This window comes from Pleurodeles waltl, chromosome 5 (assembly GCF_031143425.1).
Source record: "Pleurodeles waltl isolate 20211129_DDA chromosome 5, aPleWal1.hap1.20221129, whole genome shotgun sequence".
Taxonomy (NCBI): domain Eukaryota; kingdom Metazoa; phylum Chordata; class Amphibia; order Caudata; family Salamandridae; genus Pleurodeles; species Pleurodeles waltl.
The window spans coordinates 1699922265-1700066443 of record NC_090444.1 but is presented as its reverse complement, the minus strand read 5'-3'; positions in this window follow the sequence as shown (position 1 = coordinate 1700066443).

The following is a 144179-nucleotide window of genomic DNA, read 5'->3' as shown; positions in this document are numbered from 1 at the left end:
CTGAAATATTGTCCATGCGAAGCAGAATGGAGCATCTTGCTCTGTTTTTTGTGAAGCTTCTGATTGCAAAGGAGCCTGCAAGAAGCTCTAAACAATTTATGTGCAATCTGGACTCCTCTGTGGACCATGAACCGCCAGTCGATATCGAACCACAACGGGCGCCCCAACCTGTGAGACTTGCATCTGATTCTAATACAAGATCGGGCACAGAGGGGAAGATGGATCTGCCGTTCCAGGCCTCTAAATGGGATATCCACCACTGGATTTCCATTACGGATTCCTGGTCCAAGGAGACGAGATCGGAAAAAGCTAAGCCGCGATGCAGATGAAGGATTTTTAGACGCTGAAGGGCACGGTAGTGAAGAGGCCCTGGGAAGATGGCCTGGATTGACGATGATAGTAGGCCGACCACCCTTGCGAGTGTTCTGAGAGATATAACGCCCTTTTGAAGAGTAAGGGTAAGTTATTTTTTGATTGCGGAAACCTTGGAAGGAGGGAGAAATAAAGCGGCCGAGACGGAGTCTATTTGGAAGCCTAGAAATTCTACCTGTTGGGAAGGGAGAAGAACAGACTTCTCGAGATTTATGAGGAACCCGAGATCTGTGAGGAGCGAGGCTGTTATTTGAAGATGCGTCAGTAAAGAGGTTTTGTTCTGATGCATGATCAGAATGTCGTCGAGATAGATTAAAAGCCTGATGCCCAAGGATCGAAGGTAGGAGACGACTGGTTTCAAAAGTTTTGTGAAGCACCAGGGTGCTGAGGATAGGCCGAAAAGAAGGGAGGAAAAATGATAAGTTTTTGAATCCCAAAGAATTTGTAAAAACTTTCTGTGCGATGGATGAATAGGAATGGTCAGGTATGCGTCCTGTAAGTCCAGTCTGACTAGCCAATCGAATTGGAGTAAAATATCCCTGAGATGGATAATGGTTTCCATCTTGAAATGACGATAGACGACAAATTGGTTGAAAGATTTGAGATTGATTACCGGTCTCAGCTTTTTGTTTTTCTTGTGGACGAGAAAGATAGAGCTTATGAAACCGGAAGGGTCTGGAGAGCAAAGATGGATGGCATTCTTTTTTAACAGAGATTGAACCTCTAAGGAAATTAGAGAGGACATTTCGAGAGAAAAACTTGGAAAAGTAGGAAGACAGTATTGGAGGGGAGCGGCAATAAGTTCGATACGATAACCCTGAACAGTGGAGAGAACCCAAGGATCTGTTGAGATTGACTTCCATTTTTGAAGGAAGAAACGAAGGCGACCTCCCACGGGAGGGCCAGAAGGTTGGCTTACCTTGATTATTTGGCGTTCTGGAGAAACGCTGGCCACGGTTGTGGAAACCCCTTGCTCTTTGTGGGTAGAAATGGGGTTTGAATTCCTGGGAATAGGCATTGAAGGAGTTGGAATAACCTCTTGAGCCTTGGTTTCTGTATGTGCGGCCGGTAAAGCGGCTCCTACCTCTACCGGCCCTGGAAAAAACACGTTGGTTGAATACTTTTTTCAAGTTCAGTTGTGCCTTATCTAAAGAGGAAAAGGTTGAGACGAATCGACTAACATCCTTGATGAAATTATCGCCAAAAAGCTTGCCGTCGGCCTGGATGCCGGGTCCCGAGTGGCCAAATTAGCCAGTTTAGGGTCCATTCTAAGTAGGAGGCCCTTGCGTCTTTCATGGATAATGGCCGAATTTGCGTTGCCCAATAGGCAAAAGGCTCTCTGGGTCCAAAGGGAAAGATCCAGGGGATCAATAGGTGATTCATCCAATCTGGCTGATTCAGCTATATCAAAAATTCTAGCCAGGGGACCCACCACGTCCAGAAGTTTGTCCTGGCACGTGGTCCAGGCTTGGTCAACCCCTTTAAGGGGATCCTTACCAAATTTAGTAAAGAAAGTGATGAGAGAGTCATCAATTGTAGGAGTAACTGTAATATTGGATTCCAACGACGGCCTGGGGCATTCAGACTTTAATTTGGCTCTCGTCTGCTTATCTAGAGGAAGCCGAAGACGGGAAGCAATATAATCACCTACGTGCTCCAGAGGAAGCCACTCTGTGGAGTTAGGGTGATGGATTAAAGATGGGTCGAACATTGGAACCCCTTCAGCGTCAACCACAGTGGTAGAGGGTCCGCCTGACGCCACTTTGCAACGTTTAGGCGAAGAAGGGGAAAAAATATTGTCAGGGTTGTCAGATTGTGATAAATCATCCAAGTCCTCCTCATCTGTGTCCAATATTTTCGAAAGTACAATCTTTTTTGGCGCATTTAAATGTTTTAATTTAGATTTGCATTTTGACTGGGATGTCGTATTCTTCTTGCAATTCCCCTCCTTAGAAGGAGGCCTGGGAGGAACTAAGTCCTCGGTCTGGCGTGAGGCAAGCTCACCTTCTGTCTGTGCGCCTTGACGTGTTTTAGAGGAAAATAACTTCCGTTTTCTGCCTTCCCCCGCAGAATGGGCCATAGACTTGGACACCATGGACATAACTGAATTTTCAATATTTTTTGACATCTTGTCCATTCATGCTTTCATAGCATGTTTCACTGAGGACTGGATAAATGTATTTAAGTCTTGACGAAAAACAACATCCTCCTCCTCAGAGGCGGATCCTGAGGGAGAACTTCTCATATCCATAATGATAAATATGTAAAGGAAACGAAAGTCAATAATTTACTCACTAAAACTAAGCAAAAACCACTGTGGAATATGAAGGGTTAAATTGGAGCAAAACGCTCCCAAACTGGTGGTCGAGGCTCCTCCCCGAGGCGGGGTTCGAGTTTCCTGAAAGCCGATAGAGGCGAAGGTGGAGTCCACCACGCACGCTGTCTTCCGTGTACACGGAAGGCTAAGGGCTGTAAAACGAAGAAGGGAGCCGTCCGCGAGGACCGGTAAGCGTTCTGCCACCGGCGCGTAATGGAAGCTGTAAGACGAAGAAGGGAGCTGTCCGCAAGGACCGGTAAGCGTTCTGCCACCGGCGCGCAACGGAAACAGCGCGCGCTGTCAGGCGGGAGGACGGAGTGCGAAATAGAACGCTCGGAGGAGCGCGAGGGCATAAAGACGTTTACCGGCGAAGAGGGGCGGGGGGTGGCCCGAAATATTACAACCGCGGAGCGGCGACAGTCAAAAGCATTAGAACATTAAAATAACACTGAAAAACAGTTAACATAGCAAAACATAGTAATTAACATGAAGAAAAACAGTAAATACGAAGCCAGGCAAAGAAGAGTACTTATCTTGACTGCGAGCAGCAAGAAAAGAGGGCTGCTTGCAGTCAAGGGTACTCTCTATGGTTCATGTCCTGTTCTGATTGGTTCACTACTACTTTCTGTTTTACTCCCATTGGTTAGTCTACATCTAATCCTTTTGGGAGTTGTAGTTTCTTGACTGCTGCTATTGATATTAAAGTAAGAAAAGAACGCATAATAGAGCCTCCGGTCTTGTCATAAAATTAATACCAGTGGTCTGGGGCAGATGTGTGCCTATTTTTGTTTATTTTTATGTGTATGTGTCATGATGGTCTCAAACACTGGAACCTGGAATTTGGAATATTTTGGCCACCATGATCATATCTGGGAAGAGAACAAAGGATGCCCTGCCCAGAAACCCCTCTGAAAAATGAGAATTGCTCAAACATGTTGGCGGTAATTGTGAACTTTAAGGAATGTACAGACTGTGACTGTCCACTGCCTGCATTCCAAATGCAAAGACATGTGAATATAAACTACAGCTTCTATACAGCTTTTTGAACATATCGTTGTACACATACCTGTGTGGACCATGCTTGCAGCTCTGATGCTTCTGTAAAATGGATCTGTGTCCTTTCTATTTCCTGTGGGTTGGTAACAAATCCCTGCTAAATTTAAACCAGCCTGCCCCGCTGATGTTGTGAACAATTCTATCACTGGAGTACCTAGGCAGTCTGAGGGGACACAGCATCTTGGAGGCCTCTCTGGCAAAGGTCACAGGGCCGTCTGATTCATAAAACTACAGTTACAAATTCAGGGAGGCTGGGTGATGAATCTACTTGGACAGCATGCTCCCTCCCTGTTCCAACGTGCATTGTTTAGTTGTTCGCTGACCCTGTTCTTTTACATCTATTTACAGAGTCAAAGAGGCCAACATTTTAGCACATACACGAACCCAATGTCGGAGTTAATGAGGAATTTAATCAATCTCGCCTTTGAAATAACTATGATTTTCTTTATGAGTGCTCGGAATGGGGAAAAAGCCTGAAACTGTCAGTTTTCACTCTTGTTACAAAAATGTTTTGACACAATCTCAGAGGAGAGAATAGCTTCTTATGCATTCTGAATTTATCATTCATCTCCATTGCACTACTGAATATTAACACCAACATTGTTGTGACATAGTAATATCAAGGACCCAATATCTAGGGACGAATATCAAACAGAAAGAAAGTGTATATATGGAATTATAGATTTACTATTCCTAACTCCACTTCTACATACCTTGAAGATATATGTACCACATAGGTACAAAGATGCTGAGTTAGACATAAAAGATCTTTACTTACTTACCTGTGGATATTTTGTTTTGATATTCTGTCCTTGGTATTCTGCCCCATCAATATTGTTGATTCAATATTCAGGAAGTACACTTTTCATTCATATGTTACAATGCATAATCCATGTATTAAAAAGTGATTCATACAAAAATAAAATTATTGTATTCAACCTAACTTCTATTATGTTAAACAAGTTATATATAAAGATATGACCTCATGCCTCTGGTATTTTGCAATGGTTTAAGCCAAGACACGTCATTTGGAGTTTGCTGGGAAGAGAATGTCACACACTCACCTGATTCCGACTGCAGAGGGGATGCTGGACCTCTTATCCCCTCAGAGGGCAGCCCACGATCAAAGAACCCTAAACCCTTAAATCATACACTGCCCTCGAGAGAAAGGGGAGTTGGGACAAAATAAGAAAAGATAGTCTTGCAGCACCAGTTCTGCTCCGCTGCCCTGTGACACTGCGTAAGAAGTTCTGCCCACCCTGGACCTTTAGTGTTGTATGGATGTGGTGCACTGGAAATAACAAGAATAGTTTACCAAGAGTTCTCAGCATACAAAGATCATGCAGTTGTTCACAATAGTGTACACTTGCAGACTTCACCACAAGTACTGTATGAGAGCAGGCACAAATAAGAATTTAAGGATGGAGTTTCTGGCACTCCTAAGAATCATTTTAAATTCAGTTCTCTGTACAAGGTCACATACGTATATAATGCACTCTAATAAGTCATCTCCTGTTCTTATTACAACAATTTGTCAAGAATTACTAGTGGGTGGATTTCTGTTCTGATATACTTTGAGTCCAGAGCGCCCACTCTGTAAAGGAGTTCAGAGTGCTAAAGCTAATGAAAGAAAGGTAGTGGCCGATTTCACGAAAGTAAGCTTTCTCTTTTCAGAGCTCAGTCTTATAGAAAGTCTTTGGCTTGATCTAAGGAATAGTGCACACTAACCTCAGATCAAGTTCTTAGCCTTGTCTCTCTCCTACTTAAATCTGGAATCCAGAGGAAGTCTTTGTAGCTGTAGTGCATGGAGCCGAAGAGGAAGAGGAATCACCACACTGGAAGTTAAGGCGACAGAATCGTCAACAGTGTCAGTATCATAGGAGCTGCGGGAGGCTTGGGCTGAGGAAGACTAGAGAGCTGGAGGAATCTGGCTGACTCAGGACGTGAGTGCATGGATTCTGCTTACTCAGGACAGGTATGAAGCCAAGCACTGACTTAAGTTTCGGGTGTGGTGTAAACTTCTCTATGGGTATGGCTGACTCCTGAAAGGCACGTGGTTCAGATGGAAGACAGGAAAGTTCCAACAGGCCCTGGGAGAGAACACCTGTTAGCCTAATAGTTTTGACCTTTAATGCAAGCTGGTGCACACCACAAAGGCAACATACAACAGTGAAGGGCACTTACAGGCTGGTGGATTGAGTATTGAGGTGGGTGTGTCTGAGGATACCACAGTGATGTGGTGTTGCAGCTTGATGTTTCGAGATGGTGGCAAATATGGGGCACCACAAGTATCAGGCTAGTGATAGCAGACAAACACCATGGCCTCCTCTAGCTTCCATAACCTCTGCATGCTACATAAGGTTTACAAATGGATCCCCTTCGAAACCAGAAGGACGGCCACCTAGGCCTTCATCACCAGTAGACTGGACTCGTAAATGCCCTCTATGCTGGACTCCCCGCCTAGCTCCTTCACCACCTCCAGACCACTCAGAACGTGGCTGCAAGACTCATTCTAGACCTTCCCAGAAATGTACACATCACCCACCACCTCAGTGAACTACACTTCCTGCCGGTGCACATGAAATGAAAATTCAAGGTCCTCACCATCCCAAACAAAGCCCTCCACAACATCGGACCCAAGCAAACCACAGACTCTCCTTCCACCAGCCAACCAGAGTGATTCGTTCCACAACTCTCACCCTCACGCAGGTCCCAAGAATCCTACGCAGCTGCAGTAGAGGTTTCTCATTCCCCTACTTCGATGCAAAGTCCTGGAAAATCTCCTTCACCTGTGAATATCGCACACCCTCCTCAATGTCAGAAAAACACTTAAGATATGGCTGTTTCAGGAATAGACACCAGCACATTACCATCCTCCTAGAGTGCCTGGATGAACCCGGGGTTGATAAGTCATGCTTTATAAATCCACTGATTTATTGATTGATTGATAGCTTGAGTGCTGAGTTTATGAGTGTTTATTGCTCATGAGGCCCATATCATGGTTGATATTGATGGTGAGAGTAAAAGGTTGATGCCATTATAGCAGTGGCTGGAGAGGTCTACATTTTCTCCTTTGGTCTTGCTTACCCATGGTGCCTTGTTGTTCTGTTCAAGGATGAGTTAGGAATTCACAAAGTGAGAGGGGATGTTGCTGGGAGGGGGGACAATAGTTCAAAATGACAAACAGCACATTAATACAATTTCCTCTCATAATGATAGCGTTGTGCTTCTGCACCAAATCACTGACTGTTGAAAGTTGTGTTCTAGTCTGGGCAGGTGTGGCTGGGTTTCTACGGTTGGGCTGAGAAATGTTGACTATTCTTACTTATGGCACTGACTCACCAGATAATAATGGTACATTGGTAGTGGTGGTAAAGTACAGCTATTGTTATCCAAGTCCATAACCCCAAAAGTGCAACTTCCTTGCGTGGTTCTTGGAAGGTGTGTTAAACCTCATTTTTTTCATGATGGCTATCTGAGTACCATGTCTGGTAAGGTGTTGTAGTACTTGCTTCCCTTTGCTTGGGTTATAAAGGCCTCTTATGTTCCAGGACACAAAAAATAATGTCTGCGTTAGACTTCCCTTAGCCTTGTGTCTCAGTCATTTATTAACTTGGCAGGGTGTAGTGCTGTGATGCATAGAATTTGCATAGTGCCACTAAGGGATACAAATAACCAAAAGCACAGAACCCAACTATTACAATCACCTCACCCCCCTCCCACACATGGTGAGAACATGCACAGTGAATCCCAGATTCAACAACAAACCAACAAAAAAACCTTCAATAGTTTCAGTGTGGCGTACACCTCGGGGTAGCAACACTTCGGCATAAGGGATCTGCTGTAGTAGTGCCCAATACAAAGGAGAATGAAGATGGGTCATAGTCCTGGCATTGGGCGAAGAGGAGCTAAGGGGAGGTGGATCCCATATGTGCCTCCAGCTGTGGAGAATTGGTGGTCTGCCGCGTCCGGTTGTGCTCTGGGCCGGAAAGGCTGCGGAAGAGACACTGCAAAGTGAGATGCAAGGGATGGCGCTGCCTCCCAATTTATCGCAGTAGCGAGCTCAGAAGCCAGGTGGAGCAGGTAGAGGTTATGGGCCCAGCATTGGGCCTGCAGGTGTCAGTGGCAGATTAAGGGCCAGATTTAAGAAAAGTGGCGCTGCACCCAATGCAGTGCCACTTTCCTTGCGCCCCTTAATTCTCCACTACTGCCACCATGTGTGTGCCATATTTAAAATACAGTACACCATGGCGCAGGCTAGGGGGCAATAGCGTCAGAATTTCTGATGCTATTGATGTACTGCCTCAGGGTTAGCACCAAAATGTTGGCGCTAACCCTGAACAGTATATAGGGGCCCATTGTAGCCAGTGGTGTGCCAACGTTTAACACCTGCTCTGAGCAGGCATTAAAAATGCCGAAAAACATGACACAAAGAAATCTTTTATATTTCTTTGAGACATTTTTTTTTGCCCCCTTAATGGGGGAATGCCCCCTTGTATACATTATGCCTGGCTCAGGCATTATGTGACGCAAGGGGTTACAAAGTGGCGCAATGCAATGCATGCATTGCGCCACTTTGTAAATTTGACGCTTCGATTTAGGCCTCATTGGGCCACATTAGCATCAAAAGAATTACGATAATGTGGCACAAGGAGGGGCTAGGCCCTCTCAAATCTGGTCCTAAGTATCTCAGCCACATTGGAGAATGAAAAGCATGTTCTCCCACCAGTAAGGCAGGGAGGTGGTGTGCAGCCTAGGAAGCATTGTCCCAGTGGCGGGTGAGGGTAGAGGCCGCAACATCAGGCCATCGTAGTTCGTACCTGCTGCATCCTTCCGCTGCATATGTAGGCCCGGGTCGGGATGTTGTGTTCCTTTCAGTTGCAGAGGCATCCCTTTCGAGCCTGAGAGAAGTGGTCTGACCAATCAGGCACCCCAGGCTCGCCTGTGGCCGATTGCGCAGCAGGGCCTCAAGGGTACAAGTTGACAATTTAGTGGCTCCTGCTGTCAGCTGGTGGCGGTGGGCGGCACTTTGGATTTTCAACGTAATATCGACTTTGGATGTTAAGGTGCTGCGAAGATGCATTTTGGTTGTACAATGTTGTGATCAGCAGTGGTCTTAGGGTCCAGTGTGCCGGAGCTTTAGCACTGGTCACCCGTGCGGCTCCTCCCTCATTAAACCTCATTGTGTGAAAGTTCTGACAATATTACACTCTGAAGGTCAACCTGCTGAAAATATTTGGAAAGCCAACACAAGAACAAAATCAAGGTTCCTAATATCAATGTGAAGTTTCTAAGGACCTGATTTACAGTCTGTTGGGCAGGCCAAATATAAGCTGGATCCTTTGAGACACTTTCTTCATCAACCTGGTCTTAGCCCACTTGCCAAATCCAGAGTTGGTCACTAGTGTTGAGTGTATCTTTTTAAAAGCAATATTAATTACATAATCTTGCAATATATTGTGTAATGAAGCTGCATAGAAAATGTGTTAACATAGAAAATAATGCACATGTTTGAAATGTGCCCACGGGGAGTGGCTACCAATGTTTACGAAGACTAATGAAAAGGCTTATTAATTCAGAGTTTTATGCAATAATGTTTGAATTTGTATTAGTATATCATAATTAGAGTTATGTGTTAAGAGTTTACTTTATTCAACAACAAGGGCCTTAGCTTAGCGAGGGTTTGGGCCTAACTGCCTGGCCTCATATTGAATTGTATTTTCTAACGTGTAATGTGCTGTTTTCCTGAATGTCACGAAGCTGTATTTTTCCAATAGCTATATGTGTGTAGCCGTAGTAAATTCTTTCTCATGAAAAACGGCTTGATCAAGGCAACGTTCCTGCTAGATTCAACAGTGTAATTCGTAACAGGTGCAAGGTTAACCGTAATAGGAGAAGACAATGAAGACACTGACTGGAGCGCAAAGTTTAACATTCTCTACCTGGCATTCCAACCGTTGAAGACGTCAATAACATGGACCAATCCGCGACATGGAAACTGTAAACTGTGGAAAATTATTGGACAGAGGTATTAATGCACCAGACTTTATCCAATGAGGAATTAGGGAATAGTTGGACAGCTTTGATTTAACGGCGTAACCCGAGGATAGCGGGATCACACTTACACTTTAACTTTGACTTTTACCATTGACATTTGCCATTCTCTTTGCTATGAGACTTTTGCTAGAGTATCTTTTGCTAGTTGCTATATATATATTAGTTTAGTTGTCCTGTCACTTTAAGCCATCCTCTACCCCATTCTTGCCTGATACTTACTTCCCTTCCATCAGAGGGAAGCGATCATTCCTTAGCTATGCTATCTTGAGATGTTGCCCAGCCCTATCTCTGCTGATGGTGAATCAACTGATGTCCTGAGGACGAAGGCTGACGCTGCTTGCTGATCTGTTGGATTGGTAACTATCCGATGCAAATTTTGATTGTCTGTTTGCCTTTTCTTTCTAGGTACTAAATGCAATTTTGATAGAGGCTTGACTATAGAAGTTTTCTAAATTCGTGTTCACTAAAATGTTTTGCATGAAGCCCAACATGCTAATGCTAATTTGAGGTTAGTTAAGGCGTTCACTAATATCTTGTGCAAATAGACAAATGACTGAGTTCTTGCTTTGTTGAATCATGTACTAATGAGACTCTGCCAAGTTGCTTCATATAAATGATGTGCCTATATACTGAATGAATATAGCCAATGCATTGATTAAGTCGTGCTTTGATTACTAATTAGGATTGTTTTGGCGTGTTTTATTGTTAATGAGATTAACAGACATGATGTTAGATTGTAACCAACAGGGAAATAAATATCTTAACTTTTGACTAAACTGGTGTGGTTATTCGTGACTGAGAAGTCATGCTGTGTTCGATAATTAATTCTTATTAAATGTTTATTGATTAGTGATTGTTATTATTGATTGTGTATTGATCTATTGATTGGTGATGCCACGAAAATATTTCGTACTGGGAAGTTCCCAAACGTTGTCCAAAGGTTTGTCGATCTAAAATGCGTCCCCTTGTAAGTGATAGAGCGTTACGACCTAATAAATTACCTGTATCTGAACGCTCTTGGGTCGATTAATCTTTTGGCCAAGTGGAACTCTCCGTACTCGGAAGTAATCAATCAAAATCAACAATCAATAATCAATAACGAACATAAGCAATTCCCCGATCAACATAACACTTCACAATTAATCCAGAATACATTTCGGCGAAACCATGACCTTTCGGTCATGAATAATCACACCAGTTTATGCAAAGTTAATGAATTTATTTCCCTATATTAACAAAGCTAGCACAATGTAGATATGTCTCAACACCAAATGATATATGTAAATGAACATTAATAGCTGTCCATAACGACGGAAAAGATGCAATCTATGCAGCATCTGAATAACAATGCCTTCTATAATGGCTACGCAAACCACTAAAACTACAATCTGTAATGGGCTAATTGCATACATTTAGTCAGCATAACAAGGTCTCAAATTGCATCGTGCATCAAATGAATCCTCATCTAACCTCCAATTAGCATCAGCATGTGGGACTTCATGCAAAAACAATTTAGCAACATTAATCTGGAAAACTCCTAACTAAGGCTCTTAGCAAAAATCAGCAGTTGGTTACCTAAAAAGAAACACAATGCAATTGTACAATTTTCCTTTTCATATTTACCAAATTCAATCAGCATTCAAGGAAGTCTTCGTCTCACAGGTACCGATTTCTATCAGCATGGGTACCGGTTCCGATCAGCATGGGACGGGGCAAAGGGGCAGGGTGGACAGGGCAATTGCCTCACAGCGGCAAGATAAAACTACTACTTCATGCAAAGGGACAAATCAAAGTTAAAGTCTCTAGGGCGAGAATTAATTAAAGTCTCTTTCTCTCGGTTAGAGAAAGCATCAAAGTCTCTCAAAATGGCGTTGGCATCGTAGAAGATAGGCAATAATGTCTGATAGGTAATGGCCCGTTTCTTCCTCGTGCACCTGGTTTTTATAGACAACAGTTCAAATCCAGTAGGGTCTTCCATTGGAGGGTTCATAGGTTAGCTTCAAATTGTCCAATCAAAAACAACAGTTCTCAAGCTTTTGCTTAAGCATACATTATCCTTGGAGTCGGGAACGTAAGTTGCAACATATTTTACCAATTAACTCACTTTCAGAGCGTCCATTGTCTGCACCTGCAGATTGACCTTGGAGTGGAAAAGAAGATGCCAGGCTGGCACGAAACCTTAAAGATAAGCATGTGAACGGTCTCACTGGAAAAGTACAGCTTCAAGCAAGAATACACGTTTATTAGCACATTGGAAAAATACGAGCATCTAAACCGTGAGACACGGCAGCTAGGCCAAAGCCTCCACTAAAGTTATGCTAAGCTAAACATTTCTAACAAGCAAATCATGGCACACGTTTACGATTATGTCAAACTAGCACAATTCTAATACATCACGTTATATGAAGCACGCTTATAAATGTTGGCAAACTACTCTGAGGGCACATTTGTCCCCGTACAATCTTTATTAGTTCGGTTACAGTCACACTTGATTATTGCAGCACTACGTTTAAGCACTAATAAATGTAAAACCTTCATTTCAGCGTCATCAATCCCTCCTCTGATGACTACTTGTCATCACACAAAACCATGCCCACAAATTTTATTCCATTAAAATTCTGTCAGTTCTCTCTGCCTTTTAGTTCCCCTTGTTCTTGCTTTGTATTCTTCTGCCATTCTTTTCATCATTTTCTCTTCCTTCCTTCTTTTAATTCTTTCCATTATCATTATTATTCCCCTTTTTATTCCCCAAATTCCAAAAATGCAAATCAGTACTATTAATATTCCCTGTATTATTTTTAGCAAGATTCCATTCCAAATGCCACAAAGCCAACTTCCCACTGACGCAATTCCCTTTCCAACCTTCTCCCACACTCCTGGTTCTTTCAATTCCTTCAAATCTGCACTTTCTTTTGTTAGGTTAGCAAGCATTGTTTTAATCTTTGCACTGTTATCTGGAATATACGTACAACAGTGTCGTGCACCAAGCATTTTGCAAACGCCGCCATCCTTTGCTAAAAGAATGTCTAAGGCAAGCCTGTTTTGAAGAGTCATAGCTCTTTCCGCTGCAAGTTCAGCGTCCATCAGGATTATAGCACCTGAAAACTTTGTCAACATGTTATCCACTATAGTAGACAACTTTCTTATTTTGATGGAATTCAACACAACTCCCAATGAAGGAATCATGGCTCCAAATATATCTCCTAACACAGCAGCTGCGGTCTCTCTTTTCTGGATACGATGAGATCCAGACGTTTTTGGAATCACCGATAGGTCATCCAGTTGATCAACCTTTGGGAACACTATACCCAAATAACATCTCCCCCACCATCCTTTTGGAAGACGATAATAGGCATTATGCCCACAAATGTAATATACACCCGGTATGACAGGGTCAAGTCCGTTCAGCATGAATGTCCATTTGGCTTTAAAGATAAACGTATGTTTACACTCACTCGCTCCTACAAAAATGTTGTCATAATAAGATTCACCTCGATATATACAAAACTTCCCTACATGCCAAGCATCTAAAGCTATTCTCCCTTGTGTTTTTATTGCAGCAAAATCATAATTATCTACTGAAGTCCTCTTATGTAGTTCCTTTTCTAATTTCGCATTCATGTGTGCCCTTCTATCATCTGTGCGATCTAAAAAGCTTATTTCTACTGCAGATAGTGAGCAGGTAAGATTCTCCCTATGAGCGTGAGCTGTTTCAAAAGGTTGCATTGGCTCGAAAAATTCCCTCATTATTTTAGCATCCCAATCTTTAGCAATCTGGCTAAGCTGCGTGATTATAGGAACATATGCAAAAGTAACATCATAATTTGAGTAAAAATACTGTATGTTAGTTTGACCATAAAATCTAGAAGTTACTATACTACATGTAATCCCATATGTAAGGGGCATGTGATGATAAGTCACCCCTTCCGTTACCGATGTCGGTATCTGTGTACACACATAACAATCTTTCGCATCCATAGTCTCAACATATTCTGTTAGCAAGCGATAGAAAACATTATACGAAAGCTCCTTTTTATCATGCAAGTGTCTCTCATCTAATTCTAATCTTTTCAACGCGGTTAGTTCAGTGACAGTAACAGGAGCAAAAGTAGAAGCATCAATTTTCTCATTCTCACCTTTACCATGCATTCCAAGCACTATTGCCATTATTATTAGTACACATGCAATTACCAAGCCTATACACGCATATTTACAATATTTCTTTCTACTGTTTTGCGTCATGATCTGTATAGAATCAGAGAGCTAGAAGCACCTATAAAAGAAACGATTTAGCAATTCAGTTACAAAGCTGAACGAGCGCAATGTTCACACAGTCTTCTTCAGGAGCCAAGCCACTTATCGGTTAGCAGCATTTGTCTCAATTCGGCAATAACTCAGTCTCAATTCGGCAATAACTCAGTCCTTTTTTTTTTTTTTTTTTTTAAAGTTCAATAACTCATTCTCTCTTTTTTTTTTTTTTCAGTTGGCACGTTGTCTCAAATCGTGTTTAAGAGTCAATCAGGTTTTCAAAGTCTTATCAAGTTAGCAAATGTCTCATCCGGTTTAGCAATGTCTCAGCTGGTTGTATCACGTTATTTTATAGCAAGCAATGTCATTTACCAGCTTTTCAATCAACAGTGTCCATAAAACTTTTCTTTTCTATTGGTATCTCTTCTTCTTCGTTCTCGAGGCTGAGAGATACAAATTCGTCAGTCCAATCGTCATGGACTACGTATGCCCATTCTGGACCGGAATATCTCCTGTTCGGTATCCTTTTCCTCTTCAATTTTGCATCTCTCTTTGACTCTGCCTCACTGGTACTTTCCTCTTTGGCCAAGTCTTTCCCTTCACTTGAGGTCGGTACCACGACAGACACTTCTTTTCTTTTCTCTTTCACTCTTGGCCCTTCGTCATTCAATTTTTCTCTAGTTCCTAATTTTACTGGCGATCTACTTTGTCTTTTCTTTGCACCGTGTCCATTTGATGGACCTGCGATCTCTTCTGAAGAAGTTTGAACAGTTTCGTTCTGTTCTCCCTTGTCCCCTCTTTCTGGGGAGTCAATCAGGTTTTCCTTTTCCCTCTCTGTACCGTCTGCTTCTGGGAAAGCCCTCCTCTGATCAGGCTCTCCTGCTTTTTCACCTCTTTCGAGCCCTTCGTCACCGTTGCTTTCGTCAGGCTCTTTGTCACTTTCAGCTGCTTCAGGCTCTTGGTTACCTTCAGCTGCTTCAGGCTCTTGGTTACCTTCAGCTGCTTCAGGCTCTTGGTTACCTTCAGCTGCTTCAGGCTCTTTGTTACCCTCAGCTGCTTCGTCGCTGTCTGAGGTTTCTCCTTGGTCTTCCCCAAGTGAATCTGTTTCTTCGTCTTCAGAGAATATTTCTCTCTCGACTATTTCTGCCTGTTCACTTTCAGTTCTGTTTGGCTCTGTCTCAGCGCTCGGTACTTTATTATCAGGAACTGGCAGTTTCAGCGCTTCAACTTCCTCATCTGTGGGACACAACACTTTCTTTGTGTGACTGGCGTGAATCCAGTTGGGAACCCCCGCACACTTCACAGCGGTAGTGGTTGTCAGGATCACTTGGAAAGGGCCTTTCCAACGGGGTTCCAGACACGACTTCCTCACGTGCTTCTTTATCACGACCCAGTCACCTGCTTTCAGTGTGTGTCCTGGACCTTGGATCAGTGGCAAGGTGGTTGCTTCCACCTGGTGAGAGAAAGAGCGAACCACGTCAGCCAGACCTTTGCAGTAGTCTAACACCATATCATCTGTAATATTCAAAAGCGCGTTTGCGGGAACTGCAGGAAGTCTCATGGCCCTGCCCATGAGAATTTCATGCGGGGATAGTCCAGTCTTTCTGTCAGGGGTGTTTCTCATTGACATTACCACCAAAGGCAATGCGTCAGGCCATTTCAAATTTGTCGATGCACATATTTTCGCCATTCTCGATTTTAGTGTACCATTCATTTGCTCCACCAGTCCTGATGCTTCAGGGCGATAGCTACAATGCAGTTTTTGCTCAATGTTCAGCGCTTCGCAAAGTAACTTTATCACCTCGTTATTGAAGTGACTTCCCCTATCTGATTCTAAAGAGATCGGGAATCCGAAACGTGGTATCAACTCTCTCAACAATAGTTTTGCAACTGTAAGGCTGTCATTTCTACGTGTGGGGTATGCTTCAATCCAGTGACTAAAAATGCACACAATCACCAACACATACTTCAGACCTCCATGCACAGGCATCTCAATAAAGTCCATCTGCATTCTACTGAACGGGCCACTCGCCCTGCCAATGTGGCTCGCGTTCACAACCGTTCCCTTCCCTGGGTTCATCTGCTGACATATGACACATCGGTGGCAAACTGCTTCTGCAGCTTGACGAAATCTGGGGTTAAACCAATCAGTTTTGAACAATCTTATCATGGCATCTCTCCCTAGGTGAGCTTGCCCATGATAGAACCGCGCTAGCTGCGATAAGAGACAATTTGGTAAGACGAATTTTCCCTCAATTGAAACCCATACGTCATCTGGTCTCTTTGTGCATTGTGACTTAATCCAGGAATCTTTTTCATCCTCCCTGACGCTATTCTGTAATTCTTTTAGTTCATCTATTGTATCCACGACCTTCAAAGCAAATGCTTCAGCTGGTTCAAGCTCTGGCTCGCTTACTGAATTCCATTCATCCCTGAGCAATATACAGTTCAAAGCACAAAATCTTGCGACTTGATCCGCATATGCGTTTCCCAAGGAAACATAGTCCTGTCCTTTTGTATGAGCACTGCACTTTACCACTGCAATTTCGGCTGGCATTTGAATGGCGTGTAACAATTCCCTTATTCTCTCCCCGTTTTTCACTGGGGACCCTGAAGAAGTCAGGAAACCTCTCTGTGACCATAGTTGCCCAAAGTCGTGCACAATTCCAAACCCATACTGACTATCAGTATAAATGGTAACCTTCATCAATGTGGACAGTTGACATGCTCTTGTAAGGGCTACAAGCTCTGCTACTTGTGCAGAATATACTCCTTGAAGCCAGGACGCTTCCAAGACACCTGTTACAGTACATACAGCATATCCTGCTTTCAAGATTCCCATTGCATCTCTTAAACATGACCCATCAACAAAAATAATTTGGTCATTTTCATCAAGCTTAGTATCTTTGATGTCAGGTCGAGGTTTTGTGCAAAATTCAGTCACCTGAAGGCAGTCATGCTCGACGTCTTCAGCATTCTCAATTTCAGCATTTTCACCAGGGAGCAAGGTTGCTGGATTCAACGTAGTGCACCTTTTCAGCTGCACATTCGGTGAGCCCAGAATTATTGTTTCATACCTTGTGAGTCTTGCTCCAGTCATGTGTTGCGTTCGGGAGCGGGTCAAAAGTATCTCAACTGAGTGAGGGACCATGACTGTTACTGGGTGTCCCATCACTATTCCTTCACTCTGAGTGAGGCTAATACCAACTGCTGCTACGGCGCGCAAACACCCTGGAAGTGCTGCTGCAACCGGATCCAAAGTAGCTGAAAAATACGCTACTGGTCTGTTTACGCCACCATGGGCTTGGGTCAAGACAGACAGAGAACATGCATCACGTTCATGACAAAACAATGTGAAAGGCTTTGTGTAATCAGGCATACCTAAAGCTGGAGCCCTGCACATGCATTCTTTCAATTCGACAAAAGCATCCATCTCATCTCCTTTCAGCTCAATTTCATCCAAGGCATCCTTCTGGGTCAATTTCAGCAAAGGCTTTGCTAGAGTCGAGAAGTTGAGAATCCACTGGCGACAGTAGCTCACCATCCCCAAAAACTTCCTCACCTCCCTCCTTGTCTTTGGTGGACTCATTTGAAGTACACTTGTTATTCTTTCCTTCATTATTCTCCGTGACCCTTTCTCTATTTGGTGACCCAAGTATTTCACTTTCTTCTGACAGAACTGCAACTTTGAAGGAGACACCTTGTGTCTATTCCTTCCCAAATGGTTCAGTAGGGCAATGGTATCGGCTGTGCAGCCATTTTCTGTCTTAGCTGCAATCAGTAAGTCATCAATGTACTGTACTAGGACTGACTTGAATGGCAATTCTAACGCTTCCAAGTCTTTCTTTAGTATCTGATTGAAAATTGACGGTGACTCAGAAAACCCTTGAGGAATTCGACACCAACTGTAAACTCTGTCTAAGAATTTGAAACAAAAGAGAAATTGGCTGTCCTCATGAAGAGGCACTGAAAAGAATGCTTGTGACAAGTCGATGACTGAGAACCACTCGGCATCGCAAGGGACTTGGAACATTATCACAGCTGGATTTGGTACTACAGGGCAGCATTTGGCTATGATGTCATTTATTTTCCTCAAGTCCTGTACAATTCGGACCTTTCCACTCGGCTTTATCAGTCCCATGATTGGTGAATTACATGGACTGCTCAACACTTCTTTCAGTACTCCCTGTTTTACAAACTCGTCAATCAATTGGGCGACTTTCATGAGGGTATCTTGTGCCATGTGGTATTGTGGGGTCTGGGGAAAAGTTACATTGGGTTTTATGGTCACTTTCACTGGTTCCACTCCTTTCACCAATCCCACCTCTTTTCCTGTCATATCCCACACTTCTTTTCCGACTGTTTCCCATAATTCAGCTGGAATATCTTCTTCAGTTATCATCGGAAGAAGGTTAATCAGAGGATATTTTTCATCGGCAATTTCCATCTCGTCCCCTTCTACACTGTCCTCTTCTTCCCCATCACTGCTCGTCTGAATTCTGATTCCATCGTACGAACACATAATCGAACATCCCAATTTGCACAATAGGTCTCTCCCTAACAGTGCTATCGGGCTTGAGTCACAGACCACAAAATTATGTAACCCTTGGTAGTTACCAATGCTGATTGGTACTGGATCCGTGATTGGGTTCGTCAGGTACCTGTTTGCTACTCCCACCACTTGAACTGTTCTCCCTGAGAGGGGCAAATTTGGTACTTCAATGCTCCTAACAGTTGAACGTGTGGCTCCTGTGTCCACCAAGAATGAAACACGATGACCCATAACTTTTCCCTCTACATATGGACCCTTTTGATCAACTTCCAAGGATGCTGCAAGCACACAATTTCCCTCCTCATCTGAACTTTCACTCTCCCATACATTGTTTATTCCACTCTCACTGTGTAATGGGAACTGTTGCACTGTGCCATTTGTACTCATCACCTGATTCGAGACCTGTGGAGGAAGCATCACTTGCTGCTGACTCATTGGTGCCAAGGGTATTTGCATTTGCTGATTAGGTACCATGGGTAACTGCTGTTGCATTGGCTGCATTTGCGTCATCTGCATACGGGGCATCTGCATCTGCTGCGGCTGCATAGGCTGTAATCCTTGCAGCTGATGTATGGTCTGAAAATTTGGGTTTGGACCTCTCATTTTCGGTCCCCTCATTGTCTGAAATGCATTGACATCATTGTTTTGCTGACCAACACCTGCACCTTCCTGCACCACCATTGGGCACTCGCGTTTCCAATGTCCGACGATTCCGCACACGTGACACGGCATCACCCTTTTCATTGCCTGCATACCATTCGGAGTCACAACAGTGTTCAAATCCGGACCATTATTTACAAAACCTCCTCTGCCTCTGCCTCTCACCTGTGGCTGAAACACCATATTTCCCTGCAGCTGCGGCTGCGGTACCTGCTGTTGGAACCCTTGCAACCCTTGCAAACCTTGCAACCCTGTCTGAGCTGCTTTAAGCTGCATCATCATCACTTTCTCTTTCAACCTTTTCTGTTTCACCTCAATTTCATCGCTACAGTATTTCGCATAATTCAACACTTCATCAATCGGTTTCGACTGCCAACAAATCAAATGCGACTTTATCATCTGACTTATCTCTGGTCTCAGCCCTTCCACAAATCTAAACACAAAATGAAGCATGTCCTTCGCCTCTATTGTTTCCGTGCCACTGTAGTTCTTGAACGCCTTCAACAATCTCTCGTAGTAACTATGAATCGACTCTTTAGCCTCTTGGGCAGTTCGATCAATCTTCTGCCAATCCACATTTTTCGCGGCAACCTTCGTCTTCAAATGCTCAATCACCTTGTGGTACAAGCTCATCACCATAGGTGATGGTGCACCCGTATCCCTGTCTCTCTCTGGTTCACTTGTCGGCCAACCTACAGCTCTTTTGCATTCCTCCCACAAATCTGCCGGAACCACAATCTCAAAGAGGGTGTTCAGGTCTTCCCAAAGACATTTTTCAAGCTTCACAAACCTATCAGTCTGTTGATACCATTCAATCGGTTTCTCTCTCAGTTTGGGAAAATCATCCGTAAAGGACTGAATGTCGCTTCTGTGCCATGGTACATGTATTAATTTTCCCCCTGCTGTCTCCCTCATTGGTAACATGGTTACTGCATCACTACTCTGTTGTCTTTTCTCCTTGTGCTCTGGGACACTGTCTTTCTTCTTTTCCTTTTTCTTTGCCCACCTGCTTTCCCATTTATCTAAGCACCTCCACACTTGTGCACTCTGCAGCAATTCTCTAAGGTGCGTCTTCATGCCTGCTGACCTCATGTGTTCAAAATCTGCGGTCCCGAAATCCAATCTATAGCTCCTGCTCAAGTGTTTTGTCTTGTCTATCTCAATCCCGTTTTTGTCAGCTATTTCTTGCAACCTTCTGTGTACCTTGTTCACTTCTCTCGTAATCCTGGGACATAGATACCTCAGCTCTTCTTCCGAGTAGGACTCTAGCCTATTCACACCCATAGTCCCTTCCACCAACTCTTCTGCTTCCATGCTCAGCCTTACCCTATTCAGGTAGTCTTCCCCCTTCCCACTTGTTGAGCTTTGTGTGGAATTCAGACTGTTGAACCACTGTGTTAGCTGTTGCGCATTCAACCCCATTAATGTAGCATTCACATCGACTGCCATTGATGGTTGCGGCAACTTCTCAGTGCTCGATGATAGCGGTATCATCAATGGGGGACTCGACCTCACCACTGTTGACTGAGCACATATGGGACTAAACTCCATCAAGGACCCAGATCCAATTGGCTGAGCCGCTATCGGAGTTATCTCTGGAGTGTGTTCTATGCACCTCCTTTCCGTCCCATTCTGCAGCATTGATCCTTGACTGCTCATACCTGCGTTAGGCTGAACGTACAAAGGTACCGGAGGACCTACAGTAATGGGTAGGGTTATCGCATCTGGATTCTGTCCATTAACCAGGTTCTGAGGCATGTTCATTCCCACACCATGGGTCATGATTGCCGGCATGCCCATCTGACTCCCCGTCATCTGAGCATGTGCTGTTCCTCCCTGCATCTGCTTTTGAGGCATCAAAAACTGAGTTGATTCAGCTTGTGCCAATGTTGGGTTGCAACCATTCTGTACTCCCATTACGGTTGGATCTAGAATCATTCCCGTACTGTTATCACTGCTGTAGTACCTTGGGACCTGCGGCTGATAATTTTCTGCTGTTTTCAATATAGGCACATCTGGATATATTCTCCTAACCTGCGGTATCTGCGGGGTGAACAGTAAACTCGGGTCCTTAGATCCCGATGACGTTTCTGAACTCTGAGTTTCATTATTCTGTACCGGTGCCGGAGGGGCAGAACTGGTACTTGGACCTTGTCCACTCTCTGCATAAGGCGGTGGACGGTCGTTCAGCAATTGCATGATGAACTCCTCATCATCTGACTCATCTTCTCTATCTTTGGAACACCTCCTGTTTGTCTTACAGGTAGCTTTCTTGCCTGTCTCTTCTTCTTCCTTAGCAATTGCGGGGAACAATTTTATCCCCTGCAATACATCTGATCTCCACACCTTCTGTGCATTGTCCCACCTAGCGTCCGCTAGTGTCTTTTCTACCTTTCTCATCCTGGTCTCGAACTTCTTTTGCTGTTGCTGTCTAGCCATTAGTTCCCAAATCGCTAGAGCCTCAAACTGTGCTGGCCTTGGAGGCACCTTCATGTCGTACATCGCAAATCTCAAATTCTCTAGGATCCTTATATTGAATGTCCCATGAATCGGGAACGCTACACTCCCATGTTTCTCTGTCAGCTTGTGCCATTGCTTTAGCCAAAGGCACGGAGCTACCCCTTTTTCCTCCATTACAATGTAAGCTGGTGTACCTTCGGGTGGTGTCTCTTCTCCTAAGCTCGCTTTAATGTAAGACTCTCCCTTCATCGCACTCTTTAAGGCTTTAAAAAATTTCATTTTCTCATCTTTTATTTCACAAAGTTTGTAATCAATAGGTGACTTTAATTCCCGGAATACTCTTCACTTGCCTTTCCCCTTCCAATCGAGTCCCACGGACTGCGTCCAATCCGTGCGCGACCCTTCTCTACAACCAACCTATCCCAGCGCGGCTCCTAGTGACGTCACACTCACACACACTGCGGCTGACAAAGCCTCGCGGCTCGTCCCCCTTCACTCAGCTCCTCTCGTAACAACTTCTAGCATGTATCGCGAGCAACAAAAATAATACTAAAACCGATCTGTCGGTTTACTACAGGAAGGGTAACACAATCGCTTCAGGACCTTAGGGATTTTTCACTAGCCTCTGCAGTTATTCCATCTTTCTCGGTCCCCACTTTCGCAAGCAAATCTGACCCGCAGACCTACTCTCAACTTGTCAATGATCTATTCTAGTGCACTTAGAATTTTGTCAAAGCCCGAAGTCGAAGTTTCTTTCATTCCCTTAACACACGTACCGACTCGTTGACCACGCCCGATCAACCTACTAAACCGCCCAGACCACAACATAAACAAGTGTCTCATACACTTTTCAACATACTCCGGAGTCTCTTGACCTCGCAGGGCCCGTCTCAACAACAACAACCACGTGGACCTTTTTCTGCACAAAGCGCCACACGCACATGAAGTTCGACGACTTCCCTACTCTCACACTCGGAGTCGCACCTCCGCTATTTCTATGAAGTTCGACGACTTCCCTACTTCTACACTCGGAGTCGCACCTCCGCTATTCTCTAAAATCCTCGCAACCTTTTCACACACTCTGCGGCAATAAGCTGTGCAAGCGCAAAACCCTAACTTCACTCATACCGTCACTAGTACCACCAATGCCGATTCCACACCTCCATTCTCTCCATTCGCAAGCTCCGAGATCCCGGGAAAGTCGCGGGGGACTTAGCCCATCATCATTCTGTCAATCTGTTTTACCCAAGAAAATCTAATTCAACTTCTCGAATGGGGTCTCAAAGGGCGTAACCGTTAATTCCACACCATGTACTTTAAAAGTACGGGGTCCCAAAGGGCGAAACCATTAATTCAACACCATGTACTTTAAAAGTACGGGGTCCCAAAGGGCGAAACCGTCCTCTGCTACCATCTACTGATAGAGCGTTACGACCTAATAAATTACCTGTATCTGAACGCTCTTGGGTCGATGAATCTTTTGGCCAAGTGGAACTCTCCGTACTCGGAAGTAATCAATCAAAATCAACAATCAATAATCAATAACGAACATAAGCAATTCCCCGATCAACATAACACTTCACAATTAATCCAGAATACATTTCGGCGAAACCATGACCTTTCGGTCATGAATAATCACACCAGTTTATGCAAAGTTAATGAATTTATTTCCCTATATTAACAAAGCTAGCACAATGTAGATATGTCTCAACACCAAATGATATATGTAAATGAACATTAATAGCTGTCCATAACGACGGAAAAGATGCAATCTATGCAGCATCTGAATAACAATGCCTTCTATAATGGTTACGCAAACCACTAAAACTACAATCTGTAATGGGCTAATTGCATACATTTAGTCAGCATAACAAGGTCTCAAATTGCATCGTGCATCAAATGAATCCTCATCTAACCTCAAATTAGCATCAGCATGTGGGACTTCATGCAAAAACAATTTAGCAACATTAATTTGGAAAACTCCTAACTAAGGCTCTTAGCAAAAATCAGCAGTTGGTTACCTAAAAAGAAACACAATGCAATTGTACAATTTTCCTTTTCATATTTACCAAATTCAATCAGCATTCAAGGAAGTCTTCGTCTCACAGGTACCGATTTCGATCAGCATGGGTACCGGTTCCGATCAGCATGGGACGGGGTAAAGGGGCAGGGTGGACAGGGCAATTGCCTCACAGCGGCAAGATAAAACTACTACTTCATGCAAAGGGACAAATCAAAGTTAAAGTCTCTAGGGCGAGAATTAATTAAAGTCTCTTTCTCTCGGTTAGAGAAAGCATCAAAGTCTCTCAAAATGGCGTTGGCATCGTAGAAGATAGGCAATAATGTCTGATAGGTAATGGCCCGTTTCTTCCTCGTGCACCTGGTTTTTATAGACAACAGTTCAAATCCAGTAGGGTCTTCCATTGGAGGGTTCATAGGTTAGCTTCAAATTGTCCAATCAAAAACAACAGTTCTCAAGCTTTTGCCTAAGCATACATTATCCTTGGAGTCGGGAAAGTAAGTTGCAACATATTTTACCAATTAACTCACTTTCAGAGCGTCCATTGTCTGCACCTGCAGATTGACCTTGGAGTGGAAAAGAAGATGCCAGGCTGGCACGAAACCTTAAAGATAAGCATGTGAACGGTCTCACTGGAAAAGTACAGCTTCAAGCAAGAATACACGTTTATTAGCACATTGGAAAAATACGAGCATCTAAACCGTGAGACACGGCAGCTAGGCCAAAGCCTCCACTAAAGTTATGCTAAGCTAAACATTTCTAACAAGCAAATCATGGCACACGTTTACGATTATGTCAAACTAGCACAATTCTAATACATCACGTTATATGAAGCACGCTTATAAATGTTGGCAAACTACTCTAAGGGCACATTTGTCCCCGTACAATCTTTATTTGTTCGGTTAAAGTCACACTTGATTATTGCAGCACTACGTTTAAGCACTAATAAATGTAAAACCTTCATTTCAGCGTCATCATAAGTTTACTTATTAAGGCTCCGACGCGCTAACACTAGTTGGGCTAACTTTTTCACGAACATTGTTCTCACCAACATGGTGGAAGCAAAGAAGGCATGGCAAGCCAGAGGGATTTTTTGTCCATGCTTTCGATAGCCAAAGCCCCAAAGGGATTGTCTTTGCAAAACTAAAAGTCAATGCCCCTGCTGCAAGGCCTTGCAGTGTTCGCTGTCTCCAAGATATTATTATAAAATCATCATCCAGAGAAATACTTGGTTGAAGGAGGTACGCGAAAACATGCACACTTTTCATTGCTTCTGAGCTGATATTAATAATGAAGCAAAACAGGTACAGTGTACTGCTTCAATTATAAATGGGTCAGGGTTTTCCATGCCCTTACTCAAATATCTGTTTGTAAAGGGATGAGAACTGTCAACGGTGTCGTTAATTACCAGATGCGATAAAGTTTGCACTTTTTGTTACATTTTGGCAGGTAAAACAAGGGAAACTAGTACAGATTTTACCGTGACATGCTAATTTTGGAACAAAAACTCAAAATCGGTGCAACTTATCAGAGCCATTTAAACTCTGATTTGCTCAAGTGCGATAAAAAGCATCAGGGTATATTACACAAGTGACCCCGGGCAAATAAAATGTATTCAAATATGTTCAAAATGCAGCAGTTCATCTACACTTGCACGTTTTTTGCTCCATACACAAACCTTTTATTGAAGCATCAGAAGCAGATTCAGTTTACATTTCTCACATTTCTCACATTTACCTTCTGACATTCTTATATATATATATTTCTTTACTTTTAGTTTCATGAAAATATCTACTTTCTGTCCCCTGGCCCACTGTCATTCACAGGGGTTCGAACCATAAAGTTGGCACTGTTTCCTTTGCGATTCTGCTCCATTTGTAGTTGACATAACTTGCACTTGCACTTGTGTTAGTGCGAAAATAACATCTGCACACACTAGTGAATTCAAAACCGACATTTGAAATTGTTTCTGTGGTCCAAATGTAAAACTAGCATTGTAATTGCATTAGTGCATTCTAAGTAATCCGGAAAAGTCAGTGCTATTTTTGCACCAGTACTACCTATGTTCTGCGATCCTGGTACCTTTGGTGGGTTTAAAAATTGATGCAATGTTTGGAATTTAAATACCATAATATTTGGAATTTGCGAGTTAAAAAATATTCACATGAACGGGAGAAAACTATCTATGACACTTACTATACAACAGGAAGAAACAGAAATGCAAACATACAAAACCAATATTTGGAATGTATGTAAATGACTCCTGCAGAGCAACCCATTACCCGGATCAGAGCCCTGCAGATAATTACCTACATTAATCTTTTGGTGACACGTTGCCATTATTTGCCTTTTAGTTTTGACAGGCCATGGCTCCAAACAGATGAATTTGTTCTGCAGTACCAATGTTCGGAAGATTCCTTCTATGATTTGCTTTTTTAATGGTAATAGCTAAAGCATTATGACATTTACGAGTCCTATTTTTATCAGGGGTGCCTCCTTCCTGCACTCATGGGAAACGCCATAAATACCAGGAAATTCAATTCCTCTCCAAGTGTCCGTGTGTTAATAAAGGAGGTCATTTTATTCTACATGTTTATTCATTTAAGAAAGCAGACTCATCATTTTATCTGCAACAGGGATGGCACAGCACTTATGGGTAGGAAGGTGTAAAAGATGGCAGCATTTGCCTTGTGCATTTTGTATAATTTAGTCTGCGCAATGCACCATGGGCCTCTTTTACAGGTTACAATTAGTGGGTGCAAACTGCACACCCACTTCTTGGGAACTGCTCGTCATTTTGCAATGTGACCTACGTTGAAGGTTGAGTCACAAAGTTTCCAGTCACAGGGGGCTGCAGAAAGACCTGCCTAATAAATATTGGGTAGGTCGCTATTTACGGCTCCCTGCAATTAGCTGCAAACACAGGGATGGTGGCCTGCAAGGACAGCCTGTCACCATCCCTAAATTTGCATTACGAAATTGGAGAAAAAAAAAATTGCCTGATTTCTGAATAGCAAAGATTTGCAACCACAATAGCGTTTTGGTTTTGTAGGAGTCCTCAACTTTGACAAACAGCTTCAGGAACAATTCAGAAAGCTATTTCCTTTCCTAATCTTGGTAACAGAGATAAGAGTAGGGATAGATGGGTCCCTGCTAAATCAGTAGGGACCAGTTTGAGATATTGGGTGAAAGGGATGAGGCTATTGTTGACTCTGGGGAGGGGACCATGGTGGGAACCCATAAAGAATGTATTGTGGATTCAGGCTCTAGAATCCTCTTAGGACAGATCTAACCCTGATAAATGCCAAGTGTGTCCCCTAATACATTTTCCAGATTATCACCAAGACGCTCACCACCTTCGGCTTTTAGAATACCTCATGTGTGTAAACCACCACAAATGTCTAGAGTACCACTGTCATCAATTTCAGGAGTAACTCATCTCTTGGCTGGTTGTGTTTAGCAGAGACCCTCAGCTTGCAGCTGGCACTTTAGAAAGCTAAGGATGAAGAAAATAAGAATTGGCCCGGAAGGAGAAATTGTATGAAAGGGAGGAGAAACAGACAGAAACAGGGGAAAAACAGCAAGAGTGAGAGTGAAAATAGAAGGAAAAGGAAAGAGAGATGGAAAGGGAAAGAATAGCCCTTGCGAGAGAGAAACTTAACATGGCAACAATGAAAACTCCAACTGGGATAAGTGACTCTAGATCCAATTCATGGCAGTTTGTGGCCAAGGTGCCAAAAGATCTTGTACATGTGTACGCTGAAGGAAAGAACAAGTGGTTCCATGGGACTCACTCAAATTTCCCCATGAGGTAAAAGTACACGTCAATGGATGATCATCTATAAAATCACAATTGTATTGTTCTTTACAAAAGGTGCAAGACAATATAGTAATACTTTGCAAACAGGACAGTGGTCTTGAGTGCAGTAGTACAGAAATTAAAATATGATATATTTATACAATGTGGTATCCATGGTTCAAGCTTGTCAGTCCAGCATAAATAATGTTCCAGAATACAAAGTTGCTAAATGACCTCCACATGAGTTTCATGTCAACGTTTTGAACCCAGTATATATCGAGTCTCCTCTTGAGCCAGATCCTTGGAGTGAGTGATGTGACATGATGCAGTCCAAATCCAATTGATTTGTTAGAGACAGCAAAGTTTATTGACCCACTGGAAGAAGGAAAATTGTTGTTACTGAGTAAGACCGCCATACCGGCAAGATACACGCAGTCGAAAGGTCCTTGGTCAGATGGATTTTTAGTCCTGTAGATGATCAACCATTGACATGTACTTTTACCTCATGGGAAGTTTGAATGAGTTCCACGGAAACACTTGTTTTATATACCCAGGTTCCGTTGATTGGGCAGACTGGGGTTTGGTCCTGTGTATTTTCTATGTGTATGTTGAAGGTCATCACATTTTAGAATGGGTTGTGAGCTTTCAGTTCACTGGTAAGGTGCTGGCCTTATATGAGCTGTCTAAGGCAGTTGCCTCAATAGGGTGCATGTCATTGAGAGAATGCTTGTGACAGACCTAATGGTCTATGACCGAATGAAGGAAGCTATGATTAGGCAGCTTGGGCCAAAGCCAGCTCAGTACTTTCAGAGATTCTGGGACTGCAAGAAAATGAATGGTGTTTTGTTTGAGACTTGGATTCATGGTGTATTGCTGGACTGTAGTAAGTGGGTCTGTAGTGGATCCTATTTAATTTTAATGGGACTCAGAAATTTAGCTTAGCCTTCTGGCTTGCAGGCCTGTGCCCCCGTCACCTAGTGACTTTTAACCTACTTATGCTGCTCTGTGTTAGCCTATTTATTTTATTATTTCCTTTAAGATGGCTGCCCTTATTTTTAGTTAGAACAATGTTTTGGTTTGCATTATCAGTGCCATTCTCTTAAGGCATCACTACCAGCAACATAATCAAGTGACGAAGGTAGGCACATCATGTCACCTTTTCACTTATGGGTGACAGGAACATAATGAAGACTTGTTGAGGATTGTTTATATATTTGCCGCCACAAGTATGCTTCCTTATCTATCGTTTTGGAACATACCTGCGTCAGGGGTCCTATATGCCTATCAGAGGGAGTCCTACCAGATGACAGCAACGCCATCTATGCTGCATGTTGCCTTGATGCAGACCCAGCCTTCCTGACACCACGGAGTCTGATCTAAAGACCTCATTCCAAGGTAAGAGAGGTTAGGGGAGTTTCTCGTGGACACAGTACTGGCAGATTAGGTTTATCACACCTAGCTCCCGTTAGGTTAGAGAACAGGTTCTCTATACTAGGGTTTTTTACATCTCATGTTTATTGCAAGATGGTGGGGGTCTTTGTATTGACAACTCTCATCTTGTCAATTATGCTTCTTACACTGTTTATTATCATAATCATTGCAACTCATGCATTTTACCGTAGATTGCAGTCCTTTCAATAAATATGTTGAAAACTTTCCTGCATCTCCTTCATTGTCTATGTGTGACTGAGACTTATTGCTAATGTGAGAAAAGGGTAATCTACGTTCCACCACAGCTCCCCTGAGATGTCACCCTCCAGAGTCTATGCATAAAGGCTACCAGAAATCACCATTCAAAGTTTGGGTTTTTGGTTAGGTACTGCTTGTGAGCCGGGAGGGATGGGCCAACAGTTACAACCTGTTGTAGGATGTTCTAGTTGCCTACAAACAAAAGTGCTGTCATCTTTAAACCAGCAGTTTCACCTAGGTGCAAGAGTCCAACTACGACAGGTAAGAGCGATGAAGACCAAGAGCTTTCATTCTCTTAACCACTTGATGAAGACAGAGCTACCTAAGGAAGAGTGCTGTACCACACTTAGTCAATACCCGTATGAAGTGACAGAGAAGGATCCATAGAAATTTGCAGTATTAGCTGGCCCGTGGTTAGCTAACAGGGTTTACAAAGGGCTAGAACAGTATGTTCTAAACCAAAGGGGGAGAGGAACTCTACACAGGCTGGTTCCAAAGCAAAGGGAAATTGCCAGGGTCATTTTCATTGGACTGAAGGAGGGTCCATGAAAAATGGGAATGATAATGGTGTGTCCAGGAAGAAGCATCATGAAAAGGGAGGATAAGGAAGATCTTCCAAGTCCAAGGTGGTGACTTGCTTCAAGTGCCACAAAATGGGCCATTTTAAGAAAGACTACCAATCGCAGGTGAAACATCCTGACACAGCAACATCTGTGATAATAAGCATGTTATGCATGAATGAAAGGGCCTGAGCGGGCCCTGCTGCACCTAGCCTAGTAGCTATGGACATCTGGGAGAGGGACCCAGATACTCTGAAGCACATTCATTCTAACACAATGGGTTTTGTGGAGGATGTTAGTATCAATGGGAGAAAAGTGTTTGCCCTGTGAGATACTGAAGCCTTCCTTACTTTGGGGGAGAGGAAGTACTTTAAGTGTCTGAGGAGATACTCCCTGGGATCAAAGATACAGGCTTGGTAGCCAGTAGAGAAGCTATTGAGTATCTACTTGCCAGGGTTGAGATTGAGCTTGATGGCCAGGTGGCAAAGATTGATTCCGGGTGTTAGACTTGGCATCCTTGGCGTGGTCTCCCTTAACTTTTTGCCTCTGTTTCCCAGGCTGTTGATGTATGCTGGACTATGTTTTTGCTGTTTTTGCTGTTTTTGTTCCCTGGGCACTTTACTACTGCTATCCAGTGCTAACGTGCAAGTGCTCCTATGTAAACTGTATGTGTAATTGACTTTCCTTTATTGGCATACTTGATTTACTAATAAGATCCTGGTACAGTGCACTATAGGTTTGTGGATTCCCTGTCTGGGTCAGTTTGACAGTTGGGCTGTTTGCACCTCTCCTCTAGACAGTGACAGAAAGGGAGCTGGGGTATACCCTGCATATCCTGATGAGCCACCTGTGCTGAGGGGAGGAGTGGTAACTTACGCCTGAAAGGGCTGTGCCTGCTCTCACACAATGCAGTCTCAAATCCCTGGTGTGCGTCTGGGGCCTGGCCTGGGCAAGGCAGGATCTTGAAAACAACAGAGACTTCTCTTTGAAGTAAGCCTACTTCAAAGGCAGAAAGCGGTATAAGAAGAGCACCCAAAACCCCTGAAAATTAGATCACTTCTGGAATCAAGAGGAACCTCTGCCAAGGAGAAGAGGTGAAGAGCTGAGGAGAAGTGCTGCCCCTTCCTGTAACTGTGCTTTGTTGAGACAAAGACTGGACAAAGGCTGGACTTTGTTGTGCATTTCTCCTTGAGAAGAATCACCGAGCTTGTCTTGTCTTGATGAAGTCTCAGGGCCATCAAAGACCTCTCTTGCCAGCACCTGGACTCTCTGCTGAGACTCCTGCCCTGCCAAGTGGTGCCCTATCCAATTGCTGGGCCCTTGAAAGGTGAAGTTGGCAGACAAGGACTGAAAATCCACGCACAGACAGCCGTGCGGGTACAAATTTTTGTTGTACCTTCCATGACACAGCTGATAAACGACCCGCTGCCAGCTTCGCTACTAAAATCAGCGCTTCATCTGCACTGCAGCTGGAAGATCAACACAACGCGGCTGGAGAAAAGACAAGCAGCACCCGCTAACAGAGGGTTATAATGACGCAAACCCCATGCAGCACAGCTTCCTGATACCATTCGACTGGATTTTCCATGCATCGTTCCTGGGCGTCAAAATGAACCCAACTCTGCGCAGATCAGAGGTGCCCCGTCTGGAAATCGACGCATTGCTCTCTTGCAGGAAAAAAGTTATGCATCACCAGCCCCGACCAGAGAAGTAAATGATGCACGGACTAATTTGTGAGTAAGGAATCAACGCATCGCTACCCTTTTCTGATGTACACTCGCCCGTGCAGTGTTATTTTTTATGCTAACCAGGTACTTTGTGTAACAACAGAATTTTCACTATTTTCTAAGGATTAAGGCCCTCATTCCAACCCTGGCAGTCTATGACCGCCAGGGTGGAGGTCGCCGGAAGCACCGCCAACAGGCTGGCGGTGCTTCATCTGGCATTCCGACCGCGGTTGTAAAGCCGCAGTCCCCCAGCCGGGTCCGGCGGTTTCCCGCCGGATTACCCCCGGCTGGGAGAATCCTCCATGGCGGCGCTGCAAGCAGCGCCGCCATGGGGATTCCGACCCCCTTCCCGCCAGCCTGTTTCTGGCGGTTTTCACCGCCAGAAACAGGATGGCGGGAACGGGTGTCGTGGGGCCCCTGCACTGCCCATGCCAGTGGCATGGGCAGTGCAGGGGCCCCCTAACACGGCCCCAGCATGATTTTCCCTGTCTGCATAGCAGACAGTGAAAATCGCGACGGGTGCAACTGCACCCGTCGCACCCCTGCAACACCGCCGGCTCCATTTGGAGCCGGCTTCTATGTTGCAGGGCCTTTCCCGCTGGGCCAGCGGGTGCTCCCTTGGCGGGCGCCCGCCAGCCCAACGGGAAAGCCAGAATGGCCTCCGCGGTCTTTTGACCGCAGAGCGGCCAAATGGCGGTGACCGCATGGTGGGCGGCTACCGCCGCGGTCAGAATGACCGCCTAAGACTCTTTGGCCCGTATTTATACTTTTTTTGCGCCGCATTTGCGTCATTTTTTTACGCAAAAACAGCGCAAACTTGCAAAATGCCATTGTATTTTGTAGGTTTGCGCCGTTTTGCGTAAAAAAGCGGCGCAAATGCGGCACTAAAAAAAGTATAAATACGGGCCTTATTCTTTTGAAAATTCATAACTTGACTTGTGTATGTCAGATTCTTGTCGTTTTGATCTTGCTTTCTTTAGATTAACATTCACTATTTTTCTAAACGTGTGTTGTGTCATTTATAGTGTTTTCACTGAGTTACTGTGTGTGTTGGTACAAATACATTACACATTGCTTCTGAATTTAAGCCTGCCTGCTCATGCCAAGCTACCAAGGGGGTGAGCGAGGGTTCTCCTTTACCCTGACTAGAGTGAGGTTCCTTGTTGGACAGGGGGTAACCTGACTGTCAACCAAAGACCCCATTTCTAACAATGGTGATCAGCCGTGAAGTTTGGACTTGTATTTGTACTTTACATACAGTGATTAAGTGTACACTACTGTTTTCAGTGCAGACCATTACGTGACCACATACAGCTTGTTTTTGCTTTTTCTCTTTTGGATTGTTTTTCCCTACTTCCATATTTTTGCTGATCTTTGATTGACTTTTTGAACTTCATTGAGAACTCTTTTTTCTGCCTTGAAACTTGCACTCTTGTATATTCTTTATCATGTCTCAATCTGGAGATGCATCAGCTGGAGGTGATTTTGACTCAGGGAAACTGGAGAGCTATACAGTCACTCAGTTGAGGCAGTTTTGCAAAAATCTTGCCTGTCCCATTAAGGGCTCCACCAGGAAGGAGGAGCTGAAGAAGGCACTGAGGTCCTGGGTGACAGCCAAGGAAGCTGAGGGGCACACACAGGGGGAGGAGAAGGAGGATGAGGGGGAGGAGGTGAAATACATACACAATGGTATAGTGGGTGGGCCTGTTATGGCCAAGGAGAGAGTCACCAGGGCAGGTAGCAGTGTGTCATCCAAGGCTCTGACTCCTGAAGAGTCACAGGACAGACGGATGGAGCTGGAAAGGTTTAGAATGCAAAGGGAGATGGAAGAAAGGAGGATGGCGTAGAGGAGAAGATATTGTTGGCTCATGAGCTCAGCTTGAGGGAGCTGGATCAGAAGAGCCAGTCCAGTAGGGATGGTGGCAGCAATATCACAGTAGCCTGAGAGGAGGGTGAAGATTCCTAAAGACCTTGTGAAGGATTACAAAAGGGAGGATGAGATATTCTTGTGGTTCAAGGAGTATGAGTCTGCTCTCCATATGAATCTGGTCCCTGAAGCTCATTGGGTGTGGGTCTGTGGAAGCACTTTGAGGTAGAGTGGAGGCATACTCTAACATCCTCGGGGGATCCTCAGGGGTTCACCTACTCTATCATGAAGGATGCCCTACTCACAAGCTATGGTCTCACCCTTGAGAAGTATAAGGGCTAGTTTAGGTCCTATTAGAGGAAGGAATCCCAACATGGTTGGAATGTATTGATCCTTTTTGCAGGTCACTGGATGGTTGGGTGAAGGGCAGTAAGGTGACAACGTATGAGGGTCTTTACAATATTATTGCTTGGGAGCACTTGTACAGTTTATGTTTTCCAGAGCTGTGCACCTATTTGACAGCAAGCTGACTGACTCCAAGAAGCTTACTCAGGATGCGGACCACTGGGGGAGCACCAGGGTCTAAAAGAGGTATGGGGAGACCATGCCAAGGGTGGGCTGGGTCCCTCTCAGAAGAAAAGGGGGGTAAGGGTACACTGCCAAATTTGGTTCTCACTGTTGCCAGGCCTATCTCTCTCATAGGGGGCTGCCTTTAAATATTATTAAAGTGCAGATTCCCTCTGGGAGCAGATAGAAATATGGAGTTTAAGGTCTCTGAACTCACAATTTAAAAATACATATTTTAGTAAAGTTTGTTTTTAGATTGTGTGTTTGAAAATGCCAGTTTTAGAAAGTAGGCATTTTCTTTCTTTTTTTAAATTTCTTTTATGAATGAGTTTTTTATTTTTAAAACACAGAAGTGCAAGACAGTTGACACAGACAGCTCAGTGAGCTCAAGCTCTAGGACATCATTAACAAATAACAGTAAGACATTCCAGGAGACAAATGGCAATTCAATGATTAACACCACACTGAGAGTCAAAGCCCTTTCCCAACCTATCACAGCATTCCCAACCATTGTCTCCAAACCTTCTTGTGTTATTGAGGACAACCTCTGGATTCGTACACCAGCTTTTCTTGGCTTGCGCACCAGTCCACTCCCCTCCTCCATTTTTGAACTGACGGACCCACAGAGGAATTCCAGGGAACAGCAATATTTCTCTTTGCAACCAGCAGAGTTGTACCTGCGAGGGCACGCTTCGCTCGCGTTCCCCCCATTATCTCCATCACCCCCAGCAGGATTAGTTTTGCTGACATCTGCATCTTCTGCCCCAACACCTTGCTCAGCTCGTGAACTACTTTGACCCAGAATTTCTGCAACACCGGACAAGACCAGACAATGTGAAAAAAATCCGCCGGCTCTCCAGCACACATTGGACATTGAGCAGTATGGCGCAGTCCAGCCCAGTGTTGCCTAATTGGTGCCAAATATGCTCTGTGTAAATAGTAGAATTGCACTGCGCGAAGTCTTGCTGCCACCGCCAGCACCCTTGGCGCCATCAAAGCCTCCGTCCATTCTGACTCCTCTAACGTTCCCACCCATGATTCCCATTTGGTTCTAGTTGAGTCCAGGTTCCCGGGAGCATTATTTACTAACATTCTATAGATCTGAAAAATACCAAGAAAGCCACCTTAGTTATAGTTTCCATGTCCCGCGGAAGGGGAGTGCCGTATAGCACATCAAGAATACGTGGAAAGTCCAAGATCTCCAACTCTACCTGATAGGCTGGGTCAGTCCACCCCGTGAACCAGTCATGAATCACCAGCAACTGGAATGCCAGATAATATAAATAAGGATCTGAGGCGCCCAAACCCCCATCGTATATTCCTCTCTGGCAATGTTGTGGCGCCAGTCGTGCCTGGCCCCTTTCCAAAGAAACAGTGTGGTGGCGCTCTCTAGAGCTCTAAACCAGGAGCGTGGGATTGGGAGGGGAAAACTCTGAAATACATATAGCAGTCTGGGCAAGACCAACATCTTGTATAGGGCCACCCGGCCCACCACATTTAGCGGCAGAGCCTGCCACCTCTGCAGGACCATCTTGATGCGGGCCAAGAGCGGAGACAGATTTCTGGCCCACATCAGCTCAGGCAGAAGGGTTACCTAAATACCTAGATATTTAAAACTGAGCCTACGTAAGGGTATCCCATCCTGCCAGTCAAAACAGTCACGTGAACTCACCAGGGGGACCAACACCAACTTGGCAGCGTTCATTTTGAGTCCGAACACCTGCTCATAGCACCGCAACAGGTGAAGACTCCGTGGGCCCGATATACTGGGCTCTTCCATTTACAGTAGGATGTCGTTGGCATATAAAGCTTTCCTGTCTTCCCGGGAGAACCCCCATCTCCAACCGCAATATATTGAATCTGATCTGATAATCTGAGCTAACGGATCAATCGCTAAGAATAGAAGATGGGACAGGGGGCACCCCTGGTGCGTGCCCCGACGAACTACGAACACTGAGGACAGGGTCCCATTAACCAGCACACGAGCTGAGGACCTAGCATACAATGCTCTAACCAGGCGGCAAAATCTTGGTCCAAAACCTGCTCTCTGGAGCACCAAAATGAGAAACCCCCAGTCTACCAAATCAAAGGCTTTCTCAAAGTCTATAAAAAGAAGAGCAAGGTCTGAGGGTAACCGGCGGCGCTCCGCCAAAGCTACATGCAGTCGGCAGATGCAATGCCGGGTGCTACAAATTGCCATAAATCCTTATTGGTCAGGGTATATTAGTTGCGGAAGCAATCGCTTGAGACGAGCAGCGAGAATAGTAGCATAGATTTTAACCTCCTTGTTAATCAACAATATCGGCCTATGGTCTGCACATTGCAGTGACGGCGGTTGGGTTTTAGGAAGCACCACAATGGTGGCCATATCTAGCTCCTCCGGAAATGACCCTTTTTCTCCTATCTCTGCAAAAAGTGCCAGTAGATGCGGCACCAAATCTTCCCTGAATGCTTTATAGTACTCCAATGGGAAACCATTGGGACCCAGAGTTTTCCCCGCTCCCAGTGCAGAGATAGCCGCCTCGATCTCCTCCGCATCAACTGGTTCATCTAGAATCTGCATCTCCGCCACCAGCAGTCGCAGAAGGGGAACTTCCTCCAGCAGCTGGCGTGCCTGGCCTGAAGCAATCTGTGTCGACGCCCGATACAATGTCTGGTAGTACCGGGCAAAGGCCTCCGCTATCTTCACGTTGCCTGCAATGTAGCCCCCTTTCTCGTCAGAGATTTCATGGATGATCTTAGAAGGTCGGTGGTGAGATACCAGCCAGTATAGTAGTTTACCTGTTTTGTCCCCCCAACCGTAGATCCTCGCAGTAGTAGCCCTCCACAAATGCTTTCCAGCCTCTAAAGACTGATCTTGGATTTCCTTGCGGATTAATATGAGCTGACGCGCCACCTCTTCATTGGGTCTCACCTCATGCTCCTTCTCCAAATTCAACGCTTGCGACTCAAACCGCTCAATACTTTGGCCCACAATGAACCGGATGGGGGCGTGGTCGTAAATTCCCCTAGCTAGGATATCAACATGGTAGAGGCTGGTGCAGTCCATACTGGGCAATAGCACCAGGTCAATTCTGGATTGCGAGCCGTGAGCCACCGATGTATGAGTGAACTGCCACTGTCTCGGATGCCACACCTGCCAGGCATCGCAAAGCCCTGTTGCCGTTGGTCATCCCGTGATTCCCGCCGCTATTGTTTGCCTTTAAGTTGAAGTCGGACCAGCCACATCCATAGCAGGGTCTGGGGCTGCATTAAAGTCTCCTCCCAACATAGTTAGCCCTGGAGGCAGGTCGAGAAGCAGCTGGGTTAGGTCCTTAAGGGTTCCTCGCACCATTGCAGGAGGGGTGTAGGCACTAATCAAATTAATCGTGGCACCCCCCACCTTTCCAGTAATGGCCACATAGCATCCCTGCCTGTCTTTCCATGCCTGGATTTTCATTATTGGGAATGAACGATGCAGTAATATAGGTACCCCTCGTGATCCGCGTGCAAACCCGGCGTGGTACACTCTGTCGAAACCTCTACGGACCAAAAAGGGGCAGTGATCCCCGAGAGGTGCGTTTCCAGTAGCAGGAGCACCTCAGGTCGGTATCGATGTATGAAGCCAAACACTGTGGTGCGTTTATTTTTGTCTAAAAGACCATTAACATTCCATGAGATGATCTGTGTCAGACCCATAGGAATGGTTGCCTTGAGATTCGGAAGTGCTGTTCCCGGGATACGCCGGTGCTTGATTTGGAGCTCCCCCCCGTGGTGTCGCCTTTGCAGCAGAATGAGCGCCCCTGTTCTGTCAAGTGGTTCATTGAGTCTCCTGTCCCTTGCACTTGCAAACAAACATAGACATAGCAAAATGGTAGGAAATAGTAACACATATCTTAGAATAAGACCCAAACTCCCCTTCCCCCAACTCCCGCCCTACGCCATACTTCCCTCCAGAAGCATCTATTGCCCATGTAATTCACCTCACTTTCAAACATAGTAAGGTAAAACATTAACTATGTGAGCAGTGGTGGACCCCTCCATAATGTCGGATCAAAAAGGAAAAACATATATACTGGTGATTCATCATACGCAATATTGTCTCTCGTCCAGGCAGTTAGCACCTTCCCAGATTATCCATCGTCCTGCAAGTTACAGCGCTGGACTGCAGGACAAATCCGAGTCATTTAGGGGCCCGACAGGGCTTGCGGAGTTTTAGATGGGTCCAGATTCCCCCGAGACCCTCCAATGATCGCTGGAGCCGTGGTTCATTATGTGGAGTCTCAGAGGGGGAGGCTGAGCGGGAGCTCCGGTGTGTCCTGCACCGCCTGGAGCGCGTTCGATGGCGCTGACCAGACGGTCGCTTTTGTTGCTGGCTCTGCTGCACTTCTTCACACCTCAGGCTTGACCCTTTGTTAAATGTTCCAAGAGGGACCTCCTCCGACAGCCAAGTCCATGCCGTGGCCGTTTGTTCAAAGAAATGTGTTTTGTTTCCATGGACCACCCGGAGTTTTGCTGGGAATAGGAGACGATGTGATATGTCCATTGCCCGCAGCTTCTGCTTTACTTCGGTGAATGAGTGGCGCTGTTGTTGCACATCCCTAGTATAGTCAGGAAAAAGGAGGACCTTTGTCCCATTGCAAAAAAGGTCTCCTCTAGTTCTGGCTGCCTGCAGTATAGCGTCTCGATCCTTAAAGGTGAAGAGACGGAGTATCACCGGCCTGGGTGGAGAGCCCGGTGGGGGTTTCAACTGTAAGGCCCTGTGGGTGCGCTCAATCACGAACCATGGTGTAAGACGGTCCATTGGCATCCAAGATCAGAACCAGTCCTCTAAAAAGGTGACCAGAGAAGAAGCTACGGTGGTCTCCGGAAGGCCCAGCAACCGAAGGTTGTTACACCTGGACCTATTCTCCGCGTCTTCGGCTCTTCGATATAGCTCCGACGTGCGAAGTCAGTGCGGAGACCTGCGCTTTGAAAACCGTCACATCATCTTCATCTGTAGATAGCCTTGATTCCGCCTCCGTGATTCGAGCTGTGGCGTTGCGGAGGTCTTGCCGGACCAAGGCTACATCCACCCTTACTTCCCCTATCTTGGACTCCACAGCTGCTTGGGATACCTGGATGGCTTGGAGGATCGTTGCCAAATCTCCCGACACCGCCTGCAGATCACCTCCTCCACCTGCAGTACGCTTTTCCACCCGGGGCCCACTTGTACCTGTGGTAAACTGGTCAATGCGCGTTTGTGCCACCACCTGCCACGCTGATTTGTTCTTCCCCATGATGGCGTCCCACTTGATGTCCAACATACGGGTTCACAAGAGAGTCCACCGGTAATAGCCAGCAAGTTGCCACACAACTCCGGGGGCGCTGTCACTCTTTTCTACACTCCAGGATTGCCACTCTACCACACACCTTTCACTGCTGCAGATTAATCTCTGGTGTCCCGGGAGCTATAACCGTCTGCTGGTTGCACTCCCGTTCGCTCACGACCCCTCGCTCAGATAATCATCTCTGGGGCCCCTTCAGTGGTCCTCGACACATCACTCGCCTGGCTCCAAACTCTCTAAGCCCCCAGGCTTCCCCATTCACTTCAAAGGGTGCTCTTTTATTCAGAAAGAGGTCAGAAGGAAAGGGCCACGGCACATCCCAGGAAGGAGACAGTGCTGATGAGAGAATCACAAAGAGTAAGGATGGGTGTAGGGTGCCGGCTCTCTATATGGTTTACAAAAATGATGTGCACTGTGCAGGGAGTCCAAACAACCCCACTGTGGTATTCAGAGGTAATAAATAGACCACCTAATGCTCTAATTAAAGTGGTAGCTTGGTCGAGCAAGTAGGGCAATCTTGTAGCTGTGCTAAGCATTAGTTGAACCCTTTTTATCAGTAAGTGTGGACACACACCAAAAGAATAACTTGAGACCAATTTACAAAAATACTTCAGATTTTTATATCGTGTTCAAGATCAGGATCATCAAAATCGGGTAAGTACTTTTCAAGTTAGGAATTCAAAGTTCAGCAAAAATAGTCTTTTTGTGCATAATTACGTACCATAAGAATGGGGAAAACTTTAAAAATGCATATAAAATCAGGCAATGCTTTCACAAGTATCACCTTCTATTTTTAGGACAAAGACATCAAGATGTTCTGTGGGCCAGCCGGATAAGTTCAGGCAATGGGAGCAGTGTCAGAAAGTCTAGGAGCTAGTGTAGAACGGAGAAGGGGACAACATGGAAACACAATGCATAAGAGGACTTAAAATAAGTCAGGTGGTTCCCCTAGGAATGTAGTGATCACAAGTGGTGAGGGAACCCTAGAGCACAGCTGGTTTTCTGATGCAGGGGCCCCGGAGGCCAGGTGGAGTGCAGATAGTTCAACCAAGGGTCATGCATCCTAGGGTCCTTGAAGCCAGGTGCAGGTTACTTTGAGGGTGGAATACAGGTCAGCAGAACCACTCTGGAGGGTGTTTTTGGGTGTCCTGAAGTCCCTCGACTGGAGCTTGCTTCTGGTCCTTAGAGAGTCCAGAGCGGACTTTTCCTTTGGGTTTCCGATGTCACTGGAGGTGGCAGTGCACCTAAACTGGCACACTGCCAGGGTTTGTCCTCTTGGTCTGTTAGGCTGATTTTGGTTGGGATGCTGTGTCTGGTAAATTGGTCAGGGGCCGGTCAGTGAAGTGGGCATCACTGGTTTCTTGCCTGTAGGGTGCAGGGAGTAATGCCTTCACTCAGAGGGAGGTTCTTTGGGGATTTTTAGAATATTGGAGGTCCTCTGGGGTTTCTTAGAGTCTATCCAATTTCCAGTCAATCCCTCAATGGCGATTGTCGAGTCCTGGGTGCAACAGGCAGGGTTTGGTGCCTTTTTCCTCTTGCAGCCGGACTTCTGTTCTCGAGCCTTGGGTCCTTTTTGTCACTGATCTTCTTGTGTCTGTCAAATCTGACCTGCAGGTCCAGGGATGCCCACTAAATATTGCATTTAGTGAGCATTAAGGGAAGTGCCTGATAGTGACCAATGAGCCATTTACCTTAGGGGGTTGTATGATGGATTCACGCATGCCTGCTCTGCAATCCACCCCACCCCAGCCCTTAAAACTGCCCCTTCCACCCCCTGCACTGAGCCCTACACTGCCCACCCCCATCCTAAACCCTAAAACCTACCCTAATCCACCCGCCCTGAACACTAAAACCTACCCAGACCCCCCACCCTGAACCTTAAAACATATCCTGTCCTAAAAACTATCCGTGCACCATGCCCCCACCCTGAACCCTAAAACCTACACTGGCCTATCCTAAAAACTATCCGACCCCCCCACCCTCAACCTTAAAGCCTACCTCACCCTGTCCCAAAAACTACTCTGACCCCCACCCTGACCCTAAAACCTACCCGCCCTGTCCTAAAAACTACCCTGCCCCCCCTGCCCCCAACCTGAACCCTAAATCCTACCCCATCCTGTCATAAACACTACCACAACACCCCCATGCCACCATCCCCACCCTGAACCCTAAAATCTGCCCTGTCCTAAAAATTACCCTGACCCCCGCCTCACCCTCAACCCTAAAACCTACCCCGCCCTGTCCTAAAAACTACCTTAACCCCCTGCCCCCACACTGAATCCTAAAACCTACCCTGCCCTTTCCTAAAAACTACCCTGACCTCCTTTCCCACTCTAAACCCTAAAACCTATCCCGCCCTGTCCTAAAAACTAACCCGACCCCCGCTGTGAACCCTAAAACCTACCCCACCCTGTCCTAAAAACTAGCTCAAACACTGTCCCACCCTAAACCCTAAAAACTACCCCACCCTGTCCTACAAATTACCCCGACCCCACCCCAATCTGAACCCTAAAATCTACCCGTCTACACTGCCCTGACCTCCCACCCTGAATCCTAAAACCTACCCAACCTGTCCTAAAACAATCACCCACCCGCCACAGCCCCACTTATCCAGCCGCTGCATTCCTCTCCTGGCTGTTTCCGCTGTGTGCCTGAACCACGCATATGCATGGTGCCTTAGCCACGTATTTGAGTGGTTCAGGCAAGTGTGGTAACACTTAAGTGGTTATTGCCTGCATGGTTATGGTCACGTAGTAAAGGCCGATTCCCACCTTAGGGTGGCTACACCCACTATGTGACCACTTCCTGTGGGAAGAGGTCACAACCCTTACCCTGATAGGCTCATTTCCTGCCATCCAAGATAGAGGAAAGTGAAATGGAGTGCTCACTTCGCCTGCAACACCAGAGGGGTGGTGCAGGCTGGGGGTGGTCAGTCCTCTTACTCCGGCTATGTTTTCCTGCCATTTTTCCCACTCAAAATGGGGGAAAGCAGCTGAGTCAGAGGTCAGACTTCATAGGTGGGAAGGCCTTTGAAGCCGACCGGTGGGCCTGGGTGCCTGCCGTGGGGAGGAGGTGTAACACCTCCACTCAGGAAAGGCTTTGTGTTCTGGCTCCTGAGAGCAAAAGGCCCTCACCCCAGGAGTCCAGATCTGTGTCTGGCAGGGGTAGGCTGGTAAAACTAGTCCGCAACCATGCCAGGGCTGTTAGGATTTTTGCGGGGGGCACCTCTGTGGTGCCGACTGGGTACATGTTATAATAAATCCAACACTGGCATCAGTGTGGGTTTATTATTCTGTGCTGTTTGATACCAAACAACCCAGTATTCAGAGAGGCCATCATGTAGCTTGGGAACTCGTGTCCAGTGTCTAGCATATATATTTGCTATGGCTTCCCTGTACATTTACTATATCTTAAGGTTTTGTAAAGACACAGTAGAAGCATACTTGCTCATGCAAACATATGCCATCACATGTATCATAATGCACCCTCCCTTAAGGCTGTAAGGCCCGCCAGAAGGGTGACTTACCTAAAGTGCATGTAGTGTTAGTGGACAGGGCACTCTTGGTGAGTGCCATATTGAGTTTGCTCTTTTAAATACACCTTGTCATGCATTTGCAATGGCAGCCTGCATGAGGCTGGTGCGTGGCCTCTCAGAGAAGCACAATTGGCACTTCAGCTGGGGGGCTCTCTGTAGTACCCATGCCCTAGGAATCAGGTGGCCCATTTACTAGGGACTTACAAGGGTGGCTGAAGTGCCACTGCATAGTACAGTTTAGGGGAAAGATATATGGCCCTGGGAACTTGTTTAGCAGATGCCCAGGGCACTTACAGTTTGAAACCACATCATTTTCCAGGCAAACAGTGGGGAGCTAACCATGCAAAAAGAGGCCCTTCCATACAATGAGGCCTTGGGCTAACTGTTTGATACTCATATCATTGTGGTTGACATCCAGGTGTGAGTTCTAGTCACTCCCATGGCCTGTGTTTTGGGGCTATCAGCTTAGAACTTGTTCCTGGTATGAAAGAATGCTTTCAAGAGGAAGAGAGGAGAGAAGATTGGGCACTTCAAAAAGAAGCCGACCACCATTATAAACTTCAAAGACTCAGACCATAAATCATATGTGGTGTCTGGAAATGAACAATAAGCAAGGACCTTGAGACCCCAACAATTGTCAACTGCCAAGCAGCCAGTCAGGCTGTATGAGCAGGAGAAGCTAAGACTAACTCACTGGGAACAAGAGGAGAGTCTTGGTGCAACAGGACTGCAATCCGTTCCATAGATTTTATGTTGGCTTCATTCTGGCCGCACAACCCGAGAACATTTATACACACATGCCCATGTCTTTTGGCATGTCAGTGATCACTCAGAAGAGAAACTGGCTCTCTCCCTGATGCCAAGAAGGCATTTGATTGGGTAGAGTGGTCCAGTCTCCATCAATTAATGGCCACAATGCACCTGGGGAACGACTTTGACACCAAGGTTCGCCTCCTCTATGATTGACCCATCACAGAGTTTCAGTGTCAAAGCTTCCTCTCAACAACCGTCCAGATACATCGGGGCACTCAGCAATGTTGTCCACTCTACTGCCTCCATTTCCTCCTGGAACTGGAGCCCCTGACATTGGACATCTGACATTGGACAGCTGTGTCTGGCATAACAATTGGAGACACCAATCAAAGGCACTATTGTACACATACTATATTCTTCTCCTTTCCCAATCTGACATGACATGATACAATGCTTCTTAGACATCTTGGGGTATAAAATTAGTTTGACAAAAGGAAAACGCCATGACATGATATGGGTATCAAGGAAACTCTGGTATCTTGGCATATGGGTAAATAGCAGTCTCCTTCGGATGGTGGCAGGGAAGCTTCTCCCCTCCAGGCACATTCCAAGATGGAATCCCTAAATGGCAACATTGCCCTATGGTATGGCAAGGTGCAAACAGTGAAGATGATGGTGGCTTCCAGATACAACTACGTTTTCAGTATTCTGCTCTTAGGGATCTCCCATGCATTCCTCTTGACAATAGAGGGGGACATCAGGTCATACATATGGAGCGGGCATTGCCCATGTATACATGCAACTGTGCTCTAGACCGAACACGAAAGCCAGAGGCCTCCATCTGGCCCATATGACCCCTTATAATGTGTCCTTCTGACTTTCTCAACTAGCGCCTTACCTACACCATTTTGCAGAGACACCACCATAGGTGCGAATAGAACAATACATCAGGGACACCCAATATCCGTCACTCCTGTGCTGACTACCACCATCACATCCACCTGGTGGGATAACCCTATGCTCTCTGCCACATCCATTCTGCGGATGACTGCTCACAAGCTCTTAGGGATCGACTCATGCCTCCATAGCACAGCACCGGTATGGCATAATGTGAACTTCTGCATTGCCGGTGAACCCTTCTACTGGGCCAAATGGAGTGTGAAGGGCATGCTCCACATCAACAACACCCTCAGTGACAGCATGCTTAAACCGTTCCAGATGCTAAAGGAGGAATTTGCCCTCACCCTGGAGACACCGCCAACTAATCCATTTACTCCGATCAACTCTGGGCCCCCTACCGGTGGAACTGCTGGGCTCACACATTCTAGAATACTTTAGTTAATATCTCAGATACAAGGGCCTAGTTTGGGGACACTATAGAGCTCTTATAAAGAATGCCCACTCAAGTCCTACCCTTAATCACTCCTGCACTATGTGGCAGGTGGCCCTTTGGCAGGGAATACAGACCAGGAGACTGAGCAACCCTACTGCAGTGTCACTACAGAGTCTAGCCTCAAATTCTTGCACTTCAAAATCCTTCACAGGAGATACTCGACCCCATGGATGTTCCACTGAGCAAAGCTACTGCTCACAGCCAATGCTGAAGTTTCAGTGTGACAATCATGACCTCCATCGCATTTTGTGAAGCTATGGGGTCCTCCAACCGTATTGGTTAGCCGTATGGGTGCACAAGCAATGACTCCTCCCACATACAATGAAACCCTCCATCCATTTGGCACTTCTTCATCACATATCTGATTCCCCTAAGCTATGTATTCACACACTGATGGGTGGTCACAATACTGGTTGAAGTGAAGATCTGCATTTTTTGCCCGAGACATCATCCCACCTTCCCCACACCTACAGAATGGACGGTAAAACTGCATAGAATAGTCTTGAACAAAAAGTTCATGTATAAACTTGCAGGCAATTTGGAGACCTACAGAAGGATCTGGGGTACCTTCCTGATAGATGTCTCTGGATGAGACCTGACCAGACCGGCCTGAACCGTGCTTCTTCTTCCTTCCTACACCTTTGCCACTCTATCTCCGGTGGGCCCCCCAGATAATAGCTCTCTAACATAGGGATGTTCAGCCACTCCACCGCCCCCCTACAAGTTCCTCCTGTTTGGTAATGAATGCCCAGCAGCCCCACTGAAGTTCAGACTGGGCAGAACACCGAGTACTCCTGCACCCAAAGATTGTGACTTTAATTCATTGCACAACTGTCTCTGTGTTTGTCCTCTTCTTATCGCTTTACTTCCTTTCCTCGCCACCTCTCTTCCCCCTTTGTCTTTTTTTGTGTAATTGTTCAGTACACATGCTCATAGGAGCTTAAGGGAGAAGTTCGTCCCACCATAGAGATGGTTGTGAACGTCCAGCCTCTTGGAATACAGACAATAGCAACTCGATAATCTGGCTATTTCATGGCCTGTGTATTACCTTGGGTGTGCCACCACCCAATATGCCCCCCTTTTTTCTCTCTTCCTTCTCCCCCGTCTCCTACTGTCCGCCCAATATTCTTGACCACTATCTAAAACTAGACCCCATTCCTCAATGACTCTCCATAGAACGGTGCAGGACAGCAGTTAGTGGTATAGTGCTTACATAAGACAGTTGCCCTTGAGGCCGGCAAGGGCTCTCGCCCCAATACTAGTGAATCCGAAGACCCTCGATTCAAAAATGTATTACTCCTCGTCTGACACTATGGGCTGCTACCTACTGCATTGACATGTTTATGAGAAAAGCCAATAAGTCAAAGTTGCAAAACAAAAAACAAACACCGAATTCCATGAGACATGCCTATGTCATGGTGCACATGCATGATCTCTGTTTGCCTGCGACAACAAAAATCAGCATTAGGGATCGAGACATCAGTACAGTTGGAGCACTCAAGCAAGGGGTGCGCATCAGTTACCATGCAGAGAACTTTGCCCTCCAAAAGTACAATTTAAGGGCTAAATTAATGCATTTGGATGCATGATCACAATTTGTATTAGGATTCACAGAATGTTACCCTTGCAAACAGAATCTGCATACAGGGAAATTCTGCCAGTGTCATGGAATTTTTGCAAGTTTAGGGTTATGGGCATTCCAGGGCTGTCCGATTGGCAGAAGTAGGTTAACACTTATAAACATGAATTTTCGTGGACATTCTCCTGCCCAATACAGATAGCTTCTTAATCTGCAAACATAGGCAGTTGTAAGTATGTGTTTCCAAGGCTAGGATGCAGAAGGAACACTCAAAAGATGAATACTCCCAAGTGGAGAAATAAACATTCGCTCTTGGGACAAAGAAACAATCTTTGAATGGTCATTTGTATATCCTTTCCATGCACATAACATTCTATCTGTTGAATAATCTTGTATGCATAAATGTTATGCATGTGAGTACTTATGTAAAACAGTGACTGTCATAGTTTCTTAGGATTACAACAGCAATCTTTGATACTTCTATGAAAGTCTGGATTTTGCTCCAAACTCAGGAGTAATCCAGCAGGAGCAAATTGGCAATGTAGTTTTCCTTTAATTAAAGGAAAGAGGTTACTACTGTAATTTGGAGAATGTTGTTTATTGCCATGTTAAGACTTTTGATGGGTGCATTTTTTTATATATCCACATTTTAAAATTTTAAATAAGTGAAAACACATTTGACACCATGCCAAAATAACGAATGACTATCCAACAAGCAACATAGTCCAGATAAATCCAGATGTAGAGGCACACAGACCATGATCATCCCACCATTTCCCCCACATGTTCTTATGCTTCTGATGACACTCTCTGGAAAGATAGTTTGGATATTCTTGTTTAGCAAATCAGTTTATTGTGGCTCGCCAGCTGACGAACGATGGAGGGGATGGGGAATTCCAATATTTTGCTATGTCCCTTTTGGGAAGCACTTTTACAATCCTTATAAGCGAATGATCTCCCAGGTTCCACTTAAATCCTTATTGATGGTCAACAGTGCAACCCGTGTGGAGAGGCCACTGCCTCTCCAAGCACCTGTGAGAGATAAGCAAATATATCTTGCCAATACTGCTTAATAAGAGGGCATTCCCAAATCACATGAAAAAAATGTGCCTATTTTTGATGACAGTGATAACAAGCAGGTGTGGCCAACTTATTGACTTGCCACAGTGTCAAAGGCATGATGCAGGCCATGTGAAGGTAGGTAGGTTGGATATGCCAAAATTTTGAGGAGATGACCAATACTCTAGGGCACATACAAATGTTTCTTAAATCAGAGTCATCCAACAGTGCCAGTCTACTCTCCCACCACACCCTTAAATTCCTGAAGTGGTCTGGAGAGTTCATTGCAAGGATCTTGTAGATCTGGGATATACTTTCTTACTATATGGGCCTATCAGGATTTTTTGCCTTAGTGGGCTTTCTGATGGAAATGAAGACCATGAGGTAAATGTAAATGACAGTAGAATTGAGATTTATGTAATAAGTATTTAGTCTGAATGTCTTGACAGGTTTTTAGATGGGTGACCTGCCAAACGCCCCCCCCCCCCCACCGTGGAGATTTCAATGAGGCCTCACCTATCAAATTAATTACAGGAGTCTGAATGTCAAAGCTACCTGTCAGCATCAGGACAGTGCACGCTCTACGGGCAAAAAAAATGCTAAAACCCAGCCTTTATGCAAGAGCATAATTCATGCATTGTGTTTATATGCAGTATGTTAACCTTTTGCATTGCAGACTTTAAATTGAAAAACACTATTAATGATGTTTGAAATAACTGTTCATTTGCAAGGTATTGCTGCAGACTTACTGAGTGTGTAAGGATGTGGTCCCTTTCTAGGACCTTCTAGAAGCTTTCTCTGCAGCATAACTGGGTGTGGTTTGTGGGGTGGGCCAGACTCTATATAAGGGAGCCAGTCCAGCTCCACGTGCTCACTATTCAGAGGTCCTGGTGCAGAGCAGCAGCAATTTACCTGAGCTCCTGTTCCGGAGGCCTACCTTGATGTTCCAGGCCTGACCCGCATTATTCTGGTGATCCTTGAGCAGGGTGGTAAGGCGGAGGTCGGGCTGGGCCCCCAACCCAGTTCTCAAAGACTCTTGAGTTTTGGGCCTACTCGTGAAACTTTCAGAGTACGCAAATCATTGCTCTAATGTAAACCTTGGTGTTCAGATCGGCAACAGCTTGCGCGATCATTTCATGGCATTTGCATATTCTTGTTTGAATCGGCAGTGTGCGCAATTCATTTCCCGCATGTAAAACTTGGTGTTCAGATCAGCAACAGCTTGCGCGATCATTTCATGACATTTGCATATTCTTGTTCGAATCGGCAGTGTGTGCGATTCATTTCCCGCATGTAAACCTTGGTGTTCAGATCGGCAACAGCTTGCGCGATCATTTCATGACATTTGCATATTCTTGTTCGAATCGGCAGTGTGCGCGATTCATTTCCCACATGTAAAACTTGGGGTTCAGATCGGCAACAGCTCGTGCGATCATTTCATGGCATTTGCATATTCTTGTTCGAATCGGCAGTGTGCGCAATTCATTTCCCGCATGTAAAACTTGATTTTCAGATCGGCAACAGTGTGCGCGATCATTTCATGGCATTTGCACATTCTTGTTAGAATTGGCAGTGTGCGCAATTCATTTCCAGCATGTAAAACTTGATGTTCAGATCGGCAATAGTGTGCACGATCATTTCATGGCAATTAAAACTTTGATATGTAGTGTTTGTTGAAGTGCACACATTTATCCTGGGCCTTTGGATTTTCTGTGAAGATGCTAAATTCGAAATGTGACATTCTTTGGTGCATATTAAGTCCCTAGTACAATTCCTATTGTTTTCCAGGGAATGTTTCAGATTGCCTTTTGTCCTAGTGTAAAGATGCAATGTTTGTTCTGAAACATTATTCTAGAAGGTTCTTGTATTCGTAGACAGTATGTGACATTTCATGAAAAGCTCATATAAAACATTGTATTAACCATTCTTGATTTTTTCCAGGTACCCAGAGTTCTTGAGGTCTAGTTATAGTCACTTCTTAGGTTATCCATGGTTACAGTATGTCAACGCTTAGAACCATAGTCTAGTGAAAGTCAATGTGATTATATCTTGATATTGTGTTGTTTAACCTTTTGCTTCCTACAGGTCTCCTTCCCAGCTGTTCCCTTCCTAATCCCCTTTTCCCCCACTTGGACTCTCTCAGGCTTTGTGATATTTCTATCAGAGTTTTGGAGCTGTCTAGTGGTGGACATGCTGGGAACGTGCTCAGGCCCCGAGGATCTGGTCTCCCTGACACTACCTGCCTCTTCACTGGGGAGTTTTGATCATCCAATCCATCTCAATGCAGATTGCCATGCAAGTAGAACTACCCTAATAATGTTTGGAAGGGTTTGAGGAATACAGTCTCCATAAAGCCGACCTAAAATGTTGTCACTTTTCATCAGTGCCACCACCAGTCAAAAGGTGGGGTCATGCCATCAACCACTCATGCAATCGTTAATTACCAACATGTGTTCCACCCAGTAATATAATCGAATACCTGCCATGTCCACCCCTCCGTTTTATGGCGACTGGACACACTTAACAATTGCCAGGCAAAAGGGTCAGTTCAGCCACAGAAAGGATCAACTCTTAACAAACAGTTTCTGAAACCAGGAGTGGGGTACAGTTAGGGAAAAATATGAAGGACATACAGTATTAATTGCAGTGCTATCCTTTTTAACAGGGCTACCCTGCCAAAAACTTGAAGGGAGATTTTAGCCTATGTGTTGTGAGCTACAGTTAACTTGGTCATTAAAGGTTTCAAGTGGAGGATCCAAGTCAAGGTTGAGTCCAATGTTGTGTGAATTCACAGCTACTCGAAACGAAGGGCCTGATTTAGATCTTGGCAACGGGGTTACTGTCTCACAAATGTGATCGATGTCCCATTCACCGTATTATGATTACATTATATCCCATTGTGAACAGAATAGCCGTCACGTTTGCGATAGAGTAACCCATCTGCCAATATCTAAATCAGGCCATGATTGCCAGTTTACTACATCCCTGTCACCTTTCAGTGGAACCAAGTGAGATTTGGACCAATTGATTTGGAGGCTAGATGACTCCCTGCAGTGTCAGCATTTGAAAAAAGAGGACCAGTGAGAGAGGACTGGGACAAAAGTAGAGGTGTGTAATTACAATAGAGTGCAAACCAGTCCTCTTTTGCCACCCCCAGTCAAATCCCCAAATCTGAGCATCACATCTGTTTCACACCACTAATGGTTCTATGGCTAAAGCAAAAAGAACAGGGCATAATGGACATTCCTGACGGCTGCCTCAACCAAACGGAAGTGGGGAAAAAAGAGTGCCACTGACTCAAACTTGGGCAAGCAGGTGCAAGTATTGAATCCAGACATACGAGCTGAACGTAGGCCCAAACCCCATTTTTTGTTAGCACTTCCTCAAGGAAAGACCAGCCAACTGAGTCGAAGACCTTCTTCTTCTTGAAATCCATGAGCATTAAGGCACTGGGGTCTTTTAGTTTGGATAGCTGTGCAAGGGCTGTTTGGACTCTATAGAAACAATGTCTAGTGCTCTGACATGGCATAAAACTGCACTGTTCTGGTGGACCAAATGTGGTAGCATTTTCAGAAGTCTATTTGCCTGGTTCTTTGTATTGATTTTGATTTTGTAGTAAGTGAGAGATATTGGTAGGTAGAACTCACAGACCACAACTGTAGCTAAGTCAGGTTCTGGGGAGGGACTGACAATTTGTAATCATTTCATGATACAGGTTCAGAAAGAGGACATCAAGAGAGATTGAAAGCAGCAATAGTATTCAAGAGGGTAGCCATCTGGACAATGGGTTTTACCAGAGTTTTTATCCTTATGAGTCAAAGCAACTTTGTCCTGTGCGAGAGGTTTTTCAAGCTTGAAGCCATTTCTCGGGCACTACTGCAGTAATGGAAGGACCCCATTAAGTAGGGAGGAGGCTCTCTTGTGCTGAATAAAAAAAGTGGTAGTAGTGTGAAAGTACAGCAGCAATGTCTGTCACCTTAGTATCAGGAATCACTTTTTTGTTGCTAGCCAGAATCATAATTTGCCTGATGTGTCTCCCCATTCATACACTCTTCTCATCAAGGTTACGTTCTAGGGCCATAAAGTGGGCCAGTTAATTTCCGAAAATACTCCCTCAACTTACCCCTTAAATGGGGTTGAGCTATCTCATTATCCAGCTGCCCTCAATGTGCCAGGTGAGGCTACTTTATCTCTGTTTGCATAAGAGTAGGATTTTGATTCCTAGCTGAGGAAATACTTGTAAATGGTTTGTCTGCCAAGCAGCTAGCACTGAGCCTCAAGATTGGGGGGCCATTGGGGGGCCATCACCTTGGAAGCTAAAGCACGGTGTTAGAGGAATATGGTCAGAAATACCCCAAGGTAATATAAAGGAAAATGTCATATAAAAGAGGTCAGTGGCTGGGAGAAAAAGTAGGTTGATACAGGAATATCTTTTTGTGCACGAATATATGCCCAGGAGGGGAATTCCATATCCTCCATGTGTCACAGAAGCCCAAGCCTTCAACCCAATTCCTAACCCTTTCCTATTTCTGCCTTTTGTCTCCTCAAATCTGAGTCATAATGTCATTAATTTTGCTTCCTATAATAGTGAATCCCTGGGGTAATCTCAACACAATGGCCCTCATTACAACCCTGGCGGTCGGTGTTAAAGCAGCGGTAATACCGCTAACAGGCCGGCAAAAAAAAATTGAATCACGACCATGGCGGAAACCGCCAACATAGACAGCCACTTTAACACTCTGACCGCCACAGCAGCAGAAACAAACACCGCGGCGGTAAACGCCAACAGACAAGCGGAAGACAATGTACCGCCCACCATACTACAAGAGGCCCATCCGCCACCTTTTCCGGGGAGGAACCAACGCTATCAAAAGCACGGCAGAAACAGTACACAGGAGGGAACCCACTCATCTCTCGACACTCAACGAGGAACCAGGACGCCATGGAGCACGAACTACATGTCCTGCCCATGCTGGTCTTCCTCCTTCTGTATCAGGAGCAGGAAAGACGCCATTGACGACCACGGTGAGTACTGCACCTACAACACAGGAGAGGGTGGGAGGGAAAAGAGAGTGACACACACACACACGCAACACGCAAAACCCCCACCCTCACCCACAACACCATACACACAAATACATGCAGCAACATTACATATACACCCCCTCACCCCCTGGAAGAACGCAAGGACAAAAGGAAATGATTGTAACAAGTGTAATAAAAAAAATAAGAAAGTGCAAGTTAAAAAATCAGTATATACAAATAAGTACCAACTACACAAATAAGGATATTACTCAAACATCCTCTGTGGATCAGAGTCCAAAAATGCATGGGCAAAGCCCCCACACAATATACCTGACTCGAAACAGAGAGAACACTGCAGGGGCATCAGATCGAAATTAAACAGGCACCTCAGGTGGAGGGGGGCACCTCAGCCGGATGAACACACAACACCACTGCTCCACGAGGGGGCTCCATGCCCACTGCTCTAGCCTGGGGAGTGCAAAGCCACAGTCTCTCAAGTCTTTCCAGTGGGTGGTTTGCCCACTGCTGTATCCTGGGGAGTGTAAAGCCACAGTCTCTCAAGTCTTTCCAGTGGGTGGTTTGCCCACTGCTGTATCCTGGGGAGTGCAAAGCCACAGTCTCTCAAGTCTTTCCAGTGGGTGGTTTGCCCACTGCTCTATCCTGGGGAGTGGAAAGCCACAGTCTCACAAGTCTTTCCAGTGGGTGGTTTGCCCACTGCTCTATCCTGGGGAGTGCAAAGCCACTGTCTCACAAGTCTCTCCAGTAGGTGGTTTGCCCACTGCTCTGTCCTGGGGAGTGCAAAGCCACAGTCTCACAAGTCTCTCCAGTGGGTGGTTTGCCCACTGCTCTATCTCACAAGTCTCTCCAGTGGGTGGTTTGCCCACTGCTGTATCCTGGGGAGTGCTAAGCCACAGTCTCACAAGTGGATGTCAGTCTCCACTAGTTCTGGAGGGGGCTTGGTGCCCAGAGTGCTTCATCCTGCCACGGACTAAGGTAGTGGATGCTTTTCTCCACTGGTTCTGGAGGGGGCTTTGTGCCCAGAGTGCTTCATCCTGCCAAGGACTGAGGTAGTTGATCTGAATCTCCACTGGTTCTGGAGGGGGCTTTGTGCCCAGAGTGCTTCATCCTGCCAAGGACTGAGGTAGTGGATGTGAATCTCCAATGGTTCTGGAGGGGGCTTGGTGCCCAGAGTGCTTCACATGCAGTGTGGCAGGTCCTAGTCCCTCACCTGGGTGTGTGTGCCACGAGATTGCCTGGGAACAGGTAGCATGATACGCCATGGAGGCAGAGACACACTCCACCCTGCTGCGACTTCGCCTGCCACCTGCAGGTGCAAACAGTGCTGAGAGTCATGCCTCATGGACGCTGGGCAGGGTCCAGGACGTCTCCTGCAGCCTCAGATGGATGCCCACTGGGGATGATTGCCATGTCAGCTGTGGTGGCACTGTCTGAGCACATCGCAGGGCTGGTGGCGGGGCTTGCTGCAGTGTCTGTGGCGGAGGTGTTGGCGGTGGTGCATGTGTCTGCACCTGTTGAGGGACACAGTAGGACATCTCCTGCAGCCTCGGACGGCTGCCCACTGGGGATGATGCTAGGGGCTGTTGCTGAGGCAGCAGACATGCAGGTGGTGGTGCTGGTGGTGGTGCTGGTGGCAGTGTCCACTGCCGTACAGGTTGTTGTAGTGGTTGACAGAAGGGGTGACTCTGGTCCCTCAGACGGAGCCACTGTGCCCTGGCCTGACCTGCTCTTCGGCTTGTGTCCCTTCCCCACCTTTGTTGTTGCTGCTGGTGTCTTGCCACTGTCCCCTTTTGGTTTGGAGGAGCCCTTGCTTGTGGTAGGTGTGGCTTCTCCCTCCGGCATGTGGGCACCTTCTTCACCTTGGCAGGTGGTGGAATGGCCTGTTCCTTGGCCTCGCTAGGTGGCACACTGGCAGCCCTGATGGGTGGCGCACGCGATGAGACCGGAGTTGCTTGGGGATTTGGTGGCTGAGGTGCTGGGCTGGTACCTGAAAAGCCTGGCCCTAGGGGAAGGGCGGGGGTGTAGGGAAGAGGTCAATGTTAGCCAGGAAACGTTTCTTAGACACACTGGGATGGGAAGATGGAGGGGGTTTTAGAGTGGCGGAAGAGGTAGTGGTTGTAGGAGGTGTACGTTTGCTGAATTTGGGCGAAGGTGCATGAGGCGGAGGCTGTTGTGAGGTGGATGGCTGTTGGGTGGGTGTGTGCCTGCATTTGTGTACTTTAGGAGGAGGGCTCACAGACACACTGGGAGGGGACACAGGGGATCTGTGAATGGTAGTGGGGGTGGTGATTGCACGTACTGGTGATGGAGGTAGTAGCTAAGGATGTAGTGCATGCAGGTGTGAGTGGAGACGAGACAGGGAGGGAGGAGGAGGATGTGGAGGAGGGGGACACAGTGGAGGAAGTGGATGTTGGTGTGTCTGCATGGGTGTGGTGCTTGTGTGAGTGCCTGTGGGATGTGTGGTGCTTATGTTTGCCATGTCCACTCGTGTGCGTTGATGAGTATGCATGCTGGTCTCATGGTGTGCTTGGGATAGGCTGAGGTACAGGGGATTGGGTCTGGGTGGAGGAGGTTGGAGGGGGAGGCTGGACACAAGGACAATGGCTGCCATCAGTGCTGAGGCCAGAGCCTGAAATGCTCTCTGTTGGGCCGCCTGGCCAGAATGAATGCCCTCCAGGTATGCATTTGTTTGTTGCAATGCCTCTGTACACCCTGGATGGCATTCAAAATGCTAGATTGCCCAACAGTGAGGGATCTCAGGAGGTCAATAGCCTCCTCACTAAGGGCAGCAGGGTTGACTGGGGCAGGGCCTGAGGTGTGTGGGGCGAAAGAGATGCCCACCCTCCTGGGTGAGCGGGCACGGGACACACGCTGACGGGCTGCTGGGAGGGCGGTGCTGGCGGCTGTACCTGTTGATGCGGTGGGCACAGAGGTGCCTGCCACCCAAGGGAGCTCCCATCAGAGGAGGAGTCGCTGTCGCTGGTGTGTGCTCCTGTCCCCGTCGTGGAGCTCCCCTCGCCCTCCATCCCACTGGTGCCTTCAGACTCCATTACTTCACCCTCTGGGGCAATGTGGGATGCAGCTCCCTCCTGCTCCGGTGCCACTGCTCCTCCGCCAGATTATGCTAATGCATGCAAGAACAGGGTGACAAAACAAAAAGGGGGGGAAGACAGAAGAGACACATGGTCAGTGCATGCAACACCACTACTGTTGGTGGACACAACACACAGGGAGCAGCCCTTTGCACTAAGCCATGCACTAACAGTTCTTAGGAAAATCACCTGCCCATGGGGGACGATGCCTAAGCCCATTTGCAGCAAACCTGGAACCCACAGGAGCCTGAATAGGTGTAGATGGCTACTACCACTATTGGGGTTGGAGTGCCACAGAGCCTGCCTAACAAGGGACCTACCCTACCAAGTTCGCCCTGGCCTAGGGGAACCCACAGGCCACTTCCCCCACCCAGACACCTCGTAAAGCATGCAGAGTCAGCTGAATGAGACTGTACTCACTCCCTTGTGGCTGCTGTGATGCCCTCAGGCACCAATCCAACTCCGGATATGCCACCGCCAGGATCCGGAACATCAGGGGGGTCATGGTGCCATGGGCACCCCTTCCACGTTGGGAGTCCATCCACAGCTGGGCCTCTGCCGTCTTGTTGCTCCAGCGGCGCAGGTCCTCCCTTCTTTTCCGGCAGTGGGTGCTCCGTCTATGGAAGACCCTCAGGGTCCGCACATCCTTGGTGATGGCACGCCAAACACCCTTCTTCTGGTGGGCGCTGACCTAGAGGAAAAGTGAAGTAAGAATGGATGTTACTATCCCGTACAGTTCTTCTCACACATTGCCTAAACACCTCCCACCCTGGCCTAGACATACATACACACACACTATCCTCACATGCTGGCCTGTCCCCCTTCCCACCCTCTTCCATCCATGACACTCCATACAATCATGTGCCATCCACCATGCTCACAGTGTACTCACCTGTTTGTCTGGAGGACCACACAGTTGCGTGTACTGGGGGAGGACCCCATCCACTAGTTTCTCCAACTCCTCCGAAGTGAAGGCAGGGCCCCTTTCCCCAGACACTGAAGCCATTGTCGCTTCCAAACACAGGTCACAGCAGCACTTCCAGTGTAGGTCCTCTCCTGTTGAAGGTCAGGTATCAAGTGAGGGAACAGTTAGAAAATGGCAGCCACGTCCACGGCGGTGCATACTGTCACCGCCGCCATACATTGCCATTGGCTCCTGGAACCCATAGGGCCTAATGTTAACCAATGCTGAATTGCGCAGCTACATTGTTTTCCCTCAAGTGGAGGATTTGCCCACAGTGAAAGGTGACTTTTATGCCCAGGGACTTATCCCCAACATCATTGGTGCCATTGATGGTACACATGTGACATTTGTCCCCCCCCCCCCCCACTGGAATGAACAGGTGTACAGAAACCGGAAAGCTACCATTCTATGAATGTGCAGATGGTGTGTTTGGCAGACCAGTACATCTCCCAAGTGAATGCCAAGTATCCGGGCTCAGTGCATGACGCTTACATTTTGAGAAATAGCAGCATCCCTTATGTGATGGGGCAACTCCAGAGGCACTGTGTGTGGCTAATAGGTGAGCCTAAAGTCCCCACACATTTCCATTTGGTGTCTGGGTATGGGAGATTTCCTAATGTTTTGAGGATGTCTAACTGTTGTCCCTCGATATTTGTAGGTGACTCTGGTTACCCAAACCTGTCATAGCTACTGATCCCAGGGAGGAATCCCAGGACAAGGGCAGAGGAATGCTACAATGAGGCACATGGGCAAACTAGGAGGATTATAGAGCGCACCTTTGGCCTCCTAAAGGCCAGATTACGGTGCCTCCATCTTACAGGTGGATCCCTATACTACTCACCGAAGAAGGTGTGCCAGGTAATCGTGGCCTGCAGCATGTTGCACAACCTGGCTTTGCCACACCAGGTGCCTTTCTGCAGGAGGATGGGCCTGATGTTGGTCTTGTGGCAGCTGTGGAGCCTGTGGACAGTGAAGAAGAGGAGGCAGAAGAAGAAGATGTAGACAACTGAAACAACATCATCATGCAATACTTCCAGTGAGACACAGGTAAGAAGATGGAACTGCTTCCCACATCTCATACTATTGTAGGAGCTAGCATAAGTCTGCCTTTTTCACTCTGCGTATGGACCCTGACTTGTCACTTTGACTTTCCATTTCACAGATCTGGGTCCCAATTTGTGCCCTCTGCTTTGTTTACAGCTGTGTAACATTGGTATGTGAACAAGTACATTGACATTGCTATATTCCAGAGATGTTGCAATTACACATTTGTGAAAGCACAGGTTGACTCCAGATTGTTTTGTGATTCAAGGGTGTTTATTTCTGAGCAAATAAGTGGAGGGGGGTGTGAAATTGGCTGGGGTGATGGTGGATGAATGTCCATGGCAGAGTCCAGTCTATTTTTATCACAGGTGCATTGTCCAATGGGGCATAGAAAGCAGTTTAAGGTGGACAGGATGACAAAGTGGGACAGAAGGGTGACATTCAGGAGGGTCTTATTTCCTGGCGGGTCTCTTGGGAATGTTCTCTGTCTTGTTCCTGGATCTCAGGGACCGCTTGCGGGTGGTTCTCCTTCTGCAGGGGGTGGGGTGCTGGTGGCCTGTTAGTCCTGTGGTGGTGCCTCCTATCCAATAGCGCCGGTGGAGGTGGAGGGCTGTTCATCGTCCAGGCTAGGGTCAGGGGCCCGTTGGTGTGCCACTGTGTCCCTCATGGTGTTGACAAGGTCTGCCAGCACCCCTGCTATGGTGACCCGGGTGGTGTTAATGGACTTCAAGTCCTCCCTGATCCCAAGGTAGTGTTCCTCCTGCAGCCGCTGGGTCTCCTGAAACTTGGCCAGTACCGTGCCCATGGTCTCCTGGGAATGGTGGTATGCTCCCATGATGTTTGAGAGTGGGTTCCCTGGGCCTGTCCTCCCCCTGTCACACAGCATTCCTCCCAGCTTCCCTGTTATCCTGTGCCTCTGTCCCCTGAACAGTGTGCCCACTGCCACTGACCCCAGGTCCCTGATTGTCTTGGTTGGTGGGTTTGCCTGGGTTCCATGTAGTGGTGGACACACTGCTGATTGACGTGTCCTGGGGACAGAGGGAGGGGCCCGCTGGGTGGGTGCTGTGCTGGTGTTTCCTGAGGGGGGAGCCTCTGTGGTGGTTTGGGACTGTGTCAGGGGAACCGACTGTCCCGGGGTCCCAGATGGGCCGGGCTGGTCATCTTGACCCAGGCGTGCAGAGCTGCTGTCATCACTGTGGGCCTCTTCTGTGGGGGGACTGGATATGTCTGGCACCTCCTGTCGGGTGACATTGGGTATGGGTCCTGTTGGGGTGTAAATGCATAATTTTAGTATATGTGTGTGCCATCTTGTGCATTGGGTGCGGTACCCTCTACTCCTGTGCTTGCATAATTGTGTTTGCCCTTTTGTGATAGTTGTTTTGGGGCCTGTGTGGGTATCTGTACTGGACATGCTTTGGTGACGGTGGTCCATGCATAGGTGTTGCATGCAGGGCCTTGGTATTGAGATGTGTGGGCTGTGATAGTGGGACATATGGAGTTGATGGTGTGATGGGGTGAGGGTAAGAGTGGGAGTATGTGATGGCATGCAGGTGGGGTTGGGGGGATGTAGTAGTAAAGATATGACTTACCAGAGTCCAGTCCTCCTGCTAGACTCCTGCGAGGCCCTCAGGATTCATGATCACAAAGACTTGCTCCTCCCATGTTGTTAGTTGTCGGGGAGGAGGAGGTGGTCCACTGCAAGTCCTCTGTACAGTAATCTGGTGTCTGGATACCACGGAACATACCTCCCCTCGTAGGTCGCTCCACCTCTTCCTGATGTCATCCTGTGTTCTTGGATGCTGTCCCACTGCGTTGACCCTGTCGACAATTCTCCACCATGGCTCCATCTTCCTTGCAATGGACGTCTGCTGCACCTGTGATCCGAATAGCGGTGGCTCTATCCGGATGATTTCCTCCACCATGACCATGAGCTCCTCCTCAGAAAACCTGGGGTGTCTTTGAGGTGCCATGATGTGGTGTGGGTGCTGTCTGTTGTGATGTGTTGGTGTGTGCTGTTTGAGGTGCGTGGATGCTGTATAATTGATGATGTTGTGTGTCTGTGGATGCTGGTGTTGTGTTAGCTAATCTCCCTCTGTGGCCTTCTTTCAAATTTTTGGTTGTAAGGGTTTGTGGGTGATGTGGGTGTGTGCTTTATATTGGATTGGGTGTGTGGGTGTGGTGTGTGTATGTGTATCAGGTGTGTGTATTTCGAATTGTCCAATGTGGTTGTGCTTTGTAAATGTGTGTGTATTTTGAGTGCGGCGGTGTGTACCGCCAATGGATTACCGCGTTTGAAAGACCGCTGCGTTGATTCATGGTTGTGATAGTGTGGGCGTATTCTTGTTGGTGTGACGGTGTGGGTTTTGGTATCGCCAGTTTATCACTGACCTTTGGTGTGGCGGACTTGTGTGGGTGTCTGTATTGTGGCGGATTCTGAGCTGTGGGTCGTAATAACTGTAGCAGAATTCCACTGCCGCAACGGTATGTTGGCGGTCTTCAGCACGGCGGAAAGCATGATTTACCACCAGGGTTGTAATGAGGGCCATTGTCTCTAAGCCTTTCCAGGGTTTTCTTTGTCAACAGGAGGAGGAACATAGATGCTATGGAGATTATAAATATGACCTTTGAAGGTACTCTCAACCACAATGTCTGGCATCACATGGGATATGACCGGGGGTTGTAATTCCCCTGGATTCTCTTGTGTGTCCAGCATGGTAGACCCTGACATAACCATACCGAGCAGGAAGGGAGCAATTATTACCCATCAAATGGGTCTCTTGTACAGCAAAGCAGCTGGGGCTGGGGTTTTTCTGAAGTGAAGAACCGCTTCACATCTGACACGGATTTAGACCATCATGTATGTTCTTGCTCAGAAGAGTAAATATACAGATGGCAGTAGTTGGTGAGCATCAACTGTCAAATGTGGGTTCATCGGACAATAGCCATAGGGGCCCAATAAGATGTTTGAAGCCTGGGCATGGGACATCCACGAGTAGCATGTGTCATGTTGTGCAAGAACATACTAAGAACAAAACCAACAATGTGTGAAAACTGAGAGCTCAAAAGGGCTAAACTGAGTTACTCCCTCCCCCCACAATAACCCCACCCCACTCTTCCACCCTGAAGCATCGGTCACCCTGCCAATAAAGAAAACCTAGGTGTCAGTTCATTTAGACTCTTCCAACATTACCTATATAGGAGCATCAGAAAGAAGAAGGATGCATTAGTGCTGACGGGCGAAGAAAATAGTGGGTCACAGCGAGCAGTTAATTATTGTGGTTGCAAATTCAATGGCATTTAATAATTGTTAGTCAAAAGTATATTACCTTACTTAAAGAACATACTGTGAGAAAGTCATCCTTTTCACATGTTCATCCCAGTTTTTCTAACTGATATTGGTGGCAACTGACCCTGACCGTGCCCTTGCTCTGCTAAACAGGTCCAGGGCCAGTGATCTGAATATAAGGTATTTAGTATTATTTGTAAAATGGTACAATTACGATTGGCAATGACAGACTCCTGTAAGTCTCTAGTAGACAATAGGTTGAAGAAGGCTCAAACTACCTATATGTCCCTAGTATATAACAGGGCAGGGAAGTTTAGACAGCAATTAGATTTCCTGCACCAGAGTGTGCACTGCTTTGTTGCCTGCTGTCATTGTTAAAGACATCCCTGCCTTTCAGACTCTGTTTAAAAAGTACAATTTGTGCAAATTCGACTTTGAAATTAAAAGTACTTCCAAAGAGATAATCTACCTTATTTTTTACATGTATGTCACCCCTAAGGTCTCCCCTGAGTGCCCCAGGGACGGTGTGCCATGTAACTATAAGCAGGTACATTATAAAATATGTTTTTTATGGCTTGGTGAGGGAACAAATGCTCTTTTATGCTCTTTTATTTTTCCTCATTGTAGATACTTAGCTCCATAGGCTAACATGGGATTATTTATCTTAAGTATAAGTATTGCTGAGAAGGAGCCAAATGGGTCATGAAAGGACTCAAAAGATTGGTAATGATAAATCCAACAACTTTCCACTGTTGAACTCATCATAACTAATACAGCCAAAAAGCTATGAGACATATTTTTGTAAGACAAATTCCAGCCTGCTAGTGGCCTCTCCTGATTGGTCAGCCTTAACAGGATTAGCCTGGCTGCTTTGATGAGGCGTTAAGTGGCCTCCACTGAGTAGAAGTTATCTGATGGTGGAAGTTCTGCAGCTGCAGAGGCCAGGCCAGGAAGGGGGCTGGGGGAAATCAAACTGGGTTTCAAAGGAAGAAGGACAGAAAGGAATGCCAGCCAGGCCTGTCCTCTCACCCTGCACCCCACAGATAGATAGCAGACCCAGGAAAGGAATTTGCAGATGTCTAGAGTGGGAGTGTTAATGGAAATAAGCCACACCAGAAGGTTGGCTTCCAGGTCTTGCTCCTCTGGAAGAAAATCATCCATCTTAGAATTTTATAGTGTAGTGTAGTGCTTTATGAGAAAAGAAGAGAACACACTTTGGAGGAAACTGTCATGCTTTTGGGCGGCAACCTGTAGCACATTGGACAGGGGTGTCCCCCTGCTTGTTCCCTAAAATGATTGAATAAATGTGGCTGAGGAACAAGGAATCAGTTAGGTGCTTTCTGGATTTTTAGGCAAAAGGGGTAGTGCTAGTGAGGGAAATTAGGGAAAGGGTCCCACTGTGGTGATATCAGACTTCTTTGTGCTCCACAGTATTTCCATATGACAAGGTCCAGTGTGGTTGGGGTGGTCTTTGCATGCAACGTCAGTTGGTCCTGCCCCTTTCCCCTCTCCTCCCCCACCCCTTCCCTCATCTTTTCCATCCCCCTAAGAAAGTCCATATCTTGTACAGCCATGTTCCTTCTGGAACGTGGCTGGGAGTACCCGTCTGTCATTCCCCTTGTGTCCATTCGATTCCTCCGCTCGCTCTGGCTTCTTGCGGGTCGTGCTTCTGGACCTGGATCATCTCCACCTCGATTCCTAGCTCTTCTCTGTTGTTTGGTCTCCTCGCTCTTCCTTTTGCGCTCCTCGTCCATCCACCTCCTAACTCCTCACGTTTCTCGGCGTTCTCTGCTTCGCAGTCTTTAACCCGGAAGTGGCAGAGACTTCTGGGTGGTGAACTCTTTGCGGTTTCCCCAGGGAACCAGGGAAGCAGCGGCGGTGGCCCCCACGTCGTCCTCCCAGTCTGCAGCTTCCCTATTACAGACACTTTGAAACCTTGAGAGGAACTTCAGGAAGAACTTCCAGAAGTTTGTAGAAGCCTGGAGCAACTTTTGAAAAAAGCTCCATAAGTGGACCGACTCGCCACTACCTTCAACTGCATCCCGGACAGGATTTCAGGTTTATCCCACTGAAAGTTCTGGAGTCCCAGTCTTCCAGGATTTGACCGTGGTCCTGTGGAAAAGCAGTCAGATGATATTGCATTGAAACCGGCTTGCTGAGGAGAACCGCATGATGTCGAGAGAGAAAAGCTCCAGAATAGTTTCTAAGTGCAAAGGTAAAATTTTGACCGAGGCCTCCTGCTCAGTGTATCAGAACAGGGCTCCATCGCGGTCAGCCTTAAACTTTGACTTTGTCCTGGTCACGCGTGACCAAATGTCCCTGGGTGGCAATATTGATTTCTAAGCTCTAGAAATCATATTTTTTAATTTAGTGTTTAAAAATACATAACTCTGGTTATCTATACTGGATTTTTGTCATTTTAGTATAATTTAAAAGAAAAAATATATTTCCTATTCTTGTAAACTGCTGTGGGATTTTAATTGTGGTTTGTGTCTTACTTATTTACTGTAATGGGTGTATTTAAAAGCTTTACATACCTGACTCCTAAGTTAAACCTATCTCCTTGTTGCCAAGCTACCAGGGGTTGACCCAGGGGCTAATGCTTTGTGACCTTGAATGTACCTAGCATTGTCTTGGGGGCATTATTGCTAGGAGTAGGTGTGTACTTACCTCTACTAACAACCAGCCTCCAACACATACTAAAACCGTTTCACAAGTTATAAAGAGGATAATGTATATGCATACAAAGAATTATTTTGATCAACTTTGCTTAGTTCAAATAAAACAAATTGATGTAGTTGCATGGATGTTTGCAAAATAATACTTAAACACAGAGCAATCTACAATGCAGAAAATAGGACACATTCACATGCAGTTACAGATAATCTCACAAGCCATGGAACACTTTAAAACACCTCAGAAAAGAGGAAACACACAAAAATTACCCACAAAAACCAAACACAGGACACAAATGTGTGCAGCAAGCTATGCTCCCTGAGGCAATTAGTGGAAATCCTTCGATAAACAGAAAGAGGAACAAGATCTTCCAAAGAAAGAATTAAGGGTTTCATTCAGCGTTGGGCAGGACAAGAACACTATCTTAAATAAGCATGCCAAACCTACCAAACTTGTAGTTTACCTACTTTATTTAGAGCTAGGGGAACCACAGAGCTTCAGAGGGTCATATGAGCATTAATGAATTACTTGTCATGGTCCACTATGTAAGGCAAAGCAGATCCAAAAAGGTAAAATAGCCTTCATGCAGGAGGAGAAAACTCATTTCGATCCATTGATATATTTAGCTTTACACAAACTGCCGTTTTGTGGTTTAGTTTGTAAAACATTAAAATATTCAAACATTGTACAATTAAATAAAATGCTGAGCAGGGAACAAAATGGCAAACCCTTGGAATTTAGACCTGCCTACAGTGCATCAGCCACACTCCAGATGCATCACAGGCAGAAAGATTCCTGCTGAGCAAGTGGGGATTTTTATATATGGCGGAAGTTAGAGGAGAGGAGGAAAGGGAACTCACTGACCTGCAGCCAGGAAGGCCACTCACCTCACAAAAATGAGGCCTTGTGAAAGAGGTCATACTAGAACCTCTTCAGAAAAAGTGGACACAGGCTTGTAGAAAACATCGAAAAGCATTATGGTCCAATAGCCAGGCAAACATGAATTTGCTGGGCTTTAACTGCTGTGACATTTAAGATCTATAAAAGTGATGACACAAAGGAAAATCTAGAATGAAATGTAAATGAAAAAGCACAAGAAAGAACAGGTTGATGAGCAACAACCAGTAATAATCCTTATGAGGTTTTTAAGGTGAAGTCCACACTGCTCCCCAAAGCTGGCCATGGTCTGTTTGGCATGGCACTGGTCAACAGATCAACATACCGAATGAGCATGTGAACCAGAAAGCAAGTGGACATCCTCCCTGAAACATCACTTGGCTTTATATCAACATTATACACTGCAGTTTTTATATCACGCATAACCAACAGACCCCTTTTGAGCCATAGACGCAGATCATATACATCACTACAGTTGGAAGAAACACACAAATGCACACACACAAGATTCAAAGTCATGCACCTTGAACCATGAATTTTCTCATTTCTTCTCAATACCTTTTGTGTTGGGTGTGATTAATTGGTGTGCACCCTTGATATCGAAGTCATAATATTGATGGTCCTAAATATCAAAGACAGAATATCAACCTTAATATAATATTGGGCTAAGATAAGTAATATTGTTGGTAAGGTTCTTTTTTTTTGTTAATACATTAATATCAAAGTTTAATGTATTGTAGTCTGAAGAGTTATTTTTAATATCATTATTTGTCATTTTTATTGTTGTAGTATAGATTATTTTTCATATCATGTAGTAATATTAGTGTTTTGTTTTAATTATTATTAGGAAAGGCAACTTGGTGACCGACACTTATGAGTGGAATTTCTAAAACCGCGCAATGTAAAGAGTGAAAGGGACCCACCACCAGTTCCAAAATTGATTTGTATCTACTTTATTGTGTATTTTCCAACATTCTCAACTTTGTCTTCTCTATTACAAATTCAAGATGCAATTAAATACACGTCAGTCCAGGCAACACTCTTCATCATATACAAGGAGTTCTTTGGGGCTAAGAAAATATATACATTAATTACAACAAATCTGCATTACAATAAAAACATTAAATACAACACAGTGAATTAAAACACCCAAGTGAAAACCCACATATACTGCACATACAACATATTTCACACCACGTCCTAATACAATTCCATGGTGAATGGCTTTATATATTTCTTTTACCTCTTCCCAAACAAGAATACTTTAATTCCCAATTTACCAGTTAGTACACTTGATTCAGGATCAAGTAATACACAAAAATGCTCATGTCTTCTTCACAACGTGAGCACAATTAATCCTGGCCGCCGATATACCTCCATAAAAATTGTTGTCCAAAGATTTTGCTTTAACTGCTGAACGTGTGAAGTTTCTAAAAGGATTTGCTGAGACAGAAAAATAATGTGACTTTAAAGATGAAGAAAAATGCCTTTTGCATGTGTGGAAAATGATTTCTGACTGTCACACATTTGACGATCTTCGGTACAGTGAGTTCAAGAGATCAGTTCCTGCTAACTGACCTTCCATCGATGTCATATTCTGTGAGTGGACACAATAATAGAGCGTTCTACTTGATCAGAAGATATGTAAATATTTTGGATCATTCATTTCTAGAAAAAGTTCAGTGTGAATTTGGTTGGAAATATATTGATGGGGTCCTAAAACCTGTGAAATTTCTAAAGCCTTCACCCACAGAACTTACACGTGCGTGTCGCTATCGATATGCTCTTCTCGAATGCTCAACATTCTGTAAATATACCACAAGCAATTGCCGAAACAAATAAATAAAGTGAACCATTAAAATGTGTATAAAACAGGAGTGATAAACATTATTTTTCTTATTCAGATCATAAACTTTGTTTGGTGTATACATAAAAGGATTAAAAACCATTATTATTTGTTTAATTTCTATTTATGTCTCTTCTTCCTGTATTATGGCTACCATTTTGGAAAATGGTAGAAGGGTTGCTCTGAGGAGTTGTTTTCTGTCTCTATAAGTCTACTTGACTCCCAAAACCTATGTTTTGACACAAACATTAAGTAGATAGGTCTCATGGTTCCTGAAGTATTGCATTATCACTGCAACACATCAGCCATTTTAAAAAATGTTGTCCAGAAAAAATCGGCCCGTATTAGCAATGTTTACCCAAGCTATATTACTTCTCTAGACAATATATATATTTTTTTTTTACAGGGGTATGTTAAGGGGCCAGAACTAAATCCACCACTGTTTATGCTGTGTTCCCAAACAAAATTGTAAACGTGAGACTAATAGACCTTAGGTTCATAACTTTGCTTGATGGTTTCAATTTACCCCATAAATTTGCCTTATTAGTTCTCAAGTTAAGGAGCGCTTACAGCACGGCTGTAGGCAAGTAGTTTCAAGCCATCCATATGTCAGTGAGTTAATCAGTAAATGCTAAAATCTCATAGTGCTTCAATCCTATAGTAATAAAATATTTTTTCTCGGCACCTTACAATTCCAGTAAATAACAATCACTGAAATATGCAATCTGGCAACTCACACAATGTACAAGGGGCCGTTCCCAGCTAGGTCATTTATGAAAGTCTTCGTAAGATAGATTTCCTCAGTGTTCAAATTACCATTTCTCCTACAAAACAAAGTACAAAATCCAATTACCAAGATGTTTGAGAAACCAATGAAAAACGAAATTCCCTCAATTTTTGGGGGACACCGAGGTGATCCTACCAATAAAACAGACCTGCCAACTCACACAGTGCCACCATGTGTCACACGATATCAGCTCCTTTCACAGTCACCTCATGAGGAGCCAATATCACACAGCGGTCATATAATTACCAAGAAACTCCTGCATAGAGCAGGCTTCCAGCTAATTGTTTGGAGGTTTAGCTCTGCCATGTCCATTATGAGGTATGAAACCTCCCCAGTACATCTACGGCAGCCTCAAAAGCTTTGATTTTGGTTTTTCACAGGGAGGAGGATGGGATGACTGGGTGTCGTCGGGGGTGTGGAGGATTATTGTGGGAGTGGGGCTGTGAATTTAGAAGTGTCTGGGGCTGTGCTCCCTACTAACTCGCCCCCTTCATGGCTATGCCCCCTCCTCGACAGTGGAAAAAATTCACAAGTGGGCAGGTCTTAGTACTGTCGGGCGCGCTGCATGAACTGTATCCCAAATGAGCAGTCCCTTTAATGGGTGGAGTGCATAGCCGTTAAGGCTGTGCGCTGCACCACGAATGACTGCTCGTCACTACGAGAGTCCGTTGGAGTTACTCACATGTTTCTCTTCGGCGTCCTGCTCCTGCATTCCTGCTGCTCCGGCGTCCAGCTTCTGACTTGTTCTCCGGCGTCCTCCTCCCGCATCCTGCGGCTCCAGCATTTTGTGAGCGCTGCTCTTCTGGTATTAGTGTCAGGTTTGTTTTAGGTGTAGGGCCGATTGCTTCATTTCCCTTTTTGGCATTCACCAGGGAGGCTCCAGTTACCTAAAAAACAAAAGCAAACAACTTGTAAAGCGTCAGTCTCTTCAATTCGGGTAACACGCTGAAGGTGTTTGGATTATATCACTTGAATGCTTATCTGATGAACTTGTGGATGAAAACTGTTGATGTAGCTGACTGCAGTTAAGTCGGAAGGAACAACCAACAAATGGGAGGGTGTTTCATTTTAATTCCATAATGTACGTTCTAAAAGACTGATAAACTGAGAAACAAGGAACTGATTAATAAGAGTCTTTGAACTTGGTTTTGAACTGCATAAAATATATATATATATATATATATATATATATATATATATATATATATATATATATATATATATATATATATATATGTATATATATATATATATATATATATATATATATATATATGTATATATATATATATATATATATATATACAGAGCACCCATCTAATGAGGAAGGGACATTAGGTAATTCAAGAATTGGTTCACACTATATTAGTCAATCACATTAATAATTGAGTTCTAAAGCTTGTTATCTGTTTGTAGAAGCTAAGAATAGCAAGGCAACTCAGAAGTCACCTGGTGGCAGTCTGGTTTCCGCATCCATCAGTTTCCCAGTGGGTCAGGTCTGATCATCATCTTTGTGGTCTGCTTGACTTGCACGGAAGTAGGGAACCTCATCGTGCCCATTTCACTCCTGCGAAAAAAAAACCTGACAGCTACAAATTAATATACCTAACTAATTCTCTGATAATGAATGATGTATTATGATACGATTGTTCCCATTAGGGAAATAGAATGGACAACTGCATGCCATACCCATGTCAGGGTTCAAACAGCATGATCCTCGCTTGCACTCACTACCACGATCACTTGCCCTACAAAAAAGCACCTATAAAAAAGAGAATACCTTGTAACAGGAACTGGCAGAACAAACTTCCCACTGGGTCATTGCTAGAAAATTCATAAACTTAACCTCACAAATGCAGAGCCAAATTGAATAACATGCTGTTACCCTTGCATTACTCCACTTGCACCCGAATACCTGAAAGTTTGTTCTAGCACCGGAATATCTCTTTGGCGATGAGTTGTGCGCTTTACAAATACCTAATACAAATACAAAGGGCCAGATTTATACTTTTTGACGCAAAACTGCACAAATGCAGTTTTGCGTCAAAAAGTTTATCGCTGCCTAGCGCCATTTCTTAATGCCACCAGTGCGTCATATTTATACTTTGACGCTGGGCGGCTCTAAGAAGAGGTTAGAGTAATTTTTCATGATGCTAACCATTGCGCCTTGTCGTAAGGCAAAATTACGTTAATGCAGGAAAAATGACTCTAATCCAGTTTACAACATGTAGACACATCTAAAATGGAAATGCACAATTTTTCCCCGCAATAGCTTCAAAAAGCGACACAATCAGAGCAAACAGTGCGAAGGAGCCCCAAAATGGATCCCAAAAGCCAGGAGAGACCCCAGGGAGACCCCAGACACCCAGGAACCAGCCAGGAGGACACAGACAAGACCCAGGGGAGAGAAAAGAAGAAGAAGAAGTGTCGCTTCAGCGCAGAGGAGCACGAAATACTGGTGAGGGACCTCTAAATTGCCAATTAGAAGGAGAGAGGCAATTTGGCAACAGATTGTGGACAAGATTAATAGTGTGGCAGAGGTCAGGAGAACTGCCACTGAGTGCAAGAAACGCTGGCATGACTGCAAGCGGAGGACAAAGGAGAAAATGGCGAGGAACAGGAAGGCAGCACTGCACACCGGAGGTGGGGGTCCAGCACCGCAAGAGGACCTGGACGAGATGGAGGAGATGATTGCAGCTGTCATCCCAGAGGAAATCGTCACTGGAATCACAGGACAGCACAGACTACCAGGAAACAAAACATATGCAGGGTAAGTTGCACGGGGGCCAAAATGTCAAGTGCAACAAGGGGGAGGCACATACCTACTACACAATGCATGTCAGCCCTGCAAATCAGGCAGTGGAAAGGGCAAAGAGGCACAGCATGGGATTCCCTGCACTGCCCATGCCAGGTGCATGGGCTGTGCAGAGGTATCCAAGGGCACAGCACAACATCAACAACCTTTGCATGGGGCTACACTGCCATGAAAAGGCTGCTGGAAATGCTGAATCAGACCAGGAGGGTAGGGTATTACGTATAACTGGTCTGGTGTCACAGGACAGCTGGTATTGTCAGAATGTAAACTAGAGGACAATGCCCGGTCTCAGGCCATTGGCTCAAGCGGCATTCCCCATTGACAACATTTGCCACAACTACCTGTGCTGTGTGCACTGGTCAATTAGGAAATTCCAGTTAGGAGCCCATGGAACAAACAGACTCGAAGTGAGGGTTCAGTATGACTACGTGATCAATCAGCATCAATCCATATCCAAGTGCAACTCTTGTCTTACTTACTTACTTAGGCTTTATTTCAGTAATAAAAATACCATAAAAGCTCATCATACAATACACACATTGGAAAAAAAAGAGCAATAATATAAAACTCTCTAACTGGATAATGCTTAAAAATCAACAATTAAAATACAAAATGCAAGGTTTTAAAACATAATAAAAAACTATGAAAGATCACTTATATAAGAAGAAAATAATATAAAATCCTTCAAGCAACAAGCTTAAAATGCAAAATAAAAATATAATATGGCAGCATTAAGATTCAAATCAAATATTCCCTATGAGAACAATGTATTCAATTTTACCTACAGACTTAGACTTGCTTTAGTGTGATGCATTGCAAGCTGCCCCTAACCGTTTTGCTCTTATGTGCCAAATTGCATCTACAAATCTAGCCAATGCACATACCACAATCCCACGGGTATTTGTTTTGCAGATCCGAAGAGCTAGGGGCCAGTTGTTAATGCCCATGGATCTGCAAAGCGGTATAATCCATCGAGTCCGCTGTTTGGCATATGCGGGACAATGGAATAACACATGAGCAATACATTCAGATGACCCACAGCCCATTGGGCATAGATCTAGTTGGTTACCCTGCTGGGACCACCTGCGAGTGAAAGTACGTAGTGGTAACGACCCCATCCTAAACCTGATGTAAAGTGCACTTGCTCGAGGGGATAAAATCAAGTCCATGTAATTTTCAAATTCATAGTGACATTTGACTGATATAAATCTATCTGTCAAGCTGAAAGAAGGCACCTCAGCTAACTTTCCTACTTTTAAGTTTAGCCAATATGCATCCTTAACAACTTGTGCCGCATTTGTTGGGAGACGATGGGGGTCTGTCCAAAACAAGCCCAACCCTAATTTGGTCATACTGTTTTCAACATGATTACACCATGGGATTTTTCTTGTTACATGTGTACTCAGCAGAGCATTCAACTATGTTCTGTATGGGCTGATCTGTAATATCTATGGACCAAATCCTAATCCAATACAATATTGGTTTTAAGGCAGCTATGTGGGTGATAGAATCTAGGTTTAGATCCATCCGAATAGGCAAAGTGGGGGAGCTAGCAGGTATTTTTAGCAAGGCCTTTATAAATGAATTTTCAGCAAGCTCTAAGTCCCTCAGATTGCCATGCCCCCATAGCTCTGCTCCATACAGATCCCCCCCTCTAGCTTGTACTTTATATATTTCTATTGCAGGGGAGATTGCGAATCTGGGAGATCTGTTAGCAAATCTCAGGACGCCCGAGTTCTGTTTCAGTCTCATATATGCCTTTGATAAGTGGGCCTGCCATTTATGCGTATCCTCTAGTCTGACTCCCAAATAATCAAAATCAGTGACACTCTCTAATGCTTCTCCATCCAGAAGGATCGTCCTCCTTGGTCATGGTCCTTGCAAAAGCACATACTCTTCGCAAGTAAATTGGCAAGGCCGAGGGCAGTTTGGGATAGTAACAAAGTGTCATGCGCAAATAGCAAACACGGAATCTTTGTCCCGCCTAGTTTTGGTGCATCATTGTCACAGTCCAGTAAGTAAGGGATACAAGCATTGATAAACATTTAAAAAAGTGTGTGGGCCATTACACATCCCTGCCCCACCCCTCTTTTAATCGGAATCTCCATTTAATCCCCATTGAATTCTAGCAAAACTCTCAGTATATAAACTTTTAATTAAGTTTAATAGGGGACTCGGGAAACCAGCTCTGTCCAGTATCTCCCACAATTTGCAGTGCGGGACCAGATCGAACGCAGATTTGAGATCGACAAAGGCCACAAAAGGGTTCCCTGCATCCAGCTCTACAGTCTTCCATTTGATCGTGAGGACCCTAAATATCTGATCAATTGTACTTATTTTCTGTCTAAAACCTGCTTGAAGATCACTGAGGGCTTGAGTCTCTTCTAGCCATACTTTTCCCCTTATCAGAACCTGATAACAAAATATTTTTTGAAGATTATCCAGGAGGCTGATTGGTCTATAATTCGCTGGAGCGGCCCTATCCCCCTTTTTGTAAATAGGTACAATAATTGCTCCCTTCCAGGAGCGGGGATAGTTTCCACTAGCCAAAACGGCATTTGATACATTGTTGACATAGAGGCCCCACATGTCAAGGTCAGATCTAAAGAAGTCAGCAGTGATACCATCTAACTCGGGGGCTTTTCCTGGTTTTTGGGCCTTAATGGCCATCCTAGTTTCGTTCAGAGTAAAAGGAGTCAGGCTGTCAGTGGGAGAGGAGTCTAGTCCAAATACAGTACTGCTATTGGAGAAAGCGTCAGTTTCAACGTCATACAACTTCGTGAAGTGGCCCACCCAATTTTCCGGCGAAATATAGCAATCTGGTTTAGAGTTTTCATTTCACCGGTTAAAAGCCACCAAGGACCAACAATGTTTCAGATGCTTCTCCTTAGCTGCTGCCAGCAAATCCTGCCATGACTCCTCTTCCCAATTGTTTTTGCAGGTCTTTATTACAAATGCGTACTCACGCCTAGTACTAGTCATCAGATGTCTAACTTTAGATTTAATTGCCTTTAGCAAACTATACTTAGACTCCCTGCATGCTTTGCCAAACCACCTATGGTGGGGTCCAGCTACTGAGTGATTATTTTCCCTAACAGTTCTATAAAAAAGATCCTACAATGTGGAAAAAAGAACTATGTGCAAGGTCATTCATCATTGGGGCAATATGAACAAGGACGATCCATTAATTGGTGGTTTGATACTAAGTCAAGCATTTTCCCCCACAGTTTTCTTGAACTTTTAAAACAATCCCACTTCAGGGCATGCTTGTTAGAGGAGACTACTAGGGGGGAAATAGTTTCATAGCTATTTTGCATATCTATTCTTTTAAAAATAAGCCCATCATATGTAACTAAAATTGGGGCAAGATCGCTATTGTATTGATTTCCTATGCAAATATCTTGGATAGTGTGCCATATCCTCACATCAATGACCACATAATCTAATATACTACTATAAGACCTTCTGAAAAACGTGGGTTTTGCAGGAGAGTCAGAAGGAAAACACCCATTTCCTGGGTGAAGACCGTGTGTTATCATGAAGTCTATAATCTGCAAAGCATTACTACTAGTTTTGGACTGCTTCTTCAAGAAGAAAAAGGAGGAATATTCCATTATGCATCTTCTAGCTGCGTAATCTCGGAAAATACAGAGTTCGGCTCAAGTGACACATTTAAATCCCCTGCAACAAAAATAAAATGCGAGTTATATAATCTGACACCAAGGCATTCAACACCTGAATAGTTTTTGACAATTGATCAAAAGGACCTGGTCTGTTGTAAACATTGGCACACAACAGGGGGATGCCTCGCTTTTGCTGAATAGATAAAGCCAGTATGTCATCTGAGTCCACATAAATGTCTCTAATATTGCCCAGATCTGAGTTTCTTGTCCATATAATAAGACCCTCCGCCGCTCTCCCCGCCAGGGACGGTCTGGCTTCTTTGCAAAATGAGTTAAACCCTTCTCTAAAAACATTAATAGTAGACCAAGTTTCCTGGAACAAACAAATATCAAATTTGTCAATAAACTCCCCTCAATCTGTGTCATCTAATTTGTTGCGAATTCCAGCCAAGTTCCATGTCAGAAACTTTGGGGTTAAAGTCTCCCGGGTTAGAGCGTCCTTCCGGAGGGATGACAAAATACAAGGTCTAACATGGTTCTTCCTAGGTGATAATTTGACCATAGGTGCATCAAGTGCATCAAATGCCGAAACCCAGATCCTAGGGGAAAGGAGCTCTGGATCTGACACCCCTTCTACCTGCAAGTTAACAATATGAGAAGATCCACTACTATCCTGAGCAGTTGGAGGCAAAATCAGTCAATAAATATCTGGAACAACAGCTACTCTGCCAGCCTCCTTGGATTAGTTGTCGTGTTCTGGCAAACACACTCCTTCTTATTAGCTAAAACAGGGGTCTCCTCAGAAGTGGCTAGAGGTTCGTCTCTCGCGATTCCAGGGCTATGGTTCGGGGGGGGAAATTCCTCCTCAATGAAGAATCATTTACACGCCAACAGCTTTTAAAACAGATATTTGAACCACTTTGCAGGGGGTTACGCGTCTCCATGGATAATAGGCCCCTTACCAACTAAGACAGCACTAGCTTTATTGTGTCCCAATGGCCCTCTCTCTCTGTGTGGCGCTGTGCCGATATTATATCTGAATGGATAACGGAACCACATTGCCTGGTGTGCTGTATCCAGTAAATAACCTTATTTATAAGTGAGGCACTGTCTTCATATGCATTAGGCGCTAAAGGAGGGACTCTGCACATAAGGATTGGGTAACCACTACCCAAAGGCTTGTATGAGGTTTGCACAGTGAGAAGTTCCCACACCGTTTTGGTGCATGGTCGAGTAATCATTGGAGCACAGAGATGGCTTTTTGTGCTGGAGGGACTAATAAGACTGATCTGTGGGTCTCTAGTATCCCGGTCAAGATTGTTACTTGAGCAACCAATGGTCTTCTTCCTAGCACCAAGTTCTTTGATAGAAGTGGAAATAGGATTCAACTCTGGCTTATACACAGGAGCAGTTTCCCTTGGCAAACTATTAGAACGAAGAAAGGTCAAAACCTCTGTCATTAGTATCTTCAGTTCTTTTACCTCTTCTTTTAAATCAGTAGCAAGGGCAACCAAATCCTCCTGAGGGTGGGATGTAATAGAGTGGCAACTCCTGTCAACTGGTCATGTCCATAGACTCAATAACCATCAGTCACAGTTACATACATAATGATGTACACAGCAGTAATCTCATACCCATGCTGGCCATCCCTGGGTTTACCCCGTGCCTGTGTCACAATAACTACAATGCCACCATGCAACATCTCAGGTATCATAGTGCTAAGACAACTGCATTGAGGGGGAGGACCTATCTGTGTAGGAAGGCAAACGTACCTGCACAGTCACAAGAGGAAACGGAACTCTGCCAGGTCCATCAGTGCAATGCAATGTAGCACACATATGCAAGCATCAACATGAGAAACTACCAATGGTAACACATGCATTGTCTCATGGAAATGCCATGCATGGTGTGGTGCTAGGTCTCAGCACCGCATAGGTGTATGTGAAAAATGATAGAATGGGACAGGGCCATATTGTCATGTGTGGTGCTGTGGCATCAGGACACCAACAATCATTTCAAGGCCTCACCATGCAAATGGAAGCAGAGGGAAGGTTGATGAGGAAAAGAAGGTGGCAAGCCACAATTTGGACAGAACCTACACCTAGAAGATGTGATGCAGACAATTGCACAAACTGCCCTTCACTACATGTGACATGCAGGTGGGGCATAGGTCTGAAAGACGGCAAACATGAATGACAGGATCAATGCATGGGAACCAAGATAACAATGTACCACCAATAGGAAGTCAGTGACGTCCCATTACAACTGACACAACACAGACACACTAATTGTACAATATCTCATTGCAGAGGACTATGGCTCTCCTGTGGATCTGCCTGTCCTGGACTACCCTGAGGACCTGGATGACCAGCTGACAACTATCAGCCAGAAAACCCTCCAAGATGTCCTGGGAGCCCTCCAGACACCACACCCAGTCACAAGGAGGAGTATACATGTAGCAGCCATCCCAGAGGACCCACCCACCACCCTAATAGTACGACCTGCCAGCTCAAACACAGCTGAGGACTCTGACACAGGGGCCACCTTTCAGAGGATAGTAGTGGGAGTACAGCAGGAGCTGGCGAAGGAGGTGCGGGTAGGGATGCAAGCTATGGCAGCCAGCATTAAGGGGATGCGCATGTGCATGATAACAGCTGCAGAACAGACAGCAGATAAACAAGTCACACAATCCCTACTGCATGAGTTCAACAGTGTCTGAGGGTCCTAACCACTGCCGTGAGGGAGTTGCCACAACACCTGCCCTCCCAATCTTGCTGCTGCATGCATGACAACAAGGCGGACTCCATGCATCGGGAACTGGCCTCACTCAGGGCAGACATGGCTGCCTACCACAGGGATGTTGCTGCCATTCTCAATTATCAGCATCTCCTCCTTGCTGCAGTGATGCCACATGTAGTTCCACAGATGGCAGCTGCTGGGAATTTGGTGTCCACTTCTCCAACCACTGAAGTGTGTGTGGCCCCCTCAAACCTACCACCACCACTATCAAGGGCAGAGGAGACGACACACACATCAGAGGATGAAGATGTGGAACAGATTCTCTTCACGCGTAGGAGTACCCGGTAGCACCAGACCATGTCACATGGGCAGTGTTTTCTCTTTGTCCTGTGCTTGACAACATGTCAGTGTTGCTACAGTTGGTGACATGCACTCTTCACTGAAAAACTGTGGACCTTTCTACTATGGACTGCAATTGTCTCTCACTACTCCATTGGAAATTAATGTTCCCCTGCACTGCACAACACTTCATCTCAGCATGTCCAATGACATGTCCCTCAACCTTGCACTTGTGTTGCGTCACAATAGAATGTTTTTCACTAATGGGGTCACAGACCTGAACTATGTAAATATTGCACTACAGCACCTTAAAATAAAAAGCACCTACACAGCCACTTTGTCTCTGTGCAATGTGACACATCTACTTTGCTGGAGACTTGCGATGCATGTAACATGTCTGTGGTCACAGAGTCAATACAAGAGTGAAGAAATAATTGTGGGCAGATATCTACGCACAAGATATCTACATAAAGAACGTCAATGCTAGCCACATCCCCTACAAGCAAGTCACTGTGTATGACATTTGCTCTAAAACAAACACGCCTCACCCACTACATACAGCAGGAATGGCTGTGTAAGAGTGTTCAGCCAATAATGTCAGCAGGGAGTACAAGAGAAACACATTGGCGTGAAATTTGTATACATGACCTCATCTGAAATTGGCACTACTTCATTTAGCAGTGTTTACATGAACTTCAGGCTGCAGACGGACGCCCCACAGTGCCCAACATCATGACACAGGATCCAAACAATTACAGATTAAAAACACACCTACCTGTCTAATACATGAGAACCATAGTCACGTTGAGTGGTGGGTAGATTGGATGGCAGATGCATTGAGATTTAGATTTGTTGTAGCTGCCAATGTGACAGCTCATTTGGATGTGGGAATTAACATGTCAAGAGAGGGATGTGGATGCAGGATGGAATTCACAGGCCAACAGACAATTGGCACTGTACACTCATGCAAAGACCCTGAGGCCCAAGCATATGACACATGCAGTAAGGGAGTATCTACATTTTTATTATCTATGTATGGAACTGAACTTAAACCTATGTAACAAACCTATACCAACCTAATCTATCCTAACTATACATTACCCACAACTGGCCCGAACCACCCTATGCTAAGCTTACTTACCACATTTAACAACACACTCTAAACATTTGCCCCCCATCCACCTTATATGATGAGACACATGCAGGACAACATATACTAACCTAAACATATACTACCTAATACTAGACAAATAAATATATATATATATATATATATATATATATATATATATATATATATATATATATATATCCAAGAAAGAAGTGACTCAAACAGATGATCTCATTAAAGAACAAAAATATATTTCTACTACAACGTTTCAGCTTCCGCCTTCCTCAGGTAGTACAAGATGGACTGAACATCACTGACAATACCACTTGATTTCTGCATATCTGAAGAGTTCTCAGGACTGCATTGATTCCACATTCCAATTGGAATCTTCACTCATGATGCTTTTTGAAAATCCACCAGTGTCAGCTGTGCAGCCACTGAGCAAACCATCTTGTACTACCTGAGGAAGGCGGAAGCTGAAACGTTGTAGTAGAAATATATTTTTGTTCTTTAATGAGATCATCTGTTTGAGTCACTTATTTCTTGGATATTACATTTTCTTGTGGCTCTTTGTATCCTTTGGGATCCAGATTTTTGCCCTGGCTGGCTGTTGTTTTCTTGTGATCCTGCATCTTCCAGTATATATATATATATATATATATATATATATATGTATGTATTTTTTTAATATATATACACAAAAGCCCCAACATTAAATCCCACCCACCCACCCTCAAACTAACATGTAATTATATGAAAAAACACCCTTCAAACCTATTTATTCTATCTAAACAACTACCCTACTCTAACCTATCAGTAAACCCCTTAAACCCACTACGAAACAGGATGAGGAATGAGGAGGGAGGGGACTGAACTAGGGTTAAGGGGAGGCAAGGGTTCACAGATGGGCCCTGCTCAGTGTCTTATTGATAGCCTTCATTCTCCTTGTGTTCCCGTCAACAGCCTTCTGAATGCTGTCCAGTTTTTTTTAGCACCTTTATCATGTCCCTCTGGAGCTCCACAACTGCTGATATGTCCATTGCAGCAGACGTGGTCCCCTGTGCACGTCTGCTGCTAGCTCCACTCTTTGTGGCAATCTGGGTCCCCCTTGGCTGAAAGCCCGCCATTCCCCTGTGGCTCGCTCTCTTTCATAGCGTTGTGCCATCTTGCGGTACCCAGACTCAACATTCAAGATGTGGCGCTATTGCACTGCCCGCTTTTGGAAAGCCCTGATTTCCACACCATCTATGTTGTCAGCTGAAAAAAGTGTCATCATTGTGTGATGCATGTACAGATGATAATCTAACACTCTACCTTGATTTGCACATGCAGTCCAAATCACAGTCCAGATAATACAATGTCTCTGGTGAATGCAATGACAACGCTGCCTACCCATCATGTCTCTTACACCAGTCTGGCTGAAACTAACAGGAATAAGGCTGGGAAACAGGGAGCAGACTCTAACTGGAACAAGCAGGAACAGGACTGGGAAAACAGAGAGCAGGTTCAGGCTGAATCAGGACTGTAACACAATCCAACAAGGGGTCTAGAACAAAAAGGAATCGTACTCCAATGCACGACGAGGAGCTTCAGGGAATGGCAGCTTATAAGCAGTTCCAGGCAGCAGCAAGGCCAGGGCAGAGTCGCATGGCTGGGCTGCACAAGAGAGGTCACAGGTGTATGCAGCTTCAGTCTCTCACAAGTCCTGGAGGAGAGAATCCAGTATAAAAGGACAACCAGACTTTTCCAATAGGAAGCAATGGACAAAAGAATACAGGTCTTACCGACTACCAGGCAGTGCATTATGGGGCCTGTAGTCCATGGAAGCTAATGTAGTTCTTCTATAGCATGCCATATGTAAAAGGGAAGCAAACAGGAGTCAGAAAGGGACTCTGGGTGAGTGTTAATGATGATTCCCCAGGTACAGATAGTCCTTTTACATCGCCCCTAAAGATGGGATGGCAGAGGCGTAACACATGGCAGGACTGAATTCCAGGGATGGACTGTGCAGGGCATGTGTTGTGAACATTGCTTGTCATACCTGGGACATTCATGCTATCCATTTTCACAAATGATGCCTCCCTTGTCACACAAGCTCCTTGCAGAGATTGCAAGTGTCACACTTACTAATGTCACGGTCTGTTCATACATTCCTGTTTCCACTGATATTTCACAGCCACTGCCTCATGTATGGGGCGCTTATTTACCCTATGATTGGAGATGTCATAGTTGTGTGTCATGTGCTACAGTAGTCCATGTTGGCAGCGTGGATGTGAGTCATATGCTGCAGTACATTGATTGTGTCCTTCATATGTGAAGTTCAAGAGATTAGTATTTTTTATATGTGTGCCATGTTTGCTGTACAACCATACGCATCACATGTGATGTTGCGTCAGAAGTAGTAAGATATGTCTTTGTAACATGCTCCCTGAGATAATACTCACATTCCTAAGGAACATGTGATGGAGAATGAAGAAACCAGAGCAGGATTGTGTGATCAAGAAAGGTGTTTGTTTACATATCTTAACAAGGTGTGTAAAGTGACTATTAAGTGAAAAGGTTGTGTACAATTTGCTGTCTGCAGCCCATACCTGCAGCTGTGTTCTGCTGTTCCCCCTCATTTGTCTTGCCACCATCCTCCTCCTCCTCAGGAAGTTCTTGCTCTGGCTCATATAATGGAATGTTCCTCCTCACACAAATGTTGTGCAGGATAGCACAGGTCATTATAATTTTACACACAATGTGTGGGGCACATAGGAGGCTGCCCCCTGGGATGTCCAGGCACCTGAATGTGGACTTTAGGATGTCAGAGGTCCTTTCCCTAATGGTGCATGTCCTCTGATGTGACTCATTATAGGCACGCTCTGCTGCTGTGCTTAGGTTGGGGAATGGGGTCATGACCCATGTCTGGATCCCGTAACCCTGAGTATTTTGTTAGTGCTTGCAACAGGAATGTCATGTAGCATGGCAGTTGATATCTTGTGTCGTCTGTGAATCATATGTGTTTGTGGTATTGTGTGATATCCTGGGCTTCTGTGAAGTTTTATCTGCACTGGGTTGTTTGACATGACAACTTGTGTTTGGCTCATTGACCTGGGATCTATGATTTTTTTTTTTAACTGTTGGTCAGTATGTTTGTAGGGGACATGATGCATCCACACATACAATGGATTCAGATGTGGTGGTAACATGGTTTCACTACATGGCCTGGACATCCCATCCATTTAGACATATATCATTGCAGATGGAATGCGACACTGAGGCCCTTTGATTTGGGTAGGTGACAATGCACAACACATCTCCATAAGATTACAGCACTGAGCTGTTCAGTATTGACAATGCACAATTGTCCTGTGTGTGATTGTTTCTAGGAAAGCCTTTGTTGTTCCCTCTGCCAGTAGTACATGTGCAACCGTGCACCTATACTACCGAATTTGCTCCAGGGAACTTGGCTAACATTGGTCCCGTGTTGCTCTAGAGTGGCAGCTAATGTTTGTGGCAGCCGTCATTTGTCCAGAGGTGAGTATCCCATTGTGTCAGGGTGTACAATATAACTACCAGTGTCACACCTCCGTATCAGCCTGCCCACGTGTCAATGTAGTGGTGTATGTTTTGTGTGTCCTACAGAGTTGTTGTGCTGTGTGTGTATATTGCTAGGCTTATTGACTTACTGACAAGGAGGCCATTGACATATTGTCCGTCCTGGAAGTGCTGATTGATCCTGCTGTGGCGGACCATGAAAAAATCATGGACACTCCGAGAATACTTGGCCAAGATGTTGGTGAACAATCCCTGGTGATCAACTATGGCCTGCATATTGATGCAATGCATGTGCTTTCTGTTCCTGAATAGGTGCTCTGTTGCAGCAGGTGGGACGATCCAGACATGGGTGCAGTCAATTGCACAGAGCACATGCAGGAAGCCATGGATTTGATAGAAGCCCTGTTTTATCTCCTCCTGCTTCTCCTGGGTGTTGGGGAAGCTGATGTGGCGGGGTGTGAGGGAGATTATGGCATCTAACATCTTGGGCAGAAAGGCCGAGAATGAGGGCTGTGATACCCCGTCGACCAGGGCACCCGTTGTCTGGAAGGAGCCACTTGCCAACATATGCAGGACAACTAGCAGCTTGGTCACTGATGGTATGTTGTGTGGTGTCTGCAGGTTAACTGTTAGTTGCGGTTCAATATAGTCCAGTAGCTGCTGTATGGCTTGCCAGTTGAGTCGATACTTCCAGATAATGTCCTGTTCCCTGAGGCCATAGAGGGTTGTCCTGTTCCTGAAAAATCTCTTCTGCCTTCTGCGTTGCCTTTGTGGGCCGCGTTGGGATGGTGGTGGCTGCTGCCGTTGCTCCCGTGCTTGGCGTTGTTGTGCAAGCTGCATCAGTAGCACCTCCATGTTGTCCTGTTGGTCTGTAATGTTGCTTGTGCGTGTTTTCCTTTAGTAGTGGTGTGTTTGCCTCATTTTAACCCCTGCCCTGACCCAGGCATTAAAATTTGACACAAATCGGGTTTAGCGTCATTTTTCGGGTCCGCTTCCCACCCGTGTGTCATTTTTGCCCGGGTGGATAAATATGGTGCTAGGGTATTTGAGTAATTTTTGGGACAGGAACGCCTACCTTGCATCTCATTGACACAAGGCGGTTTCACGCATCCTTAAAATGATGTTAACTCCATATTTTTGACGCTAGACAGGTCTAGCGTCAAAATATTATCATGGATTTAAGTTTGCGCTGGATTTGGTAAAAAGAAATGACGCAAACCCGGCGCAAACAGAGTGTAACTATGGGTCAAAGTCTGTCTTCCAAATGTCCAGTCACGTGTTCTTTTCAGAGCAAGACAAAAAACTTGCCCCCGGCTGGCCTCTAACTTTAAACAAAAGAAGTAGTTTCTCATATCCACATCAACCTCTGCTCAAAGTCACTGAATTTAATAACACAAACTCATCCCGCATGTGTTCTATTCCGCCCATTACATTATACTGAATCATGAGTGCCATATTGGAAAAAACAAGAGCTACTCCATATGTCTATTGTTAATAACTATTTCTTATACCAACAAGTCCCATCATTTAAATACCCTCATTAAATCATCCAATATCTGGAATGTGACATTTCGACACCCATTCTCCTCCTAAATTCAATAGTGCATTCATGTGCTCACGTCATCTGATGCCCATCACTTTTTACACATTTCTGAGCGCCTTATAGAAAGAGGGAAACCATGCTACCACTGTGGCCATAATTCGAAGCAGTCTTAACCGTTTACAATAACATCATGTTTCCCCATCTTTATTCACTACATGGCTTATCACTACCCACAAATCACACAATTGCATGTGCTGTGATAAAAAACTGGAATCCTTTGAAACTGCCATTGGGCATCCCAATGAAAGTAATAAACATACTATTGTAGAACATGTGCTAGAGATGCATGAAACAATATAAAAAAAGTAAAAAAACAATACCATAGTCGTGATATGAACACATTCAAGATTCTCTAATAGACATACTCACCAAATGCCAGGAATTGGTTGGTATCACTGGTATGCCATGGAAAGCAAAATCCTAATTCTGTGGATATTATTCCTTGCCATAGGTTCTGTGTGTCACAATTCCTGATTGCACTGCTGTGTTCCTGAATCCCTAGATTGAAACACCTTGTCGTACTACTCACATATATCGGGGCAATTGCTAACAATCACATAAACTGAGGAGATGTTTTTGCGGTTCATAAATTGATCATTTGTTTATACCCCTGAGGAGTTATAATTGAAATCAACCAATTTTTAACACCGAAGTTACAAATATTGCATTCGTCAAATACAAAAAATCCTTTGGTAGGGAAGATAAGCAATTTACCATCTCCTCTGAGGCATGCCAGGTAGTTTCTAGTAGTCATGTTCCTAATGGTTTTACTCCTCCTGGAAGTGATGAATGGATTTTGAGATGCAATGTCAGACCCAGAACCTCTGCCTATAAGGACTTGTAAATCACATTATAGGCAGAATTAAAAGTAGTGATGAAAGCTACCCAGTTGTTACTTGTTGGCCAGCCCAAAGGACCTCATTACGAGTTTGGCGGTTGGACCACCAGACCACCATGGAGGCCGATGGTCACAAGATCGTCGGATTACGAGTTCCCCAAAGGGCTGGCATGACTGGCGTGGGAGGTGGGGCAGTAAAATGGAGCTACTGCTGGCCATGCTTCCCTACTTGTTGGCACGAATGGTGAACTGTTCCCAAGCACCACATTGCGCATGGGACACATTGCGTCCGAACCCTACATTTTTTGGGGAGCCCACATAGGCCCTGCCTCACCCTCCATGGGCCATACCCTCCATTTTGGGCCCCTTACCTGCCTGACCACCATGCTTTACATGGTGGTGGGATCACCATTGAAAGGTTGGCGGTCCTGCACATCGTAATGGCCATGGTGATCCCAATGCTGGGATCTCTAACATTGTCCACCGTGGTCATGACCGCTACGGTCCCAACCGCACTGACTATGGTGGTGCCAGCGGTGCGCTGGAGGTCTTCTGGCGGTCCAACTACCAATCTCGTAATCTGGCAGTCCGACCACCAAAGGTGACGGCGGGCAGATTGCACAGCTACTATGGCGGTCCACGGACTGCCAAACTCATAATGAGTCCCTAAGTCCCTAGTGTAGTTGTTCTATTAACCTTTCTTATCCTAGATTCTCACTCATCCAGTAAGGAATCCTCAGAACATCACCCCCACAGTCTATCTTTCAGATCAGAAATGCATTTATTACATTGCTCATCCTCACTGTGAATTCTAAGAATTCTAGTCATTCTCCATATGGTCTTTTTTGAAAGATTTACAATCTGTGTTATACGTTCGTAAAATGCTGTTGATGGCAATCCTTTCTGTACAGTACTCTCTGTACCCTACTGTCTTTCACATAGAACTCCACATCCAAGTATACAATTCTTTGTCTATCCATCGTAATAGTGAGGGATACATTACATGGATCTGCTTTAGATAAGCACGATATTCCAATATTTACTCTTTAGTGTCAGTACAAATAACGATAACATTATCTATAACAACCCCAGAAATTAATATATTTCATCCTCTGTTACACACTCTGGGCCCAATGCATGTCATCTCTCATAACTCCCCATTAAGATATTCACACAGGAGGGGTGAAACGTAGAAACCATTGCAATTCCCTGCAACTGGTGATACCATGCTCCATTGCACAGAAAGATGTTGTTCCCCAAGATCAGATCAGCCATTTCAATCAACATTTTTGTATGTTCATAATAATTAGCACAATTTGATGACAAGAAATATTGCAGTAGTACTAAACCATTTTTTATGCAGATATACATATCTTCAGCATCCAAAGTCACAAAAAGCAAGTTGCTGTCATCCTATACTACATCTTCAAATGTGTTCTGTATGTCTTTTTTTGTCCTGCACATAAGCAGGCAAGTAGCAAACAATAGGTTTCAATAAAGTGTAAACAAATTCAGGCAAATGTTCCATAAGTAGCATGATCCCTGAGATTATGGGTCTCCCTGGCATCAAACCACCTTGTTTATGTTTTTTGGTAGTGCATTTATAAAAGAAAAAGGTGGAATATCCCTCATCAGATATTTATGTTCTGCATCATTAACAAAACCAGTCTCTTTCCAATAATTGAGTTTGTGGTCAATCAATTTTTTACCTCAATCATAGGATTGTCAGGTTAATTATTATAATGTAGATCATCACATAATTGCAGGACAATCTTATTGCTATTATCATGTCCGTTCAGAATTACGATATTCCCACCTTTACTGATGTTTTTGTCGGTATCCAAGGCCTTCAAAAGCCTTCCTTTCATTTGGAGATAGTTTACTGCAATCATCAAATGTGTAGGTTTTATCTGCTATGATTTATCCCATTATTGTCTAATCTATGCAAATCCTCAGTTACCCTAGCTATGAACAAATCTTTTCCTGCATATTGAGCACCTTCTGAACTATGAACGTATGGGGTAAAATGCAATCATCAAACAAAGGGCCTCATTATGAGGCTGGTGGCCCAAGAACCGACAGCTTTGCGGTGATGGTTGGACTGCTGCAACTGTGGTGGTCTGACCACCACATTATGCCCTGGTGGGCGGAAATGCCAGGGGACTAATGTCTCCACCGGGAACGTGGTTCCCAATGGTCCGACGGCAGTCTGACTTGTATTCAGCCAGAGTGGCGCTGAGTTCAGTGCCACCTGGCTGATTATAACTCAGCTTCTTCTAGCCTTCTCATGATGGGTTCTCCGCCATGAGAAGGCTGACAGAAAGCCAGTGCCAGGGGCCGCAGGGGGCCCCTGCGTTGCCCCTGCTTTACAGATAGTGCACATTCTGAGGGTGCTATGTGCTATGGTATTGGCCTCAGCTCCATAAGAGAGCCGAGACCAATATTGAGCACTGTTCCCACCTGGCAGCCTGTTGGGAACTGCCTACTGCAATGTTCTGGCCGGTCAGCCAGACGAGAACATTGTAATACGGCAGGGGGGATGCCACCACCTTGCCAGTGGCATCCTCCCTGTACAAGCCGACTGCCAAACCTGTAATGAGAGCCAAAGTTCTGAATTTAAAGTCGATTGGATTCACTGCTACATTGTTTTTGTGAACTGGGCTGAGACATTGATGAGCTTCTGTATTTGTTGTGAAGAAGATATGAAAAAGCATTTTTTATATAATATGTGAGCCTGAATCAGTATTAATTGTTAAATTTTTGTTTTGGAGACGGTAAATAAAACAGCACAAAGGGATTCATCATGGTTATATAGTAGAAAGCATTATGAAATATGTTGTATGTGTATTATATGGTGGTTTCCATTGGGTGTTTTTAATTCACTGCAATGTAGTTAATATTTTTGATGTAATGGGAATTAGTTGTAATTATTGTACATATATTTTTTCTGCTCTGTGGAAGTCCTTGTGTAGACTGAAACACATTGGCCTGGCTGACGTATTTGGATATGTAATAAAGAAAAACAAATGTAAAAATATTATCTGTTTAGGGCCCGATTTCGAGTCTGGTGGTCTAAGGAAGAGCTGAAGCCTATGCTAGCTGCATTGACTGCACCGCCAGCACAGTCAGTTTGTGCACTGTTGACATGGCAGACAGTGTGCATACCGACTGCTGGCAGGAGGGCCTGTGCACTGCGCACAACATGGGCATTTTCAGTGCAGGCCCCCCATTGCCACTTCTTTTGCTTTTCACCTACCTTTTCATGGCAGTGTCTGAGCCATGAAAAGGTCAGTGGAAAGACAGATTGTAATATAGATGGTAGTGCCGCTGCAGTAACCTCCTCAATATTCCGCCGCTCTCCTGACTGCCGCCACTGCAGGGGGTCAGCAGTTCGTGGTGGCGGCGATCATGTGACAGTCCAACTGCCACCATCCAAATTGAGCAGTCAGACCACCGAGGACGAGGCGGTGGCACTGCCATAGTCATTACGGAGGTCTTCGGATTGCTGTACACAAAAATAGGCCCTTAGTTATAGCACCATTTATTCGTTCTTTTTGTACATTTTATTATTGTAAATTTAATACATGATTTTAATATTTGTTGTTTTATTCATTTTGATAGTTTATTTCAACCTATGTGAGTTTTCTATATTTTTACATTACACGAGATTTGGAAATTATTGGCAATAGTATAGGTAGTATTTTTTTTTTTAATTGAATATATTTTATTGTACTTTATTTTTTTGGGAGCTTGTGGCTTATTTATAGGAACTCGTAGATTTTTTTATAGTAACTTGTAAATTGTTTTCTGTTAGTTTATTATTTGTGAATATTTAAAATGTATTTTATATGTACAGAAATTTTAGTATTAAGTTATTTTTATTAATTCTTTATTACATTGCGTATTTTTTTAAATGGTAATGTAATTTGGTTAAGATGTTGTTATTTGAGTTTTCATAGGGTATGTTTTCATATATATTTTTTGTAAAGTTTAATTTTCAATTTAAGGGTTACAAATGTAAAACTTTGTTTTAAAATGACAATTTAATTTCGTTAAATGTTCATATTATTTTATTATACTTAAAAATTATGTATGAGTGTATCATTTAAAAAAAATCAGATATTGAAACAATGTATGCTGTAATAGATGTTTTTATACATTTTACAAGTAAATTGCAAATTAACATACTCATGTGAGCATAAATTGAAAAACTGAATTGCATATATGTTTTAAAGTATTTATTATTACGTATATAATTATGCAATAGGTTATACAGTTTTTGCTTTTTTACATATTTTAAAATGTGCTTTACAATGTTGTGTTTTTTTAATATAACATTTTATTTATCATATTTTAATAGTTCATTTTATATCTTGTAGTTTACTGTATTCAATTGTTTTCTGTTTTGTTTTTGATGGGTTGATATTGTTATGTATTTATATATTTTGGATGGATTCAACATAGCAAATTCAAGCCCTTTAATGTTAGCCACTTTCCTAATAAAATTACCATGGTGTGGGACTGGTAAATCTAAATCCCCAAATAGCCAACACTTCCCCACAATTAGCTTAATTTGAAGTGAGAATAGTAAATATAAACTCTTCAGTGTCCACACTTTCCCCAATGTAGCTTAGTTGTAATGGGAATAGTATTAATAAAGGGCCTCATTAGGGTTTGAGGACCGCCACACTCAAATTGATGGTCGGACTGCCCATGCCCAATTACAACCCTGGCAGGCGGACCCACCAGGGGACCACCATCCCCTCCGATGGTTCCCGACTTCATGAAGGCGGTCCGAGTTGTACTCAGCCAGGGCGGTGCTGAACTCATTGCCGACTGGCTGATTATAATTCCCCTCACCACCAGCCTTTCCATGGCAGTGTGACCGACCAACACTTTACCCAATACAGCTAAGATCGGAGCGGTAATAGTTTCTTTAATCACTTAAGGTCTCATTACAAGTCTGGCGACCTGAGGAACGCCAGACTCATGATGACGGTCCAGGTGGCCTGAGCGCCATATTATAACTCTGACAAGCGGGCCCATCTGGGGACCACTGTTAGCACCAGGAACATGGTTCCCGATGGACAGATGGTGGCCTGAGTTGTACTCAGCCAGAGCAGCACTGAACTCAGAACCACCGTGCTGACTTGTCACCCTGCCATGGAAAGGCTGGCAGGAAGCACGGCATGGGCATTGCAGGGGCCCAGCTCCATCAGAATGTGCACTGACTTTACAAACAGTGCACATTCTGAGGACGCTGTAGTGCTACAGTATTGGGGAGCCAAGACCATCCCACTGTTCCCGCCGGGCTGACCATCGTGAACATCGTAATACAATGTTCCCGCCGGTCAGCCAGGTGGGAACATTATAATACGATGTGAGGGAATGCCACCGGCATGATGGTGGCGTCCTCTCTGCAGCATGGGTGTCCCATGGTGGGACCGCCAATGTTGTAATGAGGCTGTTAATGTCCAACACTTTCCCCAGTGTATCTGAGATAGGAGCAGGAATTGTAAATCTTAACCCTTAAATGTCCAATACTTTCTCCAATGTAGCTTAGATTTGAGTGGGAATAGTAAATCTGAAAGTCTCAGTGTCCAACATTTCCCCAATGTTGCTTAGGTTGGAGTGGGAACAGTAAATATTAGCCTCTCATTGTCCCCAGTGTAACTTAGGGCCTCATTATGAGTTTGGCAGTCCAAGGACCGCCATGTTGGCGGTAGCGGTCAGACCGCCAACAAGCTGGTGGAGAGGACCGTCAAATTATGACTTTGGCGGTGATGCATACAGAATCCCACCAAAGCACCAACGGCACCGCCAGTGCGGTCAGACCACTGCAGATGATTGAAGGCACCAACAGGCAGGCGGAGACCAAGTTTCTATCTGACTTATCATTAGGTTGCACACCGCTAACATTTCAACCGCCATCAGACCACGGAAACGAACTGTATAAAAGGAAACACTCACCTCCAGGAAGCCATACTTGTCTGGAGCTGCCATGGAACCATAACTAGATGTCATCCCGCTGCTCCTGCTCGCCAAAGTACAACATAGTCTTTGCCGCCGCAGACTAAAGCAACCATACAAACACACACTCACATTTTACAGTTGTATATTCTGACATTTTGTACAGTTACATAACATAGCATAAGGAAGGGGCTACGAGGGCAGCACTCACACGTAACAGTACACCGACACGCACACTCACATACAACAACAAAGACCATACACAGCACACACACTGCAGCCAGCACACACACACACACCACACGTCAAGAATACACACTAATTCATGACAGTACAGCATAGGCGCAGTCTCACACAACCCATACAGCATACCAACACATCACAACAACACCACAACTGTACCATCATAAACACATTGTCAAGCACTCACAACTGACACTGGCCAGGGACTCATCACACATACAACACAATGTACAACAGGGAACAAACACACACAATTACACAATCATCGAACTTAGTAATCAACACATACATCACACACATACAGCACATACCTATCATACAATGCACAATATGCACCCTCACACAGTCAAAGCACACAAAGCCACACACCATAACAACAAACGCATGTCAACACAAACACCACACAATACCATCAAAACAATATATCTACAACATGCTCATGCCCATCACACAACACACCCCCAATCCCTGGGGGACAAAAGGACTGCACATACCCTCACATACTGCCCAAACAGTACAGGAGCAGAAGCCCCCCACACACACACACACACAAATATTCCCACACAACCAATGTCAGGCAGGAACAACTCAAACCTAGGAAAGGAAAAGCAGGATAACGATGTAACCAGAAATACAACAACTGGTTGGTCTGAATATATGTTTGACACAACAAATAGAAAAGATCAAGGCCATTGGACAGTCCAATATAAAAACAATGTGGTGGCCAAAGGCATTATATGGTGCCCCAACTTGACTCCTGACTGCCATGTAACCTTCACAGGTAGCGACATCAAGGGGGCAGGCAGGTACCTGAAGGTGACCTGGTGGGGCCGGGGAGTTTGGGCTTAGGCTTGAGAGGGGGGGTTTGTGCTTTGGATTGGGAGGGGAGGTTTTGGTTTAGGCTAGGGGAGGGTTGGGTCTTCTTGGGAGGGGTCGACTTCTCTACGGGGGAGGGGCATGGGTACTGGCAGGGGGTCTGGAGGCCTTGGAGGTGGAAGGGATGGCCTTGGGGAGGATAAAAGATTGTTTAGGGGTATCATGGGGGGAGGATTAGGGAAAAGGTCAAACTCCAAGAGAAAAGCTTTTTTGCACACATGGGGACAGTCATAACAAAAGAGTTTGGGTGTGGAGGAAGAGGGAGTGGTTGTAGGAGGTGTGGATGACTTGGATGCGTGTTTGTGGAAGGTATTCTTGTGGGTGGTGAGTATCTGTTGGGTGGGTGAGTAAGGGCGTTTATGTGTCTTGGACTGAGGGAAGTGGATGGTGGGTGGCTGTCCGTTGGGGTGGTGACTGCAGGTGTGGTGGATGTGCTATATTTAGGCGTGTCAGTGGTTGTGGTTTCTGTGGGTGTGGTGACTGGCGTGGATGTTGGAGGGTCTGCTAGGGTGCTGTTTGTGGGTAGGATAAGTGTGGTGGCTGGATCAGTGAATGTTGGTGTGGTGTCTACAGATGTGTCAGGTGTTGTGTCTGTGATTCTGGGGCGGTGGGGGGTCAGGAAAGATTGTGACTGTTGCTGTGTGTGAAGTTGTATGTTCGTGTGTGTATGTCAGTGGTGTGTCTTGTGGTGCTTATGTTTGTCTGATCTACCCTTGGATGTTGAGATGGATGCATGCCTGTCTGTGTGATATGGCTGGGTCAGGTAAGGAGGGACTGGGATTGGGAAGAGGAATGTGGTGTGGGGAGCGTTAGACCAAGGGTGATTGGCTGCTGTCAGTGTGGAGGCCAGAGCATGAAATGATCTCTGTAGGCCAGCCAGTGCACCATGAATGTCCTCCAGGAACGCATTACTCTGTTGTATCTGAGTTTCCAGTCCCTGGATGGCATTCACAATGGTCGACTGACCCATAGAGATCAACCTCAGGAGGTCAATAGCATCCTAATTGAAGGCAGCAGGGCTAACAGGAGCTATGGCAGAGGTGCGTTCGGCAAAGGAGATGCCCACCCTCTTAGGTGAGCGAGCATGGGCAACTGGGTGGGGAGCTACAGGGAGAGCAGTGATAGAAAGGAGGGTGGCACACAGAGATGGTGCTGGGGTGGTACCAGATGGGTCCACCACCGCCAGGGAATATCCACTGGAGGAGGATGTACAAGAGGATGAACTGGATCCAGTCTCCCCTGTGGCACTCCCCTAGCCCTCCCGCCCACTGGGTTCCTTGGTGTCTGTGTTCTCATGACTGGAGGTCCTGTGGCCAGAAGGTTCCCCACTCGACTGTGCCCTGTCTCCTTTGCATGCCGATGTTGATGCTGGGTAACAGGAAGTGAGGTAGGTTCATCACATTCTTTACTTACCATTGCATCACATTGTACACATCAATAACATCACATCTAGTTGTACAACACCCCTAGCTAGTACCAGTTTAGTGCCAACATCATGAAACAAGATACAATGTAGCCCTCAATCATAACATAGGCACACACCAGCTAAGCTACCTAGCTCACACCTACAATACCATGATATCAGTAGCGCTATCACACCAATCATTCCATGACAAGGTTACTTGCGCACAATATACTGTGTCCCTATCCACAGCAACATAGTCAACCAACAACCAAGCTATGGAAAATAGATGTAAGATAGATTTCCACATAACATATACGCAAACTAAACACATGCTAACAAATTGGCCTGATGTCATGTACCAGGCAAGGAAACATATTATATAGTAAACACAAGGCAGCCTGTTGCACACAAGCCATTCCCACTTCATGTCACTGAGTTCACAACCTCCACAAAGGAAATTTGCAAACATGAAACTTCTCTAATTGGCATAACCAAATGTTAGAAGATGAGATTCAGAACACATGGCACCTACACATGTACCAATAGTGATGTAGGAAAGGATTATACATACTTTGTGGACCAAGTCTTCTAAGTCATTGTACTCCTGAAAACGAAGTATAGCACTCTTATAAGGGCCTAATAAGCTCAGAGCATTTACTCACACACAGCCACAGGTAGTACATCTACTATTTCAAGTCAATGGACACCTGTTATGTGCATGAAGGTGACATGCAGTTCAACGTATCATGCAATTATTCCATCAATAGCCCAATGACTGAGTGGCAAAATCACTATCCACACATCAGACATGACTAGCCTTACATCTGTTTGGGAACAAATCAGAGGGACAAGCCACATCTGAGGCTACCATGACAGGTACACCCATGATGCAAGCCAAATGCCTGAATACACATATCCTACCACTCACATGTGTGTGTGAACTACCCCACCTGCACCACCTTGGTGTCAGTGCAAACAATAGGTTTCCATACAACAAGGACTCAAAATCACCTCGAGACCCTCATGGGTGAGCAGTTGCACTTTATAAAAACTGATTGATTGATTGATTGATTGAAAACATATCCAAAATAGCAACATAAAAGTATATTAATAACTCATTACATTGTGGATTCATGACATAGGGCCTGATTACAACTTTGGAGGAGGTGTTAATCCGTCCCAAAAGTGACGGTAGAGTGACAGATATACCACCAGCCGTATTACGAGTCCATTATATCCTATGGAACTCGTACTACGGCTGGTGGTATATCCGTCACATTTGGGACGGATTAACACCTCCTCCAAAGTTGTAATCAGGCCCATAATCTTTAAATGTACACATGATGTTGGCAAAAAGCAGTTAAGATTGTAACTGTGAATTATATGTTTTGGCCTATTTACCATGTCTACAACACTATGGCTTAGGAAATAGCTGTGTAGCCACTTCCCACCTACAGAACATGAACATACTAACATTCATAGCCCTGACAACAATGTATGTGATCCAATAGAAGTCTAGGAATACGTCCATGGTTACCAACATGTAGGATGTTCACACAGATGACACATTACAGAGACCTATGTACATCCCTCACTTACCAAGGGGGTTCACCTTGTAACAAGTCTGAATACGTTTCACAAGTATGGCATGTGAAATGTCAGATTGACATGAGAGCTTCAAATGATGCTGTCACTCTTCAGAAACCTTTTGAAAAGTAGGAATGACTTCAAATTGACAGATTCTATGTTGCACATAGACATGGATCAAGGGACATTGGAATGGGCAGAGGGCAAAGACCCAGACAACTTACCATCATGATATTGGGAATATTGACCTGTAGTTGGGAAGGAACAACCACCAGGGTATGAAAAGCTGTATAGTGGTACACATATGACACAGTCACAGGTGCATCATCATATGCTTCTGTACAGAGGTAGCAACATAGGAGAGCAATGACCCTATACAAAATAAAATGTGCACACCTGTGTACTAGTGTTGGGGACTGTACATCAATGTGTTCCTTGGAGATATTTGACCCTTTGCATTTATCACATTGTCACAGCTTAGAAACTCATACATCATACACTAACTTGGTAAAGGGATGAAAATGTATCAAGTCTGTACTTACCCCCTTGTGGCTGCTGTGCTGCCCTGAAACGTCCATCCAACTCCGGGTAGGCCACCGCCAATATGTGGGCAATTAATGGGGCCAAGGTTCGACTGGAACCCCATTCTCCTTGGGAGGACATACCTAGCTGGTCCTCTACTGGGTCCAGCGTCTCAGGTACTCCCACCACTTCCTACAGTGGGTACTCTGCTGGCTGTGGACCCAACTGGTCCGCACTTTCTTGGCAATGGCAAACCAAATCTCCTTTTTCTGATAGGCGTTTGCCTACATGGATGATATAGAGAAGAAGAGAATGTCATGTCCACAGACACAATACCAAAACAAGCAGGGTGAAAATACAAGTTAGTACAACTAGCCATACACAGACTGTCTTAAATATCCCCTTCAATGAGGCATGACCATCTGCAGTCACACCATGTGTCATGTTGAGACAGGCATACAACATCCATATCCAGCACAGGGTGTCAGCTTGAAACATGTGACCAGACCACAAGTATATCTCTAAACATGGTATATTTTTCCAAATATTTTTCACAATACCTTCAGTGATAATTTATTACAGTCTGCAGTTGATCAGGGTACATATATCATACACTCTCCACTATGTCTCAGGACACATATGCACATGCCAATCTACCCACACATATTACCACAATCCTTCATTTCACATCATTTTCTGGACATCATCACACACTTAACCATTCAAACTTTGCAACTGCATCGCAATGGCCTGTTCCTCTTGTGCACCATAGAGCTGTTCATACAGAGGTAGGGCCTCCTCCACAAGATTATCAAGCTCCTTTACGGGGAAAGCAGGGGCCCTATCACCAGTAGGATGTGGCATGATTGCTCCCAGAGGCAGTAGACAGCAGCTCATGTTGTGGAGGTCTTGCTGCAGCAGTGTCAGGAGTCAAGTGAGAGATGAAGCATGAGATGCAGGTCACGTCCATCGCCTAAAAGGCTGTCAATCCAGTGGACATTGCCCTTGGCCCAAGACAGCCAAAGACATCAATGTTTTCCAATGGCAATGTCCACCAAGGTTGTATCCGCCTACCGTCATGACGATTTTCGCCTGTGAACTTAGGTCACTTCCTAATGTCCACTACAGTAGGTCAGGAAGCTGCCATTTTAAGGCTCATATATGAAGAAAACAATATTTAAAAGTTGCGTCACAAGATGTGAAACATATCTATGACATTGTGTTCAATGCTGGCTTTGAGCAAACATGTAGAAAGGTGCATGAATTATGTACAGGATGTAAAATTGATGTGTTTCAAGAAATGTAAATGTAGTAGCATAGTCAGCAGAGCAATGACAATCGGGCATATGGTATATGTGCCCCTTATATGTGCAACATGTTAAGAATGTTAATGTCACATAGACTGTCAGTGACATGCTTTTCCATTTTTAAAATATGATAGAGGAAGGTGGATGTGAATGCAGTAATAAGCCATTATTTGCCTAGGTAAGTTCAGTGTACAACATTTCAACAGTTTCATTTGTCATTTTAGAGCAATATATGTGACATAGGTATGATCATACTTATGATGTACAGAGTAAGTAATACACTTACATTCTGGTTTTCTCCCACATAGTGACCCTGGCATGAGAAGAGTGAGAGAACCTCCAGTGTACCGTCCACTAGCAGACCTGCAGACCGTGGAGGAGAGACATGTGATTCAGATCTACCGCTTGGATAAGCATTAAATCATGAATTTCTGTTGTCAGTTGGAGCCAGATCTAATGCCTGCCATTTGTAATCCCTGTAGCATACCACCCATTGTACAAGATATGTCAGTGCTGCACTTCCTGGCCACAGTCTTCTTTCAAAATACAGTGGTCCTAACTGCAGGAATGCCTCAGCCTATGTTCAGGATGGTCTTGATGGCTGTACTCTCTGCATTAATGAAACACCTAGACAGCTACATCAGAGTTCCACAACATGATGCTTTGGCCCATGTAAAGGCTGATTTTTATGCTTTGGGCCACATTCCACATGTGGTTGGAGCGATAGATGGCACCCATGTAGCCTTGGTTCCCCCAAATGCCAATGAACAGCTGTATGGAAACAGGAAAAACTTCCACTCCATTAATATCCAAGTGGTCTATTTGGCTGACCTCTACATTTCATATGTTTATGCACTGTCCCCAGGGTCAATTCATAATTCCTTCATCATGCAGAACAGCAATATCCCACTGCTGATGACATGACAATACACAGAGAGGGCCTGGCTGGTTGATAAGTCTCATATGTCATGTGTGTATGTAACTTTCATCTGCTACCAAATGTGTGGATGTCTGCCTTTCTAAACTCGTCTTTACAGGGAGTCAGGTTACCCAAACCACCCCTGGTTGTTGACACTAGTGAGTTGCCCAGCCACGCCAGGGGAAGTCCCCTTCAATGAGGCCCATGGAAGGATAAGATGTGTCATGGAGCGGACGTTTGGGCCCCTGAAGGCAAGATTCCATAGCATCGATCGGTCTGGTGGAGCCCTCCTCTACTCACCCACCAAGATATGTCAAATTATTGTTGCCTGCTGCATGCTCCGCAACCTCATCCTGAGAATTCAAATCCCATTTATACCAGATGAGGGGAAGCCAGCAGTTCCAGTGGGCGAGAATGCAGATTTGCCAAGTGATGATGGTATGATGAGGATGAAGCTTGAGACAACAGAACAGATCTCATAAATTAGTACTTCACCTCACTTTAGGTATGTGATGCTATGTAATGTAAGGAACTCAGTGGGGTATTAGTGGGGGTTAGGGATGTTTGATAAGGGTCTTGGCATGACCAGTAGACAGCTCATAAGCAGCTTCAAAGCCCATAACTCAGATCTGCATACAGAATATTACATGGAGTAGTGTGCAGCTTTTAGATCACCAGTCTAAGTTTATCACAATACACAGTCTTGGTTACCATTGTATATAGGAATTGGCTGTATAATGTGTTTGTTTCAATGCGGCCTATATCTTATGTTTGACATTTAAAATTTGCGAATTACTTCATAAGGTCATCCTCATTTGGCAATATCAGACAGTGTCACAGGCAGGTGGGATTTGCAGACTCATAAGTGAAGTGAACATGGATTGAACCAGGTACTGTCAGGCATGAAATTTGTGGTGTGTAAGTTTTATGCCCAGACTGTCAGGACCGCGGGATGGTGTGTCATATTCCACTCAATAGACCTGTTTGGCATTGGAGATTTGTTCCATGGTTCAATGTCTGCGTTCATTTGTCTCTCACACGTCATCCTGTGCTATCCATGCCTTCACCCATGAGAATGGTTTGTATTGGTAATAACTAACTTGTATGCAGTTGTCACTGTGTTTCCTCACTGCAGGCCACTGTGCATGTGTATCAAGCCTGACATAAGTGGATGCATGCCTACTGATACCTGACAATGGTAAGTGGAAGGTTCTATGACTGGGGGCATTTGTACTGACCTCTGTCTGTATCATGTGGTATGGTCATTTTGGAGCTATGGTATGGGTATATGATAAGGCGTTAGCTGGTGATACATTGAAACAATATATTTAACTATTGGGATAGTGAAAGTCTGACATGTCCCTAACTTTAGTAGTCTGTGGGGTGGTAGTGATTGACAACTATGCTTAAACATTGAAGTGAGCAGCAGTACTTCACTGTCTGATCATTGGGATTCTCCCAACCTATATGTGGGAGCGTTCAATGAAAGTGATTGGAGTTATGTCTATCATTATTATTCTATGCAAAAACTACCCTGATTTAACGGTACATGTGAGATGGAAAATTACAAATGTCTTACATTCGAGAGAAATGTTTTTGTGGAAGAGGTGTTATAGATGACAGTTAAATATGGTTGATAAATGACTCACAAATGATCTGTGGTTAAGTAGTATTTATTGAGGAGTACACAGCAAAATTAGTGAAGGGTTCAGTCGTGGTGGATGAAATCATCAGAGTAGCAACTACAACATTTGGAGGCACAAGTCCAGTGTCCTTGTACCATAGGAAATGGAGATAGGTCTTAGAAAAGTCAACAGGGTGTATCTGTGCCACACAAGGGGAACCAATCAGTATAGGTTCACTTCCTGGCAGTGGTTTTATCTTGTATCTACTCCACCTCAATTTTTGGTCGACGACCACATTTGGGGGGAAGGGAGTGTTCTTCAACTAAAGAGGCAGGGTTGTCTGAGGCATGTCCTTCCCCTGGCAGGGCCTTCATTCCACTAGCAGCCAGAAATGTAGAAAGGGCTGATGTCTCATTGCAAGTGGAAGGGGTCTGCTGGTGTGTACAAAGCCTGCTCAAGGTGGTAGTCATGTCTCTCAGCACCACTGCAATGGAAGCCAAGTGGGCATTTTTTGCCTGCCACTGCTGCATGACCTTCTGGTGGTTCGCCCTCCGCAGCTGCTTTATCTCCCCCATCATGGTAAGTACCTGCCCATCGAACCTTGGGATTGTTGGTGAGGCTCCCAAGACTTGGAAGATGGTGTCCTGGCCAGTTGTTTCCCTAGGCCTTCATCCTCTGGCCCATGCCATCCCTCCCTCGCACCTTACCCCCACGTGCCTGTGCCATTGGCACAGTTTGACCCCTCCCACTGGTGCCAGGTCCATCATTGTCTGGGTTTATGACAGGAGACTCGGGGACTGTACTTGGGGACACAAGATGGTTGACACTGTCCTTGGAACACAGGTATGTGGGTGACTGGTTTCCTGAGATGTTGAAGCAACAGTTCTGGGAAGAGTTGATGTGGGAAGGGTGAGGCTTACAGTTGTTGACTGACCAGGTGTGCCCGATGGGCCAGCTTCGTCCTCAATATCCACACATCCAGGGGTGTATTCCTCACTGAGGACTTCATCAGAGTGGTAGTGGCAGTCTCTGGTGTCCTTTCCTTGGTGACAATGGCTAGGTTACCTGTAGGAGAAGTGGAACACACAGTTGCTGAAAATAATGGAACAAGTGATATAAAAGTTTTATTATAGACATGCTATGTGAAATGTACACAACGCCTTTTCTTGATCCCCTGACATGACAATGACACCTACTTCCAAATCTGGTTTAGAGCTATATGACACACATTGCTTTTCAATTGCATACACCCTGCTAAAAGATGTTGGAGTATCTTGGTGGTTAGATGACTGTTTATTGACTCATATCTTGTCTGATTGATGATTTGACATTTTAAAGTGATCTCCAGGCTAGGTGTACAGCATCATTGAGTCAAATAACAGCTGCACAATGTACAATGGTAACAGAGTTAGCCAACAGTATAGGAGAAACCATTTTAATTGGACCTCTGTATGGGTGTACTCCAAGTACATCCAATTTCCTATATTGGTGCCCCCCCCCCCAGGTGAGAACATGACATTGTTTGGATGGTGATTTAAAGGCCAGTTTAGTAAGGAAAAACAGCTGTAGCTGTGTGTTGCTTGTTATAGTACTGGCAGATGGCCATAGCATTGATGTCATTGCCATGGACTGTACAATAGTGGAGAAGTCAGGTGGGTTGAATTGTTAGTTTCACATGCAAGGCTATTTAACTTATAGTACAATGTTCTGGTTTCCTTAACAGTGCATGCTGGGAGTTGTAGAGCTATCAGTCACTGTACTACCCATGCCATACACAGACAGTGTGCCCCAGGTGAGTTTAGTTGACATGTGGTATGCCAGAAAGGGGTATTTGGACATTTTGCACAGAGGTGGTGAGTGGATTGGCTAAGGTGGTCAAAGGTGATCAGTGAGCATGCAGGAGATTGCAGTTTGGTGACAGTTGTTGTATTGTGACTTACCCGACTCCACTCCCCCAGGTATTCCTGTCAAGCCCTCAGGATGCAGGATGTCCAAGACCTTCTTCTCCCATGATGTGAAAGTAGGGGGAGGAGGTGGGGGCCCACTGCCAGTCCTCAGGACTGCCACCTGGCAGCCATGGAACGTACCTTCCCCAGAGGGTATTCTACCTCTTCCTTGTGCGTGGGTGGCTGCCTACAGAATTCACCATGTTGACTATTCTTTGTCACAGCTTTATTTTAATGGTGATAGATGTTTTCCTATGATTGTGCTCCAAATTGATGTGGCTCTACTCTGATGATTTCATCCACCATGACCCTCAATTCATCATCATTTTTTTAATTGTTTATACAGTCACATATATTTTTCGTGTGAGGAAATATATACACTCAAACATTAATGATACAGTTTTATTTTGTTCAACCACATTTTTCGTATGTAGAATATTTCTATAACATTTGTTTATACATTTCTTGTAGTTCTTTGTACTCATTATTTTACTTTGTAATTGTTATCTTACAGAAAAATCTTGATATTTGTGTACATACAATTCACCTAATACTTGTATTTATTTTTCAAACTGATAAACATTTTAGGCTTATTTTAAACATTTGTTTTGTGTTTTTTTGCATTGAAGTACATGTTTATACAAATCAAATGATATACTTATATTTTAGTTCCAATGAGTTTTATGGATGTTTAGTCTATTTTTTATTTGAATAAAGATGCCATTTTTTACTGCATCTAAATAATATTAGTCTTTTTTCCTTTTGAGTTTAGAGAAGTTGAGGTTGGAGGGAATTGAGCATGCCATGAGTTATAGTAAGACTTTTTGAACTTTACTATTTCTTTTTAATTTTATTATTCATTTTTAGTGTCAGTGAAAGAATATTGTACTTCAGTTAGATGTGTTTCTGATGTGGATAGTGTTATTTATTGGACTGTGTACAATGTAGTTGTTGGTTTAGTTTTACATTGTTTAGTAGGTGCATGCAATTTGAATTGTTTTAAAACAACGTAGATGAGATACGTTAGTGTGCTATGTTTAGGTATTATTGTTTTGTTTGTTGGTACTTTAGGTACTAGGGGCCTCATTATGATTCTGGCAATCCCTCCACTTGTCTGCCAAACCCCCAGGGAGGACGCCACCGCCATGGAGGTGACTCCCCGCCACCGAGCATATTACAGTGCTCCCACCGGGCTGACCTGTGGAAACATTGTAATTGATCTGGGCTCCCTTAAGGGAGCCGAGGCCAATATTGCACACTCCAGCACGCTCTGAATGTGCACTGCCTGTAAAGCAGACACTGTGCATTCTGACGGTACTGGGCAGGGGGACCTGCACTACCGGTGCTATAGGTATGGGCACTCCTGTGGCCGTGGGTGCTGGCTTTCTGCCACCCCTTCAATGGCAGGGTCCCCACCATGGAAAGGCTGGCAGAAAGCTGAGTTGTAATCAGGCAGGCTGTGCTGCCCTGGCTGAGTACAACTCAGGCCACCCTCACCATGTCGGGAACCACGTTCCTGGCAGGGACGGCGGTCTTTAGCAGGGTCTACCCACCAGGGTTGTGATGTGGTGGTCAGACCGCCTGGAGTGCTTTGGTCTGACTGTTACCGCGAGTGTGGCAGTCCTCGGACCGCCACACTCGTAATGAGTGCCCTTGTAAGGAGGGCCTAGGTTTGGACAGTTGTCATGATTATCATGACGGGTTGTAGTTTTCAATGTACATATTATGCCCCTCATTACAACCCTGGCGGTCGGTGTTAAAGCGACAGTAATACCGCAAACAGGCCGGCAGGAAAAAAAATGGGATTACGACCGTAGCAGAAACCGCCAACATAGACAGACACTTTAACACTCTGATCGCCACAGCGGTAGAAACAAACACCGCAGCGGTAACCGCCAACAGACAGGCGGAACACAAAGTACTGCCCACCGTATTTCAAGATGCCTATCCGCCACCTTTTCCGGGGCGGAACCAATGCTATCAAAAGCATGGCAGAAACAGTACACAGAAGGGAAACCACTCACCTCTCGACACCCAACGAGGAACTAGGACGCCATGGAGCCCGAACTTCAGGTGTTACCTATGTTGGTTTACCTCCTCTTCTACCAGGAGTACGAACTGCGGCAGTGGCGACTACGGTGAGTACTGCACCTACAACACAGGGAGGGGGGAGGAAAGAGACTGACACACATGCACAACACACATCACTCCAACCCTCAACCTCACACCCAACAACATACACACAAATATATGCATCAACATTACATATACGCCCTCCCACCCCCTGGAAGAACGCAAGGACAAAAGGAAATGATTGTAACGATTGTAATCATTAAAAATCCATTAGTCGAAAGTCAAAATTCAGTATATACAAATATGTACACCAACTACACAAGTCTGGATCATGTACCAATCATTGTCCGTGGACCACTGGGCCCAAAATGCATGGGTGAAGCCCACACATGATACCTGACTTGAACCGGAGAGAACACTGCTGGGGCATCAGGTCGAAAATACACAGGCACCTCAGGGTGGGGCACCTCAGCCTGATGAACGCTTGATGCCACTGCTGTACGAGGAGGGTTCCATGCCCATTGCTGTATCCTGGGGAGTGCAAAGCCACAGTCTCTCAAGTCTCTCCAGTGGGTGGTTTGCCCACTGCTCTATCCTGGGGATTGCAAAGCCACAGTCTCTCAAGTCTCTCCAGTGGGTGGTTTGCCCACTGCTCTATCCTGGGGAATGCAAAGCCACAGTCTCTCAAGTCTCTCCAGTGGGTGTTTTGCCCACTGCTCTATCCTGGGGAGTTCAAAGCCAAAGTCTCTCAAGTCTCTCCAGTGGGTGGTTTGCCCACTGCTTTATCCTGGAGAGTGCAAAGCCACAGTCGCTCAAGTGCATAACAGTCTCCACTGGTTCTGGAGGGGGGCTGGTGCCCAGAGTGCTTCATCCTGCCAAGGACTGAGGTAGTGGATGCCATTCTCCACTGGTTCTGGAGGGGGCCTGGTTCCCAGAGTGCTTTACCCTTCTAAGGACCTGAAGTAGTGGATGTGATACTCCACTGGTTCTGGAGGGGGCCTACTGCCTAGAGTGCTTCATCCTGCCAAGGACTGAGGTAGTGGATGTGATACTCCACTGGTTCTGGAGGGGGCATGGTTCCCAGAGTGCTCCACGTGCAGTGTGGCCAGTACAATTCCCTCACCTGGGTGTGCGTGCCACGAGATTGGCGAGGTTCAGGTAGAATGATACGCCATGGAGGCAGCAACATACCACACACTACTGCGGCTTCGCATTCCACCTGCAGGTGCAAACAGTGATGGAATTCATGCCTCATGGAAGCTGCCCAGGGTCCAGGAACTCTTCTCCAGCCTCAGACGACTGACCACTGGGGATGGTAGCCATGTCAGCGGTGGTGCCAGTGTCCGAGGATGCTGTGGGGCTGGTGGCGGTGCTTGCGGCGGTGCGTGTGGTGGCGGTGCTTGTGGCGGTGTCTGTGGCAGCAGTCCTGGCAGCGATGCATGGGTCAGCACCTGCTGAGGGACAAAGCAGGACGTTTCCTGCAGCCTCGGACGGCTGCCCACTGGGGAAGAGACTGGGGACTTTTGCTGAGGCTGTAGACGTGCCGGGGCGGTGCAGGTGGCGGTGCAGGTGGCAGTTGTGGTGGCGGGGCAGCTAGCGGTGTTCGCCGCCATATGGGTTGGTGTGGTCGTGGACAGAAGTTGTGACACTGGTCCCTCAGTCGGTGCCACCATGCCCTCTCCTGATCTGCTCTTCTGCTTTTGGCCCTTCCCCACCTTTGATGGTGCCGCAGTTGTCTTGCCACTGTCCCCTTTTGTTTTTCCTGAGCCCTTGGTGGCTGGTAGTTTCGGCTTCTCCCTCTGGGGTGTGGGCAACTTTTTCACCTTGGCAGGTGGCGCAATGTCCTTGCCCTCGCTATGTGGCACACTGGCAGCCCTGATGGGTGGCGCACTCGATGACCCCGCAGTTGCTGGCACCACTGTGCCTGGGGATGTGGTGGCTGAGTTGCTGGGCTGGTACCTGAAAAGCCTGGCCCTAGGTGAAGGATGGGGGGGAGGTGTAGGGAAGAGGTCAATGTTAGCCTGGAAGAGTTTTTTAGACACACTGGGATGGGAAGATGGAGGGGGTTTGGGAGTGGAGGTAGAGGTAGTGGTTGTAGGAGGTGTACATCTGCTGAATTTGGTTGAAGGTGCATGGGCCGGAGGCTGTTGTGAGGTGGATGGCTGTTGGGTGGGTGTGTGCCTGCGTTTGTGTACTTTGGGAGAAGTACTCACTGACACACTGGGAGAGGAAACTGGGGATGTGTGAATGGTAGTGGGGTGGTGAGTGCACATGAGCGGTGTGTGGAGATGGGCGTGCTGGAGGTAGTGACTGAGGATGTAGTGCATGCAGGTGTGAGTGGAGATGAGACAGGGAGGGAGGAGGAGGATGTGTAGGAGGGGGACACAGTGGAGGCAGTGGATGTTGCTGTGTCTGCATGGGGATGATGCTTGTGTGAGTGCCTGTGGGATGTGTGGTGCTTATGTTTGCCATGTCCACTCTTGTGTGTTGATGTGTGTGCATGCTGGTCTGATGGTGTGCTTGGGATAGCCTGAGGTACAGGGGATTGGGTCTGGGTGGAGGAAGTTGGAGGGGGGATGCTGAGCTGAGGCCAGAGCCTGAAATGCTCTCTGTTGGGCTGCCTGCCCAGAATGAATGCCCTCCAGGTATGCATTTGTTTGTTGCAAATGCCTCTCTACACCCTGGATGGCATTCACAATGGTAGATTGCCCCACAGTGAGGGATCTGAGGAGGTCAATAGCCTCCTCACTGAGGGCAGCAGGGCTGACTGGGGCAGGGCCTGAGGTGCCTGGGGCGAAGGAGATGCCCGACCTCTTGGGTGTGCGGGCACGGGACACATGCTGAGGGGCTGCTGGGAGGGCGGTGCTTGTAGGGGTTGGCGGCTGTACCTGTTGATGCGGTGGACACAGAGGTGCCCGCCACCACAAGGGAGCTCCCATCAGAGGAGGAGTCGCTGTCACTGCTGTCTGCTCCTGTCCCCGCCATGGAGCTCCTCTCGCCCTCCGTCCCACTGGTGGCTTCAGACTCTGTTGCTTCACCCTCCAGAGCCAAGTACGTTGCAGCTCCCTCCTGCTCTGGTGCCAATGCTTCTCCGCCTGATGATGCTATTGCACACAAGAATAGGGAGACCACAAAAAGGGGGGGAGACATGTTCAGTGCATGCAACACCACTACCGTTGGCGGACACAACACACATGGAGGAGCCCTCTGCACTACGCCATGCACTGACAGTTCCTAGAAATTTCAGCTGATCATGGGGTACGAGGCCTAAGACCAATTGCTGCACACCAGGAAGTCACAGGAGCCTGACTAGGTGTAGATGGCTCTTACCACTGGTGGGGTTGGGGTGCCACATAGCCTGTCTCACAAGGGACCTTGCCTACCAAGTTCGCCCTTGCTTAGGGGAACCCAATGCCCACCTCCCCCATCCGGACACCTCATAATGCGTGTAGAGTCAGCTGAATGAGAGTGTACTCCCCCCCACCTTGTGGCTGCTGTGATGACCTCAAGCGCCCATCCAACTCCGGATAGGCCACCGCCAGGATCCGGAACATCAGGGGGGTCATGGTGCAATGGGCACCCCTCCCACGTTGGGAGGCCATCCCCAGCTGGGCCTCCACCGTCTTCTTGCTCCAGCGGCGCAGGTCCTCCCATCTTTTATGGCTTTGGGTGCTCCGTCTGTGGTAGACCCCCAGTGTCCGGACGTCCCTGGTGATGGCACACCCAATACCCGTCTTCTGGTGGGTGCTGACCCAGTTGATTGGTACAGCGGGAAAGGAAATTACTTATCCGTCCGGACCGTCATACTCATTGCCCACCAGTTCCCACCCATGCCCTGATGCACATACACTCACCTTCCGCACATGCAGGCCTCAGCCCCCCATGTATCTTCCATCCACACCACTCAAAACATATGGCACACATTGATTTTCAATTGCATACACCCTGCTAAAATATGTTGGAGTATCTTGGTGGTTAGATGACTGTTTATTGACTCATATCTTGTCTGATTGATGATTTGACATTTTAAAGTGATCTCCAGGTTAGGTGTATAGCATCATTGAGTCAAATAACAGCTGCACAATGTACAATGGTAACAGAGTTGGCCAACAGTATAGGAGTAACCATTTTAACTGGACCTCTGTATGGGTGTACTCCAAGTACATCCAATTTCCTATATTGGTGCCCTCTCCCCCCCCCCAGGTGAGGACATGACATTGTTTGGATGGTGATTTAAAGGCCAGTTTAGTAAGGAAAAACAGCTGTAGCTGTGTGTTGCTTGTAATAGTACTGGCAGATGGCCATAGCATTGATGTCATTGCCATGGACTGTACAATAGTGGAGAAGTCAGGTGGGTTGAATTGTTAGTTTCACATGCAAGGCTATTTAACTTATAGTACAATGTTCTGGTTTCCTTAACAGTGCATGCTGGGAGTTGTAGAGGTATCAGTCACTGTACTACCCATGGCATACACAGCCAGTGTGCCCCAGGTGAGTTTAGTTGACATGTGGTATGCCAGAAAGGGGTATTTGGACATTTTGCACAGAGGTGGTGAGTGGGTTGGCTAAGGTGGCCAAAGGTGATCGGTGAGCATGCAGGAGATTGCAGTTTGGTGACAGTTGTTGTATTGTGACTTACCCGACTCCTCTCCCCCAGGTATTCCTGTCAAGCCCTCAGGATGCAGGATGTCCAAGACCTTCTTCTCCCATGATGTGAAAGTAGGGGGAGGAGGTGGGGGCCCACTGCCAGTCTTCAGGACTGACACCTGGCAGCCATGGAACGTACCTTCCCCAGAAGTTATTCTACCTCTTCCTTGTGCGTGGGTGGCTGCCTAAAGAATTCACCATGTTGACTGTTCTTTGTCACAGCTTTATTTTAATGGTGATAGATGTTTTCCTATGATTGTGCTCCAAATTGATGTGGCTCTACTCTGATGATTTCGTCCACCATGACCCTCAATTCATGATCTGTGAAACGGGGATGTTTTTGTGGGGACATGGTGGTGGTGGACGAGACAGTGAGGAAGAAAACATAATACGAGAAATCAATCGATAATAAGGTGTGGGTGCTGTGATATGATTTGTTGACTGGTAGTGTCAAATGTGTGGTGTACTAATGTATGTGTTGGGTGTGTTGTGCAGGTGTTGGATGAGTGCTATGTGAAGTGTGTAGGGGTGCCTATTCTATGGTTAGTAAAAAAATGTCTGCGCCTCTGACTAGCAGTATATGGTGTTCTGGTTACAAAGGATTGTGGGGTGTGAAGGGGTGTGTTTTATAGTGCAGTGTGTAGGTGTGTTGTGTGTGTGGATGTGTGTCAAGTGTGGGGTTTTCAAACTATCCAATGTGGTGTGGTATATTACTGATGTGACCACCGACTGCCACGGCTCGCACTGATATTAGTCTTCCGCCCTGGAAGAACTGCTATTGTGATTTGTGGGTCGTAATAGGATCTGAGGATTTTTAGTGGGCTGGCGGTGCTGGTGGTGGGACCGCCTCTTTCCTGCCCTCCAGTGTCCTGGCGGTTTTGGAATTTTGGCTGGATTTTGGCAGACTTCTCTGTGTGAGTCGTAATACCGCAGTCTTATTATCGCCAACATGCCGGTCTTTTGGCGACCATGACCGCGTGGTCTTGCCAAAAGACCACCAAACCCGTAATGAGGCCCTTAGATTGGAAGGACAATACTACTACTAAACACTTCAATCTTGAATATTTTTTCCAACATAGGTTATATTGGAGAGGGAATACATTACCTGTAAATCCTTTTGTTATTTTCACTTTATGTATTTGTTTAATCTACAGTATATTTTTCTTACACATTTTTTAAATTGTTTATACAGTCACATATATTTTTCGTGTGAAGAAATATATACACTCAAACATTAGTGATACAATTTTATTTTGTTCAACCACATTTTTTGTATGTAGAATATTCCTATAACATTTGTTTATACATTTTTAGTAGTTCTCTGTAATCATTATTTTACTTTGTAATTGTTATCTTACAGAAAAATCTTGATATTTGTGTACATACAATTTACCTATTACTTGTATTTATTTTTCAAACTGATAAACATTTTAGGCTTATTTTAAACATTTGTTTTGTGTTTTTTTGCATTGAAGTACATGTTTATACAAATCAAATGATATACTTATATTTTAGTTTCAATGAGTTCTATGGATGTTTAGTCTATTTTTTATTTGAATAAAGATGCCATTTTTTACTGCATCTAAATAATATTAGTATTTTTTCCTTTTGATTTTAGAGAAGTTGAGGTTGGAGGGAATTGAGCATGCCATGAGTTATAGTAAGACTTTTTTAACTTTACTATTTCTTTTTAATTTTATTATTCATTTTTAGTGTTTGAAAGAATATTGTACTTCAGTTAGATGTGTTTCTGATGTGGATAGTGTTACTTATTGGACTGTGTACAATGTAGTTGTTGGTTTAGTTTAACATTGTTTGGTAGGTGCATGCAATTTGAATTGTTTTAAAACAACGTAGATGTGATACGTTAGTGTGCTATGTTTAGGTATTATTGTTTTGTTTGTTGGTACTTTAGGTACTAGGGGCCTCCTTATGATTCTGGCAATCCCACCACTTGTCTGCCAAACCCCCAGGGAGGACGCCACCGCCATGGAGGTGACTCCCCGCCCGAGCATATTACAATGCTCCCACCGGGCTGACCTGTGGAAACATTGTAATTGACCTGGGCTCCCTTAAGGGAGCCGAGGCCAATATTGTACACTCCAGCACCCTCTGAATGTGCACTGCCTGAAAAGCAGACACTGTGCATTCTGACGGTACTGGGCAGGGGGACCTGCACTACCGATGCTATAGGTATGGACACTCCTGTGGCCGCGGGTGCTGGCTTTCTGCCACCCCTTCAATGGCAGGGTCCCCACCATGGAAAGGCTGGCAGAAAGCTGAGTTGTAATCAGGCAGGCGGTGCTGCCCTGGCTGAGTACAACTCAGGCCACCCTCACCATGTCGGGAACCATGTTCCTGGCAGGGACGCCAGTCTTTAGCAGGGTCTACACACCAGGGTTGTGATGTGGTGGTCAGACCACCTGGAGTGCTTTGGTCTGACTGTTACCGCGAGTGTGGCAGTCCTTGGACCGCCACACTCGTAATGAGTGCCCTTGTAATGAGGGCCTAGGTTTGGACAGTTGTCATGATTATCATGACGGGTTGTAGTTTTCAATGTACATATTATGGCCCTCATTACAACCCTGGCGGTCGGTGTTAAAACAGCAGTAATACCGCAAACAGGCCGGCAGGAAAAAAAATGGGATTACGACCGTAGCGGAAACCGCCAACATAGACAGCCACTTTCACACTGATCGCCACAGCGGTAGAAACAAACACCGCAGCGGTGACCGCCAACAGACAGGAGGAACACAAAGTACTGCCCACCGTATTTCAAGATGCCTATCCGCCACCTTTTCCGGGGCGGAACCAATGCTATCAAAAGCATGGCAGAAACAGTACACAGAAGGGAAACCACTCACCTCTCGACACCCAACGAGGAACTAGGACGCCATGGAGCCCGAACTTCAGGTTTTACCTATGTTGGTTTACCTCCTCTTCTACCAGGAGTACGAACGGCGGCAGTGGCCACTACGGTGAGTACTGCACCTACAACACAGGGAGGGGGGAGGAAAGAGAGTGACACACACGCACAACACACATCACCCCCACCCTCACCCTCACACCCAACAGCATACACACAAATATATGCATCAACATTACATGTACGCCCTCCCACCCCCTGGAAGAACGCAAGGACAAAAGGAAATGATTGTAACGATTGTAATCATTAAAAATCCATTAGTCAAAAGTCAAAATTCAGTATATACAAATATGTACACCAACTACACAAGTCCGGATAGTGTACCAATTATTGTCTGTGGACCACTGGGCCTAAAATGCATGGGTGAAGCCCACACATGATACCTGACTTGAACCGGAGAGAACACTGCTGGGGCACCAGGTCGAAAATACACAGGCACCTCAGGGGGGGGCACCTCAGCCTGATGAACGCATGACGCCACTGCTGTACGAGGGGGGTTCCATGCCCATTGCTGTATCCTGGGGAGTGCAAAGCCACAGTCTCTCAAGTCTCTCCAGTGGGTGGTTTGCCCACTGCTCTATCCTGGGGAGTGCAAAGCCACAGTCTCTCAAGTCTCTCCAGTGGGTGGTTTGCCCACTGCTCTATCCTGGGGAGTGCAAAGCCACAGTCTCTCAAGTCTCTCCAGTGGGTGTTTTGCCAACTGCTCTATCCTGGGGAGTGCAACGCCACAGTCTCTCAAGTCTCTCCAGTGGGTGGTTTGCCCACTGCTTTATCCTGGAGAGGGCAAAGCCACAGTCGCTCAAGTGCATAACAGTCTCCACTGGTTCTGGAGGGGGGCTGGTGCCCAGAGTACTTCATCCTGCCAAGGACTGAGGTAGTGGATGCCATTCTCCACTGGTTCTGGAGGGAGCCTGGTGCCCAGAGTGCTTTACCCTTCCAAGGACTGAGGTAGTGGATGTGATACTCCACTGGTTCTGGAGGGGGCCTGCTGCCTAGAGTGCTTCATCCTGCCAAGGACTGAGGTAGTGGATGTGATACTCCACTGGTTCTGGAGGGGGCATGGTTCCCAGAGTGCTCCACGTGCAGTGTGGCCAGTACAATTCCCTCACCTGGGTGTGCGTGCCACGAGATTGGCGAGGTTCAGGTAGAATGATACGCCATGGAGGCAGCAACATACCACACACTACTGCGGCTTCGCATTCCACCTGCAGGTGCAAACAGTGATGAAAGTCATGCCTCATGGAAGCTGCCCAGGGTCCAGGAACTCTCCTCCAGCCTCAGATAACTGACCACTGGGGATGGTAGCCATGTCAGCGGTGGTGCCAGTGTCCGAGGATGCTGTGGGGCCGGTGGCGGTGCTTGCGGCGGTGCCTGTGGTGGCGGTGCTTGTGGCGGTGTCTGTGGCAGCGGTCCTGGCAGCGATGCATGGGTCAGCACCTGCTGAGGGACAAAGCAGGACGTTTCCTGTAGCCTCGGACGGCTGCCCACTGGGGAAGAGACTGGGGACTTTTGCTGAGGCTGTAGACGTGCCGGGCGGTGCAGGTGGCGGTGCAGGTGGCAGTTGTGGTAGCGGGGCAGCTAGCGGTGTTCACCGCCATACGGGTTGGTGTGGTCGTGGACAGAAGGTGTGACACTGGTCCCTCAGTCGGTGCCACCATGCCCTCTCCTGACCTGCTCTTCTGCTTTTTGCCCTTCCCCACCTTTGATGGTGCCGCAGTTGTCTTGCCACTGTCCCCTTTTGTTTTTCCTGAGCCCTTGGTGGCTGGTAGTTTCGGCTTCTCCCTCTGGGGTGTGGGCAACTTTTTCACCTTGGCAGGTGGCGGAATGTCCTTGCCCTCGCTATGTGGCACACTGGCAGCCCTGATGGGTGGCGCACTCGATGACCCCGCAGTTGCTGGCACCACTGTGTCTGGGGATGTGGTGGCTGAGTTGCTGCCCTGGGACCTGGAAAGCCTGGCCCTAGGTGAAGGATGGGGGGGGAGGTGTAGGGAAGAGGTCAATGTTAGCCTGGAAGAGTGTTTTAGACACACTGGGATGGGAAGATGGAGGGGGTTTGGGAGTGGAGGTAGAGGTAGTGGTTGTAGGAGGTGTACATCTGCTGAATTTGGTTGAAGGTGCATGGGCCGGAGGCTGTTGTGAGGTGGATGGCTGTTGGGTGGGTGTGTGCCTGCGTTTTTGTACTTTGGGAGAAGTACTAACTGACACACTGGGAGAGGACACTGGGGATGTGTGAATGGTAGTGGGGTGGTGAGTGCACATGAGCGGTGTGTGGAGATGAGCGTGCTGGTGATGGAGGTAGTGGCTGAGGATGTAGTGCATGCAGGTGTGAGTGGAGATGAGACAGGGAGGGAGGAGGAGGATGTGTAGGAGGGGGACACAGTGGAGGCAGTGGATGTTGCTGTGTCTGCATGGGGATGGTGCTTGTGTGAGTGCCTGTGGGATGTGTGGTGCTTATGTTTGCCATGTCCACTCTTGTGTGTTGATGTGTGTGCATGCTGGTCTGATGGTGTGCTTGAGATAGCCTGAGGTACAGGGGACTGGTTCTGGGTGGAGGAAGTTGGAGGGGGGAGGCTGGACATAGGGACAATGGCTGCCATCAGTGCTGAGGCCAGAGCCTGAAATGCTCTCTGTTGGGCTGCCTGCCCAGAATGAATGCCCTCCAGGTATGCATTTGTTTGTTGTAAATGCCTCTCTACACCCTGGATGGCATTCACAATGGTAGATTGCCTAACAGTGAGGGATCTGAGGAGGTCAATAGCCTCCTCACTGAGGGCAGCAGGGTTGACTGGGGCAGGGCCTGAGGTGCCTGGGGCGAAGGAGATGCCCACCCTCCTGGGTGAGCGGGCACGGGCACACGCTGAGGGGCTGTTGGGAGGGCGGTGCTTGTAGGGGGTGGCGGCTGTACCTGTTGATGCGGTGGGCACAGAGGTGCCCGCCACTGCAAGGGAGCTCCCATCAGAGGAGGAGTCGCTGTCACTGCTGTCTGCTCCTGTCCCTGCTGTGGAGCTACCCTTGCCCTCCGTCCCACTGGTGGCTTCAGACTCCGTTGCTTCACCCTCCAGGCCAAGTACGTTGCAGCTCCCTCCTGCTCCGGTGCCAATGCTCCTCCGCCTGATGATGCTATTGCACACAAGAACAGGGAGACCACAAAAAGGGGGGGGGAGACAGATGAAAGACATGTTCAGTGCATGCAACACCACTACCGTTGGCGGACACAACACACATGGAGGAGCCCTCTGCACTACGCCATGCACTGACAGTTCCTAGAAATTTCAGCTGACCATGGGGTACGAGGCCTAAGACCAACTGCTGCACACCTGGAAGTCACAGGAGCCTGACTAGGTGTAGATGGCTCTTACCACTGGTGGGGTTGGGGTGCCACATAGCCTGTCTCACAAGGGACCTTGCCTACCAAGTTCGCCCTTGCCTAGGGGAACCCAATGCCCACCTCCCCCATCCAGACACCTCATAATGCCTGTAGAGTCAGCTGAATGAGAGTGTACTCCCCCCCCCCTTGTGGCTGCAGTGATGACCTCAAGCACCCATCCAACTCCGGATAGGCCACCGCCAGGATCCGGAACATCAGGGGGGTCATGGTGCAATGGGCACCCCTCCCACGTTGGGAGGCCATCCCCAGCTGGGCCTCTGCCGTCTTCTTGCTCCAGCTGCGCAGGTCCTCCCATCTTTTATGGCAGTGGGTGCTCCGTCTGTGGTAGACCCCCAGGGTCCGGACGTCCCTGGTGATGGCATGCCAAATACCCTTCTTCTGGTGGCTGCTGACCCAGTTGAATCGTACAGCGGGAAAGGAAATTACTTATCCGTCCGGACCGTCATACTCATTGCCCACCAGTTCCCACCCATGCCCTGATGCACATACACTCACCATCCGCACATGCAGGCCTCAGCCCCCCCATGTATCTTCCATCCACACCACTCAAAACAGGCACTGCCCATGTTGCATGCTCATAGTGAACTCACCTGTTTGTCTGGAGGACCGTACAGTTGCGTGTACTGGGGGAGGACCCCATCCACTAGTTTTTCCAACTCCTCCAAAGTGAAGGCAGAGGCCCTTTCCCCAAAAACTGTAGCCATTGTTGCTTCCAGACACAGGTCACAGCAGCACTTGCAGTGTAGGTCCTCTCCTGTTGAAGGTCAGGTATCAAGTGAGGGAACAGACAGAAAATGGCGGTCACGTCCGTGCCGGTGCGTACCGTCACTGCCGGCCTACTTCGTCATTGGCTCTTGGGAACCATAGGGCCCAATGTTAACCAATGCAGAATTGCGCTGCGGTCTTCGACCGCCCATCGCGACGATGTACAACGCCAGCGCAGTTACCTCATATCCCCTTGTCCCACCTTACAGGTCAGGCAGCCGCCATTTCAGGAGGCCACATGGGGTGAATGTTAACTGTGTCACACCTATCTGGGCCGGGAATATAGACAGATACCAGCACATTGTGGATTAATAACGTTTCTGCAAATACCAAATTGTGATACCTTAGTGTTGGATGACTCTCTGTTCGCTGTTCTCTTCCATAGGGCACTTTGCTGGGGCAGGTGATGAGATGGCGGCATCCTCTGGTGTACAGACCTCTGGTGGACCTGTTGACAATGGAAGAGAGACACATCCTAGTCGCATACAGACTTGATCGTGCAACAATCCAGGAACTGTGTGCCCAGTTGGATCCAAACCTGATTTCATCTATCCGCCATCCCACAGGAATCCCACCTCTAGTGCAGGTCCTGTCTGTACTCCATTTCCTGGCCAGTGAGTCTTTTCAAACAACAGTGGCCATGGCATCAGGGATGTCCCAGCCAATGTTCTCTAACGCGTTGTCCAGAGTCTTGTCTGCCCTGCTGAAACACATGCGCACCTACATCGTTTTCCCTCAGGTGGAGGATTTGCCCACAGTGAAAGGTGACTTCTATGCCCTGGGACATATCCCTAACATCATTGGTGCCATTGATGGGACAAATGTGGCATTTGAAGCTCCCCGCAGGAATGAACAGGTGTATAGAAACCGGAAGAGCTATCATTCGATGAATGTGCACATGGTGTGTTTGGCAGACCAGTACATCTCCCACGTCAATGCCAAGTATCCTGGCTCTGTGCATGACGCTTACATTTTCAGAAATAGCAGCATCCCTTATGTGATGGGGCAACTCCAGAGGCACTGTGTGTGGCTAATAGGTGAGGGCAAGGTCCCAGTACAGTTGACATAGGTGTCTGGGTATGGGGCTGTCCCTAAGGGTTAGTATGTGTCTAATAGATTTCCATCGACATTTGCAGGTGACTCTGGTTACCCTAACCTGTCATGGCTACTGACCCCAGTGAGGAATCCCAGGACAAGGGCAGAGGAACGCTACAATGAGGCACATGGGTGAACTAGGAGGGTGATCGAACGCACCTTCGGCCTCCTGAAGGCCAGATTCTGGTGCCTCCATCTGATAGGTGGCTCCCTATACTACTCATCGAAGAAGGTGTGCCAGATAATCATTGCCTGCTGTATGCTGCACAACCTGGCTTGGCGACGGCAGGTGCCTTTTCTGCAGGAGGATGGGCCAGATGGTGGTCTTGTGGCAGCTGTGGAGCCTGTGGACAGTGAAGAAGAGGAGGCAGAAGAAGAGGATATCGACAACCGAAACAACATCATCATGCAAAACTTCCAGTGAGACACAGATAAGAAGATGTAACTGCTTCCCACATCTCATACTGTTGTTTGAGCTAGCAAACATCTGTCATTTTCACTCAGTGTATGGACCCTGACTTGTCACTTTGACTTTCCATTTCACAGATCTGAGTCCCACTTTGTGCCCTCTGCTCTGTTTTCTCCTGGCCTACAGCTGTGTTACATTGGTATGTGAACAAGTAAATTGGCATTGCTATATTCCATAGTTATTGCAATTACACATTTGTGAAAGGACAGACTGACTCCAGATTGTTTTGTGATTGAAGTATGTTTATTCCTGTGCAAATGGAGGGGATTGTAAAATAGGCTGGGGTGATGGTGGAGGAAAGTCCATGGCAGAGTCCAGTCTATTTGTTTCACAGGGGCATTGTCCAAAGGGGCACAGGAAGTGGAGCAATGGCAGTTTAAGGATGGACAGGGTGACATAGTGGGACAGAAGGGTGACAATCAGGGAGGTCTCATTTCCTGAAGGGGGTCTTGGCAATGTTCTCTGTCTTGTTCCTGGATCTCAGGGACTGTTTGCGGGATGGTTCTCCATCTGCAGGGGTTGGGGTGCTAGTGTCCTGTTGTTCCTGTGGTGGTGCCTCCTGTCCACTAGCACCGGCGGAGGGCTGTTCATCGTCCAGGCTAGTGTCAGGGGCCCCATTTTGTGCCACTGTGTCCCTCCTGGTGTTGAGAAGGTCTGCCAGCACCCCTGCAATGGTGACCAGGGTGGTGTTAATGGACTTCAAGTCCTCCCTGATCCCAAGGTAGTGTTCCTCCTGCAGCCGCTGGGTCTCCTGAAACTTGGCCAGTACCCCTGCCATGGTCTCCTGGGAATGATGGTAAGCTCCTATGATGTTGGAGAGTGCCTCGTGGAGTGTCGGTTCCCTGGGCCTGTCCCCCCGTCGTACAGCAGTCCTCCCAGTTTCCCTGTTATCCTGTGCCTCTGTCCCCTGAACCGTGTGCCCACGGCCACTGCCCCCAGGTCCCTGATCGTCTTGTGTTAGTGGGTTTGCCTGGGTTCCCTGTAGTGGTGGACACACTGCTGATTGACGTGTCCTGGGGACAGAGGGATGGGCCCGCTGGGTGGGTGCTGTGCTGGTGTTTCCTGAGCGGGGAGGCTCTGTGGTGGCTTGTGACAGTGGCAGGGGAACTGACTGTCCCGAGGTCCCTGATGGGCCGGGCTGGTCATCTTGATCCAGGCGTGCAGAGCTGCTGTCATCACTGTGGGCCTCTTCTGTGGGGGGACTGGATGTGTTTGGCACCTCCTGTCCGGCGACATTGGGTAGGGGTCCTGTTAGGGTGTAAATGCATAGTTATTGTATCTGTGTGTGCCATCGTGTGCAATGAGTGTGTGACCCTCCACTCCAGTGCTTGCATTATTGGCTTGGTCCTTGTGTGATTGGTGATTTTGGGGCATGAGTGAGTGGTTGTACTGGACATGCTTGGGTGATGGGTGTCTATGCATTGGTGTTACATGCAGGACTTGGTTTTGGGATGTGTGTGTTGTGTTGGTGGGGTATCTGTGGGTTGTTGGGGTGATGGGTGTGAGGGTAAGGGTGGGAGTAAGTGATGGCATGCAGGTAGGGTGGGGGATATAAGGCAGTAAATATTTGCTTTACCAGAGTTCAGTCCTCTTGCTACTCCTGCAAGGCCCTCAGGATGAAGTATTATCAAGACCTTCTCCTCCCATGTTGTTAGTTGTGGGGGAGGAGGTGGGGTTCCACCGCTAATCCTCTGTACAGCAATCTGGTGTCTGGAAACCACGGAATGCACCTTCCCCCATAGGTCGTTCCACCTCTTCCTGATGTCATCCCGTGTTCTTGGATGCTGTCCCACTCCGTTTACCCTGTCGACAATTCTTCGCCATAACTCCATCTTCCTTGCAAGCGGTATGTCTGCTGCACCTGTGATCCGAATAGCTGTGGCTCTACCCAGATGATTTCCTCCACCATGACCTTGAGCTCTTCCTCAGAGAACCTGGGGTGTCTTTGAGGTGCCATGATGTGGTGTGGGTGATGTATGCGGTGGTGTCTGTTGTGATGTGTGAGGGGATGTGTTGGCGTGTGTTGTTTGAGGTGCGTGGATGTTGTGTAAGTGATGTTGTTGTGTGTCTGTGGATGCTGATGTTGTTTTTGGTAGTGTCTCTCTCTGGCCTGCTTTCAGATTTCTGGTAGTAAGGCTTTGTGGGTAATGTGGGTGTGCGTTTTACAATGGTGTGAGTGTGTGGGTGTGGTGTGTGTATGTGTATCAGGTGTGTGTATTTTGAACTGTCCAATGTGGTAGTGTTTTGTAAATGTGTGTGTATTTTGAGCACGGCGGTGTGTACCGCCAATGGCTTACCACAGTTGAAAGACTGCTGCGTTGATTCGTGGGTCGTGATAGTGTGGGTGTATTCTTGTTGGCGTGATGGTGTCGGTTTTGTTATCGCCAGTTTATCACTGACCTTTGGAGTGGCGGACTTGTGTGTGTTTCTGTATTGTGGCAGATTCCGAGCTGTTGGTCGTAATACCTGTAGCGGAATTCTGTGGCCGCAGCGGTATGATGGCGGTCTTCTGCACGGCGGTAAGCAGGATTTACCGCCAGGGTTGTAATGAGGGCCCATATGTACTATGTTTAGTAAATGTTGCTTGTGTCTATTTTATTTGTTTGTTTCATTTAATGATCTTTGTGGTTATTGAGTGGAAGGAGTTTATTTGCTTTTGTTTTACAGGAGAGGAGACACTTTTTTATATTTTCTCAGATTTGTTTGCATTTTGTTGGGTTATCTTTTGTGGATTTTTACTGATGGGATCATCAAGGCACCCTACTGCTAATGAATAGTGAGTATTTTTTAAATGCATTTTTATTTGTGGGTGGGAATGTTCTACGTGAATATGTGCTTGTTTTACATTATTGTCTTTAAATGTATTTGTATTACTAGGTATTTATGTTTGTCATGAGTTTGCTGCTTAATTAATGGACTTTTATTGGTTAAATAAAATAAATGTTATTCACTAAACTAAAAACGAAAGATTATGGGGGTCATTACGACTTCGGGGGGCAGTTTACACCATCTGCCGAAGTCCTGTGGTCAGGTTGCCACCAGTGTGGCTGCGTTCCCGCGGGCCCCATTAAGAGTTCCCCACTGGAAAACTACGTTTCTGCCTGCTGGCCCCGCGGGGAATGGCCTACAAGATTGATGCCAGCTCATAATAGAGCCGGTTGCAATGCTGTAGCACGCAGGGTGCACCAGCACCTGTCGCAATGTTCACTGTTTGCAAAAGTGCAGGGGCCCCCCTGAGGACCTTGCATCCCGTCTCCGACAGGTAAAAGCTGGTAGACAGGGAGGTTGTAAACCCCAGGGCGGCGCTGCTTGCAGCGCTGTCCTGGTGGATTAGGACCACCAGGACCGCCAGTGCCTCCTGTAGAGGAGAACTGGCGGTCCTGGTGGTCCCACCGTGTCACAACCACCACAGTCATAATGTGGAAGTCAGACCACCGCCAAAGTGGTTGGACCACCACTTTGGCGGCGGTCAACAGAGTCGTAATGATCCCCTATGTGTTATTGTGTAGGTTCACTTTAGTTGTTTATAGTAGTGTGTATGCTATGGAGTACAAGTAGTCTTGGGATTGTAGTTCTTTTCATAGATGTACCATTTTACAAATAAATTCATGCATGTGTAGGATTTGTTTGGGGACTCTTGGTTTCTGATAGAGGTTGTTGGGTTCTGAATGACTGGTGGCTGTGTTATTTTTGTAGTATTTCAATAAATTGGCCTATGGTTGGATTGTTTCTGCCAGTTGTAGCTTGAACTGAGAAGCGCCACCCATCTATTCAATTTAAAAAAAAAATATTTTGTTTAAGGTACCTTCATAAACGTTCTACCAGTTAATGTGCAACTTGGCTTGGTGTCTGTTTTCAGAACAGTGGAGGTGACCAACCCTGATGTACTCAAAGTAATCTGAGTGAGAGTGGGATTAGTTTAGAATCTAGTAGCTGGACGTAATGGGGTTGATTATAACTTCAGCAGACGGAAGAGGCTGTTTGCCACAGTCCCAACAGTCAGGTTGCCGCCAGTGCAGCTGCCTTCCCGCTGGCCCCATTCAGAGCTTCCCACTGGGTCAGTGGGAAACAGCCTACAACATTGATGCGGGCTCATAATAGAGCTGGAGGCAATGCTGTAGTGCGTACGGTGCGTCGCAGACAGTAAACATCGCAACGGGGCTGGCCAGGGGGGCTCTGCACTGCCCATGCACTTGGCGTCAGCAGTGTATGGGCCCCCTTGGGGTCCCCTAGTCCCTGTCTCTGCCAGCAGTTACATGGTGGTGCTATCCCCATGTAACTGCTGGCAGAGGAGGGGGTCATAAACCCCAGGGTGGCACTGCTTGCAGCACAGACCTGGTGGATTAGGACGGCCAAATTTGCCTATGGAGGCAAATGGGCGGTGCTGGCGGTCCGACTGTGGCACTACCGCCACGTTCGTAATGTGGCGGTCAGACCGCCACTGCGACCCTTTTTGGAGGGCACAAGTACTAGGGCAAATAGTTTTATTATTTGCCATTGGAATTTGCTAATAATGGAAAATTCAATGCACAAGTGAATTGTTAGTTGTTGCCACAAGGATCTAGTACAATACAAATAGCACCCTTGTATTTGAGAATTTGAATACACTTTGAATATTGTGCGCATCACAGCTAAATTAAATTCTATGATTATTTTAGAGGGAGCACAGTAGGTAGGTCTATCTTTTAATGCATTAATTATTTCCAAATAAGAGAATGATTGTTTATTGGTATGGAAAAACAGTGGTACATTATTGCCAGGCAGTTGTCATTGGATGGTGTATTACTGGTAGAAAGTTTGCATACATGATTTAAAGGCTCAGAACTCACTGAGCGCTCAATATTTTAATTACAAATCAATGTCCACTGTCACAGCTGCAAAGCTTCTTGGTGCTTTTATTCCAATTTCTTCTCGTAGCAATGATACATCTCAACATAAAAATCTTAACCTGCTCCAGAATTAAGTGATGCAACTTCAAAATATAATGCAGGCAATTGTTCACAATCTACTCCATTGTGTAATCTATATCTTATCAGTGTTTCACAAAAAGACACATGTTTCGTCATGGCAATATGCTTCAACTTCTTCAGGGCTGTAATGTAGAGAATAGCTTCAAAAATGTCATCTAGACAGAGTCTATGTAGTGACCAACACCAAATAGACAGAGTCTTATTCTGTGCTGATGAAAAATATAGAAAAACCAATAGATAAACACAAAGCCACAAAGATCAAGCAGTAGAGGCAGGCAACACCTGTTAGTAGTAAAGTATTGTGAATAGGGAGAATAAACCCCCTTGCTCGTTGTTGAATAAGGTGAGAGGCTATAATGCCAAAAGGAACTTAAGGTAAGCACCCAAGAAAAATCCACATTCATGCACAATCGTGTATTAAGTGCACTCCATACAGTGACCTCATTGGTCAAAATATCACCGTAAACCACACATGTGAAAATAAACTATTCATAAACATGAATATAGTCCACTTTAAGGGTCTCAGGTTTAACGCTAATCACACAATATCCAGTTTTCATGTATCCTCTGTTGTGTCCAAGTAAAGAAACAATGGTATTTAAAATATCCCTCAAAAACTAAAGAAAAGAATCATAATAAGACCACCTGTACACACATTATGGTTCACAATCTCTATTATATGCAATATTATAAACACAAAAGGCGTCACACTCTAATTATGTAGCAATACTCTTATTATTACTTAAATCCAAAATGTATTATATGTGATTGATACAGGTCAATCGCTTTAGTATGTAGCCTTAATCCACACATCAAATCCCAAATCAACCTATATCAACATTAGTCTTAAAATTCTGTCCATTTAATTCCCTGATTTAGCAGCTGAACAAGAGTCAAAATCAGAGAATATATAACCCACTTAAAACCTTAACCTGAACTCATTCAACCTCATAAATACACCTCACCTATCAAGACTTCATCCTTGCAAACCGGAGAGTACTCTGTGAGAGATATCGGTGTGTCTACAAAGCAACATCTTGCCAAATCTATTTATATTCACCTACTTTCCGGTCTCGAGTGAAGATGTAAATTGTGGTGGCAATCTTGTAGTTGCGTCAAATCCCTTTCAGGAGTCTTGCTTTACAGGCCCCCAGGGTCTCCAGACAAGTTTCTGGATTCTCTTTTAGATCAACTGGCTGACTTGATATGCAACAAACCCAATCTCACCATTACTTCACCTCAAGAGAACCTGCAGAGGATTAGAAAGAAAGTGGAGGAATGCCTATGACCCTGCAGCAAGGGTGGAATATAGGAGGGCGATTAGATCCTACCATGCCGAAATAAAAACTGCGCAAGGTATATACTATTCCCACAGACTTGAACAAATTTCTGGCTCCCCAAAAGAGGTTTTTCAAGTGTTTAAAGAAATTCTACACTCTCCCACCAATGTTGACACTACTGAAGCCTCGATGGACCGCAGTAACCAACTGGCTAGGTTCTTTCAACAGAAAATCAGCGACATTTATCTCAACCTGCCGAGGAGGAAGGCCAAGGTGGAAGCTCAGGCTAAACATCCCCTTAGTAAGACGACCACCCTATCCAACTTTTCTCTTTTTTCGCAGGGGCAGGTTGCCTCTCTTCTCTCATCTTTAAAGCCAGGCTCCCCGCTGGACCCAGCTCCCCCTTCTGTACTGGCCCTTGAGTCTTCTGTTATTGTGCCATTTCTTACAGAACTTCTGAATGCCTCGCTGTCCAAAGGCTTTGTCCCCACCTGTGGAAACATGCCACAGCTAAGTCCTTGTTAAAGAAACCCACTTTGGACTCCTCTGAGTTTAAAAACCATAAACCTATTTCATTACTCCCTGCTATATCTAAGGTACTGGATAAATTCGTCAACTCACAGGTATCCAGGTTTTTAGAAGATGATAACAGTCTTCATTCTACCCAGATGGGGTTCAGGCCCTCCCACAGCACCGAAACAGCACTCATAGCTGTCATGGAAGAGGCAAGGAAACAGATGGATCAAGGACACACTGCAGCGGTGATACTTCTTGACCTAAGTACCGCCTTCGACGCAGTAGATCACTGTGTTCTGGGTCGTAGGATGTATGAGGCTGGTATCAAGGGTGTAGCACTTAGCTGGCTTTCCTCTTTTCTTGAGAACAGAAACTTCTAGGTTCTGGACCGCTCCCACTTCTCAGAGAAGCTCCACTGGAGCTGTGGGTTGCCACAGGTCTCCTTGCTCAGTCCAATGTTGTTTAATATATATATGGCCCTGTTGGCAGATTTGGTGGAATTGTTTGGACTGTCGCTTGTCTCATATGCAGACGATACGCAGTTAGTAGTATGTTTCTCTACAAACACAGGATCGGAAGGACACTCTCTAACTGCATGTCTACAGGCAGTGTCCGGCTGGATGAAGAATAGCATGCTCCAACTTAATGGAGATAAAAATGAATTAATGATCCTGGACCAACACCCTGGCCCCAGTTAGAATTTTCTTCCTCCCGGCATTACCGAGGGATTGTCCCTTCCCAAGAAGCACATCAAAAGTTTAGGAATCTGGCTGGATTCCTTACTGACGTTAGATTATCATGCGAAGATATCCTCTGCTACATGCTATGGACTGCTGAGACTATTAAGGAAGGTATTGGGATTACTTCCTCCGCTTGCTAAAAGGCTTTTTGTCCAAGCGATCATCCTGTCTCATTTAGATTATGGCAACAGCCTATTCCTTGGCTCACCCAAATATGTAACAAGGAAACTGCAGGTAGTCCAGAATGCTGCAGCTCGCCTTTTATTGGACATCCCCAGGCATGCTTCAGCTAAACCAAAGCTGATCCAAAGATCACGACTTAATAGGGGCCCCCCTCTGCTTAAGAACTTAGCGACATTTTACAAGCCCACCAGAGACCTTAGGTCAGCAACCACCCCTCTTGCAACAATCCCTAAATTCAGAAAAACCCGATGGGGTGGTTCCACGATTACCCATTTGGGCTCGAAGCTGTGGAACTCCCTTCCTCTTAGGATTACAATTATCAGCCAGGAACTAGCTTTTCGCAAAGCACTTAAGACTTGGCTGTTCTAGATCTGTCGTCCTTCCCGCCTAGGCTTTGGTTTCTGGTTTCAGCACTGGGAGGCCTTTTGGTAGCCATGCGCTATTAAATCCAGCTAACATAACATAACATAACTCTGGTTCCGCTTCTGACCCCGGTATTTATTTGTTTCTTGTCCATGAGTTCATATCCCTTTTCCCCATTCTTACGTGGATAACCTCCCTTAAAAAAGGTCTCTCCTTATTTGTACTGGATGTTTTCTTATTTGGATCTTTATTGTAGCTGATTGACAAATTACTTGCAGAAGTAGATACCCCACTAACAATAGATGAGCCTCAACTACTATTTGGACTTTCGTCTTTCCTAATCAAATGATCAAAGGGGTCTGACTGCCGCAAAACAACTCTGGCGGTCGGACTGCCAGGGGACCAGCGCCTTCTAGGAACAAGGTTCCCGATGGGGTGGCGACAGTCTGAGTAATGCTCAGCCACAGCAACGCTGAGTTCAGCACCGCCATGAGTCCAGTTTCTGCCAGCCTTTTCATGGTGTGGGACTTGCCATGAAAAGGCTGGCAGAAACCCAGTCCTGGGGGCCACAAGAGGGCCCCTGTACTGCCCATGATCATGTTGTGGGCGGTGCAGGTGCCCCCTGCCCACCACCCTCAGAATGCACACTGTCTGCTATGTCACAGTCAGTAATCCAAGGATGCTGGGAACACCCTTTGTGTGACGACATGGGTCTCGGCTCCATGAGGAGCCAAGGCCAATGCCACCACACATTTTCCACTGGGCTGACTGGTGGAAGCCTCTGATTTCAGAGCTTTCTGATAATCAGCCCAGTGGAAACCTTGTTATTGGCCTGGGGGGAGACCGCCAGCTCCACAGCGGTCTCCTCTCCACGGGGCTGGTGGGCCGACAGTCGGCCCACCAACCTCGTAATGAGACTCTCTGTCTTTCTCTCAAAGAAAAATCTTGTTGACAAGGTCTTTGGAGTATCAGGATGCCAGGTGGATCCGAAGAGGGACTCCTCAACCGTAGCTGGTTGCAGTGCAGTACCTCAGTGGTAGCCTTGGTAGGAAGTTTGGGCCAGCCCAGGAAGTTGAATCCAACCTGCAGTTGGACATCGGTGACTGTGGCTTGGCAGCATTCTGGTGGTAGTCTCTGGTTCGTTTTGTGAAAACTTCAGAACAGGTTTCTAAGTGGCCAATCTTGCTAATTGGATGGACAATTAATATGTTCTAATGCCAGTCAAGGGTCCAGGGCCTTTTGTGCACCACTTGGGAGTTATTACTCAGTCTCCCAGAAGCCTCGAGCAGGGTCCAACGCAATTACAGTTGAAACTGATCAGCTAGGCTAGGTAGAGTCTTGGGCTTCTTGCAGCTTTTGTGTTCTTGTAGCTTAACAGGAGGCTTGTCAACTTGCTCCTGGAGTCAACTCTTTGGTCCTGAGTAAAAGAAGGGAGCAGGTCCAATCCTTGGGGGTTTCTCTCAACAGGTTTGACAGCAGGTGCAGATCTCTTTCTGTCTTTCCCCAGTCAAGAAGTGTTCCCAAGACGGTAACTAGAAGTGATGCTTTTATGCCTGGCACTAGCATGTGGGTGGGGAAAACTACCTGGCTAACAGAGAAAATGTTCCTTGGGGCACCCCTACCCACTTGAACTACATTTCCTGGGGTTTTGGTCCCAAACAATCCCACAGTGCCTTTCCTCACTTGGTCAGAGCTCTGGGCACACCCCTGAGGTGCATCAAGGGAAATGGGAAATTCCCCCTGCGAACCAATTGTGGAACAGGTATTCCCCCCACTGGGATTGGTGCCATTCTGGCTATTTGGACAATGTAAGGGGTTGACCTAAGTGAGAGTTACATCTGTCCGTAACATGGGATGCCCCTTCTGAGCTTGTGCAGTTGGTGGGCACCTTCCCTATGCCATCCTGTCAGAAAGCGGTCACAACTCCCCCAGGTAAGGACCTTTTGTTCCCTTTCTTGGGAGCAATGCGCACCTCCCAGCAGGCTGCCAGGTGACAGTTGGGTACTAACTCTGAGAAGGCTACTAGAGACTTTTCAAAGTGGCATTTTCAAAACAGTAATTTAAAATCTGGGTTGGCTATTGGATTCAGTTTTAAGTTACTATTAATTTGAGTCCTTGGAACATGGCTCTAGCTATTCCTAAGCTGGAGTTATGCATTACAAAGTGTTATAAGGTAACTCAGGGCTTTCCTATGGGAGGGCCAGCTTTCCACAGTGGAAAAGGACTGGAGATTTTTTACTGCCATGACATGTAACACTTTAGTACACATGTCCTACTTTTTAAGTACCATTCAGCCTGCCATATGGGCATTTAGGACCTACCCTAAGGCTGAAGCCTGGAAAAAAGGTTATTTTCCCAGGTCGAATTTGCAGTTTTAAACCTGCCTGCTCAGGCTACAGGGGCACACCTGAAGACATGCTTTGTATTGTCACTTTAGTGGTGGCACAATAGGTGCTGCAGTTCACTACTATATGCCCTAGGTGCACTGGGTACCATATACTAGGGACTTGCAGGTAACTTAAATATGCCAATGCGGATTTTGAACCAATTCAATACGTTTTTAGGGGTCCGAGCACATGCTCTGGAACCTGGTTAGCAGGGCCCCATTGGACATGCATTTTCATGCTTTCTGCAGTTAGATGGACGATCATGTTCCCTATGCATGAAACTGTTAAAACTTTAAATTAGTAAATTGTGATACAACTCTATTATCAAACCAACATTTGCAGTGCAAAGCAGTTTAAAAGAATCATTAGCATTGTCAGATTTTATTATGTACAATCCTTAATCCAGTTTGGGTTTATTAAATATAGTCTGCTTAAACTCAGCTAAACTAGGCTGCAACTCATATTTCCTTCACATTCTTGACTGTCCGTAACAGTTATAAGTACAAAGAGAGCCAATAAAATATGAGGGATCCTTCCAGGTCACATTGGTGTATAAAGGATCTTTGTGACACATTCTTTGCTATCATCTTGTGACTCATAGACTATTGTAGTCAAATTGAGGAGAAACTCTTGAGCAGACAGTAGCTTGCGGTAACGCTATCTCTGATGCCATACATTTAATCTGTTTATTCTGAAACAATATGACAAAGGCAGTTGGTCTAGACTCCTATTAACTGTGCAAAGCATATGTTACATCCAGAACGCTTTTAAAAGATGTTTATTATGACATTGTGTTAAAGGCTATAGACAGGTGTTTAGTCATGTGTAATCTCACAGATTACTGCAGTAGGCAAGGGTTTTTGCATTGGCCATCCACTCTTATAAACCCTGAGTGTTTTCATTGTAATGATTCTCGTTAGTCCCTGTTGGGGGGGTTGTATGTTCTTTTGTAAACTGTATTTTCTACATATTTGCATTTTTACAACTGTATGCATGATGGTTGCCAGATTATGTGCACTTGAATAGGCAGGTGGCGGGTATAGTGTGAAGCCAATGCTAGAGGGTAATGGCTTAATTGGTTTATTGGAAAAAGACGTGCAGGATTTCATAGTTTTTTTTCTGTTTATTATGAAATGTTATGACTGCCAGTGAGCCAGACCTACTTATTGTAACAAAACATGCATTAAAGACAATAGGTACATACAAATGGATTTTTAATGCTTATGAAAGCAAATAGGCAGTAATTTTATTCCATAGACTTTCATTTATTACAGTGGTAGGTAAAGATTTTCTAACCCCACCGTTTGTTCGGATGATTCACCCATACACTTGTGAGGATAGAAAACAAGCACTTCACTAATGTTTATTTTACTTCTTTGGGACAAAGTATTTTGCTTTACCAACCATAATTGTATATACATTTGTACTTCTCAAAGTGTATGCTGGGTGGTCGCCTTGTGGAAAGCTTATGCTCAGTACAAAGGTTTGCGCTGGTTATGGTGACAAGCCAATGATAATATATCTTATTCTTTATTATAAAAAATGCAGTGAAGGCAATAGACCTGACATATTGACTGTGAAAAGCATATGTTAACATCAATCGGCATTCAGGGTGGATTATTAATACTCTCAATTAAAGCCTAGAGATAGGTTTTTGTTACATGGAATTTTATAGATTACCTTAGTGGGCAAGGATTTTGATGTTCAGTTCCCCCTCTGACAAACCACTAGGGCTCAGTTGGTTATAGGTGAAAAACTATTGGTAACAGCTCAGGACCTGATTGGTTCACTTGGAAAAATATTTCTGTTGTAAGGGAGGATTGGGGGGCGTGGCCTGGATGGTCAAAATGGCGGACGCGTGAGCGCGCGGCTCCGTCAGGGCCTATATTCTATCCTTATCATCCCCGACCCACCGGGAGCAGGAGATGGCCTACGTAGGTGCAGGGATGATGGGGGCCCCTTGAGCAGGTGCCCAAGGCCGTTTCCAGACTCCCTGATGTCGGACTGAGCGCAACTCGCGGCGCAAGGGAAGCCTACGGGGTCAGATACGGAGCAGCTGGTGGCAGGGAAATACCGGTCTGAGCAGCGGACTGCAGAAGAGAAGGGTCTGGAGGGCCAGGTGAGCACCGTCACAGTGATCAGAGTACCCTGGCTGCCAAGGGGTCTCGGTGCCCTGAGAGTGGAGATGGCGTGCAGGAAAGCGCCGGCAGAGGCATGGCCTGGAAATGGAGAGAGCCTGGATCGGCTGCAGCCTGTGGCGAAGCGTGCCCGAGTCTGAGGTTGGGCCACGAGAGAACTGGGCCCGACAACAAGGTACGAGGCGGCTGGTGCCCTATGGCCTGGGGGGCACACTACTGGGTGAGCAGGGAGCCCTATGAGCGGAAGTATTAAGGAGAGAGCCGGCAGCAACTTGGGCACCTTGACAGTGTAAATTGGAGCCAGCAGATTTTGGTGGTGTACAGAGGGAGGTGCTCCAGGGACAGAGCTTACTTGGCGGTGGGGGCCAGAGTGAGCCAAACATCAGCAGGGTCGGTGGCGACTTGGTGACGGGGTCCTGGTGCGGACCGGGGCCCGCAGGACCCCTTTTGGGGTGCCCGGTTTTGGGAAATTCTGTGCCATCCCCACAAGCGACTGGAGCAAAAGACGACTGGTCTCTGGGAGCTCAGGTGAGCGTTGAGGGACAGAGGCCTGGCTAGGCGACTATTTGCGTTGACCCAGTAAGAAGACGGGGGCAAAGAGCACGGCCGGGAGGATCCCCCGGCTGAACTGTGGGCCCAGAACATCACTGTGAAAGCGTGGGGGTGTTAATTTACCGCCGCAGCATAACGGATGACCTCTAGGGACCAGAAAAGAAGCAAAGTGCAGGTCCATAAGCGCATGGGTGACTCGGCTGGGGGGCCCATGGTGGGCCCTGTGGTACCACCCCTGCAGGCTGCGCTGGACAAGATCCTGGGGGCCATAGAGGACACGCTTCAGTGGGTCATCGGTCAGGTATCAGTGGAGGTGAGCTTGCGCAGGGCAGATCACCAGAAATTGGATGACAAGGTCCAGGAAGCCGAGACAGTTCTGGCCAAGTTCTCACCGGCACAGCAAGAGCTCAAGGCCACAGTTCTCCAGCTCAGGGAATGTGTGCAGTGGCTGGAACGCAGGTGCAGAGGACGCAAAAGGCCGCAACCACAGGAACAATGTGAGACTTATAGGCCTCCCGGAGGGCGCTGGGGGTGCGGACATGGTGTCCTTCTTGGAAGGGTAGCTACGGACGGATGTGGCCCTGGAGCTACTTACCCCCTTCTTTGCATTGGAGCGTGCGCACCGGGTGCCGTCGAGGACACTGGCCCGAGGAAGAACCCCTCAGGTGGTTGTGGCCAAGTTACTGCATTACCAGGATAGAGATGTGCTGCTACGGCGAGTGAGAGAGCCCGGACCCTTCTGGGTTGCAAATGGAACGGTAACATTATTCCTGGATTTTCCAGTTCAGGTACAAAACAAACGAGCCTCCTACATAGCAGTGAAGAGAGCACTTCGGGACGAAGGTATTTAATACTCCTTCCTGTTCTCAGCTAGGCTGAGAGTGGTCACTGAGGATCGCACCACCTTTTTTCAGACTCCGGATGAGGCGTGGCAATGGCTGGAGATGCATAAGTCTGGTGGGAGTACCAATGACAGAGCAGAGCGAGCAGGGCGCCTGGGTCGCCGGGGGCCAAGGAGACAACGAAGCAAGCCCCAATTGAGAGTGGGGCCAACCCAGGCTCAAAAGGCATATGCCAAGAGAGCAGCACTAGAGGCAGTTGCAGTGCAGAGATTCTTCAGTGGAGGCCAGTGGGAGGGATTCGGATCGAGCATCGGACACATCAAGGGAGGGCTCTTGCAGCCCTGATGGGGCCCCCAAGCTAACCCCCCCCCCAAACTGCCAACGATCTGGGCTGATTTTGTTTAAGCTACCCAGCCCTGTGATGGGGACTTTGGATTGAATTTGGGGCCCTGTTGGCCACAGAACCCCCCCCCGATTCTCAGCCATAGATGGAGGGGACAGGTATTTGCCACTACATACTCAACCTTTGTATGAGGTGCGCTAGTGTGGCTAAGAACAGGGGTTCCATTCGAGGCTACAACTGTTGACATTGACCAAGATTTGTGATAGTTGAGGGTAGGCTACACGGAAGACAGGTGGCATTGAGTTATATATACGCCCCTAATCAGGACCAGGTACCTTTTTTGCAGCGCCTCTCTGGCCAACTCACCAAGCAGCTGGGGGGACAATTAGTGGTCGGAGGGGATCTTAATTGTGTTCTGGACACTGAACTGGATCGGTCTCTTCTTCCACTGTCTGGGGCACCAACGTATGAACTGGCTAGGGGATTGCAGGACTGGATGACACACTGGGGCCTGGAGGATGTGTGGCGAAATCAGCACCCAGGGGAGAGGGATTACTCTTACTACTCGGGTTTGCACCAGGTGCACACCAGAATAGATAGAGGGGTGTGCACCGGGGAGCTAGTACATGAAATAACACACTCTGAGTACCCTCTCAGACCACAGCCCGCTACTCCTTACTTGGTGATGCGTGGAGCTTAGGTCGCTTATCCTGATGTGGAGACTTAGACCGGGGGTGCTATAAGATCCACCCTATAGGGAAGCCCTTAGGGTCATCTACTGGAGCACATTCATGTCAATAGAGGATCCACTGCTTCCTGACATGTAGAATGGGAAACCCTTAAGGTAGTGAAACAGGGACATTGCATAGGACAAACAGTGGAGATCACGCGGACTCTTGAGCGCAAACTTGTCAGTCTAGAAAAGATAATACACAAAGTCGAGAACATGGAGGGCATGGACCAGACAGCACGAAATACGCTCCTTAAAGTGAAAGAATCGTACAATTTGGCCGAAAACCAGTTGAGACACCACAGCTATCGGAAGTATCAGGTAGCTGTACACGTGGAGGAGGGCAGATCGGGCAGGATGCTGGCTTGGTTGGTGAGGCCCCGGCGGTGCGTGCCAATAACCAGCGTATGTGGCACAGGAGGGGTCCGCGTGCACGGACTGGCTGAAATTAATAATCCATTTATGGATTACTATAAGACCCTTTACAGAAAGCCGGAGACGGACCTACCAGAAGCGTTAGGAGCCCATTTGCACTCGTTGCCCCTGCGCGCCTTTGTGCTGGAGGACAGAGTTCCATTGGGGGGCCCAGTGACACTAGAAGAAGTTAGGGCAGCTATCACACAGCTGGCAGTGGGTAAGACGCCGGGCACAGATGGACTCCCTATGGAGTTCTATAAGACGTACTCGGATATTCTGTTGCCATGTTAGTTGAGCTCAACGCAGAGGCGCTGCGGCTGGGTACGCTCCCTGAGACAAAGAGAGAGGTGATGGTGGTTTCCCTGCCCAAGACAGCGGGGCGGGAGCCGCCGGTGACCGCCTTTAGACCACTTTTGATGCTGAATTGCGATCTTAAGATACTGAGTAAGATTCTGGCCAGTAGAATGGTTCAACATATCCCTTCCCTAGTCCAAAATGGACACTGTGACACTAAGTCAGGAGCACCTTGAACCCACTGTATGATATACTGAAAAACCAGCTGTTACATACTGCGATTAAACCCCAGCGAGGGTGCCTAGGGGAGGGGCAGTGATGGGTGGGCGCCTACTCCTGGGCAGTGAACTGGTGGCCCTGTTTACCCTGACCCCCATGCCAGTACCAGAATTGTCTCACCAGCGCAAAGTTAAATTTACTAGTTATTATGGTATATTAGACATGTTGATACATTGTTGCAGAGCGGGGCATCTCATAGAGTGGGAATATGATGAGGGGTGCTACAGCAGAGGGCAGGAGAGCTAACATGATGTGTAAATGATGTTTACTAACATAATAATTGATGGCCTGTGTTGCATATTCAACATAGTGAATATTGATATGATTGTATTGTGACTTAGATGCTCTGCAACATGACTTGTTAATCCTATGAGGACTTCATTTACTGGAAAAATGTCAATAAATATATACTTTAAAAAAAGGGAGGATTGGTATATATGTATGTATATATATGTATATATATATATATATATATATATATATATATATATATATATATATATATGTATATACACACACAACAATATATATATCTATTTTTTTGTTAAAAGAAATGTCACAGGGAAGGATTTGGATTTTGGTTACTGCCTCTGACAAACTCTAGGGAGCAAAGGTGTGCTCTGCAGTAATTCTTTATAGAATCTCTTCTTAACTTAGCTTAAAATCAACACATGGATTAAATAATATGTACAGCCAAATGTATGAATATTTATCCATATAGACATATAGAAGGCCTTTGGAGCAGTTGTATTCTGCCATTGGTCTATCTCAATATCATTTACTCTCTGCTTCTATCCCTGACAGAAAACTCCATGGTGTAATGGTTAAGTATGTAGTGGTCATTGGCTTTCTAGATGTGTGAATGATGGCATATTCCGACCACTGGAAAACATGTGTGCTTCACTGTTAGGTCTGATTGATCTGTCCTTTTGTTTTGAATGTTCCCTTTTGATAGATCCTCTTTCAGGTTTTTTTCTTCTCCTCTTTTTTAAAAATATTTCTTCAGAGGATAATACAGCTCTGTTGACAATGCTAATGAGTCACTTTGTCTTGGTCATTGTTAGAAATGGGGTCTCTAGTTGGCAGTCGGTTTGTACCCTGTCCAAATAGGGACCCTCACTCTAGTCAGGATAAGGGAGATACCCGCTCATATAACCCCTGCTTACCCCCAGGGTAGCTTGGCACGAGCAGTCAGGCTTATCTCAAAGGCAATATGTAAAGCATTTGCACATAACACACAGTAATAAGTGAAAACACTACAAAGGACACCACACCAGTTTTAGAAAAATAGCCAATATTTATCTATATAAAGCAAGACCAAATACGAAAGAAATCCAACATACAGTAAGAAAAATATGAATTCTGCAAGTTTTAGTCAAACCTACAGTTCCTTGAAATCGATAGCTCCACCTGGGGCTAGGACGGTGTTGTGATCAACAAAACCAATAGTTCAGGCTGGCCGCGGCGTTGCGGGCCAGATACGGTGTCGGGAAGACCCACAAACAGTATCTTGGGTTTGCAGCGGCGTCACTGGCGTCGCGGTGTCGGTACCGGAGTCGGTGCAGGAGTCGTCGGGCCCTTGAGGTCACACGTGTTGCAGATTGAACTCCAGGCTGATGAAGTCAGGTGCGCTGGTGGTTTTTGCAAGCATATGCCCGTCATGTTTAGGCAGCAGCATGTTTTCTGTTTTTCAAATTGCATTCTTTTAATTGCCCTTGCATATATACCTGTGTGTGTGTGTGTTTTATTGCAGTCGGATCAGAGGGTGAATGCAAGGATGAGTTGGTGGATGGATGAATGAATGGATGAGTGCAAAAATGAGTGACAGAGTGCATGTATGATTACTTATTGAGTACCTAAGCCCAATTAAACAAAAGGCACTTTTATTCATAAGCACTGTCTATTGGCATTGCCAATGAGTGTTGAGTCTGTGATAGAAATAGGGTTTGGACTTGGGCAGGTGTTAGGTTAAGGGTGTGGATATGTTTAGACTTAGGTTTATACTTAGTGTACAGTTAGGACAGTGTTTAGAGCTTGGAGGAGGCCTAGATTATGTTAGCGTAAGATTATATTTTAGGGCATAGATTAGGTTTGGTTAGCATTAAGGTTAGGGATAGGATTATGACACTGAGGGCCACATGTACAAAGCTTTTTTCTTCCCCTCCAGTTGGCCCGATTCGCAGAAAAAAGCATTTTGCGATGTACAGACCCTTTTTGTGGTAATCTATTTACCGAATCGCAATGGTTTGTGACTCGCAATTAGGAAGGGGCATTCCCTTCCTAATTGCGAGTCGCAGTGCGATATAGGATTGTTTTGTGAATGTGTTCACAAAACAATCGCAGTTAGCACTAATTTCAAATCCCTATGGGACCCCTTCCCCTTTGTGAATGGTAGCGAAAATACTTTTTCAGAGCAGGCAGTGGTGCCACTGAGCACTGCCTGCTTTGAAAAAATAAAATGAAAACTTTTCATTTTTGTTTTTGAAATGCATCCTGTTTTCCCTCAAGGAAAACAGGCTGCATTTAAAAATAAAAAAAAACTGCTTTATTTAAAAGCAGTCACAGACATGGTGGTCTGCTGTCCCTAGCATGCCACCATCCCTGTGAGTGCAGCCATTCCCAATGGGGTCGCAAATTGCGACATACCTCATGAATATTAGGGCCAGATTTGGCTAGGTTCTGATTTGCGACTTGCAAATTGCGAGTCACAAATCGGAATATAGGATGGTGTCCCTGACACCATTTGCGACACGCAAAGGGGTCGCAAAGGCCCACCTCATGTATATTCATGAGGTGGGTCGCAATTTGCGACCCCCTTGAGACTCGCAGCACTCACAGGGATGGTGGCCTGCTGGAGACAGCAGACCACCATGTCTGTGACTGATTTTAAATAAAGCAGTTTTTTTTGTAATGCAGCTCGTTTTCCTTAAAGGAAAACGAGATGCATTACAAAACTAAAAAATTAAACGTTTTCGTTTCATTTTTTCAGAGCAGGCAGTGGTCCCTAGGACCACTGCCTGCTCTGGAAAACTATTTTTAATGCCATTCACAAAGGGGAATGGGTGGTAACTGCGATTGTTTTGCGACCGCGTTCATGGTCACAAAACAATACAACATCGCGCTGCAACTCGCAATAAGGAAGGGAACACCCCTTTCTATTTGCGACTCGCAATCCCATTTTGCGATTCGGTAACCAGGTTACTGAATCGCAAAACGGAGTTTGGGCATCGCAATGTGCTTTTTGCATGTCGCAAACAGCAAAATTAGCTGTTTGCGACTTGCAAAAAGTTTAGTACATCTGGCCCTTAATGAGGTAGGTCATTTGCGACCCCATTGAGAATCACAAACAATGTAAAATACACTGTTGTACATATGGTTTTGTGGCTCGCAATTTGTGACTCGCAAATGAATCGCAAATTGCGAGTCACAAAAGTCTGGGTCGTACATCTGGCCCTTACTTCCTTATTTACCTTATGCAATGTAGTAATTCCTTTAGCAGTGGTATTCTGAGTAGTGTTAATTTCTATACAGTAGTTTTGAGACAGTGGTAATGGAGTGAACATTTGTTGTGTATATTTATTTTATTGTGGTGTGTCAGTGGAAGACCTGGTTTAGAAATTACCGCTTTTGATACGATGCTGGCAGCTAGGTGATCGATGGAAATTCTTTAATGCAATGAGAAGGAGACGAATAGAAAGAGCAGTGTATATAAAAGTGTATGGCCTATCTGCCAGGGATCATGATTGTCCTAACAACCACTGTACTTTTGTGCATACGGAGCACATGTAAGCGTGCTGATGGGTCACTAGCCATGAAGATGAGCATGGAAGGGTTCCTCAGAACTCAAGATATTTCAAAATGAATACAAAATACATCATGGCTTACATTACTTACCAGTATTTTATCATCAGGAAATGGTCACGATTGGTTGAGCAGTCGCTTAAGATGCATACAGGGAAGCAAATGCTGCAACAGGGATGAAGCAAGGAGAATAATGACTGAGTTGAAAGATATTCTAATGCAAACCACCTAGTACCTCAATAAATGAGTGATGAGGTGAAGAAGGTAAAATGAAGATGCCAACAGAGAAAGATGAAAACGTAAATATAATACTGAGCAGGTGAGAATATATGACAGTGTAATAAATCAGTTTAACGAGATCAAATAACACACGTCCAAACTAACCTAGAAATATCAAGAAGTGTAGCGAGGCGAAGGAGCACATTCAGCAATTTGACGAAATAGAGAAAAGAATTACGGTGTCAGAAAACCGTGGACACCGAGTAAATAAGACAGTGCAGACAAGCGGAAGCTCAAAATATGACATGGGCTGGAGGAAAATTGCCCATGCAGTGAAGGTCAAAGGTGAGGCAAAAAGAACAAACATGACAAAAATGAAGACAAATTAGTCCCCGCAGTCAGAGCAAGTCAGCATCTACAAGGAGTTCTGCTTCGGCATCTGGTGAGGGTCCTGGCCGAGGCAAGCAGAGATCAGACCTCGAGGGAGTAAGTATGTGCACGGGACGAAATACTGCTTGGCTCCCAGTCCGTGTAGCACAGTAAGACTGCACACTAGGCCTCAGAAACATGAACGCTGACTTCCATTATATTCTTACCTGGAGCACACCTTGTTGTTTCATCAGCACTTTTACCGTGTTCTTTTGAGGTCTCACGGGAGACCTCACGTCATCACACACCTCCACAACACACTGCTTTCAAAACAAAATACAAAAACAGATAAAAGGTCTTTTAAACAACATATCCAGCCATTGGCTAATGTTAGCCAGCTGGTTTTTGGCACTTGGTGACAAGGGTGCACAGCAGGGTCCACATGGGTCAAAGGCATTTTGAAAATACCAACATTTAAACAGTGGTCCACACATGCATTGGTAATAAATTATTTATTTACTTATTTTGTCTCTGTGAGTGCTAACACACCCCTACACATGCCCCACTCTCCGCCCCACTCTGACACTCCCATGCCTTTCTTGCATTTTTTACATTATTTTTCTCCAGGGTACACCTATTTGCAAAGTGGCACCAGGGCCATAGCTTCACCTTTAGGCACCCCTGCGTGCATTATTTCTAGTTTAATGTCAGCGGCCATGTTGGAACAACACCGTCAGCACACGTGTGCAGATGCATCGTGACACGTGTGTATATAGAAGGAACCTTGATATGGTTAACATGATATCTGCAGTGTGCTCATGTGAGTGCAAGGGGCATGACACCCCAGCATGACCTGAAGCACCACTGACAATAAGCCTTTGCAGAGCCAATAGGTTGTCAGTCGTAGCAAGATGATTTGTTATTATTATTAGTAACTGATGTAATGTTAGCTCCTGCTTTCATGCCCTTCTATTTAAGATAGTGAACATGTGCACAGTGGGGTGAGCAATAATAATGTCCAATTTACTTAGGTAGATTAATTTTATTATGATTTCTCATTGGCATAAAAAAATAAATATTTAGTGAAAGATCACATTTCAGGGAGTACATAGCTCCCTTTTAAATATTTGGAGGCACATTTTCTATTATTTCATTCCACACGGCGCATCGGGGGAACTTGCTGCTCTGCATGGCATGAAAGGGAGAGAGCAGAGGTGCTTCATGTTTACAAAGATATGAGCATGTCTGCTCTCTCCCTTTGCTGGTGCACTGTGTGCTACCTAGTGCCAATGCTGGCACCCTTGCACCATCGGGGAAGGATACCTGCACTATGAGCAAGATTGTTTTTGTGCAGGGAGGGACACAAAAACTACCATTAGAGGTACACATTGAAAGAGGAAGTAGCGAGCAGAAATAAAGAGATTTTACTTTGTCACACCGCTGTTGGGTAGCCACACCATTTTTGTGCAAATTCAGGTTAACAAGCCTTTGTAAATCTGAGTTTGCCTCAACATACATGGGTGAATGCATGGGAATGCCCATACCCCACAGATATAACGCACAGCTATGCACTTCATTGCATTATTTTGTATTTACTAAACCACACAAATCCATGCAAAGTTGATTTGTGTGGCTTAGAAGATACAAAGAATACAATTACGTGTGGGTGAGTCACAAAAGTAAGCAAAACCCCCGCTCAAAATGATAGTAAATCTTGGCCAGAATTTATTTAGAGTTTTATTGGATATTTATGGCAGGCTAGGGCTACCCACACATCGAATTAAGTGCAAGAACTGGCAAAAACACTGACATCTTGGGCAAGATCACATAAATAGCAACAATGCCTCACAGGTTTGCACAGGTGTAAGGCAATGTTGTTTCATTCCTGAACTACTATTTCCAGGAGTGGTAGGTACATGGACATTATTTAGGGGTTGCCAGGGGTCACAGCTGTGACCACCAGCTTGCCCCTTGCGACCCCTAGCATTGCCTTTGTGACCCCAGGGCCCAGATGTGACAAATTCAGTGCCAGGAACACAGAGGCAGCTCGTCCTTATGGAAGTTGCTTGGTGCTCCACTTCCTTGTTTTCAATCAGTTTTTTATTACATTAGCAGGGAATAATAATATAATATTCCCTATTAGTGTAATACACAATGGAGTATAGCTAGTTGGAATATGATCCTCCTAGGTAGTTGAGGTAAGTAAAAAACGAATTTAAGTGTATGTGGTGTGCATGCTTGCGGGTGAGAGTGTGCTTATGTAAAAGAGAGTGTATGAGTGAACGTGTGCTTATGTATAAGCATGTGTGTGAATGAAAGTAAAGACGAAATGGTGTGTGATGTCAGTTCCGCTACCCCTGACATTTTGGTGAGTTGACGTCCATGGGTAGGTACACAATGCAACTTTACATTGGACATGCAACACAAATATTTTTGCACCGTTCATTAGTACAAATGTGACAGTCATATTGTTGAAACACGTGAAAAAATGATCCAGATCCTTATCTAATGCCTCGATTACAAGTGGTGCAATAATTCATATGGGCACAGTAGTGGTAATTCAGAGTCAGGGAAGTAACGAGGATAATTCTGTCCCACTCATATCCAGGCCTTAGTATCTTGCATGCGCTGAAACTGAAAGAAAAGGGATTTCAATTAACATAAAGTCTGAGAGCCCTGTTATCAAAATAATTTTCAATAGAATTATGCATTGAGGGAATAGGAAAAACAGTTACATTGCAGTAGGCATGAAACATATAACTGATGCTGCGGGGCTGGTGTACTTGTGGCAATATCTATGAAAGGCAAAATCTAGTTTCTATTGACCTCTTTGTGAGAGCAACCCTAGGGATGCAAATATGCTGCTTTTTGTGTGAATTAGGCTTGATACTGTAAACCAATTAGAAAAATATATATATGTACGTATGTGGTATATTTATAGCAAGAGCCTAGCTAAAAGGCAGTGAAGTACTGTAGAGGGTCAAAGACAAGCAATGGCAGACAACAACATCCTTGACATCTCCAATCAGGATTCAGAACTAATCACAGCACCGAGACTGCCCTACTCGTCGCCACAGATGACATACACTCTCTCCTTGACCACGGGCAAACACCAGCCCTCGTCCTACTAGACCTATCGGCCGCCCTCGATACAGTGTTGCACCGACCATATGTGCCAGACTCCACACAGCAGGCATACACGGCAAGGCCCATGGATGGATAGACTTCTTCCTGACAAGCAGAACGCAGAAAGTCAGACTCCCTCCACACCTGTCAGAACCTACAGAGATCAGCTGTGAAGTACCCAAAGGATCCTCTTTGAGTCCCACCCTGTTCAACATCTACATGGCCCCGCTCGCCCTAATCGTTAGGAACTATGGACTGAACATCATCTCCTATGCAAATGACACCCAGCTGATCATGTCCCTGACTGGATACCCCTCAAGGGCCAAGAAGAACTTCCAAGACGGAATGGAAGTTTTTGCCAACTGGATGAAGGAGAGCTGCCTTAAGCTGAAGGCCGACAAGACCGAGATACTAATCTTGGGACCCTCGTCCTCAGCCTGGGACGACTCCTGGTGGGCCTCAACACTTGGCAGCCCCACCCAGCCCCATAGACCATGCAAGCAAACTCTGCCCTCACCATGACAAGACAGGTCAACACTGTTGCCTCTAACTATTTACACACCCTCAAACTCCTACAGAAGAGTTTCAGATGGATCCCTAGTGACTGCTGCAAAACCATGACACCCGGCCTGATTACAAGCAGACTTGACTACAGCAATGCCCTCTATGCCGGGACCACCAAGAAGAACCTGAACAAACTACAACAAATACAGAACGCCTCTGCCAGGCTCGTCCTGAACATCCCCCGCCGAGAACATATCACAGGACACCTGAGAGATATCCACTGGCTCCCCATTGAGAAGAGGATCAATTTCAAGCTCCTCATGCATGCCTACAGGGCCCTCCACAACCTTGAACCCAGCTATCTCAACCATCATATCACCTTTTACTCCCCTGCCAGACCTCTCTGGTCCTCCCAGAAGTTGCTCACCATTGTACACTGCATAAAGAAGTCCTCGGCTGGAGGAAGATCATTCACCTACCTTGCGGCAAATTGTTGGAACACCTTACCTCTCCACCTCAGACAGCCTCCATCGCTACCTCAATTCAGGAGGGACCTCAAGACTTGGCTCTTTGACTGAACCCTGAGGACATACCCAACAGCGCCTTGAGACCCTATGGGTGAGTAGCACACTCTAAAAAAGACTGATGGATTGATTGAAAGTCAATGAGTCAGGGAAGGGGAGTCTGGGTTGGGGACAGTTAATAGTGGTCATTACAACCCTTGCGGATGGTGTTAAAGAGGCGGTAAGACCGCCAACAGGCTGGCGGTCTTTTTTTTAGTATTATGACCATGGCGGTTACCGCCATGGTCATCCGCCGCTTCCCCGTTCCGCCCGCCAGGGCGGAGACAACCGCTGGGCTGGAGACCTGGGTCTCCAGCCCGGCGGCCGTGACAATACCACCGTCGGTATTGTGACCCAGCTTACCGCCGTGGATTTCCAGCGGTAGGAACCGCCATGAAATCCATGGCAGTAAGCACTATCAGTGCCAGGGAATTCCTTCCCTGGCACTGATAGGGGTCTCCCCCCCCCGACTCCCTCCCCTACACCCCCCACCACCCCTGCCACCCTCCAAAGGTGGCAGGGCCCCCCTCCCCACCCCGACCCCCGACATTACCTGACACATACACACCCGACACGCACGCAGGCACCACCAACACACATACACGCACACACACCGACATACATGCCTACATCCACACACACACTCAGACACGTACACCCACATTCACGCACACATCCATACAGACATGCATACAGACAGACACGCACACATTTCCGAAACACGCAACGCCCCCGCAAGCATACACGCACTCACACACCCCCCTACATACACAGATGCACACCCCCATGCACCCACACACCACACAACACCCCCCCACCCCCCCTCCCCTAACGGACGATCGACTTACCTGTTCCGCCGATCCGCCGGGAGGGGACGGGAGCCATGGAGGCAGCTCCGCCAACACCACACCGCCAACAGAACACTGCCGCGCAGAATCACAGGATGTGATTAGCTCGGCGGTGTTCTGTTGGCGTGGTGGTGGAGGTGGAGCAACCTCCACTTCCCCGCCGCCCGCAAGTATGGCTGTTGGCGGTTCTCAGTCGGAAAAACGACGGAGGGCTGCCAACGGTCATAATACGCCGAGCGGCAAACCGCCACTACTGGCGGTCTTCCGCACGGCTGTCCCTCTGCGGTCTTCTTAAGAGACCGCCGAGGTTGTAATGACCACCAATGTATTGATGTAACCTTCAGGTGAGTCTTTACGTCTTTCCTAAATTGGAGCAGTGCTAGGGCAGTGCTGGAGCAGTCCTAATAGATATGGAGATGTTGTTCCAAATCCTTGGTGCCTAAATGGAAAAAGCCTGCTGCCTTGTTGGGGTCTAGCCTGGGTAGCATGCGCTTGCGCATGAATATCGCTTGTGAGATGCTGTAGTAGTTAGAAAAGGGCTTGGAGACCCGCCCTTGTCACATCAGTGGCTTTCATTGGTTCGTGGGCTTGCCCTTTTTAATTAGTGGAAGGCATGCAAACGTCATGTCTTTTCCGGTAGTTAGCCCTCCTCGAGCGCAGCAACCAAGTACTGAAAACATACGAGGCTCGCTGTTTTCTGTCCGGTTTGTGCACTACTTTTTATATTTTCTTACAGCGCGATGTCGCTTGTTTAGCAGCGTGATCCTGCTCGTTTTTTTAATTTCCATTTAATGAGTCAAGAAAAGTCTGGTTGGGAGTTTACAACAGCAAATAGCTTTAACTCGGAGAATAGCGAGACCCGTTGCTTTGCAAATGCTTGTTTTTCCTTTGTTACACTTCTTAGTCTGCAGTCTAATGGTGTCCTGCCTGCAGGAGTGCTGAGAACCACCAGAGACGCTGGTTGTGATGGCTTTGTAATTGAAGCAGGTGGTTTTGAACATGTTATGGACAGGCAAGGAGAAGCAGTGCCGTTCGAACAGGATGGGAGTGATATTTTACTATTTCTTCTGGCCCTAGGTCAGACAAGCTGTGGAATGCAGGATGCCTTTATGAGTACCAGTGTGGAATCTGGAAGGTCATGGAGCATGGTATTACCACCATTCAAATGGGAGAGTAAGAGTCACTTTTTGGGAGAATCAGTTTCACTTTCTTTAAAAGAGAGAGCTGGTACCAGGCTGTCTTTGTTTTTTTGGCATTGTTTTTCTTGAGAGTGAGGTTAGTGTCTTGGGTGAAACGTAGTGACCTTCGGTGAAAGTTGGGGTTCAAAAGTGTCAAGTTTCATGTAATTGAGCCAGATTTGTACAGTTTCTTGTTTGTTGTTCTTGGCGAATAAGAGGGATTCAGTCTTGGCTGGGTTGAGCTTCAGGTAGGCATTGGACATCCAGGTCTGAATGATATGCAGGCAGTGTTTCAAGTAGAGCTGTGTATCATTGGAAGATTAATACATTTTGATGCTCTTATCTTTAAGTAGAGTACAAAGTAGCTTCATGAAGATGTGGAAGGTGTGGAAGAGGACAGGAGAGAGTATGGCGTCCTTGGGGACTCAGCAGGTGATATGGATCTCTAGAGACCTGTTGGTGTTCATATGTGCAAACTGGTATTGGTTGCAAAGATAGAAGAGAACCAGTACAGGACATTGCCAGTGAATCCCATTTGAGATGACTACAGCGGACACATGAGGGTAGGGTGGCCTACTATACTGAAAGTAGTTTAAAGATCCAACAACATCAGGCTTCCACTTCATCTGCAGTCATAAGGGCATCGTCTACGATGTGTAAGGTACCTCTTGGACCGGCCCTCTCTGCAGGTCACGACCACAATTTGTGCCTTTTACTCTCCATTCTTTGGTGAATTTGTTTGTGTTTGCATTGAAAATCTGTGCACTTCACCACTGCTACCCAGTGCTAAAGTATTTGTGCTTGCTCGTTTAAACATGGTAAGATTGGCTTACACCTGTTTGGCCTATTTGATTTACTAATAAGTCCGTTGTAGTCACTTGTAGGGTGGTATACCATTAACCTAGGACCTGTAAATTAAATGCTAATAGTAGAACTGCAGCACTTATTGTGCCACCCACTTAAGTAGCCCCTTAAACATGCCCTAGGTCTGCCATTTAACATAATGCAGTTTTAAACTGCCAATTCGACTTGGCCACCTTGCCAAGCCCCAAACTCCCCTTTTATTGCATACAAGTGTCCTGGTAGTAAAAAATAAAAAAATAAAAAATTGTTGTTCACTACATTGAGACCTATCTGTTACATAAGACAACACTGGGTTGCCTTATTACATTTAATAAGTGCTAACCTTTGATTGGGGACACATGGATGTTTGGTATCTAAGAAATTGTAATGAAAAATCCTATTCAATGGTAAAGTCGGATTTTAAATTATAAATTTGAAAATGCCACTTTTAGAAAGTTGGAATGTTCCTGCCCTTAGCCATATGGTGCCTACAGCTTCCTCTTGTCACATGACTGAGGGCAACTGACAGACTTTGTAAATTTCTCCCAGACAGTCGCCAAATAAAGGGATTAGGTGTTCCTGAGTTGGGCATCTGCTGAAGGCATGTGGGGGAGTCGAAAGCTGGGCAAAGCCCCACTTGCAACTGAAGAGGCTCTACTCTGCCTTCCCACAAAGGGCTTTTCACCTCCACATTGTTTGTGCAGCCAGCTGGGAGTCAGGAAAAACTTTGAGAAATGCCTTCTAATTTTAAATGAGTATTCTATGCGAGCCACGCACCTGGATTCCAGGTGTTCCGATGGGGCAATGAAAATTCCCCAATCCTAGTGGGGACTAATGTGACCGCAATGAAGAGTACATTACCCTCTTGCTAGACCTCAAGGGGATGGGGGTTTGGGAAGAGAAAAAGATAACATACCAGCTTCTGCTTTATGGACTGCATAATCGGACTACTGGACCCTGGACTGCATGTCATGTGGGGCATCAGGCCTTCAGATTTGTCAAAACACTGGGTTCTTGGTTTTTAGGATTCTGGGCTGTAAAAAAATGACTTCATTAATACATTGAACTTGCATAAACTATTGCGGAATGAATCATTGCATAATGTCAGTTAT